General features: G+C 27.8%; 1 protein-coding gene across 1 annotated transcript; it reads right to left on the reverse strand.

Annotated features, from left to right (window-relative positions):
- Positions 1-18730: 18730 nt before the first annotated feature.
- Positions 18731-83771, reverse strand: LOC107436457 (homeobox protein SIX6-like). Its single transcript, NM_001323801.1, is given in 2 exon segments — positions 18731-19366; positions 82997-83771. Coding segments are annotated over 2 exon segments (1089 nt in total). The 5' UTR covers positions 83614-83771; the 3' UTR covers positions 18731-18894.
- Positions 83772-144179: the final 60408 nt, after the last annotated feature.

The following is a 144179-nucleotide window of genomic DNA, read 5'->3' on the forward strand; positions in this document are numbered from 1 at the left end:
TGCTTTAATTTTTAACAGCTATGATTTTAATTCTATGGCTGACAACAATTGTGCCTGATTCAAACCAGTATAATTATTTATATTTTAAAATAATGTAATTGGTTATTGCAGTTATGATAAAAAAAGGAAAGAAAAATATGGCTCGTGCCCACAATTATTATTTTAAGAGAAAGGAAATTTTGTAGGTGCTTAATTTATTCAATTTTAACAATTTATTATTCGAAACCAAAGAAAAGATGCACTTCAATTCATTTCATCACGAAGGTTTAAAAATGTTTTAAAATTAGTTTTACTAAAACAGCTTTTTAATAAAATAAAAAAAGGTAGTATAATTTAAATTCACCTATCCATTTTAAATAATTTTGAACACGTTTTTATCATGGTAAGACAAAAAATGGTGTCTTTTCCTATTATGGAAAAATTTAGATATAGTGCTAACTTATTCCATTTTTGGCTGTTTTATTAAAATATGGTCCAAAAAAATTCAGAAATATTTCTAACGTATTCTATTTATTGTCGTTTTATTAAAATATGAAAATTAAAAAAAGGAGAAATATTTCAAACTTATTCTATTTATTAACCGTTTTATTAAAATATGAATGAAAAAAATATAGAAATGTTTCTAACGCGTTAATTTTTGAAAGATTTAAAATTCCTCATGGTGTTTATAAAAATGATTGGTAGAACTCTTTAAATAATTAAAAATACAAATGATATCAATAAAAATGAAATAAGAAATGTTAAAATGAAAGAAGACAATTCCTTTTTGAATAATTTTGTATTTATTTTAGTCGCGATTAAAAAGAATAATGCGGTGTATTCCTGAAATTATTATTTACAAAAAAAAATATTTTTCCGTAAATCATTAAGTTATTGCATTGAATCTTAAATTTTTTTTTATCGCTTCTAAAATGAAAACCACATTAAAAAATATTTGTTTAAAGAAAAAATAAAAGTATTGAACTCTGTCTTCTAAGAGCTGATTATCAAATGATATCACAGAGATAGAAAAAAATTCCTTTTTTATGTAACTTATTTGATGTTGTTTTCAGGATTTAATAAAATAAGTTATGTGTTTCAAAAATATTTCTTTAAGCCGAAAAAAAAAATCCCACGTATATTATGTTTATTCAATCATATCCTTTAATTCAAATTTGAAAGAATAAAATATAGAACATTTATCATTAATTTCATTTATTTTTTTTAAAAATCCTTTGAAAATTCCTATAGGTGTTTATAAGGTGCTTATAAAGGTGTGCCTGAAAAACCTTAAATAAGTAAAAAGGAACGTGATATAGTTTAAAATTAATTAAGTTGTTACTACTATGATCGAAACGTATATATACATATATATATATATATATATATATATATATATATATATATATATATATATATATATATATATATATATATATATATATATATATATATATATATATATATATATATATATATATATATATATATATATATATATATATATACATATATATATATATATATATATATATATATATATATATATATATATATATATATATATATATATATATATATATATATATATATATATATATATATATATATATATATATATATATATATATATATATATATATATATATATATATATATATGCATATAAATTGTGTTGGAAAGAAAGAGGGTCTGGTAAATCATTAAATTATTTGATTAAATCTCAATTTTTTTTTTGTTACGTTAAACAAGAAAACACATCGCAAAATGTTTTATTTATCAAACTCTTATGAAAATAAGAAATTGTACATTATAATTGATTGAATTGAAAACACTATAATTGATTGAAGTAGGGAGAAGTGTTGAACTCGATTTTCTGCGAACTGATTATATAAAAGAATATCAGAGATGAAAAATAGACTTCTTCTTTTCTAACATAACAGCAGTAAATATTAAATTATATTTTAAAAAGGAGTAATATTATTTCAATTACATCGACCCTTTTTTTAATCATTTAAAATGTCTCAGTCATCAATTTCGTATACGGTGAGAAGCTTTGGAATGTTTTATTAAAATAAACAAAATAAGTAAAAAGTTTCTCGACTTTCATTCATTCAGATTTGGATAAAATAATTATTATAATCAAATGAACTTAACATAAGAAAAATCTTCTTTCTGTTTATAAAAATATTTTTGAAGCATGAATAATATTTTCTTCGTTTTAAATCGCCCTTACAACAGCTACTAAATTATTAAAAGTAATTTTTTTTTAATAAATTATTCACACACCAAAATATTCGATTGAATTTCAAATTTTAAACTTTTCAAATTTTAAACTTTTTGGAGCAATACGCTAACTGAAAATATCCAATTTTTATTTTAAAAGAAGATATAATTCTTGCTTAATTGCATACAAAAACATTATGATTAATTAGAAAATAGGAAAATGAGCTATGTGCATGTAAATGAGCAATGAGCTATGTTATCTGCGAAAGACAAAATATATACTTTCAAATATTGGTACTTTTCAGTTAACTGGGCGCCAGAAACTTTAATTATATTTTTTAAATTTAGTTTATTTATTTTCAACACAAAAAAAGGAAGTAAAAGAAAGTATTGAAATAAAAATAACAAGATTTAAAAAGTAAGCAAAAATAGGCGAATTTATTTGCACCCTAAATGAAAAGTACCAAAATATTACACCTATCGCAATATTCTTTTTGATCAAAAATATTATTTAAATTAAAATAAAGCTTCCACGTTTATTATGTGCTAGATTTTTAATTCAATTTTAAACGAATTTTTTTTTCCTGTTAGCAGAAGTTAGTTGTTGGAAGTTAGTAGTAGTTAGCTCGAAGCAACATAATAGTTTGCAAATATATTGCTCCTATAAATGAAAATGTTTGCAGTAAATTACAGAAAAAAGATAAATAAATATTTTGAAAAGAAGTATTATTAAACTATCCAAATGTTCTCAAACTTATTCCTGCTTTTGGCTAAAACTTATTTTATAACAAAATAACCTCTCTATAATTAATGTAAAATTCTCGAAAAAGCAAAAAGGGGAGCCATTGCAACTGATGGGAAGAGTGAAAATATTTAACACTTTTTTCAACAAAAAATGCATGAGTAATGGAAAAAGTTAAACTTCTAAATATTTTGTTTAAAACTATTATTCTGAATTTTTTTAATTGTTTTTTTTTTTTTAAATATTTCTATAAGCAATAAGAAGTTTCTGCCTATTTTATCCTCATTTTATCTCACCAGTGTTTATTATTCAAATTTGAACGATACTGAAAAAATATATTTTACTTAAATCTTTATAGCTATTTAAAAATTCTGTTTGATGCTGATAAAATTAATAATTAATTTATGTTAAACGAATAATAGAAAATAATAGGAATTAAAGCATATAACTTTTTGTTGCAGCTGTAATTAAAACTGGATGTTTATTTGGGAACTAAAAAAATGTTGAGAAAATAAAAAACAAAAAAACTCTAAAAATAATGAAATAAAAATTTAATAAAGAAGCGAAAGAAAGACGATTCTGTGAATCATTAAATTATTTGATTAAATCTTAAATTTCAGAGCCGTTTAATCAAAAACAATATAGCAGAATGTACTTCTATTGTTGAATGAATCTTAAGTTTTTATCAAAGTAAAAATTTACGAACTAAAAATGCTATAATTGATAAAAAATGGAGATAATATAGAACTCTGTTTTCGTTCCTCTGTTTTGTTTCGTCTCTGTTTCGAACTGATTATAAAATTAGATCAAAGAGGAAAGAATCACTTTCTGCTTTTCAATTATGGCAGCAAAAAAATACTACTTTATTTAAAAAGGAGTTGTATTTTTACAATTATATCAAATTTCTTCTTAATCATTTAAAGTATTTTTGCCATCAATTGCATAAACAGTGAGACTAATTTTTAGAATTTTATTAAAAATAAATAATAGTTTTGCCAACATTTCATTCGTTCAGAGTTGAATGAAACAACAGATCGAATCATATCAACTCATGATAAACAGAATGCTCTTTCAGTTTTAAAATTTTATTTTTGTAGCACGAACAATTCTTTTAATCGTGATGGCATCTATAAATTACCACAAAATGGTTATTTTTTGCTAAATTACACACACATTATGAATCTCAAATTTTTTATTGACTTCTAGCATAAAAACGCTATCGAAAAATATTTTACTTTCTATTAAATAGATGCAAAGTTCTTGTTTAAGTTTAAAATTGTTAAATAAAATATCGTAATTGATTGCAAAAATGGAAAATATTGAACTCAGTTTTCTCCGAGCTGATTATAAAATGACATCAGAGATAAATGAAAAAAAAAGAAAAGAAGTTTGGATCAGAATACAATGGGACATAACAAGGCAGTAACGAAACAGTTTCAATACCCTTAGCGAAACTCGATATTAATTTCTGTTCGGCAAACTATTGAAATACAATGACTTTTTAGAGAGAGAAAAAAGAAAAATAACAATCATAATCAAAAAAATTGAGCTCGATCCTTAGCCTGGAGGCGATGTATTAGCAGTTTGATGACTCAATTACCTTTCTTTTCAATGATCGGCAAAGAAAAAGGCAAGATCGTAAATCGGCGGATTGCGAAAAATAATTGCACCGTTTTATTTACTTAGGAAGGATTTAATTGTTATCGACTTAATAATGGCATTAAATTTAATGAAACTTGTTCTAATCCGTGTAAAAATGACTATGTAACAGCGCGCCGACAGTGATTTTGCTCGTAAGGTTTGATATCTTGTTTAGAATGCAAGAAATTATCTTGGACTACCGGTAAATGAGGCAGGATCCCAAAGAAACGGCGATATTAATGTGGTATTTGGATAAAGATAAAACAATAATTGTAACAAGAATAAGCATTAACCTTGAAAAGAAATGTTTGAAGAATACAACGCCAAATAGAAGGATCGCTTAGTTTTATTGTTCGTATAACCTCTTTTAAGGATTGGAGTTTCCCAAAAAAGTGGTTAGTTTTTATTTTCTCGGTTATGTTTCATTGAAGTTTTATGGATTCTCCAAGAAGTCATTTGATCATTTTTTTTCCCAGCAGTATTATTAATGTAGAATTTCTCTAAAGAAATTTAAGTTACAGTTGTTGTAGGATATATAGATAGTCTTGAATCGTGTATTTATCGCCAAAAAATTGCATTTTATTACATTGTGTGGAAGCTTTTCTTTTATAAGTTACTACTTATAATATTGCTGTGCATTTTTTTAGACCATCTATTAACAACGTCTAACCAGTATGATGTTTTATTATTATTGAATTATTGCTCGTTTCGATATCTTGTATATATTGCTAAAACTATCTTAAAAAACATATTGCATTCAAGCGTATGTAGTTACTACAAAAAGACATATTGCATTTATAAATAAACATATTGTAGGCATATTGCACACGGATAGACGTTGTGCCGTGCAGACACGGAGAAAAAAAATTCAGGTAAAATTACCGTACTGTATGGTAATGACATTTTTAGTTGAAAAAAAACATATTTCTGGTTAATAAAAACAGAACATTCGGTATTTATACCATTCATTTGTTGACCGAAAATTTCTATTTTAAAAATAATACTTCTTAAAACCATACATTTGGTAATAAAAAGCAAATCTGAAAATTAAATTTCACAAAATTAATCGTTTTATGTATTACGTTTATCTCTACGTTTTCTCTATTACGTTCATCTCTAAAGTATCATGATAAAATTACAAAATTTTACCATTTTCATAAAATTATATTATACTCTGTAAAAATTAACGGGTTAAATTACGGTAAAATCCATTTTTACTGAAACATATCACGAAACAAAAAATTTGATATACCGTGATTTTTACAGTAATAATTACCGTAAAATCACTGAATCACTCTAATTAGATAAATATTATTGTAAAAATTACGGTATAATATTTTACTCTAAAAAATGTATCTTGCAGTAAAATGGATTTTACGGATGATGCATCCAAAGTGCCAGTATTTTGTATCGTAATTTGATCCGAAATTTTTTACAGTGTACCAGAAAATAAGGCAAGATCCCAAAGAAACAGTGTATAACAATATGGTATTTGGATAAGGAATAAACAATGTAACAAGAATAAATACATTAACCTTGAAAAGATACTTTTGAATGACTAACTGAAAAATAGAAAGAATGCTAAGTTTCATTGTTCGTATAACCTCTTTTAAGGGGTTAGAGTTTCATAAAAAAGTTCTCGGTTATGTTATTGAAGTTTTATTTTTTCGGTAATGTTTCATTCAAGTTTTATGGACTCGCTGAGGAGCTATTTCATTCTTGTTTTTTTTTTTCCAGTGGTATTCGTAGTATTTTCCTTAAGAAATTTGTGGTTAATTAATAAACTTTTTGTTGAATTTGAAGTTGGAGCAGGATATATGATTAACTCTAATTCGTTTATTTATCGTAAATGAGCAACATCTTATAAGAGGTTATTACTGGTGCATTAAAATATTCCAGTAATGCCTATTGATAGGCTATCAATGAAATGCACGCAAATAGCGTTATATTATGTAAATTTCAACCATACTAAAATTTTTTTTTTAAATGGCGGGCACTTGGAACTATTGTCCATTGGCCACAGAAAGTGCCAGAACTGCTAACTCTCTTTTCGTTACCCAGTGGGCACCTGTGGCGGAGCAGCGTCACCCACGTCGCACTACCACAATCCGTTTATAGGGTGGGTCACATTCACACACAAAGGAGAAGGGACATAGAACACAGATAGAGAGAAAGAAACATCAATGCCTTGCCCGGGATTCGAACCCAGAACCTTTCTGATGCAAGGACAGTTCCCTGCCCCCTACACAGGCCAGTCGGCACATACTAAATATTGTAACTATTGATTTACTGCATTACCTCGTACTACTACAGTTTGCCTTATATAATTAATAGTAATATTTTGTGCACATTCGTGTTATATTAACTATAACGACAACCTTATTTGCTACACCTTAGCAATATTGCGAGTAATGGGTAAATTTTTGTCCGTGCGCATGCGCTGAGAAACAAACTTTAAAAGAAATTTTACACTTTGCAAAATCTCTCTACTATATCATTTTTTATACATGCTTCTCTGCGTATAAAATAGCTCTGCTTTAGTACGCAAGTTCTCGTTTCTCAGTGCTGTCATTTTCGTGCTCGTACTCAGTACTCCCATGTTTTCAAAAAATCAGTTAACCGTTGATCCATATTATTACCATAATAATAAAAAGTGATTTACACTTTGAACCATACTACGGTGCATATTTTCAGCAACTGTAACGAAGTGTTAAAATGTGTTATGTTTTCGTTCAAATTGCACATTAGTATCGTGTAATGAAATTAAAAAAGTACAATAATTTGGTGTGGTCTTCGGAATATTTTCGTATCTTAGTGGCTGTTATTAAATTTATATCTTATTTTTTTAATTACGTATGTTATCTATCTTTGGAATCGTTGAATTGATGTTTATGATAATTAATTAAGATAAACTAAAAGAGGCAATAATTAATTTAAGAATCCCGCAAATTCTTGATTTTTTTTCCTGTAAATAAAAGAACTGAGCATAAATGTAAAAAGGTTAATTCTTTAATGCCATATAACAGATATTCTCTCTGAAAGTGACGAAAAAAAATATAAATTCCATAAAAAATCTAGATATCGCTGACGAAGTCTTGTAACTAGTACTCAGATATCTGTATATGTAGATATATTATACTGTACAATTTAATGCAATGTAATCAGTTTAATCCTTCTAAAAATGAATTGCGCAAAGAAAGAAGGTATGGTCTACTAGAATACCTGAAACTACTAGAACATTGCAAAATTTACCGTGTTCCTGGCTCTATGGGACACTAAAAGGCTCGGTGCACTTTTTGCAAAAAGGCTCTGGTAATGATTTTGGAAAAATTTACAATGAAGTAGCGATTTATGTGACAGATTTAGTAAATGTGGTAAAATTTGTTAATTTTATCGTGATTCTTTAGATAATTGCATAAAAACCATTTTGGTTAAATTTACATTCTAATTTTGTATTTTTTACTAAACGTGTGGTAATGAGAACTATAATTTCGAAAACCACTATTTTCGTTAAACTGTTACCATATGAGCGGAAAAATTACCAATGGTTTAAATATCGTATATATTGTTTTTAGTAGCCCTAATTGTGTTTTTTTTTTCAGAAAGATCATTACCATACACTTCGGTATTTTTATCAGATTTTTTTTTTCATGCATTGATAAGCATAAATTTGATGAATCAATAATCCATTTAAAATTTTTCACACCATTTCAATCTTGGAATATTTTTAATGTTTAATTTACTAATTTAATTTATTGTTTAATTTTTATTTTATTTTATTATTAATAGATGAAGGTGGTTTTCTTATATAATTTCTCGTTGCTAACCCGATTTAAGAAAACTTAACATATTTTAAAAGATAATTTATTTATATAAGTGACTTAATATATTTTTAACAAAATTCTATAATTATGATCTTATCATTTTAAGTATTGAGTTTCTAAAAGGCAATTTTCCTCTAAAAACTATGCAAAATTCCTTTCTATTCCTTTTAGTAACAGGTATGTGTTTGAAAATTATAGTCTTAAAAATTTGAAATCATTTTTCTATCTGCTGTCAATCTATTTAACTAAGCATGTAATAAAACCACATTTTTAAATGAGCGTTTTACAAAATAATGCACATTAACAATTAATAACATAATGAGAAAATCGACGATTACTGTCACAAGTACCAAAAATTTCTTGAGCTTGCAGCATAAAATTAAGTAAAACTTCAAATGAACATTTTAAAAACGAAAGAAGACTTCTTAATTAATTTAAATTTCTAATTTATCCACCCTCCGTCGGAACTTTGACAATCTTGTTAGCTAATTATTTAATAAAGGGTCTCACACGCAATTCGTGAGTAATTAGTGAGATATAATTAGCCTTTTCACGATTATCCTCCCTCACGGAAGAAAAAAAAAATACATCGGGTTATGTAAATAGAGATTTTGTGGGGACTTAATTAACCGTTCAACCATAATAAATATTCAAAGATTCACTAAGTGATTAATCTTGATATACTTGTATGCTTTTTCAGTATATGAATTTTAAATTTTCACTTTGTTTGAAATAGGCTGTGGATAAGGTATTCAACCCAGGAAGATACCAAGTTTTTTTTTCTTTTTAAGTTAGATGAGATGGAATATGATGTTGTAACCAACCTTCGATGAATTTTATTTTGTTGCTTTGCCCATAATTTAATAATTTTTATACAAGTTGAAGTGATTTTCGTATACGCAGGATTTTCATATTCGATAAATTCACTTTATCAATGAAAGTTTAAAATGTCATCTTAAGGTATTCCCAGGAAGATACTAAGTTTTTTTTTTTTCTGTTTAAGTGAGATGAGATAGAATATGATGTTTTTTTTTTCCTTGTAACTCACCTTTGTTGAATTTTTCTTTCGTTGCTTTGCCCATAATTTTATAATTTTTATACAAAATGAAATGATTTTCGTATACGCAAGATTTCTATATTCGGTAAATTTGTTTTATCAATGAAAATATAAAATGTCATCTTAAGGTATTCAACCCAGGAAGATATCAAGTTTTTTGTTTTGTTTAAGTTGGATGAGATGGAACATGATGCTGTAACTAACTTTCGTTGAATTTTTTTTTCAAGACTTTGCCCATGATTTTATAATTTTTATATACGTTGCAATGATTTTCATATATGCAAGATTTTTATATTCAGAAAATTTATTTCACCAATGAAAGTACAAAGTGTCATTTTAAGGTATTCAACCCAAGAAAATACCAAGTTTTCTTTTTTCTATTTAAGTTACAAATTTACTTTATCAATGAAAGTATAAAGTGCTATCTTAAGGTATTGAACCTAGGAAGATACCAAGCTCTTTTTTTTTTACTATTTAAGTCGGAAAATTATTTTATCAATGAAAGTATAAAGTGTCATTTTAAGGTATTCAACCCAGGAACATACCAAGTTTTTTTTTCCTTTTAAGTTTAATAAGATGTAATATGATGTTGTAACTAACCTTCGTTGAATTTTTTTTCGTTGCTTTACCCATAATTTTATAATTTTTACACAAAATGAAATGATTTTCGTATAAGCAAGATTTCTATATTCGATAAATTTGTTTTATCAATAAAAGTACAAAATGTCATCTTAAGGTATTCAGTAGATAATAATTACCGTAAAATCACTGGGTCATTCTCTGAAGTATATATTACTGTAAAAATTACGGTATAAAATTTGATGGTAAAAATGAATTTTGCTGTGAAATGGATTTTATGAATAATGCCCCCAAAATACCGATACTTTAATCCGAATTTTTGATCCGGATCCGCAATTTAATCCGAATTCTTTTATAATGTGTGAGAATCCAAAAGGACAAAAATTTCATTCTTAAACCGACCGAGGTAATCTGATCTAAAAAGTAAGTACTCGTTAAAGTGCATTGTGTGCAAACTAGCGTTACATGCTGAAGAAAACCCCTAAAACACCCCATGGTAAGCCAGACGATAAGAGGGTTCTAACCCTTGATCCATCTACCACTAATGATATTTTATGTCAGCACTATGAACTGGTAACAGATTTCATATCGACCAGAGAATGCTGGGATTCGAACCTGGTTCACCTCATTGGAGGTGACCGCTCTATCTTCTGAGTCACCGTGGCCCCAGTATACCTACTTGTTACTCCTTAATCTGCACATTACCTACTATTCTCGTTAAAGTGAAGATAAGATTGTTGTTGAAGCACTTCTATTCGCTTAAAATAACACAATGTAATTTATTTATTTTTCTCAATTTAAAATATTCCAAGTTTCTTTAATCAAATGATCAATATATTAGTTGATCATCAATCATATTAAAAACTATAATGCAAAGAAACTAGCTGCTTAAAATATTAACAGTAAGAAAAATAATGCCAGTTATTTATTTTTCTATATCTAAAGAATTAAGTAAAAATTTTAACAAATTAGTTGATAGAATGATTTTTCTTTTTCCAATGCCCATCTGTGTTAACATCCGTCAATTCAGGCATATACAGGGAAATTTTGTTGACCTCTCTTTCAGGGGCACCATATTAGGTGGGCCAAGTCGCTCCCACTGAGAGGACACATATTACAGAGAAGAAAAGAACATCCATGCATTGCCCGGGATTCGAACCCAGAACCTTTCGGATGCAAGGACAGTTCCCTGCCCCCAGGGCGGTCGGCGTTGATAGAATGAGACAAACAATATTTTGAACTATAATGAAACGTAATTCATCAATTTTCACATCACCGAGGTAAAATGAAGAAAACGCTTAATTCCTTACTGTAACGGAGCAAATCAGAAAACTGTGGCTTAGTTAGGTGATGTTAAGTGGTGTTAGGTGGTGTTAACAACTTTCCAGCTTAAGCAGTATTATCTATAATAATTATCTTGTTATTATTGCAAAAAATGGATACTCAAGTTTCATGAAATCTTCTACGTTTTTGAAGAAATCGTTTCCTATTTAATACTACGACCAAACCGATCTTCAAAAGGACGAAATAACTATTGTCACTTCTTCGAAGTAAATGAATTTCGTCAAAAGTGAAGAAATATTTCGTCATTTTATTTTTTAAATAAATAAATAACTAAACAACATGTGGCACTTGTAGTGCCTCATGGTATATCTGACGAGTGGTATTCTTAAGCACTTATTCGTGGGCACCATATATAGGTGGCTCAGCACACATAGGTGGCTACAACATACATAGGTAGGTCATACATAGGCAGTTTACAACAATATAAGAAGGACAGATAAGAGGGTTGGTGGATCAAGAGATAGAGCGTTTCCCTACCAACAAGGTCCCCGAGTTCGAATCCCAGCGATGGGTGGTTGATAGAAATTCAGAACCTGGCTCGTACCGATCACAACGCTGACGTAAATTATCCTCGGTGGTAGATGGATCATGGGTTAGAGTCCCCCTTCCGTCAGGCTAACCGCCGGAAAGTTTTCGAGATTTTCCTCGCCAAATGCGGGTTAGTTCCATCAAAAAGTCCTCTGGCAAAGTAAATTTCTCCCACTACTTGATCCAGGAGTTCCCTTGTCTTCTGTATTGGGTCCAAAATTACAAGGATACGAGTTGAATATTAGTAGTAGTAAACTCAAAATTTGGTCGTCTGTTCATCGATTGTTATATATAAAAAAAAAGACAGATAGAACAGAGAGAGAAATTGAAAGAAGTGGGATTTTAACACGGGATTTTTCTGGAATAAAGCCAACTCGTTGACCACCATACATTCCAGTCGACTTATTTTGTCATTCTAGTTTCGAATGTCTAATCTTCATTCTAGTGCATTGTGATGAGGTTCACAATGTACTGTGATGGAGTTCAGAATTGAGGAAACATTTTCGTCTTGAGAGTTCCCGTTTAGTCACAACAAATGTGATTTCGTGGCGAAATGATTCTCAAAATTAACGAAATATAGCTCAATAACTACTGAATCGTCAAAAGTGATAGTCTTATTTCTGAGAGTGTAATGTTGTGACAAGTGTTAAAATTGTGTAATATTATTATCTTACAATTTTATAATGTGTTTTAATGAAGAAAAAAACTGATCAACTTTCTTTTTCTTATTTATTTTGAAAAACATTCTCACGATTTCAGTGAAGGATACAAGAAGTTATTGTGCAGTATTGTTCCCAATGTTTTGTTTCATAAACAATAACAACAGTAGAGGATTTTTTCAATTTCTTCAAACTCACTGTAATTCTATATTGAATCATGCTTGCATGATTAATTCAATTATATTAATTATATTACTATATTATACAGAAAAATAAAATTTGTTGTAAAAATACTCTACTGTAGGGAACAAGCCTTTTCAAACTATGTGAACACTCTGTTGTACAAATGTACAAATAATTATCTGTTACAATTCAAAAATTTTGCATTACATAACAAGTTTTATAAAATTAAGATACAATAATTTCCACTCCAATTCACAATTTATAAGAAATTATTCTGCATTTCAAAAGAACTTTTAAAATTTGTTATTTATGAAATTTAATGAACTTAAGGTAAATTGAACGTTTAAATATCAGAAATATTAACAATCACATTACATATATTATACAATCATACATTCAATTTAAACAAGCGCTCACATAAAATAATGCCTCATTTAATTTTTTTTAACACACACACGCACATATATATACTATGTACAACTTCTTTATGGTTGATTTTGCTTGCAAAATCAAGAAACGATTTTTATTTATGATGTCGGTAACAATTATTTAAAAAAGAAATCTTTCATAAGTATTATTTATTGTCATGTTATTATAAGTATTATTTTCTTATTATAATTTTCTCACAAATGGCTAAATGTTCAGACTGAATACTCATTCAAGTAAAGACTTAATTTATTTAAGAAATCTGGGCATCTATTCGATCTAAAAGCAGACATCGATTAAAATCATTTTACACTGAGAAAAAAATATGGTCAAAACTACCAGAATGTGATAAACTTTACCGCTTTCCTGGCTTTATGGGAACACCAAAAAGAACGGTAATTTTTGTGTTTGATCAGTGTATTGATCTTTGGTAATGAGTTTGGTAAAATTAGCAATAAAATATGGATCTACAATATGGTAAATGTGGTAAAATTTGGTAACTTTTACGTGATATCTTATAGCTTGACATAAAAACCATTTATTCGGTTAAATTTACTTTTTAGTTTTGTATTCCTTACTATATGAGTGGTAGTAAAAATTATAATTTTGAAAACCGGTAAACCGTTGCCATATGTATTAAAAAATCGGCAAATATATTGTTTTAAATACCATTTATTTCTATTCTAATTAAAATTATGTTTTTCTTTCTTTTTTTCCCCTAGAAATGTTATTTCCATACCGAACTGTAATTTAACTATAACTTTTTCTTCGTGTATAATTGTTTTACTAAAAAAGCACGGGGTTATTATAAGATAATTTTATGAGTGCATAACAAAAGATAATTTAAATCAATAAATATTAGAAAGAGCTTATACTTTTAACTAATATTGAGTAAAATTTGGGCAAATCTGTTTACTATAAAAAAAATCATGCAGAAATTATATAATTAAGAATCACTACTTAAACCAATGCAAAATTAGTTTGTATTATATTTGTTACATATTTTACGACTGGTTTTTAATGTAATTTTTACATCAAAATTTACCTATTTGTAAAGTACAATGAAAATAGTTACTAATGACATGTATTACAAAAAATTATCTAATCTGATTAATGGTATATTTTTAATAATGAAAAGCTGCGTTAAATTTATTTCTTATATTTTATTTCTTATATACCTTACTGTTATGATTTTACACAAACGAAAATTACTCTGTATTTTAATTTCTTTTTCAAAATCTTTTTATGAGAACACGTTACGTCGTTATAACGCAGGAATTTGCGGGAGGTATGCAATAAAAACCTGTTTTATTGTATGCATATTCATAAATTAAAGTAATAAAAGAAAAATTAAAAAGATAAATTATTTTAGATTCATACAACTCACAAAAAATTTCATCTTTTAAAGCTTGTTGAATGAAATATTAACAAAAAGAAGCTATTTTTAATTTTGTTATTATTATTATATCGTCGTTATAACGCATTAATATGCGAGATGTATGCAATAAAAACCTGTTTTATTATATGTATATTCATAAGTAAAAGTAATAAAGGAAAAATTAAAAAGATAAATTATTTTAGATTCATACAACTCACAAAACATTTCAGCTTTTAAAATTTTTTGAATGAAATATTAACAAAAAGAAACAATTTTTAAATTCGTTATTATTATATCGTCGTTATAACGCATTAATATGTGAGATGTATGCAATAAAAACCTGTTTTATTATATGTATATTCATAAATTAAAGTAATAAAAGAAAAATTAAAAAGATAAATTATTTTAGATTCATACAACTCACAAAACATTTCAGCTTTTAAAATTTTTTGAATGAAATATTAACAAAGATAAGCAATTTTTAAATTCGTTATTATTATATCGTCGTTATAACGCATTAATATGTGAGATGTATGCAATAAAAACCTGTTTTATTATATGTATATTCATAAATAAAAGTATTAAAAGAAAAATTATAAAAGAAAAATTATAAAAGAAACATTATTTTAGATTCATACAACTCACAGAACATTTCATCGTTTAAAATTTGTTGAATTAAGTATTAACAAAAAGAAGTTATTTTTAAGGTCGTTAGTATTATAAAAGTAATTCAAAATAAACTCGATTTTGACGTGCTTCTTGAATGTAATTGAATCACGCAATGAACTTCTGTCAACCAACCATATGAGAATAAACTTATTATTCACCCCTTAAAGATAACCGTATTCCCTGGCCTAAGCCTTTAGGCCAAAAGGACCTGGTGAATTGGTAGATAATGCATGCTCAATTAGTGTTAAATTTTCTGCATCACATGATGCTAAATACCTGAATAAAGCCATTCAAACTTTTCGGGATACATGGCCTTGGGTTGCAACTAATCAATAAAATTTTGAGGAAAAGTTCTTATTTTTTAAAATAGATTTATTTTGAGAAGAAACAACAAAATTTGTTTTATAAATAAAAAAAAGGAAAAATTGGCAGTTTTTTGAATTGTTGATTAAAATTGAAATAAAATGCTCATAGTTTCAATTGTTAAACAATTTAAAAACTGTTCTCGTCATTTCTATTTGCAATAAATGGAGGTGGGTAAAGGGGAGCATATCCATCAATTTGAAAAAAAAAATTATTTTGAGAAATAATGAAAAATATTTTGTAAATAAGGAAAGCAAGAAAGAGAAAAAGAAAAGAATAGTTTTTTTTTTAAACGAAGCTCATTCTATTCATAAAAATGTTTTAAAAAAATGGTGAAAGAGAAATATAATCTCAAATAAACCAAAAAAAGGAAAGAATTCTATAATGACAATAATGGCAAAATTTACTTTGAGAATGAAGAAAAAAAAGTCAATCAATTATTTAAATTTTTTTTAGCATAAATTTCACAGTTTGTGTTCACAGTTTATTCACAGTTTGTATTAACAGTTTATTCTTTATGCAATGCAAAGTTGTTCTTGTTCATTCTGTTCATAATAATCTTTAAAAAAGGGTTTTTTTTTTTTTGTTTTTTGTTTTTTTTGTTTTAGTCGTTACAATAAGTGCAACGTGTATAAACTTTATTCAAACTTTCGCAAAAATCTTTATTTATTTTCTTTTTTTACGCATTATTTTTAGAGGAAAACATATTTATAATTACTATTATACTAAATTTATTATTATTTCAGAAGAATAAAATATTCAATATGAAAATTTTTTTTTAATTCACTTGCGAAATAATAACAACAATTACAAATCATTCATATTACTGTAATTGAAGAAAGAAAGGAAAATAGTTTCTCAAATTATTAATATCAGCATCAAATTTAAGTGATATTTTGAAGGGTTTTTGTTTTTATTTTTTGTGGTTATTAGAAATTGTTCTGGTAAATTTTATTCTTACTAATTCTTACAGTAAAGCTAAGTAACGGAAAATGAAAACTGAAGTAAAATTCTTGAAAAAACAAAAAATAGTGCTAATAATGTGCATCTATAATTAAAACTTTTCTGAACACAAACATTGTGATTATGTAGTTATCAAAACCATGGCACACAGTTTTTTAAATGAAATTTTCGAAATTTTTAAAGTACTGAAATTTTTTTTAAACTTTCTGTCACATAATCTGAATAAAACTATCATTCCGTATCATGAAAAACAGTTAAAAAAGGGAAACGTTCTTTAAAATATTACCTAATGTCAGTTAATGATTTAAAATTATACAATTAATCCGGTAGCGAAAATTTGTGGCATCAAAATTGATTTATCGGTAATTTTCCTCGATATTGAATTCGGCGACGATAATTCGCTCAAAGACGATAATGAAACTTATATTTGATTTCGGAAGTTGATACCACTGATACGGGTACTATAATTTCTTGGTTCAATCGATTGTTCGACAAAAAGGATATGCCATCTTCGTCATGAAAGTAATTAGGGAATCGAATTTCATAGGCTTGATAAAAATAAAGCACTGACAACGAGAATTTGTATAGATAAAAGAATGTTAACTATTTAATTGATAAATTTAAAGAATGCGCGATAAATCAAATTTAGATTCATAAAATACTGCATTATAGTATATTTATAAAAGTAAACTTATAACTTACATTATTAATCCAAAAAATTCATTTGAAGATTATTTAAAGATTTATAAAAGTTAATAATAGATTAATATTTTTTTTGGTTAATTTTTGAACAAATTAAACTTTATAAACTAAAGTATTACAAAATATAAATCAGTCATTGGAATATTAATTATTATTCATGCAGCATTTCATTATACTATGCACTCATAAAAATTATAGCCATTTTTTAATTAACTGCGAAAACTTATTTAAATAGAATAAATAAAGTGTATTTTTTCAAAAAACACAAAGTTAATATCAAAGTTTAAATCAAACGCTTCTTGCATGAAAAAACATATTATTTTAGCTACAATAATATATTATTTTAATTTGCATTAATATTATAGTATTTCCATTTTCAATAATACACACAATTTTATTTTACAACAATTATAATTTTTAATAACATACAACTAAACAAATTTCAGCAGACAAAGAAAAGTAATCGATGCTCTGTTTTAGGTGCCATATCGAATTCGTACTTCAGCATAATTTCTGAAAGTTTCAAAATAATTGTTTATATATAATGTAAAATATTCTGTAAAATCTTTTAGCGATATTTAATTAATATGAGAAATTATGTATAATATTCACAGCATTGTTTACATGATATGAAAATCACCACCGGATCAATATTCAAAAATCTCTGGGACACATATATACATAGATTAAAGAGTCTTCATAAAGTACATAGGCATAGGCACAGCTCATTCAATATATAGTTCGTAAAAGAACGAATCAAGCCTCTATTAACATTTTATTTCACAATATTTATTTTAATATCACAAAGAACATTCTAAATCTTCAATTTAAAATAAAAATTATCTTGTTTTTAAAAATACATTATCGAAATCATGTTATCAATCTTTAAAATTTCCTAAGATCAAAATTTTTCTAACTGAAATAATTTTGCTATTGATGATCTCTTTAAATTATTATAATGGCAAGTGAATGTGTAGTTACTCATAAAAGATAATTAATCTGTTAATTTAAAATAGTTTTAACTCTTTATTAGTCTTATTAATAAATATTTTGTCATCAACTGTCTGAAATTGATCATTTTTTAAAATTATTAATTTTCTGAATAAAAAAAATTAAAATAAATTAAAATGAAAATAACATTAACAATTTAAATTATTTTATAATAAAATGTGTTGCGATTAACTACTTCAGTTCAAAATGATAAAAAAAATTCATGACTCGGTGATGGAAAAGCAACAGTTTTATCCTTATTTATAATTAATTTTTAATTTAAATAAAATATACTTATTTAAAACCTTATCTATAATAATATACCAGCAAGGATAATTTTTTTTCTGAAATTAAAAGTTGTATAAACTTACGTATTAAAATAATCAAAATTTCATTTTCGTTCCTTATTTTTTCTATTTCAGAAATAAAAAGCTTCTGAAGTTAAAAACTCCATGTTTTTTTCCGTTCTTTTTCTTCAAGTTATATTTTTAAAAGAGTTACTAAATTGCTTTATCTTCTTCATTAGTAGAGATGATATCTCGATTCGTTCCTGTGCCTGTTACTTCTCTCGATTTATATAGTATATAGATATATTCAAAATTATATATCAAAGTTCTAAAATGCAATAATTATTCACTCGGTCAAGGTTGTGGTGGCCTATGATGATTGTGATGATTATTATTGTGATGATGGTGGTGGTGGTGGTTGTTGTGGTTGTTGCTCGTGTGGTGACCGTGGTGTGGAGAGGGGCTGCGACTCGAGTCCGACGTCGTGGAAACAGCGGCAGGACTACTAGGGGGTGCACTGCTCCCGCAAAGACTCCCAAAACTCCCGTTCGAATTATCATCGTCATCGTCGAGAATGTTGATCCTGTCGTCATCGTCGTCCTCGTCTGGCCGCCCGCTCGAGTCGCGACCGCCTCCCATGCGCCGACGGTGCTTGGAATCTCCGCCGCCGGTCGATGAGCCATTGTTGCCGCCGTTTAACGTGGGGCTGCTACCGTGTAAATGATGGTGGTGCCCGCTCAGAATTCCTGAGCTGGCTGAACTATTGTTGCTGCCTCCGTTCGATTGTTGTTTTAAGTGCTGTTGCTGCATTTGCTGCTGAAGCAACCTAAAAATAAAGTTTTATCTGTTACTTATGATGCTTTAAGTCACACATTTTTTTAAGAAAATATTTATTTACGAATTATAAGGATTAAATTGTTTGTTATATTTATAACTAACGATGTTGTAAATATAATAATTCTGGAAAAATTAACGCACATTTAGCGTTAGTCATACATCTTTTAAGAGAGTATTTATTCATAATTAATAATGCTAAAAAATTTTCAGTCATATATATTTATAACTTATCATGTCAAAATTGTTATAGCCATATACATTTGAAGAAAAAAAAATACAAATAACTTATAATGCTTAAATTGTTTCAGTTACATTTGTAACTAACGATGTTATAAATGTAATAATTCTGGAAAAATTACCGCACATTTAAGGTTAGTCATACATCTTATAAGAGAGTATTTATTCATAATTAATAATGCTAAAAAATTTTCAGTCATATATATTTATAACTTATCATGTCAAAATTGTTATAGTCATATACATTTGAAGAAGAAAAAAAATACAAATAGATTATAATGCTTAAATTGTTTCAGTTACATTTGTAACTAACGATGTTATAAATATAATAATTCTGGAAAAATTACCGCACGTTTTCCGTTAGTCATACATCTTTTAAGAGAGTATTTATTCATAATTAATAATGCTAAAAAAATTTCAGTCATATATATTTATAACTTATCATGTCAAAATTGTTATAGTCATATACATTTGAAGAAGAAGAAAAATACAAATAGCTTATAATGCTTAAATTGTTTCAGTTACATTTGTAACTAACGATGTTATAAATATAATAATTCTGGAAAAATTACCGCACATTTGCCGTTAGTCATACATCTTTTAAGAGAGTATTTATTCATAATTAATAATGCTAAAAAATTTTCAGTCACATATATTTATAACTTATCATGTCAAAATTGTTATAGTCATATACATTTGAAGAAGAAAAAAAATACAAATAGCTTATAATGCTTACATTGTTTCAGTTACATTTATAACTAACGATGTTACAAATATAATAATTCTGGAAAAATTACTGTACAGTAACCGTTAGTCATACACCTTTTAAGAGAGTATTTATTCACAATTAATAGTGTTAAAAAATTTTCAGTCATATATATTTATAACTTTTGATGTCAAAATTGTTATAGTCATATGCATTTGAAGAAAAAAAAAGTATCTATATCTTATAATGCTTAAATTGTTTCAGTTACATTTATAACTAAAGATGTTACACGGAGAAAATAATTATGGTAAAATTACCACACAGGCAATGAAAGAAAAAATATATGTTATTTAAATTATTCATTTGGTAGTTTTTTCATTCATGTGGTAACGATTTACCGGAAATTCTGGTATGTAAAATTATAGTTCTTATTATCATACACTTAGGAGAAAATACTAAACTGAAAAGTAAGTTTAACTGAACGTATGGTTTTTATGTCGTGCTCTAAAGTGTTAAAATTACAAAATTACAAAATTTTATCACATTTACTAAATTTTATACAACATTATAAAACCATATTTTATTGTTAATATTACTAGGATCCTTAACAAAGTACTTCGATAAAAATTACCGAGCGTTTTGGTGTTTCAATAGTTTTGGTCTTCCCATCCATTGCTAATATATATCTTTGTAGAAAACATTTTGGTTTTAACTTATGATGGTAAAATTGTTTCAGTCATATATTTTGTTAAAGAAAAGATTTATTTATGTTAAAAATGTTTCAGTCATACACTTATGAAGGAGAAAAATTATTCAAAACTTACAATGTTAAAATTGTTTTAGTCATACATCTTTTGAGAGAGTATTTATTCATAACTAATGTTACTAAAAAATTTTCAGTCATATATATTTATAACTCATGATGTCAAAATTGTTATAAGTATATACATTTGAAGAAACGAAAATACCTATAGCTTATGATGCTAAATTTTCTTCAGTTATATTTCTTTTAAGAAGCTATTTATTAATAACTTAATGCTAAAATTGAGATTTGATCATTTAATAAAAAGAAAATAAAAAGAAAAGAAACCCGTTTATTCATAGCTTTATGTTAAAACTGTTTCAGTCACATATCCTTAGGGAGAAAAAAGTTTAACAATGCGAAAATCTATTGTTCTTTCACGCATTTAACTTTTTTTTTTCAATTATTACTTATAACACTGAAATTGTTGTAGTAATATGCCTTTTAAAAAATATATATATTACTAATTTGTAAATTTTTTCAGTTGCAGATTTACTTAAAAACTGTTTTATTTATTTCTTCAAGAAAAGATGAATCCATATACTTCTTAACACTGACCTTGAAAATTACATTGATTTCAAGTAAGAATATATAACAACATTCAAGTACTAATTTTTAGAAAAGAGCTGCAGCTCATAACGTATATGGTTACATCTCCTTTAATAAATAAGCTAAAAATTAAAAACAATTCGTGCCGGTAATTAAATAGCAGTTTTTTTAACAACGTGTTTAGTAACTTAATACAGTTATTATGCAAATGAACTTTAAAATTCTAGCTTTAGGAGGATAAACAGTTATTACAACTTTTTCTATTATTTTTAAAAATTTTGGTTGTGATTTTTAAAAATAATTATGCACGTGGCAGTACAATTAAAAAATTTCCCCTAAACCAAGTGAAGAAGTATATAATGTACCCGCTATTATTTCACAAATTTTTTTCACGTGCGCTGAAATAAATTCAGGGTCAAATTACGGTTTAAAGTACCGACACTTTGGGTGTATCATTCGTAAAAGAGATTTTACAATAAAATATTACATCGTGATATTTACAAAAATATTTATTTAATCAGAATGATTCAATGATTTTACGGTAATTATTACAGCAAAAATGACGGTATATCAGATTTTTTGTTCCGTAGCAAGCTCCGGTAAAAGTGGATTCTTATTGCATAAAGTACCGGCACCCTGAGTACCGGTACTTTTTACTGTAATTAGTTCCTGTTCTCTTTACCGTGATTTGATCAGGAAATTTTTACAGTATGTTTATAAATTTCTGTGTGTACATCTTCTGAATTTAAAAATTACGCGAATTATTTCTAAATTATATCATATTTACAATGTACCTATATCATATTTGCAAACCTATAGTTCATCTTTGCTTATAGATTTACCATACAGCAGTCAGTATATGTTAATCAATATAACTAAAAGCACAAGTGATTTTACGTTAAAAAAATTACTAAGAAACTGTAGAGGATTTTAATAAAATAAAATTTAAAATAAAAGAAGAATTGCTATAAAATTTGTATCCACTTTTGCAATTTTGGTAGCCACTTAAGGATAAGTGTACGCACGGATCAAATAAGTATTCCGGATCAAATTACGGTAAAAAGTGTGGTCACCTTGAATGCAGCATCCGTAAAATCAATTTTACCTTAAATTACATTTTTACCGAAGAATTCCATACTGTCATTTGTAAAGTATTATTTAATTAATTACAGTGATTCAGTAATTTTTTTACAGCAAATATTACTGTAAAAATTATGTCATAACAGATTTTCTGCTGAGTAAAATTTCACTAAAAATATACTGGCTACCTAAGTTTCTGTATTATTTTTAACCGTAATTTGATCCGGACATACCTAATCCTTCACTTTATTATTATGAGCAATAAAACTTATGTATGAGTGTCACTTGTATGAGTCGGGAAATTCTACTCGCTCAATCACCACAGCTCGCAAAAAACATAGCTGGGACCCAAAATTTTATTAAAATATAATCTACTTTTGTGCCTTGCTATTAATATAGCTTTAATAAGCGGAAATTAAATTATGGAGCTTTAATAAAATTTTAAGATGACATTCGTTTTATTTGGATTATAAATCAAAAAACTAAGTAATATTTAAACTGTTTTAGCATTATTCAACGTATTCGTTAAACATTGTTCATTTAACACTAGTTTTTTTAACTGTTTGAACATTATTCGTGCTATTTAAAACAAAGCAGTTTTAGCGTTACACAGTGCACTTTAAAAAATTCGGGTTAAAATTACAGTAAAATGTATTATTACAGTAAAATGTACTGAGGGTGTCAATACAGTTCACCGTAAAATCCATTTTTACAGGAACATGTTACGAAACAAAAAATCTGATATACCAAAATTTATACAGGTAGTTATTGTTGCATTAATTGTCGTAAAACCACTGAACCATTCGAAATACATATATAATACTGCAAAAATTACAATATAATATATATGAAAAAAAGGGATTTTTCGGGTGATGCACCCAAACGCCATTACTTTGTTCCATAATTTGATCCAGAGGACAAAGTTTTAGTGTAAGACAAAGTTCTTTATATTTCACCTAATAAAGTTGATTTGTTTAAGCTGTTAATTTTATTTTTCATTAAAAAAAATAGATCATAAAACGTTTGTCTAGTATTTTTCTGACTGAATATTTTTTTTAAAAAGCAATAAAAAAATTGCTATAAAGCAAATGTGAAAAGCAGTATAAAAATCTTTAATTAAACATAAAAAAATTTAATTAATTATAAATTTACTATAACAAAACTATTTTTTTAAATAACGAATATAATTTTTGGAACCAATTTTTAAAAAAAAAATTATGCTGCTTGAAAATATTGAACAAAATTACTTGTCTTGAATAAAAAAAAAATGAGTTATTAAGTAAATATTTATCAGCAATAATAAAAATTTACTAAAAAAACAACTGATGCTTCTTATTTTTTTCTCCATTCAAGCCAAACATTAAAATCTCTTTTATATGCCATTTGCTTTTATAATTTCATTCAAACAGTGTACATATTCATTTAAGAGTGAAGTACTGGTTTTCTAATTTCCCAAGCATTCTGCAATAACGATGCCCATTACCCGCAACAATATGCCTCTCGAAATCGCAAATTGAGGGGGGGAGCTGTGGATAAACCCACCCTTTCTGTGTTGATGAATGATAAGCTACAAACATCCCAGGAATAAGGAACACCGACTCCGCCAAATACTTGGCCGCCTTGAATTCTGCAAACGGTAATTGCTGCCGAATTAATTTCGCGTGAGGCTTGCTTTACCTTCTCTTGCATCCCCGAGAAAGTTGTTCGAATTCGATAAGTCATGGGAACCATATGCAAATGATGAAGACTTTCTCATGTTCCTCTTTAAATGCTGTGTTTTAGAGGGGAAGAATTTCTCCCAAAATGGAGAGTGGAAACTATTCCGAAGAGGTATTTCATGTTTGCCTTAACTCCAGCGAGTAGGGAAGATTTATGCACGCTGTCTGCGAAAATACCGCCACAAAACGAGATTGGCAATTGCGCAAATGAATATAGAAGCACATTTGTAGACAGAGATGAATAATTCCGTTTTTGGTGGTGTTCCAAGAACTCGTGTTTGTATCTCTGTCTCTCTTACTCTCCTCCGATTTGTATTAACACAGACGCAAACAAATCATGATTCGAGATGGTGCATTTGCAAAATGTATCGTCTCCAAAGAAATTTTGATTTTATAAAAAAAATATTCCAGCCGGTAAAAACCATAGCCAAAAAGTAAATTTAAAGCAAGAACTTTCCCTTCATAACAAACTCTTATATTTTGGAAATGACTCAGAAGACGAGATAACGAGTCCTGCTGTAATTATCACTGTCTCATGCTCCCTTATTTGTGTTCATTCAATTAAGGGACTGGTACAATTATGGAGTGGTATATGATACGATTACGAAAATCCAGTACTTCACTCGTAAAGCTGTTTTCGAGAGGAGAAGGATTTCACCAAAATGGAGAAGAGAAACTGCTTCGTAAGAGTATTCATTTTACTTGCGCGTGTATTTAATTGTATATATTTCATTGCGTAGATAGAATATTTCATAAAATATCATAAAACGTGACATCATAATTTTGTAGACAGATCATAACAGAAGATTTCTGCATACTGTCTACAAAAATATCCCCATAAACACGATTGGTTATTTTACAAATGAACACAAAAACACATTTGTAGACGGCAGCAAATCATTCTGTTTTTTTTTTTTTTGTTTTTTGTTTGTGGTATTTCAAGAACTGTGTTTCCATGCCTTTTAATGATATAGATATGGAAATAATAATATAATATATGTAAAGGAACGGAAAATAAAAGAATTTAAAAATAAATTTAAAGTACTTTTACAAATATTTAATTGTAATCCGAATGCACGTGAAAATATTTACAACGAAAATTAAACATTTGCATAAATGCATTTAATAAGTTAAGATGCTTTATATTTTAGGCACTATTCGAAATTTAAGCGTATTGAACCAAATATAGTTCATATTTGCTTCAACTTTAAACATGGTTCTAAATTGAACCGCATTGTCGTACTTCTTAAACGTGATAACAAGTTTTTATTAGTTCAACTTGAATAGTAACATGGTCCAATTTTGCATCGTAGTTTAGGTTGTTGCAAAATATGAACCATAATTGGGTATACTATAGCCTACGTAACAGATCGTGTTATTCCTACTAAATTTAACTAGTAAACAGCGTTTTCTGCGAACCTGATTTCTAGCAACAAGTAAAAGCATCAAGCGAAGTGTCTTGTTTATAAGTCGCTACTCGCCAGGTTGGAATTCTATTAGTCTAGTTCCTTTGGAAATAATTTATATTGTTGTTTTACCGAAGTTTATGAATTTAGTAAACATATTTAAAACTCAGTTTATTAATTAAACTAAAAGGTAAATGTTATTCCTAGTAAGTGGAAGTAGTTGTGCTTTTTTCATATTATGCCCAATTATGATTCAAAGTACAGATAATAAAGTTTAGCGTTGAATGAATTTTTTCTAGAGTATATAAGAAATTAAAAATGATCGAAATAGTTTTGCTAAAATTTAAAATCGATAGCACTTCCGTAACAAATAAAGTTAAATAATAAAAAAAATGATGGAAATTTGTGGTGTTCCGTTTAATTGGAATTTTAATTAAATTAAAAGAAAATACAATGAAATAAATCCACATAGGCAACTAACATTGACTGCAAAACAAAATAAACTTTGTGTTTCAAAAAATAACTCAAGATATGCAAATCATGTTTAATAAAATAGAAAGCAGTGTATGCAATTAAATTTAATTCCAATGTTCTAAAAACATAATAAAAATATAAATATTTAATATCGTCTGACTTCAAAATGTTAGTTAAAGTTGAAGATAAATAAGGTTAAATAAAGATAAAGTTAGAATAAAGTTAAAATAATAATAATAATGAAACAATTAGATTGAGGCATTTTCTTTGATGATATTTGTGAAGATTTTTAGCGTGCGACAAAGATTCGTGCATTTGATCATAAAATAAATTGAAGTCAAAGTGTATGAAGCATGAAAAATAAATAATCTGTATGATTACAAACATCATTCTCAAGCAATCATGACACGCGTTCATTTTATGACGTCTTATTTGGAACTTCAAGGTCAAGGGCACAGCTACCATTACAGAAATCAAATCACATTTTAAAATAACAAGTTTTGATTTTTAAACGAGTCTCGTGCTTTGTGTAGACGATTCTTTGAATAAAAACTACTTTAATTGTACCGAATTTAAAACATATATTCAATATAATTTTTTCTCTCACATTCATAAATTACGTAAATTAATTAAATTAGATCATTACATATATAAAGAACTTTTTTTTAATATAATTTTCTCATGCTAACAAGTTAAGTTCAAAGGAAGTAAAATTATCTTTTGGAGTATAAAGAATTTTTAGAGTATAAGGCATAAATAAGCATGTTAGGAATATTGTAAGTTTGTGACAATTATTCCTAACTGTTAAGAAAAGATTATTTTATCATTAGCTTTTTTATCTCAAATATTCAAATTATTTGTCAGTTCAAAAGCTCAGAAAACTATTTCCTTCATCTGGAACTAGACAAGATCACAGATGAGAAAAACACATCGAGAAAAAAAAAGTATGGTCAAAACTACCAGAACATTGTAGCATTTACCGTATTTCCTGCTCTATAAGATCACTAAAAACTCGTTAATTTTTAGCAAAGCACTTTGATAATGATTTTGGTAAAATGAACGTAAAAAATTGGTTTTGTGGGATAAAATTTGGTATATGTGGTAAAATTTATCAACAAAACCGTTATCATAATTACCAAATAAATGGTTCAAATAATAATGGTTATTATGTATATTTGTTTTATTAACCAAAAACTATGGTATTTTTCACCATAAATGTCATTACTATACAATACGGAAATATAACCAAAATTTTTTATCCGTGCAATAAATGTTTATATTTCTCATTCTCAGCATCTCTGCACCGATTATTGTAATTGTTTATAATAGTATCGAAACTGCTGTCTTTCTTATAAAAAAATTTTTGTGATACGTAAATTGCTTTCACGTTTATTAACTATCTATATTTATCTATATATAATACATTTAAAAAAAGTTTCAAGAAATTTCTGAACATATTCGGTTTTTTCAATTGCCCTATCTCCTATTAGACGTCTAACTTATTAATATGAAATTAAATAGACATTAGACAAGATCAATAGCAGCAATAAAAAATTAATGCGAATTCCATTTACAAAATTTTATTTGAACAGGTATAAAAATTAATTTTAAAAAAAATTCTAAAAATTTAATTTAAAAAAAAAAGGAATATAACTTTGAAATGAAAAGGAAACACAATAAAGAACAAATTAAATAAAAAAAGGTAAAAGAAAAAAAAATTTCACTGAGTAAAACGAAACCATTTATCGAAATTCAAAAATATCTGACAAAGAGTAATAAATCATAATAAATGCAGGGATTGGTAAAAGGTACATATTTCGAGTCTCTTATCAGCGTAGATGAAAAGAATGATTAGGATTTTAAGGTAAATAATCATTAAACGCTCCAAAGAGTTGCCTTTCGTTACGCACGTTCAATGCTAATGGTGTAGAGAAAAAATATTTGCCTCATTAGGATAATCTGACTTTTAACTAAAGCAAACCCTTAAATGTTTGAACATCCTCATTTAGTCACAGGCCAGATGAGGTTTAACCATTAAACGACCTATCTTTGATTTTGGTAATCTCCCCTTGATAATTACTTTTAAAATAAAATTAGAAGAAAATTCGTATTTATTTTTGTTTTAATATGAATGCATTTTATAAACTTTTAATTCTATTGCATGCGTTTTTTTTCTAATGAATGTAAGTGATTTTTTTCTCGTCATATGAAGTCTAATAAAAAGTGAGTAAGTAAAGAAAATTCCTGATAGTGAATTATAAATATTGGTAGTCCGATTTATAATGGTTTTATGCATACTTGTGGCAGTCTGCCGAACTTTATACTTCATTTTAATTTATGAACGAATAATTTTTTTCAAATAAGTTACAGTTAATTATTCTTCATTATATACAATCTCCAAAAAGAAATACATGCTAATTAGTGAATCATAAATATAGGCAGTTTGACTCTTAACGCTATCGTGCAAATTTGTTACAATCTGAGCTTCAAATGGAATGTAAATTTTTCAAAATCATTACCAAAGCGTTCCAATAAAAAAATCACATAACTTTTCAGTGTTCCTATAGAGCCAGAAAAACAGAAAATTTTAAATTTTCCCAGGTAGTTTTGACAACTCTTTTTTCTCAGTGTGAATGATAGAAAATTACATATTAATTTAAATAATCGGTTTGTTTATTTTCCAAAACGTCTGCTCGAAACTAACTAGGAAGAATTCAAAATTTGACAATAATTTTTAAAAAATTTTTTTTAATGTCGTATAAAAATGTAGTTGGTAAAAGGGTGGTGGACCAATTATTTATTTATTTTTTCGGTTGAATTATGTCTACTACTAATAAAAATTATTAAACTTTTTGCGCTTGAACAATCAACACACTGAGGTACCGAGTAGGAGGACTTTTACTCCCCTAAAAAAATACTAAAATGAAGAAAATTATTAAAATCGCTGACATATTTACTCTGTTGCTATTCAATTTTTTTTATTTATAAAAATTAAATGGATTTTTATTAAGAATGTTTTTTGAATTACCAATATATTTTCGTTTAAGTTTTATATGTTTTATCAGCGCGTGAAATTAAGGTAAATCAAATGTTGCATAATTTTTGGTAATTTTAGGGCAGTTATTGTTTCAAATTTCCATGACATGAAACCCTTAATTTCATTATAATAGAATGTATACGTTTCAAAAAAATACAAATAAATTATAAGGAAAGCTTTATTTTTACTTATTTTATAATATTCCTAAATTACCAAGTTCTGATAATAACCAGAACCATCCATTTTTAGCCATCATATATTTTATCTTTGTTAACAATGCATCTCACATACAAAGAAAAAGACATTTTACTAAATTATTTATTAATCCAGTGACAAAAAATTTAAACTATCCAATGCACCTACACAAATCATTATTTTACATAAAATAAAAATTAAGAAATATGCAAACATGTACTGTTAAAACTTCCGGAATAAATCATGGTAAAAAATACTAGCGTTCAGAGTGTAAATACTTTTACCCGTGCAATCGTTTACCGGAACATGCTTCAAAATAAAAAATCTGATATATCGCAATTTTTACAGACAGTTACAGTAAAATCACTGAATCACTCTAATTAAATTAATATTACTATTAAAATTACGGTCTAATATTTTATGGCAAAATTTTACAGTAAGAATGGATTTTAAGGTAAAAATTAATTCCATGGTGAAAATGGATTTTGTGGTAAGAATGGAATTTTCGGTAAAATGGATTTTACGGTTGAATAAATTTTACGAATGATGCACTCAAAGTTCCAGTACGTTATACCGTAATTTTTATCTGAATTTTTTTACAGTGTGGATAAAAAAATATTTGCTTCAAATTAAGAATTATTACTTTTTTAATGCGTGAAAAGAGCAATTTCCACGAAAATGTCGTGTTTCTTTTGCACGATAACAGGACTCACGTTCAAAAAGGTTTGCACTTTAAGAAAACTAGAAAATTTTAAGGAGCAGCAAAAAAACTTGCATGAACGTGACGCGGAATATGTTTTATGTCTACAAATAAAATCATTAAATGGTACTTCAAGGGGTAATTACATTGTAAAAGCACAATAAATGAAAATGATGTTCTTTGTGGCATACTCTTAAAATAACGTTCTCCATTTCATTTCATAGACATCATCCGTTTTAAAGTATACAATTATCTCATTTATTTCATTTTTTCTTTCATTATGTTTAAATAAAACTCTACACATAAACTACTTTTATTAAGGCATTTTTGTTACAAAATAATTCAGATGAGATAGAATAAATACTTTGTTGAGATTAAAAAATACGTATAGCAAAAAACATACTCAACGAAAGAAAATAATATGAGTATTTCTACGAATTTAGGAAAATATTCTTATTTTTGCTTCTTCTTATTTGGAAATATATCAATTGAACATTAAAATAATAGATTTTTGGACTAAAGTCGGATATATACTTTGGAGAAAAATAGATACTGCAAAAATCATATTTTGTGTCCACAAACGCTGCATCTAAAATTTTTCTTAATAAGGTATTTTCAACTTAAATAAGGTTTTATGTTAATTTGAGCTCTATTTGATAATTTTATAAAAATCATAGCTAAATCACTTCAATAAAAGTTACCTAGCTTTTTAGCGTTCCCATAAAGCTAGAAACACGGTAAATTTAACAATATTTTGTTAGTTTTGACCATGCTTTTTTTCTAAATGTAGAAATGCTGTATATTTTAAAGCATTTAATACGCCCGTCATCTTAGGTTTAAAAAAAATATTTTCGAGTTATTTTTTGATTATAGCTAAATTAAGGTGATAGTATATCATTTTACTTAATAATATTTTAGAGTAATGATGATAAATGAAATCTATATGATTTATTAGAGTAGGAGGAATAACTCAAAATTTTAGAAATGCTAAAAAAAAAAATCTCACTCTACCTTTCTTTGTTTTGACTACTGTTTCGTCAAGGTCAAACCAGAAAATATACACAAACTTTGACAATTAATTTTACTATGAATTTTAGGATACGAAACGGTAAGATGTAGACAGAATTTTATATTACCCATTTTGTTGAATAAAAGGCCAGTAAATTCGCAATAACTTAGCTAACAATCTACATTAGGGTGCAAAATAAAGAGACTTAGGTTAAGTTTCGGATAAGAGCAATTCTAATGAGTTAAAGACATTAGCAAATCAGCACAAGTTTTGACTAACAACTTACATTTGAATGTAAGGGTACAAAAGAGGAAAACTTAAGTTTCAAGTAAGACCTATTATAGTGAATTCTTAAAAATCAGCAAGTAAGCACAAACTTTGATTAACAATTTAACCTTGAATTCAAAATTTGGGTAAAATACTGCAAAACTTGGTTGAGTTTCGAATGAAGCCTATTCTGTTGAGCTTAAGGTCTATAAAATAAGCTCAACCTTTAACAAACAATTTAACTTTGAATCTAAGTATATGCAACAGCAAAGATGCTGTTTCGAATAAGACCGGATATTCTGTTGAGCACATCTTTGTAACAAACAAGCACATCTTTGACTAACAATTTAATTTTGAGCATTGAAGTACAGAGAGGCAAAACTTTAATTATGATATGGATGAAACCTATTTCACTTTCTAAAATACCATCAAACAACCACAAGCTTTGACTAATAATTTAACTTTAAATCTATGCTTACAAAACAACAAAACTGAAGACATGGATGAATCCGGTGAACTAAAACACATCAAATAAGCACAAACTTTTGACTAACGATTTAATTTTGAGACTTAGAGTACAAAACAACAAAATTTTAGTTATGGGTTAAACTTGTTTCGTTATCTAAAATACCATGAAAGTAGCGCAAACTTTGACTAACAATTTAACTTTGAATCTAAGGGTCCAAAATGGCAAAACTTAGATTAAAATATGAATGAAAACTATTTCGTTAGCTGAAACACTGTGAAAACAGCTCAACAATTTAACTTTGAATCTAAGGGTACAAAACGGCAGAACTTAGGTTAAGTTTCGGATGAGACCTATTCCGTTGAGCTTAAACCAGGCGTGTCACTACTTGAACCATGAACCCAAGAAGGACGATTCTCCCAGCATACGAATAGACCGAAAGTAACAACTTATTCAGCATCGCATGCCAACTTCTTCCATTCTTTAATTCCTCTCACCGTTCTGGTTTGGTTGATCACAAATGGAAATAAAACGTGCAAGAATAGGCAGATTAAAAAATATTGAGACGATTTCTTTGATGGAAGGAATATGCTTTTTAGGCGATCTTCAGAGATTTAGCGATTATTGACACATAGCTGGCGGTGTATAGACAAAATATTCAGACAAAGCTCTCCCGTGCGTTGTTGCGCAACAGGTTTTAAAGTTACTAAAGCATATCAGAAAGTGATTTTTTTTTCTCATTCCCACGATGTCTGTGGGGAGGACAATCGAAACAATACCCGGCAACGGAGATTTAGTGTTTCAGAGAAAATGTGATCACTGAGCTAGCTTTCATGTAAGATTTATTTATGATTTTAGAATTTATTTTTAAAGAAAAACCGCGAGAGAAAAAAAAATAAAGTGGCTCTAAATTGTCTTTAAAATAAATGAAATGTTTGTTTTTCCTAGATCAAGGGTTTTCAAGGTGTGGGTCACAGCTGATACTTAGCATACTTGACCACGATACGTAAAGTTTCCAAAAAAAAAAAATTTAAAATCTTGAACATTTCTTGCTAAATTAGTAAAAATAGAAAATATGTGTATAGATGATGCACATTCATTTTTCGGGTTTCCCTTCGCTTATAGCAATAAATTATTTTTGAAATTGGTTTATATAAGAAAATTAAACCTATTTTATAATTGCTCTTTTTTTAAATCTTGTTTCTATAATGCATTGGCATATTATAGGGTTGCCATTCACAAAAGTTCAAGTTCGATAACCTTTTACCTAAAATCTTTTCAATCTCCATACCATATAACAATTTTTATTTACTTTACATTTTGTCTAAACTTCAACTCTAATTCACAGAAGAATGAAGGAGGAAAAGTTGTTACTTTTAAAGTTTTAAACATTGCCAAATTTCAAAACTATGATCAATTTAATGACTTAAAATATTTTGCTACTAACGTTAAACGACTTATTGCTTCATACAACATTGTATTGCAAATTGTTAGCTGCTGTTTGCCTAGCATTTTCTCTTCATAAAAATTTCGACAGCAGACATTATTTCACACCATCTTTCCCTTAAATCGATTTTGATGATATCTCTGAAACAAGCTTAATTAAATGTAAAAACGTTTCGAAACAAAACTTATTCGTCTCAAACTCATGTTTAAAAATAATTTTCTTTTTGTTTCTTGCTGTTATTGCTGTAGAGCTTCAACAATGGGTTATAGGTGACAGTCTGGAATTCATCTTTAATGATGGTTCGAAGGCAAGTCCACAATGCACAAGTTAGATGGAAGAACGCGGTAAAAAAAATCTTGTAAAACTACAGTATAGTATAAAGTTAACATATGTGTAAGCAAAAAATTGCGGAAATTCTGGTTATCAGAATTACAGTTCAGATTACCACATATATAGTAAAAAATACAAAAATGAAAAGCAAATTTAACCGAATAAATGGTTTTTATGCCCTGATCTAAAGTATCATGATAACATTACCCAAAGTCAGCTACAAATACCAAATCTTATTAATTATAAGACAATATTTTATTTTTAATTTTACCAAAATCATTGCTGAAGCACTTCGGTAAAAATTATGAAGCTTTTTGGTGCTGCTATGGAGACATAAACACAGTAAATTTTACCATATTCTGGTAGTTTTACCCTTAAATTTTTTTTCTTCTCAATGTATTAGTCAACCAGTCTACTCACCACATTCCCGCACCGCCCTACCATGCATGGACGTTTCTGGCTTTGAAAGTGCCAAAGTGGATTTTAAATCACTTAAAACGATTGGAGAAAATACAATCCGATCAAACACTCAGTTTTGAGCACGGGGAAATGAACCTCAACCCAAACCCTGGTATGCTAGGATACTACCCACCACACCGACTTGGATGCCGAAAATAAATGACAAAACAAAAACTTCAAGCTTATTACACCAAACTAATGTCAATTTTAAAGAAATCTTTACCGTTAAAGCATTGCTAAAGATACAAACAAGCAAAATTGCTTTTATTTCAAAAAGAATTTTCTCTGATAAGAAATTGCATGCATTTATTTCAGAGGTATACCTGTTTTATAGAAATAAATTTAAGGGGCTTCTAATTTATTAATCTTCAACTGCTCTTCGCAATTTTTTTTCTTTTTAAAAATCTCTCCTTTTCTTATTCTAAACTCCCCACTACCTTTCAAATGTGCAACAATTGCCCTTAATTTTGCACACTATTGATATAAATAATACACTGTTATACAAACGGTTCTAATTTGCTACTACCTTTAATCCTTTAATATGTTAGTAGAACCACATTATGGTACTTCGTAAACATAATAACTCTATCTTATACATTATTAGACTTCTTTAGTATGATTTCTTTATATTTTGGTTCAACTTTGAACCACATTATCGTACTTAAATATGATTACTCGATATTATGGTTCAGCTTAAATAGAAACACTATTCAATTCAACTTCCTAATTATGGTGCATCAAATTTGAACCATATTATGGTTTAAGGTTCAGATAATTAAATTCAGTTTTAAGACAATTTCTTTGTGAGCGTAATTTTAAATTCATACACTGACTGTATAATATTGCCACATTTGTTTGAAATAAATAAAATAGTTTGTCTTTATTACAAAACTTTTGCATAACAAATAACATTTTAAATCTATTTCCTTTTAAATGCTTCTTTTTAAACTTATTAAGTGCGAGAAAATGAGGACTTATTACTATTTTATTAACAAATTGCACAGTTGGCGACTGTTATTCGAAACTGGCAACCCTACATTTGGATGCCGTAGCGTGCTGTTTGCAATTGTAGGAAATGAACTTAAACCCGTCTCACTACGACCACCACTTATAAAAAAATACAATAAAAAATCCCAAATGAAAAAAAAAAGGGATGGAGAATGTTAGAAGTAAAAAAAAGATGAAAAAAAATTTGCCTTTCATTGTTTTCTATTATACATTTATAAGAAATTGGTTTGATGTTGAAACAAAATTAAAGAGACTCTCCCTTTGCGAATGCGAGATGTATTTGGAGAGGAATTTCTTTTCGCGTTTTGGCAACGGGGAAAGTTAATCATTTAATTCTAAGAAAGTTATTTTTTTGCTTTATATTTTCATATTCCATCTTTTCGCCTCAATTCGCGTTTTATGTGAAGAAGAAAGCAAAGAATGAAAAGATATGGCAAGTTAAATTGAGAAATAAGCGATTCAATGAAAAAGAAAAATGTAAAAGAGGCGAAGAGTTTTAAAAGATACCAGCATTCATTTCAAGAAGCTTAAATATCTGCTCTTGGTATCCTTTCATTTGAAAAAGTTTCACTTTGTGAGAAGAAAAAGTAAATTAATATTTTCTTTTTGTCAGGATTTTTTTCTCTTTCTTAATGTATTAAAGTCGTACGACAATTCTGGTACAAGAGAAAAAGTGCTAGGTGCAGAATAGTAAAGTTGATGAAATGTAGAAAAGGAACTCAGCACTTAAGAGGAAATAATTAAATGCGTTTAATGTAAGACGTTTTCAGATTTTTTGTTTCGTAACTTATGATCAAAACTCAACACCTTCCTTAGTATCTCTTAATTGTTTCTCTTTAAATGTTTTTATCTTGATACAGTGAGTTCATATGCTGCAATTCTCGTTGCATTGTAAACGTACATCGGTTATAACAGAGTTTATTGCTATTTTGTCTAATAATTGCATCCATTTTTATTATAAAAAAATAAAAAGTAGATATACAAATAGTAGATACACAAATTGCAAAATAGATGATGAATTGTAAAATTGATGAAATGGACATTCCATTTGAATGATAGTACAGAATGATCTATATATATATTTCCATTACAAGGCGACAAAAAAAGCCTCATTACAACTCCCCGAATGGCAACGCTAAAAAATCGACCAATGATTGTCGCTGAAAATGTCACATGCCAATTCTAGCTGAGGTGGCTCAACATGTAGCGCTTTTAAAAACGGAAACTGAAATAACCTGAGAGAGCATCAGCTGCGGCAATCTCATACTATTAAGCTAGGCAGAAGTGAGTAGTCTTTGTCGATAGATCTCTATTTTAATATTTTGTCGAAAGCGCTTTTTTTCGCAAGTTTATATATTACGAATTTATTTGATGATTTTTGATTTATATCACGAATTTATTTGTTTTATTATTATTATTAGTTATTCATTGAAAAATGTATCTCAGTCGTGCTGTTACGCTTTAAGATTTTATACTATAGCACATTTCTAATAGGTTTAACGAATTACATGTCATTTATTTGAATTCAAATTTATTTTAATGACTTAGTATCTACTAAAAAGATGTAATTTTTTTTAAAAAAAAAGTTGTTATATGAATTTGAATTATTGTTTTGAATTCTTATAATTTTGTGCATTTGCAATGTACCTTAGATATTAGCGAGCGAAGCGAGCTTGGTTTGCGAAGTTAACCATATAAGATTGCATGGCAATTTTCGGGGGTTGGCGAGCGTTAGTGAGCAGGGGGCGCAGCCCACTAGTTATATGTAATTATTCAAATAATATATAATTATTTTATAATAGAATTAATCACTATTATATCTTTGTTTAGAGATTCTATTCATGCTCTAAAAAGCACTTTAAAAAGTTCATAATTTACTTCTATTATAATTTTCTTATTAATAAAATCTATTTTTATTATAACTGATAAAATTGCGATTATAGAGTACAGGGTACAAGCAGTATAATTGATGAAATTCATAAAATGAACTCAGCACTTAATTGAAAATAATTAACCTTGTTAATATAAGGCGTTTACAGTTTTCGTGTTTCTTATGATTAAAACTCATCATTTAGAGCCATTTATTATTATTTTTTTAACATGAAGTTTGCATGGTGCAAATTTCGATGCATTATGAATCTATTCCATTTATAGCAGAAATATCTTTAAAATATATATTCTATTAATAGAAATAACTTATTTAGATTATAACAGAATTTATCTTCATTATATATTACATAACAAAATGATAGATTCAATTTTTGATATTTTTGATTTGTTCCTGTAGCTTTTCTTTTAAGAAATAAGTAATTGCTAACGACTTTATTAAATAAAATATTAATAGTATTTAAAAAATTATTATTTTGCGAACAAATTTTTAGTGTATATTAGAAATTAATTTTTAATGAACAAACTATTGAATTACAGTTTACTATCACTTATTAAAAACAAAAAAAATAATTGAAAAATTACATCTTAGTTTTTATATGTTATAATTTTTTTTAATATGTTTCATTTAGTTCACAATAGCTGTTCTAAAAAAGTAAGCCCCATTTCTTTTTTGAAACATCCGAATTCGACGACTTTAACGGCTAAAACATCAGAACAATAGTTTATACAATAATTGCTATTTTCGGTAAGATTTATTTGCAATATTTGTTGTTCTATCATAAAAACTAGCTGAATTTTTAAAGAAAATATTAATAAAAATACCAGTCGTTAATAAAAATTACTTTTATTCTGCGTATAATTGCTTCAATATGAATATAATATGAAACTGTGTTACTTTTGCGATACTTTTTTGTTACATCTGTCAATACTTTCGACCACTTAATAAAAAAGAAGCCGAGGTTATCAAAACTCTTGACCCGAGCATTTTTTGAAAAAATTATTTTCAAAAAAGACGTTGGCGGAGTAAGGAGTGTCAAGATACATTGACAATGAAACCTAAAGAGCTCATTATTAGGAAAAAAAAACTTGGCGAAAAAAAATATGAAGTATCTTTCGCTTCTTTTTTGCGTGATTTGACGTAGAAAGGGTTATGGTTTTAGCCTTTTTTTTTTCTTCAATAAAGCCTCTATTAAACCTATTAATCACGTCATTATACTCTAAATGTCAATCTGCTTTCATAAAAAAATAATAACTGATGCAAAAAATCTATCAAATACTAATTAATTTAAATTCACACATTCATTTTTTTTAAAATATTTGATAATCTTTTTTCTGTCAAGTGCTGTGAAAATTCAACAGTTTCCCCTTTTTAAAGAAATGCCTTTTAGTTTGCGCAAAACAATCATTAGTCAATTTATGAAGTAAAAGTTCTTAACTGGAATAAATATCATTAAATGGATACGCACGACTACAAGGAAAAAAGATTTTGAGCTTGCTTTTTATAACAGATAAACTTTATCAAATGAACAAGATCTGAAAAAAAGATCATATCAAATCAGATAAATAATTTCAACGCATTGAATTAAGTATACACTGGGGAACAAATTTTTTTGTTGCAGTATACAAATACTTGGTCTTGCCTGGTTCGGGTATGAGGATTTCGAATCTCAATCTAGTTTTGCTCCAAAAGCTACCTGTTTTTCTTTAAATAACATTTTTAGTCTACTTTTTGTCGAAATGTACAAGTTTAAAAAGTTATATATAACAGGGGGTCGCATAAATGTTGCGATGAACTTCTACGGGAGTTATGGCACATCATCAGGATTAAATTTGCATAAGAACCCATGCCCGGAAATAACGTCTTTGGTGGCTAGGGGAGCTTCCCTTTTAAGGATTGTTAAGAAGCACACAAGGAAACAGTTCATGATATAGAAGCATCCCTAGCAGCATCTGACGACATTTGAAGGCATTGGTTCTTCCGGGATTTCAAACCTGATGATGTACTTTAGCTCCCTCAGAAGTTTGCCGCAACATTTATGCCACCTCCTGTTATATATAACTTTTTTAAACTTGTACTTTTCGACAAAAAATAAACTAAAATGTCATTTGAAAAGATTGCAGTTTGGAAAGAGAAACCGATTGCAGATTTGAAATCAGTCGGACGAAAGTACATAAAATCCGTTAAAAAAAATATCATGCAACAGAAAACAAATCAAAAGTAAACGAGCAAAATTGTTCCCCAGTGTTATTCGAAAAATATGCATGAAAATTTTATTTTGAAAGAAGCTAAAGAACTTTTTTCAAAGTAAAAATAATTTGGTTTTTATTGAATGCTTACATTCGCAGGAGCTTTTACTTTTATTTTTAAATTACTTTTAACGTATTTAAATATTTTAATTATTGCATATTTTAAAAATAAGCAATTTTAAAAGATTTGTGAGTTTGAAAAATTCAAACATTTTTTTACATGGAAAATTATTTAATATGCTAATATTGTTTTAAAGTGTTTTTTTTTTCGGAATAAAATACTGCAATTTAAAAGAAAGTTTTGTGATACCATTTTGGCACATAATAAATGACAATGAGTATCGTTTAAAAAAATTTTAATAACGAATTTTTGAGCTCTATCTTAAATTTTATGCTTTGGTATGTAGTTATTGGTTGCAATATGATTCTTCCCTGATATTTTGCTGAAACTTTCATGTTAATTTTGATTTTGTTTTTATTTATTTATAAAAAATTTTATCATTGAATTTTAAAGTATGAATGAAAGTTCTAAAAATAATCGTTTGGTGGATCTATGATATCGTGAACCATATTTCAGTAAAAAATTCAATTTCGTCGAGTTAATTTGTTAATAAGCCAAAACTTATGCATAATAACACAGAAATTAGCTAACACTGCTAGACATGTTAAATCATTTAAATTTGCTGCAACTTTAATACACTACTAAAGTAAATCACATTAGATTTTGCAAAGCATTGAAGGTCTCTTGCTAACGCTATTTGAGTTTCACGGTGCATTTGTGAAAATTACTCCATAAATCGCAGTAAAGTTAAGAAAATTAAGTTAGCATTGTGATTAGTATAAAGCAGAAGCTTTGCAAACGAAATCTCTTGATTATCATGCAAAGTAATCCTTTTTGTTCTTGAACAAAATTTCGCTCAATTTGAAGAAATATGCTTTCAAATTAACACCTTATTAAAACTGCCGCACAATATTAGAGAAACTTAGCATAGAGTCATGCTTATGTTAACCATAACGCTAACGTCACTTTCTACTCCTTTGCGATTCTGCAATTTGTCGGGAAGTTTTCGCGCATGCGTTGTAAAACTTATTAACTTTGCAGCGCAACGCTTTGCAAAACCTTTCTATTATAGTTCAAGGTACCAATATTATCATTCAAAGTTTGAGAGTGTCGAGATTTCGAATATATTGAATTAGGGTTGCCTTATTTTATTTTATTTTATAACCGTCGTTGAACAGCCGACCCAATTTCATGGGTTTACGACTACTTACGTTCAACTCCATAGCCTTGTAATTTTGAGCCAATCCAGAAGACAAGGAAACTCCTAGATCAGTACCCCCAGAGGTACTGATTTGTTGTGGGAACATGGAGGACTTTGAGACTCGACAGATTTAACGTGCATCAGTCCCCATTTACTACACGGGGAAGTCTTCGGCCGGCGAGGATCGAACCCACGACCTCTCCGATATGGGCTCAGCGCCCTACCGACCAGGCTATCCCGGCCAGGGTTGCCTTATTCTAAAAAACACTTAAAATCTGGTTTTAACTAGTTGCTATCGACCAAAAATGTTTGTAAATTAAATATCAGGGTCTCAGCTGATCTGCTGAGTTCCTAAAATTGACGCGATGTTAAAGTTAATAAAATTTTTACTTTTTATTTAAGGAGTTAAGTTTTTCGCCAAAGGCAAATATAAATGACGCCAAAATCTTCAATTGCACGTGGCCGCGAAGGAGTGGGAAGATATTCAAGAAGTCGTGTTTTCTTAGGGATGTTTAGAGACGGAAGCTAGGTCCTCTTGAAACTTGCAGGAGTGCCCCTTTCCAACTTTCTTGTTGACTCAAAGACAGGAAGTATCAGTCATTCACACACCCAATCATTAATTTGGTGGCCAGAGAGCTCAACAACTATGAAATAACTGTCCCACCACGATATGAAACTGACACACGAGACCAAATGAAAACATTTGATCGCATTATTCAGTTTTTTCCCACTTTCTCTCTGAATTGAGCAGTCATTTGGATGTCTGGTTTTTGTTCGGTCAGATACAGATGTATGAAGAAGAAAACAAGTTGTGAATGAATTCAGATTATGTGACTATAAACACGATCGGGTAAAAGGTCAAACGATTTTTGTTGTCAGCACTCATTTACGACCTGATAAATATTGAAATCGCGAATGACTTTAGTTTCTAGGAGGAGAAGTTATCTGAAGAAGAGCAAAGAAGTTGTCCTGTTGATATATTGCGATACTGAAACCAAATGCAATGTCTTTCTATGAATGAAAAATAGTATCAGAGATTGATTTAAAACAGTTTCATATGAATTATATGAACTAATTTCTAAGCCAGGTTGAGTGCATTTTTGATTGTAGTGATTTTACAGTTCTTTTATGATAATAAATAGTTCTTTTATGTTTTTTTGAACTACTACAAACTACACAAAAGAATATGAAAGAAATATTAAGTTTCTAACTAAATTAATCATTGATAATAATTATATTCAAAACGGATTTTTACCGATTCCCGGGATGCTGATTTTCTCGCCACAGAATTCCCAATTTAGTGACCTTTCCCGGCCCCCTCTCCTGTTTAACATTCTCTTAAAAAAAAATGGATTTTTTATTTTATTTTAGTTTAATTAACAAATTTTTAAAAAAAGTTGGCATCATAATTGCTATTAAGAAGAAAGTCTAAAAGCGAAAATCGAAAAAAAAAAAGTCTACAGCCAAGAAGAAAATCTCCAAAAATGAGAGCAAATCGTTAAAGGTTGCTGGATTGTAAATTAGGGTCCTGCCATGTTGCAATTGCAATCTGCATGAATTCTTTGTAAGTTAGGGAAGATACATTTTAAATTTCGCTTCTGTAGAAATTAAATCATATTCGTGCCTTCAGATGCCACATCATACTCATACGTTGAATTATAATATCGGAACTATAATACGGTGCAAATTTGCCGCATCTTTAAAAAGTGTGTACATTTCTGTTAATGTATCAAGTAATAAGAAGTGCAATGATATAGTAACACCGTATTGAAGTTTCAACAAATTTGAACAAAATAATGTTCAACACCTTTCAAAACTTTCCACAGCGGGAAAAAGCAATGGAGAAAAATCAAATCTTTAACGCTCACATGAATTTAACACGCAATTTGAGTTGAGTCATTGTGTCGAAATTTAATATAATTAAATATAGTTAAATTAAATTAGTTTTTAAAAAAATATCTAACGCATAAGGATTAGTTTACACAAAAAAAGAAGTTTTTACAATTTCACAATATTAAACAAAAATTGTTGGAATTTTTAATCAGCTCTAAAATTTTTCTAATTTCTATTGACAGTACTTGCCATGTTAAAATAATACTTTTTTAATTAGTGATTTTTCTGAAAAACATATGAAGCTTTGAAAACTTCATAAATTTTTTAAAATATTTTTGACTTACGAGGTTAACTTTGGACTGTAATTAATTGATGCATTTATCATAGTCACTCAGTATGATTACAGTAGTATAATTACAGAATATGGTATAATTAAGTAGTATCATTGCAGAATAATACGGTAAATGCATTATATAATTATAAATTGTATGACATACAATCAAATAACATATTATATAAAAACTTAGTACCCAGTAATTTTAAATTAAATTTTGCATATTACTTTAATTTTAAAAAATATATATAGTTACATTAGAATCGATATTTCTTTGCATTAAATTTCTGTTCAACGACTAGAATCAAATCCGTCATAAAATTTTTACATTTGTTAAAACAGAACTTTTTTAAAATTGCCTTTCTATCCAGCACTGTTCTTTTGATTTATTATCTGTGCTTTTTTCTGGAACTTTTTTCCGTGATTCAACATGAACAATTAAGATTATACGTGAACAGAAAATATTCAACGAGAAACCTTTTAACAGTGTACAATACGTACAATTTATTGTACAATGTATAATATGTAAAATGTACAACTCAACACTGTACTACCAGCTAAATCTGCCTGCATACATCTTACATTAAACTAAATTAACTCATTTACTACTGTGTCGTTGAAAAGTAATATAATATAATATAATTTAATATAATATAATATAATATAATATAATATAATATAATATAATATAATATAATATAATATAATATAATATAATATAATATAATATAATATAATATAATATAATATAATATAATATAATATAATATAATATAATATAATATAATATAATAACATTAAAAGGAATATATCTTCCTGTAAAAATGTTTCTTAGCACTAACAGTAGCACTGCAAGGAAAACAAAATTTAGGAAAAAGAAATAGATTGTGAATGAAATTGTGGAACTGTTAGTGTATTATTTGTAACTATTATTTGAAAAGTGTATTGTCGTAAAGAACGTTGTGAATGAAATTGTGGAACTGTTAGTGTATTATTTGTAACTATTATTTGAAAAGTGTATTGTCGTAAAGAACGTGCCAAGAGGTCGTCTTATAAATTTTATTAATTATGATATCATTATTATAATTAATTAGTGCACAGAGGAAAAACAATTCTGGCAAAGTTACCGTAATTATATAGTAATGAAATTTCTAATAATAAAATAAAAAAAGTTCTCGGAAATAAAAACGAAATATACGGTATTTAAACCATTCATTTGGCAAATCTTCCATTTTTCTGATAACGGTTTACAGGAAATTCTGGCTTCTCAAAATTATTGTTCTTATTACCCCACATTTAATAAAAAGTGCAAAAATAAAATTAAATTTGACCCATTAAATGGTTTTTATGCCAGGCTCTAAGGTATCATAATAAAATTAACGAATTTTATCAGATATTTTAAAACAATATTTTATTTTTATTTTTACCAAAATCATTTTCAAAGTGCTTTGGTAGAAAATTAAAGATAAAAAATTATTTTTGTGTCCCCTTAAAACCAGAAACAAGGTAAATTTTGCTATATTGTTGTAATTTTGAGCATATTTTTGTAGTGTGGGTACATAAAAATTGATAGTTTCAGTTTAAAAAGGAAAAATTTATCATAATTTCAAATGATTGATATAATTTAAATAATTTTATCTTGATGTAATTTCAAATCATGTAAGGAGAGAAAAAATAATATTTAGATACTAAAGAAGAGGAATTAGATTTAAACCAATTTAAAACTGACACGAACATTTGTGTTCCATAAATACAATTTAAAATATTCACCGTTTCTTAAATAAAAGGGAGAAAAAATCTTATAACGAGCTGTGAACAGTTTTAAAAATACAATTTATAAATATTTTTTTAGAAATATTTTCAGAAAAATACGTATCATTTTTAGTTTTCTTGGTATCACAACCTGTATTTTGATACATCCCAAAAACATTTTATTTCAGCGACCAAATGATAGGCTATAACAAAATGGTGAATAAAAGAAACACTCACTTTTCGCCGCCCCGCCTTACACGGGAACAATGACAGTGAACGGCGCCCTCTGTGGCAACGACACCACCTGACGGTACCGCCCTATGCACGTCACTCTCTTTGTCGTGCTTTTGTCTAGAATCGTTATTGAGGCTTAAGACAGTTTAGTAAACAAATAACTACTGATTTCATTAAAAAAAATTAGATAAATAAAAGCAAAATATTTAATTTTTGATAACGAAGATCAAATTTGACACTGCCGTTATCTGTCTATTAACACAATAGCAAAAAACGGTTTTGGATAAATTTAAAAGTTATTATTTCATTTCATATTTTTAAGCATATTCATGCTACAGTTCTATATAGTAGCCAGCTTGTAACTAAGGGAACACTTTATTTTGTTTATTTAAAGAGGAAAAAAATTAAATAGATAATTTTGAGTTAATTTATATTATTTGTTTCTAATTTAAATCTTGTTGGATGTGGAATTTCAAAAAATTGATCCAACAAAGTATTATTATTATATTTTATGAAAGAAAAAACTTTAAGATAGGAAATTCTTTTAATTTTATAACTAAGCATCTTAAAAAGATTGATTTTATCATTTTATTAAGGCTAGTTTTTAAGGGCTCTTTCCTCATATGAAACAGCGCTTGGATTTGATACTGATTTTTTTAATTGCTGATTTAAAAGTAGTTTGTTATTTTAAAGCTAGCTTGTTGTTAAGTTTTTATTAATATTTAATTTCGTCGACTGTTTTGAAGTTCAAATATTTTCAGAATGATGGTTTTAGGAGAAAAGCTTCGAGCGTAAGACGTGAGAATTGCTGTTTTTTCAATACTCTTGATCAAAGGGTTTTCAATAATACATTTTCTCAAACGCTATGATTTCAAAAAAAAGTTAATTACTTGAAAAGTTTTAGCTGATTTATGTAAAAATTAGATAATCAGTTATTAATTAAAAAAAAAGAAGAAAAAGATGAGGAGAAATGTACACACAAAGTAAAAAAAAAAACTAATGTTGAGTTAGATTAATCGTATAATATTCAAATCTCAATAAAATGTGTATAAAAGCTAGCACTAATCTTAAATTAATCAACACATTTTGGTATTTCTTTAATATTCATCCTCAGTCCTTTAATGTTCAAATCACATTTTTTCAATTATGTTTTTCAATCTAATAATAAATGTAGAGATGCCTCAGGGGATTGAGCATTCATCTCCCGATGAGTTGACCCAGGTTCAAATCCCAGCGCTTGCTGTTCGATACGAATTCTGCTACCAGCTTGCACAGACCACAGTAATGAGATAAAAATAAAATCAATAAAATCAATGGTAGACGGATCATGGGTCAGACTCTCCTTGCTTTCTGGCTAACCAAGGTAGGTTTCAGTGGTTTTCCTCACCATGTAACGGAAATATGAGTTAGTTCCATTAAAAAGTCCTCCACGAAAGACAGTGTGTCCCAATGCTCGATTCAGGAGTTTCTTAGTCTTCTGGATTTTGTTCCAAGTTACAAGCTATGGAGTTAAACACTTGTAGTCAAAAATTCAGAATTGGGCCGGCTGTTCAACGGTTATAATATAAATTGAAATAAATGTTGAGAAATAATTACAAAAAAAAAGTTTTCAGAGTTTTTTTAAAAATTATTATTTGGTCATAATTATTGCAAAATTTAAAATAAATGTATGCTTTTAAACATTTTATTTAAAATATGTATCGAAAATGGACTTTTTGTAAATTTATAAAGTATTTTTGTAACCGATTCTGAAACCGAACACCAGGTTAAAATAATTTTCAATAGTAAATTAAAAACACTTTTCAATTGATGATATTTAAATTGTAAAGATACATTTTTTTATACATTTAAAAAATTATTCGCCAAATTTGGCAACCTTTCTTTCCATCATATTTCTCCCTTTTCCATCAACTTTGGAGCATCACCACAATTCATCGATTCCGTTTTCAATCGATATCGCATCATCGGTGATCATCTCCCGAAACAATAGAGCCATCGATTTTAAGATCCCCGAAACCCTATCTTTGAAAATTGGACCGAGATTGCGTTACTGTCTGCAAGATATACGCTATATTTACCAGAAAACAAAACTGAATTTCGGATATATCATCTGATCGGAAACCATCCATACAACTATCGTTTGAGAAAGAACATTCGAATGTTGCCATATATTTATAAAGAAACTACTACTAGAAAATGGAATAAGTTTGAAGGAAGACACTAAAGAAATACATACAAAGGATTAAAGAAGAAGAAGAAAAAAATTACGATTCAAAAGGAAGAAAATTTTTCTTTCCGTTATCTGATTTTTGGGATGCGTTTTACAGGGTTTCCGTTCGGAAAGTGAGATTTGTTTTTGTGATGCCAAAGAAACCTACAGAAGAATGCTTGGGAAAATAGAAAGAAATTTCTTTTGTGGAAACGCCTTTGAGAAGTTGTATTTCCTTTATTCCATTTCGGGATAAATGTTATATGTATGAGGGTAACATAGTAAAAAGGTAGGGATAGTCAGCAATTGATTGTTGTAAGTTCTGCCTGGAAAGGGAAAATTTCTTCTTTTTTTCCCTTCTTTTTTTGTCACTTGAATTGAATTTTCTGAAAGTTTTAAACTCGGGGTTCTGATAAAATAGAAAAATTTGTTCTTCTAAATTACTTCAGATGGAATTTCAGATGGTAATGAGAAATTCACTAACTATACTGAGAAAAAAAGCATGGTCAAAACTACCAGAATATGGAAAATTTACCAAGTTTCCGCCTCTATGGGAACACCAGAAAGCTCGACAGTTTTTTTCGAAGCTCATTATTAATTATTTTAGTAAAATTAACAATAAAACATAGACTTATAACATGCGATAAAATTTGGTAAATGTGGTAAAATTTCGTCATTTTATGGTGAGAGCATGAGAAGGTGAAGGTTGAAGAGCATGAGAAGGTTGATACCTTAGAGCAAAAAAAAAAAACTATTTATTTGATTCAATTTACTTTTTAGTTTTGTTTGTTTTACTAAATGTGTGGCAATAAGAACTATAATTTTGAAAATCAGAATTTCTGGTAAAGCGTTACCATATGAGCGGAAAAATTACCAAATGAATGGTTTAAATACCGTATATTTTGATTTTATTAACCAGGATTATGTTTTTTTTATCAGGTATGTCATTACTATACAATATGGTAATTTTACCAGAATATTGTTTTCCGTGATCATTGCTGAAATTCTGGTATGAGGTTGAACCATGATATCGTGCTTCAGCCTTAATATTGTGCTAAGTTGCATCAATTTTTCTTCTTAAATGATACTATGGTTTAACGCAACCAGTGTTTAATTTAACATCTTAATCATTGGGCAACAGATTTGCACCATCTTAAATGTACTGACACTATGTTGAATTCATTTTTTACACTAACATAAAAAGTAGTATATTGACTGATTTCGTAAAAAAATAATTCTAATTTAAATGAATATCGTAGAAAAAAATGGAACAGTGACTTAAAATTATCATCATAGGATACTATAAAAATTCCAGATTAAATTACGGAGAAAAGTACCGGCACTTTAGATGCATAATCCGCAAAATCTCTTTTGCTGTAAAATAATTGGGATTTCTAAAATTAGTTATTATATAATGACTGAATGCAAGGGTTAATTGTTTGAAGAAAAAAAAAACTCTGTCATTTTAAGAATACATAGAAATTGCGAAATTCCATAAAAATAACGAAACTTAATTTCTTCCTGTTTATAAAATACTTTTAAATAGTAATTAACTGACGAAGCTAAATAACATAGAATGAAATATGGTACTTATCTAACATTATTTAGAAATATGTTATTATTTAGAAATACAGTATCATTTCTAAATAATAACAATCTAAGTTAATAACTATAATGTTTTTATTTTAAAAATAGAGTTATTAATTGTACACACCAGTAGTAACTAGCAGTGTTATCAAGCTTCTATTTTTTAGAAGTCAATAGTTTTTCTATCTTTAGAATTTCTATATTTTTAGAGGTCAATAGTAGGATCAGAAAGCATAATATACGTCTGATTTGAGTAAAGAAAAGCAGGTCTCTAGTCTGAATTCAAGATTTAACCTAGCACACTAACTTTCAACCGGAGATATGAACTGCTTTTAACCAGAACACTTTAGGGTAATATGCAAAATTCATAACATGGTCAAAATAATATGGTTGTCATATAACTTTTGACAATGACTAACACTAATACCGTAATCACATTACTTGTTTGTAATAAATAACGTAATTTTAACCTTTATTTAGAATTATAAAAGTAGTATAAAATAAATTCAACACGGTAAAAGATGTTTAATTCTAATATGTTTAATAACGTAGTAAAAAAAAAATTTGGGTGAAAAAAGTTTTCCCAATTGTTTTGATTCTTCAGGTAACCAAATTTGGAAGTTTTTCATAATGATTAATAATCCAATAACCAATGAGAAATGCCTTATGCTAATGATACATTTTTGTTTTTCTAATGGGAATATAAAGGCAAAACTTCCAATCATGCTTCTTGTAAGCTAAATCACAAGCCACAAAGCTTGTCACAACGTGTGTTTAAACTAAATCACAAGTCACAACGATGATTTTTGAACAATATTCATCTATGACTTAAGCCTCTTAACAAGGTTTTGTATGCTGTTAAATAATGAAAGTTTGCAGATTTTTACGTAAATTTGAGTACCTTGAAAATTTAATTTCCGGAATTAATTAAAATATTTCTACTTTTAGAAAATATATTTCCCCAAGTGATTGATACAATCACTCATTTAGACACAATTATAGGCATTATGCCTACATCATATATTCAATAATAAATAAAGTCTCCCTTTTCTAATACACGTATTAGAAAACAGTTTACAAAATTGTTTAAACAGTTTAAAAAGTGGATTGAAATATTAAATTACACAGCATTAAAATCCGATACAAAAAAAGGGGAAGATGAATAGGACGAAATAAACTGGAAAAAAGTTACTTGACAATTACATAATAATTTTCATAAATTTGGGATAAAAAAAAAACTGGGAATATATATTGAAATTAATGCAGATAATAAATGATTGATTTCTTAAATGAAATTATTTATTTTAAATATATATATTGATAAAAAAAATTAAAATGATGTTTCTTTAAATAATATTATTCAAAAGTTATTTTTTAAGAAATTGATAAAAATTTATTAACTTTAAGCATTCCATACGATATATTATATCTATACTTCAAAAGTACTAATGCAAATTATGTTCGTTATAATAATCAAAATTACTTATTTAAATTAGGTGCGTTCAACTTAAATTTCAACTTAATTTAAATTTCACCTTTATTAAAAATTGACTTATGACTTATTGACTCATTAAAAAATTGACTTCTATATATCCATCTAAAGGAGTATAAAAATGCTTAAATAAGGTTTCAAACACAAAATGAAAATTAAAATTTCATACTAAATTTACTTTTCAGATTTTTGAATCGTTAAAAATCGACTTTCTATACATCCATCTAAATGAGTATAAAAATGCTAAATTGAGGTTTTAAACGCAAAAACAAAATTAAAATTTCATATTAAATTTACTTTTTAGACTTTTGAATCATTAAAAATCGACTTTCTATAGCTCCATCTAAATGAGTATAAAAATGCTAAATTAAGGTTTCCATCGCAAAAATAAAATTAAAATTTCGTACTAAATTTACCTTTCAGACTTACTGAATCATTAAAAATCGACTTTCTATACATCCATGCCATCTGAATTAGTATAAAAATGCTAAATTGAGGTTTCAAACGCAAAAACAAAATTAAAATTTCATACTAAATTTGCTTTTTAGACTTTTGAATCATCAAATCGACATTGAATCGACTTTCTACACATACATCTAAATGAGTATAAAAATGCTAAATTAAGGAATTTCATACTAAATTTACTTTTTAAACTTATTGAATCATTAAAAATTGATTTTTTATACGTCCATAAATGTTAAATTGTATAAAAATGCTAAATTGAGGTTTCAAACGCAAAAAGAAAATTAAAATTTCATACTAAATTTACTTTTTAGACTTATTGAATCCTTAAAAATCGACTTTCTATACATCCATCTAAATGAGTATAAAAATGTTAAATTAAGGTTTCGAACGCAAAAACAAAATTAAAATTTCATAATAAATTTACTTTTTAGACCTTTGCATCATTAAATCGACACTGAATCGACTTTCTACACATCCATCTAAATGAGTATAAAAATGCTAAATTAAGGAATTTCATTCTAAATTTACTTTTTATACTTATTGAATCATTAAAATTTGATTTTTTTATGCGTCCATAAATGCTAAATTGTGTAAAAATGCTAAATTGAGGCTTCAAACGCAAAAAGAAAATTAAAATTTCATAGTAAATTTACTTTTCAGACTTACTGAATCATTAAAAATCGACTTTCTATACATCCATCTAAATGAGTATAAAAATGCTAAATTAAGGTTTCAAACGCAAAAACAAAATTAAAATTTCATACTAAATTTACTTTTTAGACTTTTGCATCATCAAATCGACATTGAATCGACTTTCTACACATCCATCTAAATGAGTATAAAAATGCTAAATTAAGGAATTTCATACTAAATTTACTTTTTATACTTATTGAATCATTAAAAATTTATTTTTTATACGTCCATAAATGCTAAATTGTATAAAAATGCTAAATTGAGGTTTCAAACGCAAAAAGAAAATTGAAATTTCATACTAAATTTACTTTTTAGATTGAATCATTAAAAACTGATTTTCTATACATCTTCTATACAAAAAAATTAAAATTTCATACTAGTTTTACTTAATTTCTCACGTTTAAAACTCAAAAAACTGAGCCAATTCGTGTGATTTTTGATCGTCTAAACCACCATCACAAAAGTGCAACCCTGCATCATATTTGTTGAACGTATATGAAGTGTGTAAATCCCCATTTAAGCCACAAAAGTGACCCATTGTACATCAACATCTCCCTCTTTCATGCTCTCCTGACCCCTCGATGGGTCATATCGATTGTGGGTGGAAAAGCACGCGTCGTTAATAATAAAAAGACAGCCGAGAGGAGGGGGTGAGAAAATGTGCACCCTCACGAACAGCGGTTACAGCACCGAAGGCAATGACATGTTAGGAAAAAAAAAACTCACGCAACCTTTTATAATCCTTTTTACGAGTCATTAAAGATAATAAATTTTACAGTGTATTTTATTAATATTGTTAAACTAAAAAAAGTAGTATTCTAACATTGTAAAATTAATAATTACAATGTATGGATTCGTAATTGGAGTAAATATAATTATTTTGTATTACATAATAACTGTCGTGCTTGTGCAATTTTAGAAATATTTTTGTTTTTATTCAATAATATTGATGAAATATTCGATTTTATGACTCCTAAAGTAACAAAATTGTTCGGTTGTTCCTTAAGATAGTTACCCTTTACGCGAAAACTATTTTTAAAATTTTCATAGAAAAAAAAAATTTAAAGCCGTGAACTTTTTATTATTTCCGAGATTCAGTTTTAATCTTTTTACTCTTCAAAGGAAGATTACGCATATTTCTTAGTTGATCGTAAGTTTCAGTGAAATTTATTAAATGAATTTAAGTAATAATTAAAATTCATGATTATTTCAAAATTAATTTAAAGTCGTAAAACCGAAAATTTAAAGCCGTGATTATTTTATGATATCAGAGATTCAGTTGTATGTTTTTAATCTTTAAAGGAACCATGTTTAAGTTTGTTAAGTTGAATATAAGTTTCCTTAAAATTTATTAAACTATTTTAAATAATAATTATAATTCATAATAATTTTGAAACTAATTTACAGTAAGTTTACTTTTTACGACTAATTCTACAGATGATTTTAAGAAGTTCACAGAAAATTGATGACCTGTTTTGCAGTAATAAAAAAATTTGTTTAATAGTACAATTTTTCGAATTTGTTAAAAAAAATTTCAAAAACTATTTAGAAAATAAGTATTGTTAAAACTAATAGAATATGGTGCACTTTACAGTGTTTCTGGCTCTATATGAACACCAAGGGGAGTAAAACAATTTACTGAACCTCTTTGGTAACGACGTTTGGTAAAATTAACAATGAAATATGGTTTAATTAACATGCACCAATTATATTATATAACATGCACCAATAACATGTACCAATAATAACATGCACCAATAATTACTAACATACACACACACCAATTAGGTAGTAAATATAAAAAAACTCATTAATTTTATCATGATACATTAGAATGAGAGAAGAACATTTATTCGGATAATTTTTCTAAAATTTTTCTACTTTTACTGAATGTGTGGTAATAAGAACTAGAATTTTGAAAACCAGAATTTCTGGTAAACAGTTATTGTAATGCTATAAGAACAGAAAAATTGTCGAATGAATGGTTTAAATACCGCATGCTTTAGTTTTATGACATGGCGCTTTTTTTTTTTTTTTTTTTTTTTTTTTTTTTTTTTTTTTTTTAATACCAGAAATGTCATTTCCATAGATGAGTAATTTCAGAAGAATTTTTATTGTCCGTGTGATTTAATTAATTGAATTGAGCAACATAAAATTGAATGTAGTCATACAATATTAAATTGAGTTATTTTTTCACACTTCAAACACTTGTGAAATCTTCAAATGTAACTTGATTTTATTTAATAATTTTGCTATTTGTTGTAAACATGGAAGTAAATATGTATCTAATGATAAATATACATAAGTCATTTCCTTGTTCAAAATCAGGGATCTGGGGAAATTCAGGAAGTGGAATCACAAATGAGATCCCCTCTGCCGAGAATCGAAATTGTGATGGCATGTCTTCAGATCATCCTCAGGGACGTTTTCCAGACCGTCGCCATTAGCCCATTGTCTAGTGAGATGTAAGTAAAGTACATAATTACCTTGTTCACATTTCTTTAAAATTTATGAATTTTGATTATTAAAATTTTAAAATCAATGACTTTTTTCCTTTCATTTTTCAAGTGCTAAATTACTGAAATTATTAAATTTAGTTTGGTTTATAATTAAGGAATTTCTTCAATTAATTTTGCTTTACGAAATTACAAGAAAGGCAAAAGCAATTAATCTATCTACGGAGTGAATGTATGAATTTTACATTTAAATTTATAGTAATAGTAGTTGTAATAGTATTAGTAATTGTTTTAGCCTATACTATGTGCCGTAGTAAATATAGCGATTCTTCAGTTGCTGAATTCATACCTATATAAAACAGGTATGAATGAAAAAGAAGATGGTTTTAATTGTTGATAAAAAAAATTTCATGGAAAATGTTTTATTAATGACAAATTCACAACTATATTGATTAATTTCTACAAAATGATTATTAATAATTGTATTGAAAAAAAAAGACATTTTGACATATATTATTTAAATTCATACAACTTTCCAAAATGGGTCGTGATATTTTAAACCACAAGCATAAAATTGAAACAATAAGTTGTGCGTGCTTTGAAATAATTACGTTTTGTTTAGTTGTCTAATGAATTTATTTATATTGCTAATAACTTGGAAAATTTTGAATAAATAATTATAATTAGACAGAAAACAAAATTATAATTTTAGTTCAAAATGCAACAATCACATTGCTACTTACATCATATAATAACATTATTAATAATATTTTTATGGGTTATAAAACATAAATGTTCGAATTACCCAAACTTATGTTTTTGATAAATTCAAACACAATAGCACTCATCTTTAATTAGCCTTTTAGCTAAAGAAGAAAACTTCTATCCATTTCAATAACTTTGTGGGAGGTAAAAATGAAATAAAAGCACGACTACTAAACTACTGTTGAGCACATCTTAAAATTGCAGAACCTAATCTAGAGTTCATTTATAAGAAATGTTAACTGTTCACTACGTTTAATAAATAACTTCACAATGAAATACTATTTTTTTATTACAAAACATTTAAAGAAAAAGAAGTACAAGGATAATTAAAATAAAAACATGAGCTTATAGTGAGTAAAATAAAAAAAGCTAATAACTTAATAATTTCTTGATTTAATTTTCTAGTACTACACGAAAATTTTGGTAGAATTACTGCACTGTATGATGATGACATTTCTAGCAAAACAACAACAACATAATTCTGGTATTAAAAACCAAAACATACAGTATTTAAGGAATTCATTTAGTAATTTTTCTGTTCTTTTAGTGACGGTTTACCGGAACTTCTGGTTTTTAAAATTATAGTTCTTATTACCACACATTTAGTAAAAAACACAGAGCTCAAAAGTAAATTGAACCGAGTAACTAATTTTTATGCCATGCGATGAGATATGATAAAAATCATCAAATTTTATCACATATTATAAAACCATATTTTATTGTTAATTTTACCAAAATCATCAAAAGGCTCTCCGGCTTTTGGTGTTCCCACAGAGACCTTTGCAATTTTAAAACACGATATTCTGGTAGTTTTGACCATACTTTTTTTCTCAGTGAAAGATGTAATCTTGATAATTCCTGAAACATTAAATTTGCTAAAATATATATGCAGACACAAAAAATGTGCTTTCTCTGAACAAACATGCCTTTCCTTTTTTGAAAGATTTGGATTCTTGACCCTTAAAGTACGGGGGAAAGTCGCAATTTGGAAGATGTGTATATTCCCAAAAGTTGGATCAATAATGAGGGTGGTCGAAAGTGTGCCCCTTAATGTTGTTTTCACTTTTTCATGGTTTTAAATTTGCATTTCTCAAGAACTATCTGACAGATTACGAGCAAGTTTTTGTTTAGATTATTTGCAAATTGTGATTCCAATAATAGTAGAAACTTCGAAAACTGTTATTGTCAAGTTTGGAGTGAGAATAATTACGAAACATCTTGCCATTTAAAAGCACGTTATTTAGACTGATATAAGAATTGGCATATTTTGGAAAGTTTTTTTGATCATTGTTGAAATGAATAATAAAAAGCAATAAATAAACATAAATTACATAATTGTGTTTTATTAATTGGTTAAACAGTTCTTGGGTTACTTAAAGAGGACATCAAATTCTAGAAAAATCTGAAATTTAGAATTTTTTAAAGGTGTTATTTTTACATCAAAATTTTTCTTGGTATTGTTTTCAGTTAGGTATTTTACAAGTTTCTGGATTTTTTCCAGATAACAAGCTACATGGAAACGTCTTATTTTTACATTGACGGTGTTATATGACGTTTTTAATAAAAACGCTCTTATACCGCTCTAAAAATGCTCTTAAAAATGTTTTAGAACCACTTGAAAATGTGGCTTATCATTATAGAATGGCATGATTTATCAATGTTCAAGCCCGTCAATTGCAGATTTATTGATAAATATGATTTATAATTTGTCCATAAATCTGAAAACAAACCTCAGAGCGCTTGCTAAGTAGATTTTACAAGATTATGAACTACGTACGTGATTTTGACGTAAAAAATAAATCAACAACTAAAAAAAAAAGATTTTACGACAAAGAGCTCGAATTAGTTGCTCATGGGCGAAAGTTTTCGAACATCACCCGCCAAACGTACTTAGGAACAAATGACATCCTCATCATCTTGATTCGAAACTACTTTTCGCCTGAGAAAAACATCTATTGTCACTACTGGATCGAAATAAAAGAAATAGAAAACAAATAAAGAACGAATTCATGTAATGCCCAAGCATCAACTTAAAAAGTTCCCTACAAGATGCAGCAAGGTAGTAATTTATGGCTGTAATTTCGCAGTCGTCTCTCGTGACGGCGAGGAGATACTTTTTCTTTTCTTTTTGGCTTCCATCAAAACCTACGCTAAGAGGATGGCGTGATAAAAAGAGCGCCAAGAAACTCCGAAATCAATTGGCGCTCAAATCAATCATTTTGCAACTGTGAAAGCCAGCCTGCTTTTCCGCGCTATTCTTAATGTGTGAGTGTTTTACTGAATCCAATATACATTAGCCGATATGTTTGTTGCTAACAATGCATCAAATCGTTGATTCCTTCTGAGCTAGACGATTTTCAGAGAATAGTCCTATGTAATTGTGATTCCAATAATAGTAGAAACTTCGAAAACTGTTATTGTCAAGTTTGGAGTGAGAATAATTACGAAACATCTTGCCATTTAAAAGCACGTTATTTAGACTGATATAAGAATTGGCATATTTTGGAAAGTTTTTTTGATCATTGTTGAAATGAATAATAAAAAGCAATAAATAAACATAAATTACATAATTGTGTTTTATTAATTGGTTAAACAGTTCTTGGGTTACTTAAAGAGGACATCAAATTCTAGAAAAATCTGAAATTTAGAATTTTTTAAAGGTGTTATTTTTACATCAAAATTTTTCTTGGTATTGTTTTCAGTTAGGTATTTTACAAGTTTCTGGATTTTTTCCAGATAACAAGCTACATGGAAACGTCTTATTTTTACATTGACGGTGTTATATGACGTTTTTAATAAAAACGCTCTTATACCGCTCTAAAAATGCTCTTAAAAATGTTTTAGAACCACTTGAAAATGTGGCTTATCATTATAGAATGGCATGATTTATCAATGTTCAAGCCCGTCAATTGCAGATTTATTGATAAATATGATTTATAATTTGTCCATAAATCTGAAAACAAACCTCAGAGCGCTTGCTAAGTAGATTTTACAAGATTATGAACTACGTACGTGATTTTGACGTAAAAAATAAATCAACAACTAAAAAAAAAAGATTTTACGACAAAGAGCTCGAATTAGTTGCTCATGGGCGAAAGTTTTCGAACATCACCCGCCAAACGTACTTAGGAACAAATGACATCCTCATCATCTTGATTCGAAACTACTTTTCGCCTGAGAAAAACATCTATTGTCACTACTGGATCGAAATAAAAGAAATAGAAAACAAATAAAGAACGAATTCATGTAATGCCCAAGCATCAACTTAAAAAGTTCCCTACAAGATGCAGCAAGGTAGTAATTTATGGCTGTAATTTCGCAGTCGTCTCTCGTGACGGCGAGGAGATACTTTTTCTTTTCTTTTTGGCTTCCATCAAAACCTACGCTAAGAGGATGGCGTGATAAAAAGAGCGCCAAGAAACTCCGAAATCAATTGGCGCTCAAATCAATCATTTTGCAACTGTGAAAGCCAGCCTGCTTTTCCGCGCTATTCTTAATGTGTGAGTGTTTTACTGAATCCAATATACATTAGCCGATATGTTTGTTGCTAACAATGCATCAAATCGTTGATTCCTTCTGAGCTAGACGATTTTCAGAGAATAGTCCTATGTAATTGTGATTCCAATAATAGTAGAAACTTCGAAAACTGTTATTGTCAAGTTCGGAGGGAGAATAATTTCGAAATTGAAATCTCTTAAGTTATACTTCAAAAGAAACTTTGAAATATTCGAGATCTTTGAGATTGAACGTTAAAATAGAATATGAATAAAGTTTTCATCTTTTTTGGCATGAATTTAAAAAGAGTTGTTCAATGATTAGCACGAACGAAATTCGGTCACATTTCAATCTTTAAGAAGGAGATTAATTTTGAATATCAATGAATTTCTAAATTGAAACTTCTTTTTAGAAATTTTATTATTAAAATTTCTAAATAATATTAATATTAAATTTCGAGATTGAATGAATTCGTAATTTCTATGCCAACTATAAGTTTTTAAAAAAGTGGGCAGGGGAGCTTTTAAATTTTTCAACTAGAAAGTTATTTAAACTTTTTACTTAAAAATTTGTTAAAATTTGAAACAATTTTTTTTTAAAATTAATTTTACACAAATTCAAAAATGTAATTTAAGAATAAGCATAAATCAATTATGATATGTGTGAAGTCTGCAAAAATGTGATGATGTGTATAATTAAAATTTTTAAATTTGTCTGTCTAAATTGCTTTTTATATATATTTTAATATGCTTGATTTTAGGGCAAAGTTATATAAAATACTATTTATTGGCGGCTTCGAATGCGCCAATTGTTTTAAATCTACACTGAAAAAAGTATGGTTCTAATTACCAGAATATGGTAAAATTTACCGTGTTTTTGGCTCTATGGGAATACAAGAATAGTAAATTTTAACGAAGAGCTTTAATAATGATTTTGGTAAAATTAGCAATGAAATATGGTTTTATAATAAGCGATAAAGTTTAGTAAATGTATTTAAATTAGGTAATTTTATCATAATACCTTAAAGCCTAACATAGATACCATTTATTTGGTAAAATTTCCTTTACAGTTTTGTATTTTTTTATTAAATATGTGGTAATAAGAACCAACCACAATTTTGAAAATCAGAATATCCACTAAACCGTATATATATATATATATATATATATATATATATATATATATATATATATATATATATATATATATATATATATATATATATATATATATATATATATATATATATATATATATATATATATATATATATATATATATATATATATATATATATATATATATATATATATATATATATATATATATATATATATATATATATATATATATATATATATATATATATATATAGAAGTAAAAACGTAAAGTGGTGTTATATCACTAATTTGAAAAAAAGTTGAAGGAAAATTTTTATTTAGTTATTTTATTTTATCGTTTTTTAAAACTGAGTTTAAAAATACAAAAATAATATACATATAATTGTTTACTCAATTATTAGATTATCTTAATACACGTCAGTTAATAGACGGACACGGCTCATAAGCTACAGTTACATTTATTCAGTGTTAAACAAAGTATTTAATATACACGAACACCGGTTTCGTCTGTTGAAATCAAGAATAATGGAAAATATTAAATTATTTACGCTATTAAATATCACTTGCTTTTAAATAATGTTCACTAAAATTAATTATAAACTTATGATAAAATTGCAATATTAAAATTAGAAATAATTCATACTATTTCATACTATTGGACTAAATAATAGCTAAAACTTTTTCCCTAAAAACTATTAAATTGTCTGTGAAACTATTTAATTTTGAAGAACTTAAACATTTATTAATTTATTAAAATAACAAAAAATTCAAATCTCTGAATGTTATTACGTATTTCAATCAGCAATTTAAACGTACTTAATAACTATAACTATTTCAAAAGGCATTTTGAGAAAATTTACATTTTTTTCAAGCCATGCATAAATACTTGCTCAATTACTAGATAATAACACTTTATTACACGTCAGTTAACAAAAGGACACGGCTCATATGCTACAGCTACAATCACTTCAGCGTAAAACAAATTCTTCAACAGACATAAACACCGGTTGCAGATTGGGTGTCTTATTATACATTATGAAAAGAAATATTTTTTTACTGGTTCTGTGCTTGTCATTCTATTGTATCTATCTGTAGATATTTGGATATGTGATGCAATCCTACTGGCTGTCAGACGATTTTAATTGGCCTATCCCCTATCTCAATTGGAATAGATGAGTTCTTTGACAACTTGGCGAGATGAGATGAATTCAAGAGGAAAAATTGATGATGAATTTCGTTTGTATTTATTCCAGTAGCTGTAGCGCTTTTTTGGATGACAGGTGTTTAATTAGGAAAAATATAATTTCTCTCTTTTGTATCTAATAGAGAGGCCTTCGATCGACAATCATGTCTGGCAAATGAAAGAGACGACGCTTTCTTTTTCTATACCACAATTTATTTCCTTAAATTGAAAATTCTAAGATGAGAGATGAACAGCTTCATTTTCTTTATCAGTGATCTTATGCAACGTATTAAAGTTCGTAATAACTTTAAATAACTATAAAAAGTTTTCTTAACTAAGTTTTTAAAAATAATTATGTTAATTATGTGATATAAAAACAAATGTCAAAGGTCATGCGTCAGATCCATTTTATGATGTAGTTCGATTTTAGAATATTTTATCGCATCGGAAATTATTGAATAGTTCTAAATTTGACGCTAAATTAAAGTGTTACCAGTGATTAAAAATAAAAACCAATTTTTATTTAGATGTGCGGCTTTTAATGATTAACTCTGTAACCTTAAGGTTTTAATATTGTTCTCAAAAGACAAAGAAACTTTTGATGAGCTTTTTGAGTGTAATTATTTCTAATTAGCGAGTTAATTTTATTCAAAAATATCAAAATAAAAACCGCTGTACCCACAGAAACCTCTTATGGTTAGCTCAAGTTGGACTCTGACCCAAAATAATTGGATACCTTCAAGTGACGTCATCGTAGGTAATCGTGGCATTTGTCAATTCAGAACCAATCAGGTGCGACAGACATGCGTGACGTCGCTTACGGGAATCCGAATAAATCTGATTTAAATCACATGGTTAGGCACGAGTTGCAAGTAACCAATTATAAAAAAGTAGGAATTTGTTTTCAACTTATCCAATAATTTCATACGTAGATAAAAATTTCTAAGGAAGTTATGAAATAAAATTCACGTTTCATAATACGAAAAATTAAACAAGTTATTCAATGATTAAATTACTATAATAATAAAAGTTCTTTTTGGATTTTTCAGTGTTTATCAAATAATTTTAGATCAAAAATATTGTTATAATTGTAGTATCTAAAAAAAAAAACCGAAGCAGAAAATTTTAGCATACTGGACTTACAATGGTTAACAATAAGACGTTTAAAACTGTGTTGATTGTTTTATAACTACGTTGATTATTTTATTAATTCAATCAAAATCAGAAATTCATATAATATATTGTATAATAGGCTAAATGTTCCAAATTGTCTGATGTTATTTTAATTGTAGAGTTTGTGTTTTTAATTAACATTTGTCTATTGGAAATGAATATTAACCAAAATGATTCTTAACTATATTGATTAGTTTGAACCTTGCTGAAACTAGCCTTCTTTTTCTTTAACTTAAAATGATCAAAATCACTATTTTTATTTATTTCTATTTTTATGCATTTTTTACCTAACTTTATCTTAATATTTTAGTTCAGACAGCAAAAGTTTAAAATCTTTAAATTCTTAATTGATTAATTATTTCACAACCTACTCGCTTATATTTATTACAATAAATAATTAACCGTAAAAAAACTAGTTCAATTTTAATTTAAATCCTCAAACGATCAATAATAAATAAAACCGAACAACTCAACACTGGATCTTCCCAATTCTCGTTTTTCTTTCAGATTATATATCCTTGTCGCCTGCGTCGTTATAATGTCAAATCTAAACAGCCAAAACAGGAAATGAAAAACACTAAAGCTAAAATTTACGACAAAACTTTCGCCCATATTTTTGGATTATGCACTAAAGCGCGATTTTCTTACTTCACTGATTCTACAAAGAAAAGTAAACATAAAATATTCTACACTTATTGTTCTCAGGTACTCATTCATTGTGATGACAGCAACTGTTAGATATTCTCTGGGGAGAGATTTTGGGAAAATGAATCTTTGTATCCGACGGAAAAGATCTTCATTTCGATTGGAACCATAAATAATACTTCCTTGCGAACTTTTGCCATTGAAATGTACATTTAAGAAAGGTTGTTAAAATATAGCACAAGGAAGCTTTGATATTTTCTGTAAAATTCAATCCTTATTGAAACGTGCGTTGTTAGAATATAGCATAATTTTGTATTTAGATTATTTTAAAAATTAAATTCTCATTAAAGTGTATTTTCAAAATGTTGTGCTGTGCTTTCTTTATACTTTAAACAACTCTGCTTAAAGTATAAAGAAAGAATAGCACAACTCTGTATATATATTTTTTAAAAACAAAATTGAATTCACATTGAAAAGTAGTTTAAAGATTAAAGATTGTTAAATTACAGCAAACAAATCTATATTTTTATTTTCTATGAAGTTGAATTCTCGTTGAAATATTTAGTTGAGGATAGTGTTAAAGTATTGCCCAACCCTGTATGTGTTTTTTCTTTAAAATTAAATGTTTTTCAAAATGTGTTTCTAAGGATTTCGTTAAAGTATAGATCGACTCTGCATTTATATTTCCTAAAAAACTAAATTTCCATTAAAATTTGGTATTCAAGGATATTGTTAAAATATAGCCCAACCCTCTATTTATTTTTTCTATAAAATCAAATGTTTATCAAATTGTGTATTCTAGGATTTTGTTAAAGTATAGATCGACTCTGCATTTATATTTTCTGAAAAACTAAATTTCCATTGAAATTTGGTATTTGAGGATGTTGTTAAAATATAGCACAACCCTCTCTATATTTTTTTTATAAAATTAAATGTTTATCGAAATGTGTACTTAATCAGTTTGCTAAATTATTGATCAAATCTGCATCTTTTTTCTATAATATTGAATTTTTATTGAATGTGTATTTTAGGATAGTATTATAACACGGCCTAACGTTTTTTTTCTATAAAATTTAAATTAAATTGAAACGTATGTTCAAGGATTAAAAGGAAAAAAAATAGCAATCAGCATTATGAAAAACGGAATGAAGTCATAATAATTGATATATAAATATTGAGAAAGTCCCCCATTTAATTTGCTATTTAATTTGTAAAAAATTCTTTAGTGGTACAAAGTATGATAAAATTTGTTTACTATGTAAACAGTAAAAGTAAGAAATTATTAATTGTTTAAAATGCAACAAAAAATAACTTAATAATTGAAAAGTAATAGTTAACATTAAACATTCCAAGAAAAGGTAAAAATATTTAATATTCAAAAATAATATAAATTTATTTATCATTTTTCCAAATTATATATATTTATTTAACATTTAATACCTGAGGCAAGTTATTCAAGTGGACATGTCATACAATTTAATATAAATAGATATATGATATATAATAGGAATGTATATATGATATAACTAAAATGTTGATGTAACAAATGTCAAATGGGTTTATTAAGGCCAGAAACATAGCCGAGGGAGGATTGAGGGGTTCGGATGACCCCCCCCCCCACAAAAAATATTGTCATCCAGTTACATGCTTCACTATTTGTTTTAATTTACCTCCTCAAGTAATGCTTCAAAATTACATTTAATCTATGTATATTAAATGTATATTTATATGTGGAGATGCAATTTTAACAAAATCCTCTATATTTCATGTATTTTTAATGCTATGCTATTTAACATGACATAAATAAGCAAATAGCCAGAGATAAATTTATACCATCTATTTTATGCTGGGAATCCAGATGACAGCTTAACACACAACTCGTCTAGACGATACGTAGATAAAATCGTGAAAATTGATTGGACGAAAATTTACGAAATGACAGCAAAATCATGAAGAGAGAAAAAAAAATGCTACAAGATTTCTTCTGTCGTTTATTGCAGCGTGAAGGAAAGAAAGCAATCAAAAGAGCTGACAAGAATGAGGAGCCATCTTCTTCGAGTCACTAAAAACGATACCGGCATCGAATAACTATCCGAATATTCATGTTTCCATGAAATGACATGATCACAGGACGACAGAATTGAGGAATTATTCGAGGAATATATCCGCGGTAAATAGGAAAGAGGGGACGGTAATGGATTTGAACTTCGAATCTTTTTTCGAAAGACGATCGGTGAGACATGAAGCAAAATGATTAGAAAGCTCATCTTTAGTTGAAGGTTGGCGAAGAATTTGCTGCAACTTCAAACTGCATCTATGTATAGCTGGGCAACAATGCTTTAAAAAAGCAATAAATTTTTACTTTTAGGAAATAAAAATAGAAACATTGTCAATTTTTGATTCAGGATTTGAAATTTATTTACTTTCCTTATCATGCAAATTTACAAGACTTTGTATTGAATGTATGATTTTTTAAATGGTGAAAAAAATGGTGAAAGACGAACAGTAAGACATGAAGCAAATCGATTAGAAAGCCCATATTTAGCTATACTTTATTTTATTTTATAACCGTCCTTGAACAGCTGTCCCAATTTTGAGTTTATAGCAACTGATGTTCAACTCCATAGTCTTGTATTTTTGAACCCAATCCAGAAGACAAGGGAACTCCTGGATCAAGTATTGGGGAAAATTTGCCTTCGAGGAGGATTTTTTGATGGAACTAACTCGCATTTGCATAAAGAAGAAATCCACGAAAACCTCCCATGGTTAGTCTGATGGTAAAGAGACTTTAACCCGTGATCCATTTACCATTGAGAATATGTTACGTCATCAGAGGTCAGAGTGAGTCGGGTGCGGAATTCGTATCGACCAGCAATCGCGGGGATTCGAACCCGGTTCATCTGATTGGAAGTTGAACTCCTCTATCCTCTGAGCCACATCTTTAGTTATAGACCGATGAAGAAATCGCTAAGTTATATCTATCTGTATTGATGCATTAAATAAAGTAAAGCATTCTTGAGAACACCCCATTGGGGGCCATCAAGATATTAGGCCCCATCATTTCATGACAAGCAACCTAATTGTGGTAAAGTGTTTATTATTGCGCAAAAAATCGCCTTCAAACGCTGTTAGCGTACGACTTGCAGCTGATTAGACTTCAAACCTTAACTGAGGATCGAACCCGATTCTCAAGACAGTTCAATACTTTGCATTTATGCACAGTTTGGCTAAAAAAAATGGCACTATAAAAAGCATTGTATTTTCATTTTTGAAAGATGAAAACCATATTTTAATCTTCATAAAATGAAAATATTGTCAATTTTTGAAGAAGAATTTAATGATTTTAATTTTCAATACCTTACTAAAAAGGATTTAAACTTTTTTTATACTCCCCTTAAATTGTTTCAGCATTTAATGGTAACATAGTTATCTAAATTATTAATAAAATAATAATCAAGTTTAATAAACTATTTTTTGATCTTACGTTCCTAAATGTCGATTCCGTAATTTATTATAAATTCTTATTTATTATAAATTCAAATGTCAAATCAAGCTGATAAATTTTCATGAAAATTATCGTACATATTAATATAAAATGCATCATATGCTTACAGATTTACAAATAAAAAATTTCTCTAGCAGCTAGTAAATTTTTAAAAAAATATTTCTATAACTATAAATAAAAAAATTTTTTTGTATTTTTTGATACCATACTTTAATATAATTTTTGTTGTGTCGGATGTTACTTATTTAATCTGAAAACATAAATTAAATGCAAATTCATGTTACTTATTTAATCGTCAGAAAATTGCCTTTTGTTTTCATAAATAATTTTTTAGATAAAAAATAGTTTTAAAACTCAATTAAGGTTAAATATTGACAGTTTTACCGAAATTCCTGACTTTATTTAGACTAAGCTTGACAAAGATATTAATGCAAAAATAAATAAATAAATAAGGTAATACTGCTAAGGTAATTACAAAAGTTTTGAAAAACCGTGACTTATTACATTTATAATTGCCACAGTCATTATCCCCCCCCCACTTTCCTATATAAAGAAAAAATAAACTCTTGAAAACAACATAATGGCAACAATTACATCTGATCTATTTACCTATATATCCTCTATCCTAATATAGACATCTTTTCTTTAATATAAATAAAACCGCACAAAAAACTTTATTTTTGAATGTAATAAGGATAATTAATTTTCAAAAGATGATTACTCGTTTCTCTTGTCATCTTTAAACTCAAAGCTTTACTTTTGAAAAATAAAATTATCGTTTCTCATCAACTGGGTCTAGCACAAAACATTTGTGACGAACTTATCCAAGTAAAGATAGTAATATCCCCCTTTTAACAACCCAATTATCACGTATAAAAGAACTTCTCAAAAGAAAAAGAGAAAAAAAGGTCTTGACTACATATTCTTTAAATCATTTTTCTTATCTTGGCAACAACGCGAAGAAGCACATAACGGTTTTTTTTAAAAAAGATTTCGCTTTTAACAGAACTAAAACGCAAGTTATCTCCAGCAAGCGGAACTAAACATTGGAAAAGCTCTTGGAAGAAAGAAAGAACCACGGGTAGTGTCTTTTTTAAATAATTGCTCATCGGTAGTAGATTACTCATTTGGAATCTTTCAACGGATTTCCAAATGGCTGCTACTCGCTCTTTGACCCACTTGTATTTTTATAATAGCCAAGAGTCCATCAGATGATTTGATGAGTAGTGGAGTTTTATTTTGCGCGCCAAGCTCTGATTGCAAACAAAGGGAAGATTTCACTGGTAGTTGTACTTTTCACGCCGTAATCTTTCTTTTCTTTACTCTTTAAGCGCCTGATAAGTGATTTTCCATTGCGCCAAGTTGTCTCTGAGGATGCTTTATGGACCCATGGACAATTGCGCACGGGAAGTTGTACATGCGGGTCACGTACATGTGTTGATAGAGATCTTAAGTTGGTAATAGACCGATAAGGGCAGGGTATGAAAAACGTCTCTCTGAAATTTGTCATGTCTCGCTTTGCAAGAGCGAGCTTTGTTAGTTCTTGTTTGTTAACTCTTTACCTATCTTCGCTTACTCATCATTAATTATTCTTTGATGAATACTTAGATGGTTTGATAACTTTTTGTTCCGTAATGTCCCGAAAAATTGAATAGAATCGTTGATAAGAAAGACATAAAGTGAGTTCTGCAATTCAAGAGAATTAATGTATTGAAACAGATGAGTCAGTTAAATTATTTCGCATGTCCATAACTCACTATTTTCAAAACTATGATAATTCAAAGTATTAAATTAAGAATCGTTTTTGGCTCAGAATTGAAAACTTTTAACGGTTCAAAAAGTTGAATAGAATAGTTGATAAGAACGACTAAAACTATCTTTATAGGAAGTGAGTTTCGCAATTCGGAGATATAATTGTATTAAATTAAAATAACTTTGATTATTTGTAACAAACTAATCTCCATGGCACAATATTTAAAACCTAAAATAATTTAAATGTCACAATAAGAATTACTTGTTAGTTAGAAAAACGATAAAATTTACGTTTTAAAATCTTAAAAAATATCTTCATGATCAAATATCTTAATTATCATCATTTTCAAGACTAATTATCAGAACAATCATTACATTCTTCTTCTTATTATTATTATTGCATACTATGACCATCACTTTGCTGATTATTCATCACAATAATCATAACAATTTTATTATTATCAGAAAATAACATAACAGCCAGCTTCATGGTTTATTAGCATATTCATTATTATGAATAAACTTCGCAGAAATTCGCTTCGTGTTGCTAAGTTTGTAGCGAAATAGATTGTAAAATCATATGCTTGACATAGAATTGTCCAAGACAAAGAGACTATTAAACACGGGATAATATGTATTTTATTGAATTAAAATATATAGTCTCTCTTTGAATGCTAATTTCAGGTCTTTTTTCCCTTTCTAACTTGAACAAAAGTTAGTTGCCAGTTAGTTTCAAGTGTATACAAAAGGTCTTAAAGAGTGAATTGGGAAAAATACTAAAAACTACAAAAATAAAATGAAATTAAGTATTAAATTCCACAAAAATGTTATAAAGAATAAGATTTTTTGTTTTTAATTTTACTTTAGTATTTTATTGTGTCCAAAACTTTTTGATTTAATTCCAGGTTGATACGAATTTTCTTTAAATATATAATCTCTCTTTGAATGCTAATTTCAGGTCTTTTTTCCCTTTCTAACTTGAACAAAAGTCAGTTGCCAGTTAGTTTCAAGTGTATACAAAAGGCTTTAAAGAGTGAATTGCGAAAAATACTAAAAACTACAAAAATAAAATGAAATTAAGTATTAAATTCCACAAGAATGTTATAAAGAATAAGATTTTTTGTTTTTAATTTTACTTTAATATTTTATTGTGTCCAAAACTCTTTGATTTCATTCCAGGTTGATACGAATTTTCTTAAAACATATAATCTCTCTTTGAATGCTAATTTCAGGTCTTTTTTCCCTTTCTAACTTGAACAAAAGTCAGTTGCCAGTTAGTTTCAAGTGTATACAAAAGGCCTTAAAGAGTGGATTGGGAAAAATACTAAAAACTACAAAAATAAAATGAAATTAAGTATTAAATTCCACAAGAATGTAATAAAGAATAAGATTTTTTGTTTTTAATTTTACTTTAATATTTTATTGTGTCCAAAACTTTTTGATTTCATTCCAGGCTGATACGAATTTTCTTAAAATAGATTTTAGCAAGTTTTGATATTGTAATGATTCTGTTTTTGCTGTTTTGATTTTTAAAAAAATAGCTGATTTAATGATCAAGTGATTTTATAAGTGGCGTCCACTGTATTCTGCATTTACTAAACTAAACATTATTAATGAGACAGAAATATTTGTGCCAGTAAAAATTTAAAGCTTAAACTATTGGAATTACTCAAGGAAAAGAAATTCTGCCATAATTACAGTATTTTGCGGTAATGGCATTTCTGGTTAAAAATAATAACATAATTCTGAATAGTAAAATAAAAATGTATAGTATTTAAACCATCTATTTGCTAATTTTTCTGTTCACATAGTAACTACTTGCCGGAAATTTTGGGTTTTATGATTATAAGTTTGTATTACCACACATTTAATAAAAAATACAAAACTGAAAAGTAAATTTAACTGAATAAATGGTTTTTATGTCATGCCTTAAGGTATCATAAGAAAATTACCAAATTTTTCCATATTCAGCAAATTTTATCATACATTATAAAAAATTATTTTATTTTTAATTTTACCAAAATCATTACCAAAGCGCTTCGGTAAAACTGACCAAAATTTTTCATGTTCCCATAGAGCCTGAAACACGGTAAATTTCACCATATACTTTTAGCTTTGACCATACTTTTTTTTCTCAGTGTAGATTTAATCTTTTTTAGTCATTTAATATAAAATATATAACTTTTTCTATTGTAATTTTTCTTAAATTATTGTAAGATTAAATGTAGCTTTGTCAAAATTTATATTAATTTTTTTTATCTAAATATATATTAAAATAATATATATTAAAATAATATATTCTGAAATACCCTTTATAATATAAAAATATATGTTGTAAATCTTTTGCTACAATAAAATCACAAGCATATGTATAGCGCCATCTCACAAAAATATCACTGAATAAATTTTTAAAAAAAAAAAATAGTCCCTACTTGCTTCTTAATGTAAACACTAAAAAAAAAAACTTACAAAAAAAAAAGCTAAATATAATTTTAAGCAAATCATGTCATCACTTTTTACATCTGATCTTTCTTTATCAAAAGTAAATATCAAGTTTCTCTTTTTAAATTGCGGGGTGAAGTAAAAAATTATTTCCCCCCTTCATTCTATTTCCCAGAATTCCAGAATTAATACTTCCACAAACATTGAATTGATGAGAAAAACGCCAATAACTGGCGTTATATTGGACAGATTGAAAAAATTCGAGTAAAAAAATAATTTTCTTTTCTGTGATAAGAAAATTAAACTCAAAGAAATCTCATTCGCAGTCGGAAAAGAACTAAAATTAAATCCTTCGTTTCGATAAAGAAAAAAATGAAAGACGATTTCTTTATAAAACGTGGTTAGTATGTTCGGATTTAATTGAAATTTCAATCAGCGATGCTTGATACTTTATGTAAATACAATTTTTTTTTTATATTTTAACATTCCCTTAAGGAACTGAAACTTTTTATCATAAATTCTAAAGAGCATTTTAAAGAAATTTGATTTAAAAAAAGATTATTAGAGTTTAAAAAAAAATTATTTAGCCTTTAGTTTTAAAGAAAAACTTTCATAATTTTTAACATGTATATTATTTTATATTTAATTACTTAAATCATTGTTTATGACTAATGATTAGTAGCATATTATTTTGCTCTTAAAAAATATTCTTGAATGATTAAGTAATAAAACTGTCCATTTTCTTTAACTTTCAGATTTTCTACAAAAATGTTTTTTGTAGACATTCCATAGCAAAAAAATTCTATTATTACTATTATTATAAATTAAGATTCATTATTGATATTTTTTATTCATAATTTTCATAATTTTTATTCATAATTTTCATAATTTTAATTCATATTTATTCACAATTCATAAATTTTTCTTGATAATGAGTGATTTAAAATGTACACAGTCGCATCTTATGCAAACATCCGAATTTTATTTATTTAAATTACATGCAAACCAAGAAATAAATCTTTTTTTTTCCTTGTCCTACTTTTCAATTTTTTTGGAAAAGTTTTGTTAATTGATTATTTTAAACATTAGTAATAATGTATTTTTTAATACTCCGTAAATCACAAAGAATATTTCTTTTTATTCCTTTATTAACTTTAATTTTACTAAAACTATTATTAATTGAAAAGCATACTTTTATGCAAAAATAATATTTAAATTCAAATCAAGACTTTAGCAATACTGATTTTAAAAACTTTTAAAACACCAACCCACTTATGCGAAGAAAAAGTTTAGTTTTTCTTTATATTTGTAACAAGGCTAATTATTAATATATGTTCTTAAAATATTAAACACATTTTTAACAATACATATATAACTAGCAGAGATTTACATTTCAATGTTCTTCATTAATTTACTTGCGCATAGAAATGTATAATTTTATAACAGTTTGTTTTTATTATTATTGTCTGCTGTGCAAATAAGCAAGCTAATTGTTAGTATAAGTCTTTAAAATATTATAACTAAAGAATTCATAAAAGTTCACTTATTCATGAACAAAAGAAAAATACTTATCAGTTCTAAGAATTTCTTAGAATCAATATTTATTTCAGTGTAGATAAGAAAACCATATGAATGTAAATCCGAGTTCTTCTTTCTGTTAATCCGATCAATTAACCAACGAAGTGTGACAAAAACAGTTTTTATTTTATGCCATGGCCGCCATAAATATTTCCGATTTCATAAAAGATCAAATACAATTCCTGATATTAGTGAAATAAACCTGAGAATTAAGCGCTCTAGTGGACGCAAGTTATTCAACGTTGGTCAGCGTGCAGCTATTCTCTTAACTTTAAGTTATAATAATTAGCTTTAATGTTCACGGTTAAGTGTAGTGTAAGCTTTCGGTTCACTTCAACAGCTTTATCATCCTCTTAATGTTGTGATTGTGCTGTTTTATTTTAATAAGTAAGCAGATTATTGGAGTAATTAAAATAAAATAATAATTTTTAAGGGAGTGTTTTGTACCTTCATCTATTTTACAATTTTTTAAACTCCAAGAAAAGAATTTATAAAACATGAAAAATTTAAGCAATCAGAAGATGTAAATAAGTCTGCGAATCACAATTAAGTAAAATAAAAAATCACAATAATAAGACAGAAATGAGAATAATAATTTATTATTATTATTAATAATGATAATCCAAATAAAAACACAGTTGAGAAAAAAAATTTGGAATACTATTTAGAATTTTAAAAAATTATGAGAAATGTTGTTTCTTAGATAAGTTTTTATTAATTTTTGAACACAAAAATGGTTTTCATAAATTAAAATAAATAAACTATGTTTAAAAACTATTAGTTCAGAGCAAAATTCTTAAATTACTTGAAAGACTATACGCATATCTTAATTATCAATATAAATAAGAAAAGAAGAAATTAAAGGTTATTTTATCACCTAATTTATATTCATTTCTATTGTAATCAAATAGTTAAAGCCAAGCATTCATATTTGAATATGAATGGGAAAAAAATGACTTAGTCGTAAAGGAAACAAAGCAAAATTCGTTAAAAAAAATTAATAATATAAAAAAAGGTTTAAATTTTCAGTTTAAAATTTAATTTGTAATGCATAAAATCACAATTTTTTTTTCCAATCAGGTCCTTAAAAAAAGATGGGTTTTAATGAGAAAATATGTTCTGCAGTTGCTATATTTTCTAAGGCTGAAAAATTTAACAACTTAAAAGTTAAAATCAGTTATTTAATATATTATTCTGAGCGTAACAGAGATGAGCATTTTAATGATAAAAATTTAAATTTATTGTACAAAAATGTGAAAGAAAATTCAGCTTAATTTAGTACACTAAAAGGTAGCAGAAAATCAACCCCCTGTTGATATGTAGCGACGCTTTTCCAATTGCCTTAGGGTGAAAGAGGTTCCCCGAAATAAAATTTCATCAGCCTCAATAGTGGTGTGAACTGAAGCATAAAAATAGGAATACAATGTTTCTAAATAGCTGAAGAGTGTGAGACTCCGTTAGAAAGTGGCTTAAATAATTCATTGAAAATGATATAATAAATAGCGAAATATTTCGAATTGATTAAAAAATATGACTATTAGTAAAAGAAAATGACTCATAAAATTTATAATATAAATATATAAAAAGAGGTTTCACAAGAAAAGGAACTATTTCTAAGAAAAAGCTAAAAATTTCAGTTTAAACATTTACAAAATGTGAATTTAAACGTCACTCAAAAGTTAAGGTGCTGAAAAAAATATGTATTTTCAATCTGTTTTTTTTTTTTTTTTTTTTTTTTTTGAAAGATGGATATACTTTAGGTCCGTATTTATGTATAAGCGAAAATATATCATACTTATACAAAATATTTACCTAAGGGGAAATTCTTTACATCTTTATAAACTATGAGGAAAGATATATTATGTTTACATACTTATAAATAATGATAGATGAAAACATGTATATAGGAATATCATGTTTCTTAATAGCGGAAGAGTGTTGAACTCAGTTAGAAAGTACCTTAAAAAACCCTTAAAACGAACAAAATGTTTCTAAATAATAGGAAAATGAGAAAATTTGTAAAAAAGAAATGGTTTAAATAATTTATAATATTAATATAAAGGAAAAAAAATTGCAAGAAAAGAAAATATTTATGAAAAATAATTGAAAAAGAAACCTTTATAACATTTACCTTATTTGGTTTTAAACGTCGTTAAAAGGTTTGGAAGTTGAAAAAAAATTTTACTCCAATTTTGTTTTAAAAGTTGGATATATTTGAGCTACTTATTTATGTTTAAGCGAAAACATATCATACATGTACGAAAAAAATAATTGAAGGAAATTTTTTACATGTTCATAAATGATAAAAGGAGAGATAATCGATAAATATTTAAAAATTCATAAATGGTCGATATAAAAAATATAATTTCCCATGAATATGAATAACTTAATCAAAATTTTAAATTGCTTAAGCATAATATCAATGTTACTTAATTTTTCGATGTATTTTCTACCTGATCATCTTGATTATATATGATTCTTAAATTTTACTTTGAGAGAAAATTTAATTTTTATGTCTAATTAAAAACAATTTTTAATTCTTTTTTTTTTTAAAAAAAATAGTAATAATAATAAGTATCGGGTTTTTAACCACAGTGTATCAACGGATTACGCAATATCCCTCGTGCTCACTCTGAGCAACGAAATAGAATGCCCTTTTATGTTTATCTTAATCTCGTGTCCATTTTTTTCATAAAAAGTCCACAGGTGCGGACGGTTTCACCGAATTTGATATCATATTCTGGACGTGGGAAAGGGAATATGGATGCAGATAAGCACCCACGTCAGGCACTTTTCTTGTGTATGCAAATTCGACCATCACGTGAAGTGGACGATGATGCTTCTTGGAAGGAAGAATGCGCTGGGCGAAAGTGTGGGGTGATAACACTTGTTTTTCGCTTAGAAAGCAAAAATGTAATGCAATGGAAATGCGTACTGCTATTTTGTTCTCACGCGAGCATGCCGGATGATCTTTTATGCAACTAAATACTTCACATGCATAAAGGAATAGATCAAGACGCTCAATATTCACGCCAGCTCCAATTCGCATTATAATTTTGGCGTTTTTGAAGTAATAAGTATTCTAAATAGTCAATTTAATTCGTTCTTAAAAGTATTAACCTATTAAAAAACGATTGTAATAAATCATCATTTTAAAAAATTGCTGAAAGTTTTGCAACAATTTAATTTATAGAATGATTTTTATTTATTATTTGTGAGGTTATTCTAAAAAATGGAATACATTTTCCACCAACTTTTTTAGAAGTAATAGGTATTTTAAATAGCGTTTTAGAAGTAATAAGTATTTTAAGTAGTCAATTTAGTTCGTTTTTAAAAGTGTTAACCTATTTAAAAAAACTATTATAATAAATCTTAATTTTAAAAAATGCTAAAATTTTTGAGACAATTTAATTTATAGCATGGTTTTTATTTATTACTTGCGATGTTATTCCAAAAAATGGATTACATTTACTTAATTAAGGTAGGAAATCAATCCAATAATGTGGTAAATACTTTCGCAAACTTGATTAAGATGTGATGTCAAATAAAATGATTTTATATTATCACAATTTTAGTTAATATGTGAAGTAAAGTCATAGAATGGTTTACATACGCCATAACCAAATAATGTTTGAAGTTAGTCCATTGAAGGATTTACCCAGACAAAAACCTAATTAAAATTTAAAGTTAATTCATAGAATGATTTACATAGGCAAAAATCTAATAAGATTTAGAGTTAATTTATAGAATGGTTTAAATAGAAAGTTGTTATAAAAATCCATTAATACATCTTATTTTAATTTAATGCAATGGGAAAATGTTGTTTGTTGTGCAGGAAAACAGGTTTATGAAATAATGAAAAACCTGTGATATACTCTCAGAGTGTTAAACGAATATATTCTGTAAACAAATGAAAATTTGACTAATAGTTCAAGCTACTAAAAGTTCAATTGAATACTATTTTATACTTTACATAAAAATTGAAAATTAAATTCAAAATGTTATCGATAATTTTTATATATACACTCATTTCACATTAGGCATTCCATTTTTTTACCAATATTCCTAGGAAAAAAATATAGAGACTTAATTTAGCTGACTTAATTAAAATCCTCATAATTTTCTATTAAGTGTCTGCATACAAATTTATGTACCATAAAGTGAAGTTTCAGAACATTTTAAGATATCAAAATTTCAAATCTATTTTTGCAGATTTCTTATTATTTTATCTAATGTGTTGATCTACAATAATCAGCAATTTTTTAGAATATACCTCTGCCTTAATTCTATTTTGCATTATAAATAGTACCATAGTATCGTAGTATTTTCAAAACAGTATCAAATTATTAATTTTTATACTTCGAAGAATGCTTATAATACTTTTTACACCTAACTCATTCTATTTCTTTCTATTATAACAAAATAACAAATATAAAATTTATAATTGTTAAATGAATTAAAAAAATTAAAGATTTTTTTTAATAAAAGAATATTTTATAATTTTAAATGGGTAAAAGAACTGTCCTTGTGGTAGCTTTAAAGAAATTACTTTGTAAGGAATTCTGAAAAAAATTATTAATCTCTATTTTTGCTTTTTAAAGTATTCATATCGTACTAATCCTGCTTTCATTTGATTTTCGTAAATATTATCAACAGCAGTAACAGCCTCGTGGTAAATTAAGTTATTTAACAATTGTAGCTTTTATAACAAATCAACAGCAGTAAATACAAAAATTGTAAAAACATCAGAAGATTCATATTTTTTTAATAAAAAATATTTTTTTTGCGTTGAATTATTTTTTAGTAAATTACAGCCATTTTATTTTGTTTTTCAGCAAGCAGTTATTTAAAATATATGTTTTACCTTTATCAGTATATTTAATTAAAAATAATTTTTTTTTAATAAAAGAGCTTTTTATGATTTTAAACGAACAAACACAATTTAAGACCTTTTTTCTGTAAGTCTTACCATTAAAATTGCTAAAAAAAATTCATTTGGTTGTTTTCTAATTAAAGAAGAAAAAATATTCATTACCTAAAGTTTTTGCGTGTGTTTTTAACATTGTATAAAATGGAAACTTCGAAATTGTTTTCTTTACAGCTCTCATCAATATTAAGATCCTCACAGAGCCCTTCAAAAAAAAACTTCCTCAAAACTTGAGAAATTTTTCGATCATTTCCTTTTTTTTTCCCCTTTTCTTTCCTACATGAATATGTATGTGAACATTGTTTTTTTTTCTTTCGGTGATTGGCCTTTTCGTGGTTAAAGTCATTAAAACCGTGTAAAAACAAATTTTCTGTTCGTCTAAGACGTATGCAAATAATAGTCATGGCTTTTAAGAACCATTTTCATTTCATTTAAGATTTAATGAGTCATTAAGCGCAAATTGAAGAAAACGACATTATTTTTTCACGTTTTTTCAGTACAAAAAGTTAAAAGCCAATAAGTTCGTAAAATATGCTTGAGAATAAAAAAAAAGTCTCACATGCGTTTGATAACGAACGCAAAACTGAAGTTATAAAAAAAAATACATTAACATTTAAAGAACAGTGAGATAATTTTTACTTAAACACTGCTCGATCTTAATGTCTTTCCTGGTTTTACGTATCTTATCCCCCCCCTTCCCCGTTTCTTGGTAATTAAAAATTACGAAAAAATTTTCTGTTAATTTTTACCACTGAACGTCAACTGTTAGTGGGGTAGATTGAAAAAGAACGAGAAAAGTCAAAAACGAATAAAAAAAATTCTCTTTCGTGCTCAAAGTGTTAAAGCTTGGAAAATGGAAAAATAACGTGCGAGATGCAAGGTATATTGCTTAAAAAGAGTTTTACTTATGCGTAGATAATTTTTATGTTGTAAAGAAAAAAACAGGTTTAACTAACCCCTTCTATGTTCTTTTTAAAAATTCTTTTTTAGCAGTTTAATTAAATATTAATTTTAACAAAAAGTGTAATTCTTTCACTTATTCGATTTTTTAATTGCTCTCCAGGTAGGCTGAGATGGGGCGTAAATGACTAAAGTCACGTTTCCCTGACTCAAACATGCATCCGGGTCCTTTAGGTTTTGATGAGATTTTCTTAAGTATAAACAAAATTCATCAATTAAAGTTTTTAGCATTCAGGTCCTTCAGTTTTTGATGAAGAGTCCTTCACGTAAAAGCAAAATTCGTCAATTAAAGCTTTTTTTAAACTTTTTTCCGTATATTCTCTATCACGACAACCCTACGATAGTTGAATTCATTAAGAAATATCAAAAATTCACTTATTTCAATTCCGCATTCCTTTTCTTTTTGGATAAAAAAAAAAAATCTGTAATTTTGGAATATAAATTGTTCTAAATTATTACGTATAAAATAATAACATTTGAAAAAAAATTCTTTTCTTTAAATACTTTAAAAGAAAAATTTCAGAAAATAAATAAATACTAAATTAAAAATTAAGACAAATCGAAATTTTTCACTTTTTTAAATCTCGATACAAAATATCTCATCAAATGGAAATACGGAATAAAAAGTGCCTTTTGAATTTCACACACACTGTTTTAATCTCCTAAAAACATATTATAATGTATTGCGAATGTTCTCCTTATTGATTAAGTATGTTTTCTAAAAACCATAACCTTTTCATAGTGAAACAAAACGTTCTTTTAATATTTCCGAAACTTTTTGAATATATAGAAACGTAGATGTTATTGTTCAATATCGGTTGCGAAAATGAAAGATTTCGAATTGACGTTTTGATGCGTTATGAAAATATTTCTGTAACTTTTCAAAAAATGCTTTAAATTAAAGAGAAGAAGAAAAAAACGTTTTTGCAACTTTTGCATTTCAGATATTTATCGATTATTACTTCAATTATCCTATAGAAATGTTTCCAGGACTTCCTGCTTAAGTATCAAATATTAAGTCACATAACATACTACAAACATTTGAAATATTAACCACAATTTTTTTTCCTCTTACTTCATATAATTGATTAATAATTTGACTGACACTGATTTCAATTAAAAAGGATCAGTTTAAAAAACGCTTCAAGTTTATGAGATCTTTAATTTACGTTTTAAAAGATAAGTTCATTTTAAATTAACTTTTTAATTAAAGTATCCTGCACCTTTTGCTCTTAAATTTACTGCAATGATTCATAGTATTTAAAGAAAAATTTACTTATAACATCCATTAATTTTTTAATACATATAGTGTAAAACCTTATCTTAAAGAAATTTAACAACTTTTATGTAGGTAAATAAAAATTAATTGCACAAAAATGATAGACACAAGAAATTAGTACTTGCATTTTATTTTTAAATTATAACACTTATAATCAATTAGATCTCGTTATTTTTAAAATCACTTTTGGTATTCTTGTTGATTTTTTAAAATATTACAAATAGGAAAACTGATAAGGAAACAAAAACTAACTTTTGTCCCTGTAAGTAATTTTTGAATTACATACAGTGACAAAGTGAAAATAGCATCAATTTTACTGAAAGTAATTTTTTTTTTCGTTTTTAAAAAATGTATTTTGTCATGTAAATTGTTGGATAGACCGGATTATATCATTTGCTTACCCTTTAGAAGGCGCAGAGTGAATTTTTTTTCGCATTTATGTATTTTTTTTTTCGTATTGAATAACACGAATAATAACCGGTTAGGTAACCAACGTGGTTGCTTGCGATGACTAAATGTTGACTACTCGCTTAATGTCTAGCACGAACGACGAATGTAATGTAATTTATTCAATTTGTTACAGTAAATTGTTAACCGATTAGTTACTTATAGCAAAAAAGGATAAGTAAATATGAAAAAGAAAAACTTTTAGAATTTTACTATCACATTTTTATATTTGAAGATTATCGCTCATATGAGAAATTGAAGCAATGTTGTAAATATACTAATTTAATAAAAACCAACGTACTATATTTACTAAACCGCAGTTTTATGTTACATTCGTTGATCTTAAATAAGCATATGTAGTCAATTCAACGTTGGTTCACAATATGGCTCGAATTTTCTGCTCTCATAATAAAGTGTGAAATTAAACCTGGTTCAAGTTGAATTTTATTATGATTTAATAAAGTTTGAAAAGTACGATAATATGATTTAACTTTGCATCATAACGAGGTTAAAGCAAATATAAACGTTATTATAATTAATGATGCCCCAGAATTTCTAAAGGTGTGTTAGAGTCAAGTGTAATCATGTTTAACAAATAATCAAGCTTAATTTAGGTTACTAAATTACGATAATATGGTTTAGTTTAGCACCATAATATAGCTAAAACAAATTTAAACAATATTATTGTTCAGCACGTTCTGAAGAGTCAGGTGCAATCATATTTAATACATAATTAAATTTTAGTTAGATTATCAATTTTATGAATTACGATAACATGATATAACAACCATATTAAGGTTGAAGCAAATTTGAACGGTAGTATAATTCATTATTCTTAAATTTAAAAAAGTTTCCTAGAATCAGAAGCAATCATATTTAACCCTTATAAAATTTTATGACGTTAAAAAACATATTATAATTGTAATACTTCTTATCAAATTAAATTACTTTGTAAAATATTTAGGAAAAAAAACAAAAAGGAAGATATCAGCGAAAATTTTAATTTCTTTTACTCTTATTTCATCATTGCATTAATATAAAGTTTACAATGCCTTTTAAAGTTATCTTAATGAATTTGATAACTTGCATAAGATAATCTTTTTGTAGAAGCATGTAGTGTTTCTTAGAACAAAAAGCTCTTTTTCCAAGATACACTGATTGTTTTCTCAAAGCTTAAGACTTATAATAATTTTAATCATGTTTTTGATTATTCAGTAAATAAATATAATATTAAGTAACTGCAAAATAACACTAAAGACTTTTAATAATTTTAGCTATTATTTTAAATTATATAATCAAATTAATTTATGTATGCTATAGCATCATTGTTTAGTTTTAAATATTATCCGCGTTTGAATTTAAACATTATTAAACATTATATTTAGCAATTAGTTTACATTATGTAATCAAATTAATTTATGTATGCTATAGGATCATTGTTAAATTTTAAACATCATCCGCGTACTCCCATTTTAACAATTCAAAAATTTTGAAAAAAATTGATTGTAGAAACTGTCAAGGATAGAAACATGATAAATGTTTCCAAACACCGAAAACAACTTTTTTTTTTTTTTTTAGAAAACAACAGGCTTTTTTTTTAATAATGAAATTAAAATTTCCAAAAATTTGTTATCTCAATTGCATAGCATAGAAATTTAGAAACCAGTCATAAATTTTAAGACACGATAACAAAAGTGTCTACACACCGATTTTTTTTCTCTTCTTGAAAACAACAGGATTCGTTATGATGGAAGTAAAAATAACAAAACTTTGTTATCTCAATTGAATATTAGATAAATTTTCAGGACCATTCATAAATTTTAAGACACGATGATAAAAGTTTCAAGACATCAGAAAAAAAAAATTTTTTTTTTAGAAAACAGATGGATTCGTCTTAATGGAAGTAAGAATTGCAAAAATTTGTTATCTCAATTGAATATTTGAGAAATTTAGAAACCAGTCATAAATTTTAAGGCATGATGATTAAAGTTTCAAGACAATGAAATCATTTTTTTTTTTAGAAAACAACAGGATTTGTTATTAAGGGAATTAAAATTACAAAAATATTTCATCTCAATTGCGCATTATGAAAATTTAGAAACCAGTCATGAATTTTAGGACACGATGGTAAAAGTTTCAAGACAATAAAATTAATTTTTATTCATTTTTTAGAAAACAATAGGATATTTTTATTAATGGAATTAAAAATTACAAAAATCTTTCATCTCAATTGTATATTATAAAATTTAGGAATCAGTCATAAATTTTAAGACACGATGATAAGCAGTAATCAGAAATTGTCTACCTCTGCTAACAAATAATATAAATTTATATCGCTTGATCGATATAGGTTTATGTGCACTGATGTTAAATGGTCCCCAAAATTGAAAATAATCTTGAAAAGTTTACTTTTCTATTCATTATATATTCAGGATCAAACATTTTCCGAAATAATTCTGCACTAGAAACTACCTTTTAGTTATTAAAGGTGAAGAATCGGTGTTTGTCGATTCCTTTCAAAGACATTGTTTTATCTATAGTGTTTTAAACTTGCAGAAGAGTCCATATGGTACCATTTTGAATAGGGAAATTTATACATGTCTTTCGAGAATTTGTTTTTAAATACTATGCCGTTTGTTTTGATTAAGCAAGCTCTATCTAAATTATTTTTTTTATGCTAAAAAATATGTTTCGTCCCAAGTAAATTAAAAAAGAAGCATTGAAAAAGCTAAAATAAGCAATAATGCTTGTTATTTATTGAAAACAAAAATCCCATTTTAATAAATAAATCCGCAAGTTTTGGTGCGTGTAAACAAAATTCCCTAACAATGGAGAATAAGTTATAATTAAGATAATTAGGGTAATTATTTTCAAAAATTATGTAATTATTTTAAATTATGGTACTTAAACTTGAAACGTGTATTCGTTTTCGTGAATATTGTGTGGTATATATAGACAGTAAAATGTTTCAAAATAATGTTTCTCTCTTTTAATTTTAGCAATTTAAGTCTTATCGACATATTACATAATTGGTGTTATTTTAAATTATTTATTTTTAGTTTTCCAACTTTGTTCCAGACGCTATTGCAGAAGCTATTACAAAATCTAGTGCCCTACTTATTGCTATATTTTATTGTTATGAACATTAATTTACTGATAACCGTTTTTATTTTTTAAAACTTTTACTAATTCACTTTTAAAGAGGATTAATGTGTGCAAAAAAGTCCTTATGTTAATATTTACAACAGGTTTCATATGGGCCTAACATAATTATTTTTTATTTCAAAGCTTCATCAACATTTTATTTTTATACCATTTACACACAAATAATTCTTACTATAAGTTGTTACATTTATGTTATACGTACATTCAAGAAAAATAAATTTTGAAACATATAATAATTAATGGTATACATTAATATTATGACAAAACACACTGCTATGTTTTTCCCCCTCTACTCAGTGTTTTTGAAGTTTTTTTTCCCAATAAATATATAAATTCAAACTATTCAAATATATTGCTGTTTTAAATTTTTTTAACAGACACTTTACAAACTCTAAGCCTCGTTTGAAGTCCTTTGAAAAGTATGAAATATTAGTTTATGTATTACGTGAAAATTAAGTTTAAAGCCAACTTATTTAACGATTTGTCCTTTTAATTAGACAAGATAGACATTTAAGATAAACAAGGTTTTATTGTCTCTTTAATAACATTTCTAGAAATAAGTGTTTTTGAATTTAATACAATTCAATCACGCAAATGCATTTTTGAAGAAGAGAATTTAGGTGTTAATATTATTATACATAAATATTAGTTGCATTTTATTCTAGATCAAACCTTTTAAAGATACTATTTAAAATAGACCTGCGAAGATTTGTTAAAATAAAACCGATTCCGCAAATTGTTAACGTTGATATCAACTTTAGAAAGACAATATCAAGATGCTGGCTATAAAAAATTACATCAAAATAGAAAAACATATGGATAAAAAATAATAATTTACCTATTCTTCGCTGCTGCTGCCCTGTCCCTTTGCCGTCTGTTTTTGAACCAATTACCGACCTGCGTGGGAGTAAGTCCTGTGGCCTGAGCCAGCTCTCTCTTTTTGGTCGGATTAGGATAGGGGTCCTGGAGGTACCATTCTCTCAAAAGACTTCGGGTTCGCTCCTTGAAACAGTGAGTTTTCTGTTCTCCGTCCCAAATAGTCCTTGGCAGAGGGTACTTCTTTCGAACTCTGTATTTGTCCACTGGCCCCAGGGGCCTACCCCTTAGTTTCTCGGCCTCTTGATAGTGGGCCTCGAGCCACATGGCTTGCAATTTGGTATGGGAGGCCTTAGTGAACCGGTGACTCTCCAGAATGTGGTAAAGTTCTCTGAAACTGCCGGTGTGAAAGGCCACGAGGGCCCGGGCCCTGAGGACCGCCTCGTTTTTATTGAGTTCACTGCAATTTGGGTGTGCAACTGGCAGGGACCACAGGAATCGTCCCAATCTTTCAATGTCCCCACTTTCTTCGAGTGTTTCGCATACCGCTGCCACCTGGTTAACGGTAAAATTAAGCGTCGGAAGGACGAACATGGGACTGTAGGCCGCCGCTGCAGCGGGGCCCAGTCCTAAAGCCATCACTGCCTGACGAATGGGTGCTGATCCCCCCTCTTATTATCGTCTGGTGGTATTTAATGGCGGAAGTGTGGACAGCTCAGCTTAGAAGAGGGGCAGTAAATAGAAAAGGAAGGTGTCCTATGGCCGGTCGTTCCAACTCCCTTGTCTCAGTAGTAAGTGAGGAGGTGTTCGATCCTCTTTTAGCCTCACGTCCCCTCGTGCATACGGCCAGGGTTGCCGCAGTGAAAGCGATTCTCTCGCCGCCAAGGATGAAACCGGTCCCGTGATATCCGACCAAGCGCCAAGCATACAGGTGAACTGCGCCAATGACACCAAAGATGAGAAAGTTTCTTTAAAGAATTAATCTGTGTTATGTTTATTCAGCGATACTATCAAGTGAAAATAATATTTTTTATTTAAGAAATTTGATTTGGTGGGCAAATGGTACATTTTTTGAAATCATATTTGGAAGTTATTATTCTAGTTTATGAAACGAATTTTTCCTCGTGTTATTTACGACTATTATTTTTCCAGTTAGATTCTTATCAATAAGTTGAAAATCACTTGTGGAATCTACATGGTTTATTTATTTTTATCTTCCTAATTTCCATCTGGATTTACATTTATTGAATCTAGGAAATGTCATCCATCGACATACTATTCTAATTATTTTAAACTTGTTTAGTATTAAACACGTTTAATACGACATTGATCAAACATTGCAATACCTCTCATTGCTCAATTAAATAATATATTGTTTTTGAATGTTGAATCAAACATTGCTTTGTTTTGTGCTACCAATATTTCGCACAGCTTTTTGATTCTTTAAGTATTTCACAGTTTTTCATTGCTTAATTAAACAATGCATTACTTTTAGTTTTCATTCATTGCATTGCAACTCATTTAAAAAAAATAAAAGTTAAAGGAAGAAACATTGCAATGTATTGTTTTTGTTAAATAATCCATTATTTTGCATCGTTTCTTGCTATTAATTTGTAGTCCTCCGAAACTTTGGAAAAAAAAATTATGCGTTTATTAATTTTGTCCAAGCTTGCTGTACACTTTGTCAGTACTCATTCTGCTTCTGCAGCACTCTTTAGCAGAACCATGAGAGAAAAAAACGTACAGTGTACAGTACAAAGTTTAGAAATTGCTCCAAGTGAAGCCATAACATTGATACGCTGAAATAAAATACAACAACGCTTTCAGTTTAAAACATGTCATCTTAAAAGTCTTGATTTCTTACTTTATATAAATGCATACTTTTATGTCTAATTTATTTCCCACTGGGAGTATCATTTAAAAATAGCTAATCAGAGCGACTTTAAAAGCTTGAACAGTGCACAGATTTCACCTACAGCGAATCTACTAAGAAATTTAAAAAACTAAAGTATTTTTGGGCAGGATAAATTCAAAAAATAAATGTTTGTAATTCAAAAAAAGAATAAAATTTAAATTATATCAAAAAATTAATGGCACATGAAAGAGCTTTATGAAGGGACTTAAATTCTTTCAATTAACCAGATAATTATATATTTTATTTACTTAATATCTAATATTAAGTTTTAGTATTCGTATTTACGAGATTTTATTATTATCTATTATCAGTAGTGTTATGTGTTATCCGCTTAGTTTTTTGTAAAAAAAGGAAGGGAAAAAAACATAGTGTATACCGAAAAGTTTTATGGAAAAGTATCACACAAGAAAAAGTGAAATAAAAATTAATTTAAAAAACATCCGTTTTGTAATTTAGTTTTCATAAAATACATTGTGAAATATTGAAATTCGACATTGAATGTAAAAAATAATGTAACAAAATTTTTTTTAAGAAATCATTCATAGAAACCTATTTATATTAAACTGTTAATAAGGGAAAAACGTAAATTAACAGAACTTTTTTTTTAAATTAATTGTTTTATTACAGATTTCTCAATTCAACTCCAATAAATATTTTTTTATTCCCTAATTTTACAAAAAAAATATCCTAATATGAAAATTCTAATTGCAGTTTAAATTTTAGTTCGACGTTCTAACTTCTTTTAATTTAAATAATAATTAGAGTACAAAAAATAAACAAATAATTTAAAACTCATAACAGTTTTAATATGATAACGCGCCAAATTGTAGCAGCCCTACAAACGTCTCACTACTATTAGTGCTAAACTCCGGGGCGGGAAGACGCCATCGATAGGTGTCTCGAGCCGATACATGCCTCAGACGCCGTTTCATTGGTGGATCATTGCACTGCGTAGGCGGGACTTTAAGTAGGCGTCGTCATGGTAACACTGCCAATCACAGACACTAGTGCCAATCAGAGTTATATTTCTGTTTATACAGAGAGCATGGTTGTGAATGTACTCATACAAAGAGAAGGTCACTTATTGGAAAGTGTGTTACAACACAATATGGCAACCGTTTGTGGATAAAAAGGAGATATTTGATTTTCTATATTTTTTGAAGCAATGTGGAATAGCTCTTTGTTTTGAGCAGATAGATTTGAGAGATTTTTAAAGTTGCCTTCAGTGTGAATGAGTTAAACTCCTTAGGCGCCATCTAGTTTGCACCCCCCCCACCCCCATGGGAAGAAACTTCTGTCTCATACATTATTTTCATTTCATGTAAAAAAAACTCAGAACAAAAGTTAAAGTCACATTACACTTCCATTTACACATTTACATTCATGGAATTTATGCAATGTTGAAAAAAAAAATACTCAACGCGTCAATAATAATTAATGTCAATATCTTAATATTATATATTCTTTAAATTATAGTTTTTCATAATATTATTTACTCATAATATTATATAAACTTTCTAAAGATGGTTGATTTGTTTAAAATAAATTAATTGCCATGGTAATAAAGTACAACTTGGAAGCGATATTCAATTTTCAGCGAATTTGAAAAGTTTTATAATTAAATATTCTCCGAATTTTCGAATTATTTAGGTATCAGTGATTCCAGAATAGAGCACTCGCCTCTTAATGAGGTGACACAGGTTCGCATCTCAGCGTGGGCTCGCATCTCAGCGCATCTCTCGTTGATCATAGTGCTGACATAAAAATATTTTCAGGGAACAAATTAACCTCCACGAAGGTTACTTTGTCCCAATAGCTTGATTTAGGAGTTTCCTTGTCTTTTGAATTGGGTTCTAATTTACAAAGTTACGAAGTTCGTATGGTCGTAATCTCAGAAAATTGAGTCGGTTGTTCAACGATTTAATTAACAATTTTTGACGATAATTTTATTTTTTAAAATAAAATGTAATTATTTGGGTGCGAGCCGCTATGGCACGAAAGGATTGAGCTCTCGTCTCCAAGTTAGGCTACCTAGGTTCGAAACCCAGCGAAGACTGGTCGATATGATTTTGCTTCTGGTTCACACCACCCATAGTGCTGACATAAAAATATCGTTAGTAGTAGACGGATCATGGGTTATAATCCACTTGCAATCGGGCTAACCGTGGGAGGGCTTTCCATGCAACGCAATTGTGGGTTAGTTCCATCGAAAAATTCTCCACGAATTCCGATTTGTCTAAATGCTTGGTTGAAGATGAATGACTTATTTTCTTATTTGGTTTCAAAATTTTAAGGCCACGAAGTTGAATACTGATGGTCGTAAATCTCAAATTGTAATCGTAATCTAATTTGAACATAAGTTATAAAATAAAATAAAATAAAATAAAATAAAATAAAATAAAATAAAATAAAAACGTTTTAGTGTAGATTTAAGCAGAATTTTGTTTATTATTTGACTCCTTTATTAATTTGGAGTTATTGGCAGCAGACACTATTGACTATTTAGAATTCTTCATAAGTTTGAAATCAACATTTTTAGCATGAACTAATTCACACTCAAACGAATTTTTTGTTAAAGAAAGCTTACAGAAAATAAAGTTATAGAAGAAAAGTGCAAATTTTGCATTTCTTTTTTCTTCTAATTTTTCAATGAAAGCGAAATATGTGTATAAGTAGGAAATTAGCATTAGAAATTAACACATTTCAAATGCTATGGATAATATTTAAAGAGCGGTGGCGGCTCATAAGATAGAACGCTCGCCTCCCAATGAGGTGATCTGGGTTCGAGCCCAGCGACAGCTGGTTAATTCGAATTCCGCACCCGGCTCGTACCGACCACAGTGCTGAACTAAAATATCCTCAGTGGTAGACGGATCATGGGTTAGAGTCCCCTTGCAACCAGGCTAACCGTGAAAGGTTTTCGTGGTTTTCCTCTCCATGTAACGTAAATGCTGGATTGTTCTACCCAAACGTCCTCCACAATGGCAAATTTCCCCCAATACTTGGTCCAGGAGTTCCCTTGTCTTCTGAATTAGGCTTAAAATTACAAGGCTACGAAGTTGAAAATTAGTAGTCGTAAACCCAAAAACCTGAGCGGCTGTTTAACCACGGCTATAAAATTAAAAAATATAAAGTAATATTTGAAACTGTGTTAATCAGAGTAGTTAAATTTTATTAACAATTACTGTTTAATTTGCTATAACAGAATTTACGAACGTTTTAATACACATTGATTTTAGTTGCTTTCAATAAGCCAGTCTGAGTTCCAATAAACTGGATGGTGACCCATCCATAGAAAACTTTATCCAACAATTGTAAATAGTACAATGTGTATTGTACTATTTGCAATACACATTGACTGGGAATTTTACACACACACACAGTCAATAATAACTGTGTATTTTATTTAGAAAAAAACGAATATTAAAAGTAGTTATAATCTAATTTATTACTTCTAGATCAGTGTACACACATAAAAAAACCCGAGAGATTTGAAATCGCTCAAAAAACTGTGTAATTATGCTCTGGCGTATAATATTTTTAAGCATTTTACTGTCTTGAATAATAGCAAATGCTTTATTCAAAAATAAAATAGTTTCGTTCTAATTTATAGAAATTGCCTGATCCAATCAAAGGTGACCGACCGGTTTTTGTCATTGGTATTTAATTTTTATTTTTCTCATCTTTGATTAACAGCTTATGATTATAACGATTAGGCCTTGGTGTGTTTACTATGGAAGTTAATAATTGCATTAAGATGTAAAAAACTATAAAACTGCCAAGTATGCCGAAGTTGCAGCCAAAATTAATTGACAAAAATGATTGGCCCGAATATGGAAACCTTCCACAACTATTTATATATTTTCACTTTTTTACATTTCTTTTTTTTATAATTTCCTTTTTTTATAATTTCCTTATGCTTATTCTTATCCTTACAATGCTGTTTATTCTATAAGTGAAACAATTCTAGAGGCGTGTATATTATACAGTGATAGGGAAACTTAAATTAGTATGCAAGTATGTTACTTTTTCTGTATGTTACGTCTGAAGATGTAATATTCCCCGCATGCATTATCTTCACATAGTGAAACAATATCCGATTACGGGAACAGTAAACAGTAACAGTAAGTACGGGAACAGTAGCAGCATTTTAAGAAGCCTCTACCCTCGCCATCTTGTTTAAGTCGATTTTTTTAATTGCGTTTACTTGATTTTTTTTATATACATATTATAAATTTCTTTAAAAAGTTTTAACGTTAATTACGCAAAATCAAAGATATTTATCAAAGTCTAAAAACAGACAACCGATTAAATAAACAGTAAACAAACTTTCAAAAAATATTGATGCCATAATTTTATCAGAAAAAAAAGGAATGAGTACACTAATATTTCCTTTTGTGTCTGATTTCGGTAACTTTAAAATATCGTCTGCATTAATTAATTAGCATGCTCGAGTTAACCTCAAAAAAACTTTAAGACTGAGTATTAGAGCGTAAAGATCCGATCTTTCGATTAAAAGTTATTTAGAGTATTCCATTTATTTATTTAATTTTTTTTTTTTTTTTGCTCACTGTGCATGCCATCTATATAGAGAAAAAAATTTATAGGAAGAGAAAAAATAGTGTGTTGTAGTGTTATTCCGTAGCCTAGAGTAAAATTGCTTTCCCGACATCTATACTTTTTATACAGTGAAACAATTTCACAGGAAGAGTAAAATTAGTGTGTTTTAGTGTTATTCCGTAGTCTAGAGTAACATTGCTTTCCCGACATCTACACTTTCTATACAGTGAAACAATTTTACAGGAAAAGTAAAATTAATGTATAGAAGTGTTATACCGTAGAGTAACATTGCTTTACCGACATGTATACTTTTTATACAGTGAAACAATTTTGCAGGAAGAGTAAGATTAGTATATTGTTGAATAGCCTTGAGTAACATTGCTTTCCCGACATCTATACTTTCTACACAGTAAAACAATTTTACAGGAAGAGTAAAATTAGTGTGTTGTAGTGTTATTCCGTAGTCTAGAGTAACATTGCTTTCCCGACATCTATACTTTCTACACAGTGAAACAATTTCACAGGAAGAGTAAAATTAGTGTGTTGTAGTGTTATTCCGTAGTCTAGAGTAACATTGCTTTCCCGACATCTACACTTTCTATACAGTGAAACAATTTTACAGGAAAAGTAAAATTAGTGTGTTTTAGTGTTATTCCGTAGTCTAGAGTAACATTGCTTTCCCGACATCTATACTTTCTACACAGTAAAACAATTTTACAGGAAGAGTAAAATTAGTGTGTTGTAGTGTTATTCCGTAGTCTAGAGTAACATTGCTTTCCCGACATCTATACTTTCTACACAGTGAAACAATTTCACAGGAAGAGTAAAATTAGTGTGTTGTAGTGTTATTCCGTAGTCTAGAGTAACATTGCTTTCCCGACATCTACACTTTCTATACAGTGAAACAATTTTACAGGAAAAGTAAAATTAGTGTGTTTTAGTGTTATTCCGTAGTCTAGAGTAACATTGCTTTCCCGACATCTACACTTTCTATACAGTGAAACAATTTTACAGGAAAAGTAAAATTAATGTATAGAAGTGTTATACCGTAGAGTAACATTGCTTTACCGACATGTATACTTTTTATACAGTGAAACAATTTTGCAGGAAGAGTAAGATTAGTATATTGTTGAATAGCCTTGAGTAACATTGCTTTCCCGACATCTATACTTTCTACACAGTAAAACAATTTTACAGGAAGAGTAAAATTAGTGTGTTGTAGTGTTATTCCGTAGTCTAGAGTAACATTGCTTTCCCGACATCTATACTTTCTACACAGTGAAACAATTTCACAGGAAGAGTAAAATTAGTGTGTTGTAGTGTTATTCCGTAGTCTAGAGTAACATTGCTTTCCCGACATCTACACTTTCTATACAGTGAAACAATTTTACAGGAAGAGTAAAATTAGTGTGTTTTAGTGTTATTCCGTAGTCTAGAGTAACATTGCTTTCCCGACATCTATACTTTCTACACAGTAAAACAATTTTACAGGAAGAGTAAAATTAGTGTGTTGTAGTGTTATTCCGTAGTCTAGAGTAACATTGCTTTCCCGACATCTATACTTTCTACACAGTGAAACAATTTCACAGGAAGAGTAAAATTAGTGTGTTTTAGTGTTATTCCGTAGTCTAGAGTAACATTGCTTTCCCGACATCTACACTTTCTACACAGTGAAACAATTTCACAGGAAGAGTAAAATTAGTGTGTTTTAGTGTTATTCCGTAGTCTAGAGTAACATTGCTTTCCCGACATCTACACTTTCTATACAGTGAAACAATTTTACAGGAAAAGTAAAATTAATGTATAGAAGTGTTATACCGTAGAGTAACATTGCTTTACCGACATGTATACTTTTTATACAGTGAAACAATTTTGCAGGAAGAGTAAGATTAGTATATTGTTGAATAGCCTTGAGTAACATTGCTTTCCCGACATCTATACTTTCTACACAGTAAAACAATTTTACAGGAAGAGTAAAATTAGTGTGTTGTAGTGTTATTCCGTAGTCTAGAGTAACATTGCTTTCCCGACATCTATACTTTCTACACAGTGAAACAATTTCACAGGAAGAGTAAAATTAGTGTGTTGTAGTGTTATTCCGTAGTCTAGAGTAACATTGCTTTCCCGACATCTACACTTTCTATACAGTGAAACAATTTTACAGGAAAAGTAAAATTAATGTATAGAAGTGTTATACCGTAGAGTAACATTGCTTTACCGACATGTATACTTTTTATACAGTGAAACAATTTTGCAGGAAGAGTAAGATTAGTATATTGTTGAATAGCCTTGAGTAACATTGCTTTCCCGACATCTATACTTTCTACACAGTAAAACAATTTCACAGGAAGAGTAAAATTAGTGTGTTTTAGTGTTATTCCGTAGTCTAGAGTAACATTGCTTTCCCGACATCTACACTTTCTATACAGTGAAACAATTTTACAGGAAAAGTAAAATTAATGTATAGAAGTGTTATACCGTAGAGTAACATTGCTTTACCGACATGTATACTTTTTATACAGTGAAACAATTTTGCAGGAAGAGTAAGATTAGTATATTGTTGAATAGCCTTGAGTAACATTGCTTTCCCGACATCTATACTTTCTACACAGTAAAACAATTTTACAGGAAGAGTAAAATTAGTGTGTTGTAGTGTTATTCCGTAGTCTAGAGTAACATTGCTTTCCCGACATCTATACTTTCTACACAGTGAAACAATTTCACAGGAAGAGTAAAATTAGTGTGTTGTAGTGTTATTCCGTAGTCTAGAGTAACATTGCTTTCCCGACATCTACACTTTCTATACAGTGAAACAATTTTACAGGAAAAGTAAAATTAATGTATAGAAGTGTTATACCGTAGAGTAACATTGCTTTACCGACATGTATACTTTTTATACAGTGAAACAATTTTGCAGGAAGAGTAAGATTAGTATATTGTTGAATAGCCTTGAGTAACATTGCTTTCCCGACATCTATACTTTCTACACAGTAAAACAATTTCACAGGAAGAGTAAAATTAGTGTGTTTTAGTGTTATTCCGTAGTCTAGAGTAACATTGCTTTCCCGACATCTACACTTTCTATACAGTGAAACAATTTTACAGGAAAAGTAAAATTAATGTATAGAAGTGTTATACCGTAGAGTAACATTGCTTTACCGACATGTATACTTTTTATACAGTGAAACAATTTTGCAGGAAGAGTAAGATTAGTATATTGTTGAATAGCCTTGAGTAACATTGCTTTCCCGACATCTATACTTTCTACACAGTAAAACAATTTTACAGGAAGAGTAAAATTAGTGTGTTGTAGTGTTATTCCGTAGTCTAGAGTAACATTGCTTTCCCGACATCTATACTTTCTACACAGTGAAACAATTTCACAGGAAGAGTAAAATTAGTGTGTTGTAGTGTTATTCCGTAGTCTAGAGTAACATTGCTTTCCCGACATCTACACTTTCTATACAGTGAAACAATTTTACAGGAAGAGTAAAATTAGTGTGTTTTAGTGTTATTCCGTAGTCTAGAGTAACATTGCTTTCCCGACATCTATACTTTCTACACAGTAAAACAATTTTACAGGAAGAGTAAAATTAGTGTGTTGTAGTGTTATTCCGTAGTCTAGAGTAACATTGCTTTCCCGACATCTATACTTTCTACACAGTGAAACAATTTCACAGGAAGAGTAAAATTAGTGTGTTGTAGTGTTATTCCGTAGTCTAGAGTAACATTGCTTTCCCGACATCTACACTTTCTACACAGTGAAACAATTTCACAGGAAGAGTAAAATTAGTGTGTTTTAGTGTTATTCCGTAGTCTAGAGTAACATTGCTTTCCCGACATCTACACTTTCTATACAGTGAAACAATTTTACAGGAAAAGTAAAATTAATGTATAGAAGTGTTATACCGTAGAGTAACATTGCTTTACCGACATGTATACTTTTTATACAGTGAAACAATTTTGCAGGAAGAGTAAGATTAGTATATTGTTGAATAGCCTTGAGTAACATTGCTTTCCCGACATCTATACTTTCTACACAGTAAAACAATTTTACAGGAAGAGTAAAATTAGTGTGTTGTAGTGTTATTCCGTAGTCTAGAGTAACATTGCTTTCCCGACATCTATACTTTCTACACAGTGAAACAATTTCACAGGAAGAGTAAAATTAGTGTGTTGTAGTGTTATTCCGTAGTCTAGAGTAACATTGCTTTCCCGACATCTACACTTTCTATACAGTGAAACAATTTTACAGGAAAAGTAAAATTAATGTATAGAAGTGTTATACCGTAGAGTAACATTGCTTTACCGACATGTATACTTTTTATACAGTGAAACAATTTTGCAGGAAGAGTAAGATTAGTATATTGTTGAATAGCCTTGAGTAACATTGCTTTTCCGGCATTTATATTTTTTATACAGTGAAGCAAATTTACAGGAAGAGTAAAATTTGTGTGTTGAAGTGTTACCCGTAGCCTAGAGTACCATTACTTTCCCTTCGTCTATATTTTTTATACAGTGAAACAATTTTACAGGAAGAGTAAAATTAGTGTGTTGTAGTGTTATTCCGTAGCCTAGAGTAACATTGCTTTCCCGACATCTATACTTTCTATACAGTGAAGCAATTTTACTGGGAAAGAAAAATTAGTGTATTGAAGTGTTATACCGTAAAGTAACATTGCTTTCCCGACATCTATACGTTTTATACAGTGAAACAATTTTACAGGAAGAGTAAGATTAGTATATTGTTCAATAGCCTTGAGTAACATTGCTTTCCCGACATCTATACTTTTTATACAGTGAAACAATTTTACAGGAAGAGTAAGATTAGTATATTGTTGAATAGCCTTGAGTAACATTGCTTTCCCGGCATTTATGCTTTTTATGCAGTGAAACAATTTTACAGGAAGAGTAAGATTAGTGTGTTGAAGAGTTACCCGTAGCTTAGAGTACCATTACTTTCCCTTCGTCTATATTTTTTATACAGTGAAACAATTTTACAGGAAGAGTAAAATTAGTGTGTTGTAGTGTTATTCTGTAGCCTAGAGTAACATTGCTTTCCCGACATCTATACTTTCTATGCAGTGAAGCAATTTTGCAGGGAAAGAAAAATTAGTGTATTGAAGTGTTATACCGTAGAGTAACATTGCTTTCCCGACATCTATACTTTTTATACAGTGAAACAATTTTACAGGAAGAGTAAGATTAGTATATTGTTGAATAGCTTTGAGTAACATTGCTTTCCCGGCATTTATGCTTTTTATGCAGTGAAACAATTTTACAGGAAGAGTAAGATTAGTGTGTTGAAGAGTTACCCGTAGCTTAGAGTACCATTACTTTCCCTTCGTCTATATTTTTTATACAGTGAAACAATTTTACAGGAAGAGTAAAATTAGTGTGTTGTAGTGTTATTCCGTAGCCTAGAGTAACATTGCTTTCCCGACATCTATACTTTCTATACAGTGAAGCAATTTTACTGGGAAAGAAAAATTAGTGTATTGAAGTGTTATACCGTAAAGTAACATTGCTTTCCCGACATCTATACGTTTTATACAGTGAAACAATTTTACAGGAAGAGTAAGATTAGTATATTGTTCAATAGCCTTGAGTAACATTGCTTTCCCGACATCTATACTTTTTATACAGTGAAACAATTTTACAGGAAGAGTAAGATTAGTATATTGTTGAATAGCCTTGAGTAACATTGCTTTCCCGGCATTTATGCTTTTTATGCAGTGAAACAATTTTACAGGAAGAGTAAGATTAGTGTGTTGAAGAGTTACCCGTAGCTTAGAGTACCATTACTTTCCCTTCGTCTATATTTTTTATACAGTGAAACAATTTTACAGGAAGAGTAAAATTAGTGTGTTGTAGTGTTATTCTGTAGCCTAGAGTAACATTGCTTTCCCGACATCTATACTTTCTATGCAGTGAAGCAATTTTGCAGGGAAAGAAAAATTAGTGTATTGAAGTGTTATACCGTAGAGTAACATTGCTTTCCCGACATCTATACTTTTTATACAGTGAAACAATTTTACAGGAAGAGTAAGATTAGTATATTGTTGAATAGCTTTGAGTAACATTGCTTTCCCGGCATTTATGCTTTTTATGCAGTGAAACAATTTTACAGGAAGAGTAAGATTAGTGTGTTGAAGAGTTACCCGTAGCTTAGAGTACCATTACTTTCCCTTCGTCTATATTTTTTATACAGTGAAACAATTTTACAGGAAGAGTAAAATTAGTGTGTTGTAGTGTTATTCCGTAGCCTAGAGTAACATTGCTTTCCCGACATCTATACTTTCTATACAGTGAAGCAATTTTACTGGGAAAGAAAAATTAGTGTATTGAAGTGTTATACCGTAAAGTAACATTGCTTTCCCGACATCTATACGTTTTATACAGTGAAACAATTTTACAGGAAGAGTAAGATTAGTATATTGTTCAATAGCCTTGAGTAACATTGCTTTCCCGACATCTATACTTTTTATACAGTGAAACAATTTTACAGGAAGAGTAAGATTAGTATATTGTTGAATAGCCTTGAGTAACATTGCTTTCCCGGCATTTATGCTTTTTATGCAGTGAAACAATTTTACAGGAAGAGTAAGATTAGTGTGTTGAAGAGTTACCCGTAGCTTAGAGTACCATTACTTTCCCTTCGTCTATATTTTTTATACAGTGAAACAATTTTACAGGAAGAGTAAAATTAGTGTGTTGTAGTGTTATTCTGTAGCCTAGAGTAACATTGCTTTCCCGACATCTATACTTTCTATGCAGTGAAGCAATTTTGCAGGGAAAGAAAAATTAGTGTATTGAAGTGTTATACCGTAGAGTAACATTGCTTTCCCGACATCTATACTTTTTATACAGTGAAACAATTTTACAGGAAGAGTAAGATTAGTATATTGTTGAATAGCTTTGAGTAACATTGCTTTCCCGGCATTTATGCTTTTTATGCAGTGAAACAATTTTACAGGAAGAGTAAGATTAGTGTGTTGAAGAGTTACCCGTAGCTTAGAGTACCATTACTTTCCCTTCGTCTATATTTTTTATACAGTGAAACAATTTTACAGGAAGAGTAAAATTAGTGTGTTGTAGTGTTATTCCATAGCCTAGAGTAACATTGCTTTCCCGACATCTATACTTTCTATACAGTGAAGCAATTTTACTGGGAAAGAAAAATTAGTGTATTGAAGTGTTATACCGTAGAGTAACATTGCTTTCCCGACATCTATACTTTTTATACAGTGAAACAATTTTACAAGAAGAGTAAGATTAGTATATTGTTGAATAGCCTTGAGTAACATTGCTTTTCCAGCATTTATATTTTTTATACAGTGAAGCAAATTTACAGGAAGAGTAAAATTTGTGTGTTGAAGTGTTACCCGTAGCCTAGAGTACCATTACTTTCCCTTCGTCTATATTTTTTATACAGTGAAACAATTTTACAGGAAGAGTAAAATTAGTGTGTTGTAGTGTTATTCCGTAGCCTAGAGTAACATTGCTTTCCCGACATCTATACTTTCTATACAGTGAAGCAATTTTACAGGAAAAGAAAAATTAGTGTATTGAAGTGTTATACCGTAGAGTAACATTGCTTTCCCGACATCTATACTTTTTATACAGTGAAACAATTTTACAAGAAGAGTAAGATTAGTATATTGTTCAATAGCCTTGAGTAACATTGCTTTCCCGGCGTTTATACTTTTTATACAGTGAAACAATTTTACAGGAAGAGTAAAATTAGTGTATTAAAAATGATACTCCCTTGCTAAGGGGACAATAATTTCACTGAATGTATCTTTTTCAAAACTGAAATATTAAATAGTAAAATAGCACAATGAAAAAGTAAATTTTTTGTTTTGAAATAGTACGAAAAAACATTTGTTAGAAAAACATTTATAAAGGAACATAAATTCAATAATCAAATATGTTACTTTATGAATAATTAATATCGGTTACTTTTAACACTTTTATTTAATTTATTTATTTTAATATGTGTTTATTTGATTAATATATTTTTTATTTAAACACAAAATATTATTTGATCCAAAGAATTTGTTCCTCATAAATTTTTAATGCATGCAATTTAAGAAGGAAAAATCAAAAGAAAATGCACTCTGGAAAAATAACTCTTGGATTTGAAATTTTATAAGACTTGAAAATATTATTATTCTTTGCAAAGGTAATGCTTTTTTAGAAAATCCCGAAATATCAAAGTCATTTACAAAGGGGTAACTAAATATAAACGTTTATTCGTGAAAAATAATTGATAATTTCAATAAAAGCAACAAATTTAATTTTCATCTTAACTAAATTATAATAGAAACAAAATATTAAATTATGCTTTGTTTCAGTTCTTTAGTGTGATTATAATGCAAAAAAAAAATGTTTTGAATTATGTTAAACATTTTTAATAAATGTTGAATTAAAAAAAATAAAGAAAATATTTTTAACTAAAGGAACTAAACGAATTTATATTGAAGCTCATTCTCTAATTAAGAAATAAGTTAGCTTTTAAAAAGATATAATTCAGGTGCGTAATTTTTATAATACTTGCAAGGATTTCTTGGAAAAATTTCCAGGTATGACTGAAAATTGGATTACAATTTTAATTTCTTAACCAAATGCAGAAAATAAAATAATTTCTCAAAGTAATGCATTGTCGCTGGAAGGAAATCCTTGACAAAGATTTCGCTTATTGCAAAAAGTAAAGAATTGTATTAGCAGTTTTAAAATAAAGCCTCAAATCGCATACCTCAAAAGTTTGTGTAAAATCTTTTGTTGAATATAATTGCAACGCTATTGTATCATTATTTTTATTTTTTAACTTTTAGACTCTGATTGAGGGCTAGTAAAGACTTTTTAAGCATTCATTGTCTTAAATTCCCATAAAACATCACGTAACAGAGTAATGAATATTTAATTTGAAAAAAGTGTGTTTTTAACACGCCATTGTAATGTTTATTAATTTCAATTATTTTTTTAAATATATATACTTAAATACACCTTAAATAACAGCAAAAAATAAGAAATTTTAATTTAATTTAATTTAATTTAATTTAATTTAATTTAATTTAATTTAATTTAATTTAATTTAATTTAATTTAATTTAATTTAATTTAATTTAATTTAATTTAATTTAATTTAATTTAATTTAATTTAATTTAATTTAATTTAATTTAATTTAATTTAATTTAATTTAATTTAATTTAATTTAATTTAATTTAATTTAATTTAATTAAAAAAATATATACTTTTGAACCACATTAAATAGCAGCAAAGAATAAGAAATTTAGACGAGTGGAAATATATATTAAAATTATTACTTTTAAAACTGGGTGTTCCATGAACTTAAAAAAATTCAAAATAAGTAAAAACTGGACTTTTACTATGCATCTTCAAAATAATTATTGAACATATATCTGGTTTTTAGCTGATTTTAACCGATATTGGTAATAATTTCTCAGAAATTGAGAATTTATGTTTTATTTTATCCGCATTAGAATGTAATTATTGTGATATATAAAGAATGGGATATTAAAAAGGAAACTGTAATTACGCTTGGGTTAAATCCTCAAGCTTTCCTGCAAGACAAACTAGTTTTTCGTTAATATTTATTGTAGAAATTGCTTTAAAATTGGCACACTAGGAAAGCTTGTATTTTTGAGTTAGGCGTGTAATCTATATTCGTTATATTTATTTTTGCTAATTTCGTTTTTTTTATTTGTGTTAATTAATTTTGTTAATTTATGCTTATTTTTGTCAACTATCTTTGCTAGTTGATTTTTCAAATGTGTTCTTCATTTTCACGATATATGCTTTGATAATGCTTTGATGTTATTATAGAATTGACGTGGACCAAAAACATAAAAGCGGGGGGAGATTTAAGAAGAAGAAAAAGAAGGAAGGAATGAAAGAAAGGACAGAAATAAAGATGAATAAATGATAAAAAAGAGAAGAAGATAAAAAGAAAGAGAAAAGAGAAATGATAGCAGAAAAAAAAGAGAAAGAATAAAAAACTGATGGGGGGGGGGGAAAGAAAAATAATTGGAAGAAAAGAAATAACCAAAATACATTTTGTGAGTTACCAATTTAAAAGTGTGTTAACGAATAAATTGGCCATTTCAAAAATTAATTAAGGATTTAGTGTGTTAGAAAACGTATCAGTGAGACATAAATTGCTCATTATAAAATTATGCGCCTCATTTATTAAATTTACCAAATAATTTCCTGTAAGAAAACTGATTTGTGCTCATGATATTTATTGTAAAATTTGTTTTAAAATTTGAGTACTAGGAGAGCCTGTATTTTCTTAAGTTGTTAATAGTTAAGTAAGGCATAGAATATATATTGTTTAAGCTTTATTTTTAGTTAAAGTTTCGTTAAAGTTCGTTAAGTTTTATTTTTCGCTACTATTTTCGTTAATTGATTTTCCAAGTGATGTCTTCATTTTCAGGATGTAAAAAGTAACAGTTTTTAACGTTATTCTAAAAGTGACATAAAAAAGAGGGATATTGAGAATAAAAAAAAAGGGAGAAAGAAAAGAAATAACGATGAATAAAAGATAGAAAAGAAAACAGAGAAAAAGAAAGAGAAGAGAGAAATGACAGTCGATAAAAAGGAAAGAAAGAACAAAAACTGATGAGGAAAAAAAGAATAAAAGAATGGAAGTAAAGAAAAATTCAAAGTATACACTGAGAAAATATCTTTGGTCAAAACTATCAAAATTTACCGTGTTTCTGGCTCAATGGGAACACCAAAAAGCTCTATAATTTTTGCCAAAGCACTTTGGTCATGGTTTTGGTAAATAATGATTAGTTTATACTATGTGATAAAATTTGGTAATTGTTGCAAAATTTGGTAACTTTACCATGATACCTTAGAGCATGGCATAAAAACCATTTATTCGGTTAAATTTCTTTTTCAGTTTTGTAATTTTTATTAAATGCATAGAAATAAAAAGTGTTATTTTGAAAACCAGAATTTCCGGTAAATCTCTACCAAATGAATGGTTGAAATACCACATAGTTTAGTTTTGTAAACCAGAATTATGGCTTTATTTATTAGAAACTTCATTACCAGACAGTACAAAAATTTTACCAGAATTTTTCTCTTCTTGTAATCAATTTATTAAAAATTTTGTGAGTTACCTATTTAAAAGTAAGCTAACAAATAAATTAGTCATTTAAGAAATTAATTTAGTATTTAGTAAGTTAGCCAAGTATGGTAGTGAGTTATAAATTGCTTAATACAAAAAAATTATGTTATTCATTTATTTAATTTACGAAATAAAAATTGAACTCACAGAATTTTTTCTCCATGTAACCAATGTATTAAAAATTTTATTAGTTACCAATTTGGAGACTAAGTTAACAAATTAGTCAGTTAAGAAATTAATTTAGTATTTAGTAAGTTAGCAAGTATGGTAGTGAGTTATACATTGCTTAATATAAAAATAATGTGATTCATTTATTTTATTTACCAAGTAAAAATTGAACTCACAGAGTTTTTTCTCCGTGTAACCAATGTATTAAAAATTTTATGAGTTACCAATTTAGAAAGTCAGTTAGCAAATTAGTCAATTAAGAAATTAATTTAGTATTTAGTATGTTAGCAAGTGTGATAGTGAGCTATAAATTGATTAATATAAAAGTTATGTTATTCATTTATTTAATTTAAGAAATAAATATTGGACCCGCAAAATTTATTACAGTATTTACTAGAAAAATTTTAAGATATATATTTTGTGGATAGCATGTAATTAAGTATAAAAGGCAGAAACAAGTTTTCTTTAAAGAATTCAGCTATCATCGCAAAAATTGTGTAAATCTCACCCATGGCACGTATTTGGGTAGGGACTTAATTGGGTGTAAATCCTTTACCCCTGTCTTGCATTAGGGCAAAGTTTACCCCTGGCTGTCGTTTTCGCACTAGCATACTGTTGGATTTGATTTGGGCTCTTAAACCCTTTTCTCCGCACCGCGGGGATTTGGGTTGGATTAATAGGGGACTAGTATCTGTATTTTTCTTTTTCCCCCCTTCGAAAGGCTTTGAATCAATCTGTCTCATATATTGGAGATTTATTGAGTTTCAGGACGGTCTCCTTTGGGAATAAATGTAATCAACGAGGAGAGTTTTTAAGGAAGGATCGAGTAAAAAAATAAAAATATCTCATGTTTTAAGTGCAGTTGCAAAATTATTGTTGTTTTTTTTCTTTTTTCTTTAGATTGTACAGTACTTTTTTATAAATTTGAATACATTAAGAGAGATGAAATACTCTTATTTTTGAAATTTATAAGCTTCGAAATAAATATTTGCTTGAAAAGAACAAACATACATTAAAACCCAATTCAAAAATATACAACGTATAACATAATTACAACAAACTCAAAAACATATTTCCAAACCTAAGCAACTTCAATAAAAAGTAATGATATAAAGATTTCACGGCAGTTGCTGTTGTTCGTTTATATACAAACTATTTACTTCCATTTATTAATCGATTTCTATACCGTTACATAATAGTTAACTTTATTGTAAAGTAATGCAATTAATTAAATTTAAATTGTACTTCGATATATATATATATATATATATATATATATATATATATATATATATATATATATATATATATATATATATATATATATATATATATATATATATATATATATATATATATATATATATATATATATATATATATATATATATATATATATATATATATATATATATATATATATATATATATATATATATATATATATATATATATATATATATATATATATATATATATATATATATATATATATATATATATATATATATATATAGTTCATACAAAAAAATATTAGAATGTTCAACAAAAATGTAACCAATTATTGAAATATTTCTTGATTTTATAACATTTGAATTAGTTTTTGACTTTTTCAAGAATTAAAACAACCGATTTCTTTTACATTACTGACTCTTCTTTCTTTAATTCTTTTTAATTACTTTTTATTAAGAGAAGAAAAACTGTTTGCAAAAATCGGACATAGATTGTTAATAGTACGTCTCTTTTTATAAAAATAATCTTATGAATTTAAAAATATATATAGTTTTTATTAAAATATTTCATCAACATCATAAAATAATGCTTATATTTAAATTTCTTAGAATGCGCAATGTTGATATCATGCATTATAAGACTTTTCATTAATTAACATTTAATAATTAATAGTTTTAATAAATTCAATAAAATTTATTAAATTCTTGCATAAAATATTATAATTAAAAATGTGTTATTATATACGAGAAGCAAAATGCACGTAGAATTAATAAAAAAAAAAAGGACAATTGATTTAAAAACAAATGTTTGGGCAATTACCATAATTTCAGATTAGTTTCTTCATTTAGATTAATCCTTTTGAGTTATATTATTCATAACAAAATAATTACACATTAAAATACACACACAAAAAAATGCATAAGGATGTAGTAAAATTTCTTTGATTTATATTTTAAGATAAATACGTTTTCTTGGAGGAAGCTTTATTTATTATTAACATCTTGGATGAATATTTGAATTATAAAGCAATATTTTATTTTTCTTCTGTATTGTATCCCAGTTTAATTTAATAACCATATAAAAAAATCACATATTTACCTTGTTTATACGTAAAGGAGATTTTTCGTGATACGACACATAAAAAAAAAGGCTACAATTTATTAAAATGATCACAATATTTAGTATTATAAAACGAAAATAAATAATCCTAAAATTGCGCACAAAAAACAAAATCGGAAAAAAAAAATCTTACAACAAGTATTTCTCGAGAACAATTGCTTACATAAAATCAAACTTTTAAAATGACTTGTGTTTAACAAAAACACGTAAGTCCAAGCCATTATTAAGCGCTTACTATTTTTAGTCTTTGCTTTCTGCTACTATGTTTCAATCTAACAAAAATTTTTCGTATTAGAAAAGTATTTTGAATTGTTTATAATGAACTAAACTAGTAACAAAGTGCTGGAAATTTGGGGAAGCCTAATATAATAGCTGTAATTTAGCTTTATTGCAACTTATTATGAGATTTGCTTTATTACGCTCTTAATAGTTGTTATTAGTGCCTTATAGCGAAAGAAATATGTCTGATTGATCATAATTTAAGCGATCAGGAAATAGTTTGAGAGCATGGAATTATTTTATTGCTTTATTATAGCATTTATTCCCATTCATTTCTTTTGTAAATATGAAAATTATAATTGGATGTTTTACCATTTCTGAATTCTTAAGCTGATAGACAATTTGCAAAAATCAGAAAAAAACTTTGCAAAAAAGGAAGCCTTTTTACAATATGTAGTATTGAATGTTCTGAAAAAAATTATTGCAGAATAATTATTTTTTAAACTGTGAAGTTTAAGAAACTGTTATTGCATTCCAACGCATTTATTATTATTTATTTCTAATTATATCAATAGTTTGTGGAGATTATATGCATTAATATTAAGCTGATAAAAAATACGTTAAAAATTCATCACACCGAGTGCATTATGTTAAATTAAAAATCACATTAAAAATCGGAAATGAGAGCGTACCTTACAACTAAATAAAGCATGTGCGATTCAATTACGATAGTATAGCTACAAATTTTTATTAGAAAAGGAGCCAAAATAGGAAAATTTGCATTGTGAGCCGTGATGGCTCAGGGGATAGAGCGTTCGCCTTCCAATGAGGTGAACCGGGTTCGAATCCCAGTGATGGCTGGTCGATACGAATTCCGCATCCGGCTTGCACAGATCACAGTGTTGACGTGAAATATCCTCAGTGCTGAACAGATCATGAGTTAGAGTCCCTTTGCCGTCAGATTAACAGTAGGAGGTGGTCTTCCTCTCCATGTAACGCAAATGCGGGTTAGTTCCATCAAAATATCCTCCACGAAGGCAAATTTCTCCCGATACTTGATCCAGGAGTTCCCTTGTCTTCTGGATCGGGTTCAAAATTACAAGGCTACGTAGTTGGACATAAGTAATCGTAAACCCAAAAAATTGTGTCGGCTGCTCAATGACGGTTATAAAATAAAATACAATTTGCATTATTGCATCTTTATTGAAAAATTAAACAGCACAATTTAAACAATGAATCAATAAAGTACTTATTGATAAAACAAATTCATAAACTTACAAGTTGGCTGCATTTAACTTACCGGTTATTATTGTATTTAATGTATATCACATGGCTGCCTTTAATGTATAATTTAATAATCCTTGCCAAAAATTAAGTTTAACAAAAGTATGCGCATTAGGGTTCACAAATTAATATTAAAGTAAGAGAGGAATAAAACTTTATAAATATCTGTCACATCAATACTGGTGAATGAAGGAGGAAATTATCAAAACCAGTTTTATTGTCTAAGGAAGCTTAGAAATGTGTCTTGCAATCGTATTTTTACTCTTCTCTGTTTTCTCCGACAATCAAACACGTTCTATTGTTTTCAGATCCTGCTTCTGCACTGATGATTTGACTGATTTCGATAACTATTTTTTTCCTGATTTTAAATATTAACTTTAAATATTAGCAAAATTTTTGAATTCATTTTTTACAAAAATTCCATAAAGATATATTAGTAGTGATTTTTACGAAGCACTCTAAGCATATTTTAAACAAACAAGATGAATAAAAATGAAAAGAAAAGAAATAAAGAAATAAAAGTAATTTTTTCCCTCTTATTTCTAATTTTTCGTAATTTATTTTTAATAAAACTAAATTGTTCTTGAACTTATTTTGGTAATACTTTAGAAAGTTCTAGTTCTTGTCAAATACTATAACAAGATGCAAGTGAATATTGTATTTCACAAATTTCATTGAGCTTTTATCATTAGACGTGCATTAGTAAAATTGCAATTGTTTCTTGTTCCATGATCATTTTTTTATTCCTAATTTTTATTGCTAATTTTTAATGAAAGAAAAATTGTATTTTGGACTGTAATTTTAAAAAATTATATTCCTTCATAAATCCCCCCCTTTTTTTTCTTCTTTTTTTTTAATAACTTAGATTATTCAAACGAACTATTCCAACAACCTATTAAGGCGTAAATTAATCAAACTATAGTAGTTTTCTCTTATGTGATTATTTGCTTTCATTTTTAATTTTAGTTAAAAATGAAAACATATAATGAATAACATACAATGAATGAATAAATATAAATTAGGTTTCAAAATTATAAATTAGAAAGTTCTAGTAAAATTTTAATTTGATAGTGAGCTACAGAAAGTATCAAAAGAAACCTTTTTAACAATGTAATAGAAATAAAATTAAGTAAAGAAGTTTTCTCTCGTGTGACGATTTTTTTTTATACAAGTTTTCAAAAGATGGTATTTTGGGAAGAATATTCAGTTCATATATGTAAAGAAGTCAAGAATTTACATCATCAAACCATCTGCATTTAAAGTTGTCTGTATAAGTGTTATGATTAAAATTGGATTGGTATTAAAAACAGAAACTTTTGCATTTTTGGCTAGGAAATATTTGTGCTTCAAAATGTTTAACTATGCAATCAATATTTGTATTTGGTTTAATTTAAAATAATTTCTGATTTTTTTTAAATGATATCTATAATTCTAACCTTAAACAACACGAAAAGGGGGAAATAAGCTTGACTACTTTGCAAATTTAAAACCAAGCTTATTTTTTAATGCTATTCTACAATTTGATTTACTTTTTACAATAAATTTTCTATGATTTTCAATACATTTTTTTTATATTACAGCAAATATTTTGTGAAGTCTAAAGTTTTATTCCTAAAGTTTAAAAAAAATCTTGAAGCTTTACAAAAAAATCAGTAAATTTGTGTTTCCAAATGCTTCCTTTTTTTATAAGTTTTAACCAAAAAGGAGTCTTTTCACAAATCTTGTTGTCCAAATCATCAAATAATCTTCTTTTTAATAAATATGTCTTAATTCAAAATTTAAAATACATCTAAAAGTCAAGAATTTCATAAAAGCTGATAATATTAAGTAATATTAAGTACGCAAACTATTTGCAATTTGTAACGCACGTTGTTATTGTTAATATTGCCATTCCATATATATATATATATATATATATATATATATATATATATATATATATATATATATATATATATATATATATAAACCTTCTTAAAAAGTTGGATAACCATATCGTCAGATAGTTTTTTTCAGTTATAAATAAGAGCTCTAATGAAGCTATTAAATGTTGTTAATGAAATATGAGACAAAAATAGTAATCTTCAAATTTACAGAAAATATTACTTATGACGTGCCAGAAGCAAATTGAACTCCAATAGCATTTTCCTATTAAGGAAAAAATCAAATAAAAAAAATATTAATTTTAGCATACTTCATATAAAACTTTCCGAATGTTATTTCCGGAAAAAATATTATAATAACAATGATAAAAACTTTTCAAAACAACAATTACTCTAAACGCATTCGAAATAAATTACTCAATACAACACTTTTTAACTTTTAACCCCCAATAAACAATGTCTTCAATGCATTGGCGCAAAAGGGCTTTTTGGCGAACAAAAGAAAAACCATTCGGAAAGGTCGAAGATACTATTTGATTCAATTCTTAACCTTGCATCCGAAGATTATCTGATTCGCTCGTTGCGAATCAAATCATCTCGAATAGAAACTTATTTCTATTCCAGATTGTATACCGAACGAAGCATTAAAAGCCTCATCCGAAATCACCTCGGATCTTGCCTTCCGCGATTTGTAAATTCGGTGCAACAAAAGCAGGAACCTCGAATTAATCTTGGGTTGTCAAAATCTGGATGAATAAAGAGACGAAAGAAGCATAATAAATAATTGAGATGACTGAATAACGGCATGTAATAGAGTGATTTTCTCCCCTATACACAAGAAGATTCTCCCCATACCCCTAAACACCCGGATGCTGCCTTATATCGATTAGAAGTTGGTATTGTGGAAGGGCTTTTTCATCATTTCTTCTTTAGTCCTTTTATCCATTTCTTTTTTTTTTTTCTCTTTCATTTATTTCTCCGCCGTCTTGATTATTTGACTGTATAGGGCGAATTGCGTGGCTTCAGGCGTTTGCAGTGGAATGACGCCAAGGACTCAATCGAGTCTAGCACAATGCCACTTGATGCAATCCACAAACAGAATCATCCACCGAGCAGACTAACGCCAAAGTTGGCACAGTTTGGCATTCTAATTTCAATTCTGAAAACTGCAAATAATACTAATATTAATAAGCATTTATCTGAAAAATCAAGACAAGAAGACAATGTAAAAAGGTGAAGTTAAATAACTACATTCATCAAGGTAATCTGAAGCATAATATTAATACAGTCAAACCCCGCTATAGTGAACACGGCTTATAGTGAACTCCCGGATATAGTGAACCAAATGTTCGGTCCCGTGCCTTGGTATACGCGCATAATGTTATTTTTTGTGGATATAGTGAACCAAAAAAGTGAGGAAATTGGATAGAATGAACTTTTTTCTGTCTTCGATTGATTTTTTTCTTCATTTTTTTTTAAATATTTTCAGGGAATATAAAACTATCCAAATCTGAAGTTTGTAACATATGGAAAAATAGACAATTAATAATTTCTGCTCATGAAAAAAAAATTAGATAGCAGAAAAAGTTGAGAAAAGCAGATCACACGGATGTTGAAGAAGCATTACTGAAGTTGTTCACCATTCGAAAAAGCCGCAAACTTCCAGTATCTGGACAAATGTGGATGAATTCGCTAAGTGATTTCATGAGACAACTTTCATGTGCTCGAATGGCTGGTTAGACAGGCTTAAAAAACGGAATAACAGAAATTCAAGAAAAATTATATGAGAGTCGGGAAGTGTTTCTATAACTGATGTTGAGGATTGCTTATCCAGCTAAAGATTGCTAATTTTTTTTGTACGCAAGACGAAGAGTAATGAAAAATAACACATTTTTTGCTACTACGCAATATTTTTCAGTCATTTATTTAAATAATGTGTAATAAAAGGGAGGAGTTTGGGAAGCATTAGTTAAATTACCTGCGTAACGGATATAGTGAACACCCAGTTATAGTGAACCAAAATTTCAGTCCCTTGAAGGTTCACTATAGCGGGGTTTGACTGTAATAGCAAAAAGATTTACTAACATTCAACTTCTCATTTTATTAAAAATGCAACATGTTAGCACTAATGTATGGTTCAGTGTATACTAATATTTTGAAAAATGTAGAGTAAACATATATATATATATATATATATATATATATATATATATATATATATATTATATACAGTCGGACTTCTATTTAACGAATTTTTTTTAGATCAACTTTCCCTATTTCCTAAAATATATGAAAAAATTATAAACTTGTTAACGCATTTTATGGGGGAAATGACCTTGAATTGATCTTCGTATCCACTTAACTTTTAGAGTAAGCAGTAAAATTCCTTGTCCTTTGATTTTAACACCTCTGGAACACCTCTAGAAAAGGGGGTAAGGGGTCAAATTCCTTAAATAGGAAATGAGCAGGGAAGATAGAGGGAATGGGCCTTCAGAGATATGGCTTCAAAATTCGGTATTCCTTTAAGCAGCTTATCAATGATAATAAGAAACCGTGATAAGATTGAAAACAATGATTTACCGAATCCTTGTTCAAAATGGATACAAGCTCGTGTTTATGAACAAGCGCGTGTCTATGAACAGGCACGTGTCAGCTAAAAGAAACCACGAATTTTGAGTCATATATATATATATATATATATATATATATATATATATATATATATATATATATATATATATATATATATATAAGAGACACCGGTATCTCATCTGCGTCAAAAAGTTAATAGTATAAAAACAGTTTAATTGTATCGAAATAGTTCTTTCTCATAGCATCAACTAATACAATTTTTAATCACATCAAGGTAATGTGTCATGCATAGTTTATGTAAATAATGCATCTGTTACAAAAATATGTATTTTTAACAAGATCAAAATATCGCAGCAGTCTTAAAAACTTATGATTCAACTTTAAGCTAGCACATTACAAATTGAATGTTATAATAAATGAGTTTAAGTGGCTTGATTAACATAAAACTTAAAAAAAAAAATCTTTATTACATACTTCAAAGATATAAACGTTGAACAATTCCTCTGTAAGTCCACCCAGTACTTTCTGTTATGACTGGTAACATCATATTACAGAATTTTAGCTTAAAATAACTTAAAACTAGTGTTTTAAACTTTTGACCCAATGAATAATGATATCGCATTATATAATGGTATCGCATTATATGTTGTGTCAGAACCGGGCGACCGATTAGCACAAAAAAAGAAGAAAAAATAGCATAAGAGCGTTTTACATAAATTTATAACTTATGTCAACTGTTTTTAAAATTCAATAGTTTTATTCAAATGTACCCTATTCCAGCAGTTTATTTCAGCATATTATTCACCAGATTTAAATCCAATGGATTTTGTCATTATGTAGTGGAAATATAGGTATGTGCTAAAACTTTAATGCAAGAAATGCGACAGAATATAGCTTAGTTGCGATCCACAGCAACAAATTTTATAACGCGTTTATTGTTCTTCATGAAGACCAATTGTGGGTACATTGAAATTTTTTTTACAGTTTTCATATTTGTTTAAAAATTTAGTAAATTTGATCAGATTCCTATAAGGAACTTTTTTAGACTAAAAATACATGTTATAAAGATTGAGTATTTTTTTCAAAACTGCAAATAGTGAGGTATTTTTACACTATTTAATTCACACTAGGAGAGAGTGGGGTCAATTGTAACATTTTTTATTTAACTATTTTTAACTAACAGAAAATCCAATATATTATTAGTATTAATTGACAGACGAGTAAAGTAGACTATCCTCTACTAGAAAAAAAATAAATACCTTATCTTAAATGATATTATATTAGTTATTAACAATTTTTACAGTAGTGCACTTGTTACAATTGTCCCCACTTACGTGGTCAATTGTGACAGTTCATAAATTCAATTAAAACATAATTAATTATAGGTATTATTATAGTTGCGATATTTTAGGAGTAAAAATAATGATGCTCAGAGACCTAAAGGGTTAAACTTTTAACTTTAAGGTGTTAAAAATTTTAATTTATGCTGCGAAAGTGACAAATAAAATAATGCACATGCAACATAATATAAATGATATAGGAAACTATTGGTGGTTCTTAAAGAGTTAAATAATGGTTTGTAAACATAAGATTATTTATTTTCAGCTGTTACAATCGTCCCTTTACTTATTGTTACGATCGTCCCCAAGACGCCATTTCAGCTTCATTTGTTAAAAACAATGCTAGTTAATTAACAAAACTATTCTTTTTTTTTTAAATGTTAATTAAGGTGTCCACTTACATATTCGGTTAATAATTTTTACTTGTTTAAACAAAATTACTTTGTTACAATATAATATTCTAAAACCAAAAAAAGTACTTACGTAGCGTGAAAATATCTTTTGTGATGTAACTCTTTCAAAAGTACATGAAAATGGTTGCCAGCAGGGGTGTACATGTAGATTTATTAAATACACCTTGTGAGCCACCTAGGAACCATATCTAGAATCCGACACTCGAAATTTTTGCTCTGTTACCATCGTACCCTGTTACAATTGACCTCTCTCTCCCCTATAGCTAAAAATGTCTTAAAATTAGATAATTTTATTTCAAAACTTTATTTACAGATTTAAATATATTTTATAGTTCACATACTTTGACCAAAGTCTTATCATATCGGTAGTAAGTTACGTTTCTTCCCTGCGTCAAGTTTCACAATAAAAAAATAAAAAATTCTTAAATGTTCTGTTTCTTCTCGCAAAGACTGTCAATCTGCAAATGCCTCTAGACTTTCTTGCATTGTAGAACAAGGTCAACGATATTTTTGGGATAGGTGAAACATCATTTTTTCTCTTGATTAAGGGACAAAATTTATTGGAAACCTTATTTTCGAAGATGTTTCTCCTGCGCCTCGAAAATTCTTTGAATGCAAAACACATACAAACGACTGGATTTTGCTTCAACACACACGCAAAAGACAAATGATGCCAGACAAATTTTCATGACACATTAAAACAAGAGAATGAACACTTAATTCACCAAACTTAAGTCTGATAAATTTACCATTACGTACCGGTGGCAAGAGCTTCTGCTAAGAACCTTACGCATGAAATGGGAAAAAATGTAACTAGTAGCTTAAGTACGGCCCTTTAAGTACGGCCTTTTTTGGTGATAAAAAACTTATCCCCATAAAATTTTTTAAAGCACGTTTATAGTTCTGCATTAGAGCCAAAGGTGGTTACTTAGGAAATATACGTTAGAGGTAATATTTTCATATTTATATGAAAATTTGGTAGTGATATTTTTCGAAGCATTAAAACTATAATGAATTATATGAGTCTAAATTATTTTTTTTAATCTTTTATATTTATCAATAATCATAAATGTAGTGGATTTATCGATTCAGTTAAAAAAGTTCTTTAAATAATTGAATTTTTAACCCTAGAATAATTACATACGACAATATATACAATAATTATATATAATAATTATATATAATAATTATACATAATAATTATATATAATAATTATATGTAATAATTATATATAATAATTATATATAATAATTATATATAATAATTATATAAATTATACAAAGAGGTATAATAATGAAAGTTTAGTAGTGATAATTTATCTAAGCATTAAAACTATAATGAATTATATGAGTCTAAATTATTATTTTTTAAAATATTTTTTCTTTATCAATAATTATAAATATAGTTGATTAATCGATTCAGTTTAAATTTTTTTTTTAAAGAAATTAAATTTCAACCCTTTAATAATTAAATTGCGGGTTCAACTATTCATGTTTTTAATAAAGAGAAGAACAAAAACTGTTACTTAAACAGAAAAATGCAAATCTAAATGTGTCAGAAATCTAGTGATGTATTCCGCGAGTAAAGCGCTGAATTCTCATCTAATTAATTTTAGAATTTTAAAGTGCCTTTCCTTTTAATAATTAAATGATCAATAATTAAGCCCTTCAATAATTATACTATTATTTTTATTTCTCACAAAGATGAGGATACGGCAGCATTAAAATATAAATCTCTCAACGCTTATTCTATTGTATTACAAATATATTTCTCCTCATAAAGATTAGATATGAAAACGATAATTAAGAACTAATTTTCCACCCATTTAACGAAGAAGTATCCAGTACTAAGCATAATTACATCGTCAGATAGAAAAATATTCAGGCGTAATAATTTCCGCGATACATTGCCAGGTTGGTAACCCTCACCTAATCGATCCAGTTCTACAAACGCAATGTAAGCCGAAAGCCACGCGGTACCAATCCCACAGTGAAACGAGCTAACCGAATTATCACAACTCCAAACGCAATTACTCTCGATCACAAAACGAGTGATTCAAAAGGAAACAAATAGATCGTAAAGTACCGAAAAATACATCCCTACCCCCTCAGTGAATTTCCCCAATTTTTCCCCCTTAATTAGAACAAACGGAGGGGAAAAAGGGGAAATGATTCAGGTAGATGATTAAAGGTTTCATTGAATGGGTGACATTTCATTTTGACTTGAGTTTGCTTTGGTGAAAAGTCAAAAAGAGGAAAAAATCGCGTCAATATATTGAAAAGAAAGAATTTGTGATTTGTTCAGCAACCTTATGTTACAAACATTCAGGTGATGAAATGAAAGTTAATTAAAAATAGTAGAAATAAAACTATATTATGTAATACAATTATAGTATTGTAGTGACCATTTTTTTCCTGAGATAAATTTTTCTCAATAAAAAACTTTATCTCATTCCTTTCGTTATTATATTTCTTATAACTAATCTTACGATTAGATGAATTTTCTCTTGCTTTTTCATAAATAAACAAAAAACGTTTTCAAGCCACAATATAAAAAAAAAAATTTAAACGAAAGAAATGAAAATTCCGACCAGATGCTAAACAGTTTTTTTTTTTTTCATGAAAGATTTATTTATAGAATCCCCAAAAATATTTAATATTTTTATTATTAGAATAAGTAGAATTTATTCCAAGCTTCTTATAACAACAGTAACATATCTGCTAATTTTTATACTTTTCAAAAAAGTGTTTTCTTAGTGGTAGGGTGCAAATAAATGTATGCTCGTAAAGCTATGCTGTTATGACCGTAAAAATACCGATCTTACTCTAAAGCTACCATGACTATAAAAATACGGATCTGCCCGTGAATTTTTTCTCATAAATTCCATTGCTGAATATTAACGTTCAGTTCGAACATAAGCTGAACATCATTTCGAGGCTTGACGTCATTTGAAATTCAAGCCATTTGTTTGCCGAATCAAAGTGAACTAACTCAGTGACATTTTTCGGAAAGAGTAACAGTAAAGTGTTCAAAAATGTAGAGAGAGTGTGAGAAAGATGTTCTTTGACGCCTTCTGAGTTCGAATTTGAAACTTTTGTGTCCGTTGACTGACGCTGTAATCACCAAGAAAAAGGGTGCACACTGCGAAATGTATTAAGAAGCTTTACATAAATTAACGGGCAATTATATTAATTTTGCTTTAGTCAGTTACATTTAAGGGAGCTGAGCTTTTTTCTCAAAGAAGAAAACTAGTCATTTAAATTATCTGCCAACTCTCAGAATTTGAACGAATTGGACTTTTCTTATTTCGAAAATTATAATTGTTTAAAAGAAAGTCCTTACTCCCGGAGCTCTTGCGAGCTTTCCAGGGAACCCTAGTGGTCCGCATTTCCAAATTTTATGAAAATTTCTAAAAATGTATTAGTGTCGAGACTTTTGGAAGAGACAATTTCAAAGCTTTTATAACCAAATGGCAAATGCTTTTATTACAGTAGCAATAATGTTAAAGAAAATTTCTTTGGCGATTTTTCTTAGATTTGGATTCAAAACGATTCAAAATAAAGCGGAATAGGTAACCACGCCAAGTGTATTTTATTTCTAAAAATTTTTACTTTTTATTTTTTTTAGTGCTAAAAATTTTATTTTTCCTAAAAACCTATTCCTAAAAAACTATTTTTGCTTGCATTTTAAAAGGTATAGCATGACATAACTACTATGAAGTGGTGAATTATAATAAGCCTACGAATTATTTAGAAATAATGGTGGATGAAAATCTACTAAATTGACTTTATTAAACCAAGAATCACAATTGATAAACTACCACTTTAAAATATTTATTTGCTTTTTGGAGCAAGTTGGCATCTCTGTGTTGAAGACGTCTGAGACGCGTCAATTATTGTTTTGATATAAGAAACAAATAGTGTCTCCCAGACGTCTTCGTATGTCAAGAGGTTAATCAACTATTTTAAAACGAAAACATCGTAATAGGAGAGAAAAATAAAAAAAATTTCAGTAAAGAATTCGGTTAGTATATGGTCAATTTGCGTAACAACGGAAGCGATATTCACGTGCCAAGATCTTACGTTTAAAACCTCTAACTACAGTACAGAACCCGTTATCCGGAAATCAGAAAACCGGAAAACCAAAAAACCGGAACGAAATTCCAAAAATTTTCCCGCCATTTTTTTTAAAAAATTTTTTTTCCTCATAAGATTTTAGGATTTTTCTTTCTTTTTTTGAAAGATGTTTACCTTACCATCATTTTGGAAATAATCATTAGTGTATTACTCCATCGTTTTTTCTTCTTTTTAAGATTATTTCCAAAAAAAATTTTTTTTTTTAGTTGGGTTTAACAATAAAAAAAAAACGGCTTTTTGTAGCGATTCAGAAAACCGGAAAAATCAGTTATCCGGAATAGCGATGGTCCCGATCGTTCCGGATAATCGGTTCCCTACTGTATTACCTTTATTCAGGTGAACCGTTACCATACGGCAGTGTTTCCCAAACTAATGACTTTTGTGTACCCTTTCTTAATTTTTCGTAACGCTGTGTACCACTAATAAAAAAATGAATGTGTTTTTTACTAGAAAAAAATTGCACAAAAGTTAAAAATCACAGCTGGCTGAAAAAATAGCCAATAGAAAAATACGTAATCGTAAATTTTCATGGCTAGCTTTCTTTTTAAATAAAAGTTTTTGAAATTTTCGTTTGTTGCTAGATATTTCGCATAAGAGCGCGTACCCTCGCTAAACTGTTCCCGTACCCCTGGGGGTACGCGTACCACACTTTGGGAAACACTGCCATACGGAATTGAAGAAACACTAAATGAAAGGACCAAATACCGTACAGTTTATTTTAATTACCAAAATTTCATTAACATACAGTACGGTAATTTTGTCAGATTTTTTTCTCCGTGTAAATTCCATATAAAAATTGAAACAGTAAGAAAAAAATGATTTAAATATGTTTGCTAAAAAAAAAGCTGTAATTTTAATTCATTTACACAAAAATTACAATTCAAATACTTAATGTTATTCCTTTCCTGAAATCATAAAAACCTCATCATTCACCATCACGCAGACTCTTAAATTTGTGCTTGTCTTCTCTGGCATGCTTGTAGCTCTCTTTAACCCATCATTGTCTCCTTAATACCACCTGACTCTCTTTACAAACACCCATCGTTACATAACACCATCAATTTCAATCCGAAAACAAGAAGGGGTTTCGAGTACCGATCGGAAGCTAAAGACATGTCAGTAACATAAACCTCAAATCATAGGTCCAAGATATCAGGTCAAAACTGATACACGCGCCGTGGAAGGCATATTCCAGAGGTTTTAACGAGGCTTCGTTAGCAAGAAGGGGGATCGTTTTTGAAGACAACCTCTCATTAGGAAGACAAGGGTAAGTTGATACCAGCTTCGTTTCGATGGGCCATTATCTTTTGGGTTGCCAGAACAGCGCCAAACAACTGACTTTTTGTTCTCATACCTATTTTTTGTTATTGTTCTATTTCGTTCGAATTGTTTCGGTGAGAAAGAAGGTATACAATGCATTTTAAAGTTTCATGCCTTTAAAATAAAAATTAGAATGGTGAAATTTTCAGTCATTAATAGCTTTTGTTAGAGTAGGAAAGCATAAATTTGAACACATTATCAATAAAAGATGAGGACAGATAAATACTTTCCAATTAAGTTTGTAGTTGTTTGCAGTACCTGCAAATCTTTGAGCAGGGAAAAATTTGTTTCGTATAAATAAACAGTATTTTAATATTTTTGGAATAAAATTAAAAGGGTAAACTTTTCTGGAGTTATTAGCGTTTGTTAAAATTATAAATATTATAATAAATAGCTCTAGTTAGAGTAGGAAAGCATAAATTTGAACGCATTATCAATAAAAGATGAGGACAGATAAATACTTTCCAATTAAGTTTGTAGTTGTTTGCAGTATCTGTAAATCTTTGAGCAGGGAAAAATTTGTTTCGTATAAATAAACAGCATTTTAATATTTTTGGAATAAAATTAAAAGGGCAAACTTTTCTGGAGTTATTAGCGTTTGTTAAAATAGGTATAAATATTATAATAAATATTAGGTATAAGTATAAATAATATCATATTAATGCAAAAGGTTGAGGTAATTCTAATTATCATATTGATGCAAAAGGTAATTCTTGCCACTTGGTACTTAATAATTTTTAATTGTAGATAAATTAATTATTTAAAAACAAGAAATTTCAGAATGTTTATATACACTGGTGTAAGAAATTAAGAGAATTTGCAGACTTTGGTCGATTATCTCCAGAACTACTGGGCCGATTTTAATGAAATTTGAGAAGTACATACATTGATATAACACAAAACAAATGACCATTCAGCAATTGTAATACACACGCATGATCGTGCGTAACACTCGTTGGAGTTGGAAGGTATGAAATTGCCACAGGACAATTCAGGACAATTGCCACAGGAAATGATGAACTGCCTTATTTCAAGTATGAAATCACGCTGCAATGCCTGTACATCTGTAAGAAGGGAGCATACGCCCTATTAACCCATTTTCTTTTGTTTATTCTACAACCTCTGTTTCATACCTTCTGACTCCAACGAGTGTTACGCAAGATCATGCGTGTGTATTACAATTGCCGAATGGTTATTTGTTTTGTATTGTATCAATGTATGTACATATCAGATTTCATTTTAAAATTGGTCCAGTAGTTCTAGAGATAATCGACCAAGTCTGAAAATTCTCTTAATTTCTTACTCCAGTATAGAAATGAAACATTCTATCATAGGACAAATTCTTACATAAATTATAAATTGACAAAAAGAGTAACAAAAAAAGTTTAATGAATATACAGAAAGAAAAATTTACGAAGAAATGTTCTTCAAGTTCCATTTTAATTGAAGTACCTTTGGTATTTTTTTAATAAAACAGTTTTGGGATCATTCTCATCAATGTTGTTGTCGTCTTATGCCACCTTTCACTAATGACAAGCCTATTTTAAGACAGAGGGGTGCACTTCGTCTTGTTTTCCAGTGGCGCCATCTGAGGATTTTCATCAATAATTTTAGGTATACAATTAGAGAAAAATAAATTTTGCACTGGCGTGTTAGCGGCCACCTTTAGGGCTTCTTAGAACAATGCATAATAAATATTTTATTTTATTTTATTTACACCTATAACTAAAATTTCACCAGATCAATAGCTTTAGACCAGCTTTTATGAGTATTTTTGTGAAAATTTTAACAATTTCTTTTAAAAATTGTTCCTTAAAAAAAATGTTTTTTGTATAACAGATTTAATAAAAAAAAATTTTTTTCGTAAAACCTGTTATCTTCTAATTTAACATCTGTTATTTATTTATTTATTTATTTAAAGGATTTGTTACTTAAAGGATGATGATCTGTTAGTAATTTATTTACTTACTCAAAGGATGACTTATTAAAGGAAGGTCTAATATATACTAACATTTGTATTTGAATAACAGTTTCTCTTAGAGCTAAATAACTGCAACTAAGTGCAAATTTGAAAAATTATTGTTTGGAAGTGAGCCGCGTTCGAAAGATATTACCTTTAACTCAGAAAAAGACACCGGTGTTTCAAACCGTATTCTATAACCATAAATTATTAAAATGCTAATTATAATATTTTTCACTTATTTTTATCTAAATTAATACAAAATAATGTTAAAAGTATGAAAAAAATATGTTTAATTAAAGTTCTGCATCAAACAGTTATAAATGTATTCTGTGTATACTATTAAAAAATGCATGACTTTAATAAAACTAAAAATCGTGTTAGTTTCATGCCATTAAAAATGAATCAATAGAATAATCTTTTTTTAATGTAATTAAAAGAATGTCAAGAATAGTATCGCCAAATATAGTAACCCCGCCGTTCTGAAAAACGTATAAAACAATCCATATCAGTTTAAAGAATAAGCAGCGATGGAACATACATCATTACATAGCACATCGTCTGCAGTAACTCGACACCTAACGTCATCAACCTTTTATTTAAAGCATCCCCCATTAAAAGGCCGAGTTAGCAAGGCAAAAATCAAAAAGCTCGCCGCAAAAATAATAAATAACAACGAATAAATGAATAATTTTTCAAAAAAACATGCATGAAGCGGTTTATTAAGAAAGCGGAGAAAGAGTGAATTAGAATGGAAAGAAAAAAAATATAGCCGTATCTTCAAATTTTAATGACGTTGAAATTCGATACTCAACAAAAGGTTTCAAAATAATAGCGAATTACATCTCGTGGCAAAATGCTAAGTACGGAGCAAAGCTCTCCTTTTTTTTTCGTTATTTTTTAAATATTTTTTGGTATTTATTTTTAAAATGATTGTTATTTAAAGGCAGATTCTTTTGTGTATGGCTTCTTTTGGAGATTTTTCGCTCGTATTACTGTTATTCGACTGGAGTTAATTTTTTTACGTAATATTTGGCTAGGTTTTCTTGTAGTTATTCTTTTCAAATAAAATATTGTATTGATTTTTATTCTTCTTTAATGCTTACATTTAAAAGGAATGGTAAATTTTAAATTCTATAATCTTTTTTTTTTAAATTCTTTTTTCTTTTTTAATGTGTATGTTTGCATGAATTATCATTAGAATTAATGATGAATACCTGCGTTATCATTCAAATAAATCGTCTATAAAAAAGAATAGTTAAGATTATTTTTCAAAAGCTATTTTTTTGCATTTAACGACGTTTTTCACCAAATAATAGGATACTTGGATAACTGTTGTAGTTTTGTAACAGTTATTCGTATGTTGTCTATGCAGTTCCTTACATGAATGAAAATGGCGACAAAATTCAATACAACGAATGCTGCGGGATTACTTATTTATTTAATGATTTATTTTCAAAATAAAAAGGTCTTTGAATTTATAAATTGTTTCTATTGTTGTATCGATTGTCTTAAAAAAAATTTCTTCCTTTTTTAATTTTTATTTTTGAAACATGATTTTCACAATTTTTCTTCAATCTACTTTTTAGTGGGAAGGACTGAAAAAAATTATATTCTCGTGTTCGAAACTTTCTTCAGCTGTAACTCCCATATGTATCAAAGCAGGGGAAAGAAAACGCATAATTATTTGTCTCAAATGTAGAACCCTAGGTTTCGTGGAAAGGTCACAGGGTTAGGACTTTTTATGAAACAATTCTAATTTTCGAAACCTGTAATTAAATTTACATCCAATTAATAATCCATCAGTTATTTATTATTTCTGTTATTTTTATGAAATTAAGTGAAGAAAAGAAAATTCTAAACAATGTTTTTTCTGAATGACAATACGATGAATAAATAATGAAGTGAATATGCATTTATAAAACACTGTATTAGTGTTTCACATCAAATTTTTAAAAAAAATCGATGTTGAAAAATTATATTTCTCAACGTCTTACCATTCACAACGTTTATTTTCATCGTTATTCGTTTTTATTTTAACGGAAGCTCATCATTTTCAGTTTATGCATATGTTACCGTTAAAGTGTTAGTTCAGTTATTTCATGGAATAACTAGACAAGTCAGTTAAAGCATATAATAGATGAAAAATTTCATGCTTCGCCTAATTATTCCATGAAATTACTAATGATAGACCGTTGAAGTAAAAAATAAAAAATTTCAAGGTTAATTTGTAAATTAATAGATCATAAATGGCTAAAATCTTTCAAAAAATGCATTTTATACCTATTGCGGATAATTAATTGGTCAATAAATAAGGAAAAGCAAATGTAATTCATTATTGCTTATATTAATAATACGTCTAAACCCAACTGAATGAAACATACACAAGTCATTACTAAGCATTTATTTATTTTATTGATTTTATTATTTAAATATTTTATTAGTTTTATTACTTAAATATTTTATTTATTTCGTTATTTTATTTTTTTTACTAAATTTATTAATTTTATTTATTTTTTCTAGTTACAGTAAGATTTTTTTACGGTCTGCTTTAAAGAAATAAGGTATCATATTCTGTTCTTGATTTTCTTATACAAATTGAAAAACAAATAAAGTTTTAAACTTATTAATATCGCTCATATATATGAATTATTTAATCGTTATTTTACTCTGAAAATATCTGTATAATTATTAGACCAATTCTTTTTATACAACACCATTTGATTATGCTAATTTTAAATATCTGAAAACCTCCCCTATAGAAAATCTCTATCTACGTACTTGTAAGATCAATTTTATAATATGCAATATGCAAATGAGACTCGAATCATGCAGATAACGATATGTTATGCATGTTTGAGATAACGATCCTGATATGTATATTCGGAGGTTTACAAAAGTATGGTACATGGCTATGGAAAACCCAATTTAGAGCTATGTCGCTCATATAAAGAATCAATAATTTTATCAACTGAAAGAGAATAAAATAAGTAGAACACGTCGATGACACGATGACACGTGACTAAATTAGTCTTCAATGCTCACTTATAAAGTAAAAGACAGACCAAGTTTGAGGCGATTCATTAGTTAAGAAAAAGATCTACTCCTTTTTCGGTTAAAAAAAAAGGAAAAACACTTGCCGATCAAAGACAAACTTCTTGAAGAAGGCCACGGGCCTCCCTGTACTGTCGAGCTAATGAAATAGAAAGCAGTATAACTTTTTACAGGGAAGAGTGGTACTTTGAACATTGAAAAGGGCTTAAAATAAACTACATATCTGACCAAAAAAATTGGTACACGTTTTATTTAATTTCGAAATTATTTGTCATAACTAGTAACTTTTTTTTTTTTAGATTGAAACTTGGAATTGTGACACATTCAGATCAAAAATAATTTCTGGAAGTTGGGGAAAGTTTCTGTGTTCTTCTAAGTTGTTCTGTAAGTTTTTCAAGAAATTTCATAACAAAGTTTTGAATTTTGACGTTTTTTTATTAGATAAGACGCATGTTTTTTTTATTAAAAAATTTTCATACAGAATTCCCTGCAAAATATCACAAAAAATAAAGTTTTTAAAACCTGAATAATAAGCGTAATGATAATTTTCTATTTAAACTAACGAAATTGATATTTTTTTAAATTCATAACTTAATTTTAATCTAGGGAATATGTATTGTCTACTTCAATAAAGAAAAATAGTATACTACGCATACGTTTTATAAAAAGTGTAATTTAAAAGTAAAAATAAATAATAATGCATTAAATTATTTAAACAACTCGATACAATTTACTTAACATTATAAAACTTAATGAAACTTTAAGTATCCTCTTTTGGAAGACAATCATGGTGAGAAAAAAAATATATGACTGCTTGCACTGCTCATATGATGTCTTTAACGTATAACTTTTTTTATATGCATTCTGTAACTTTTTTTTCCACAATGCTCGACAGCAAAATTCCATCGCTAAAATGCATTACGCAATACATGCTAGCTCTATATGGTAATAATATTTAAATGCATTTTATATTAATAAATTTGAAAATGTTTCAATCTTGATAGTTTTTGATTATAATTTTAAATTATCCAAACATTTCTGTTATATAAAATTTAATATATAATATGTAATGTATAAAGCATAATATATAATATATAAAATTCCATATTGTATTTTATTTTTATTTTAAAATTAAAAGTATGTTTAATCATGACTATTCTTCGTCCAATATAATGGAAAAAAATTATAATTTGTTAACATAAAAAATAAAATCATACTAAAATATTAAAAAGAAAAATATGCAATTAATGAGAATTCGAATTTAACAGGCACTTCTTTTATTTATTTATTTGCTTTTCTGGGTTATGCACTTTAATATATTATTTTTACTAAACACACGCTGCAATGCAAGTTAGTTCTACAGTGTAGAAATTGCATTGCAATTTATATTGATAAGCTTCACAAATTTTTAATCGTGACAGTTTATCTTATTTTAAAATTAAAAACAAAAGATAATCCTGACTTTTAGATAACATAAAAATTATAGGAAAATCCAGAAAATCTTTTATTTAAAAATTGCAATTAAGGGAAGATGTTTAATAATAATAATTTTTGCCTAAATTGATAAAAAATATATTCAATAAAAGACAATTTGAATTTAACAAATTTTGTGTAGTTATACATTTATGTAGATTTTTTCATAATACATAGTAAAAAATTTACTTCATTGAAAGATAAATTAGGGTATAAATTTCGGTACATCATAAATTCGGATTAAATTACGGTACATCATAAGTAAAATCCATTTTACAGTAAAATCATATTTTTACTGTGAATTATTATACCGTAATATTTATTTAATTATACCGTATTGTAATTATTTATACCGTAATTATTAACCGCATTTATTTATACCGTAATTATTAACCGTATTTATTTATACCGTAATATTTTTGCAGTAATATTTATTTAATAAGAGTAATTCAGTGATTTTATGGTAAGTATTAACATGCTCCGGTAAAAATGAATTTTCGATAAAAAATAAAGTTGGTAGATTCCATAGATCTCCATAGAGTTATTTATTACAATTAAAGCTTAAAATATAATCTGAACTTGTGAATTATATTTTAATTATTCTTTGTCTAAATAATAAAAATATATAATGCAATGAATGAGAATTTTAATTGACAGGTAAGGTCACAGTTAATGACATCTTTAGGCATGCTTCTTGAAATATAATGGTCTGCTAAAAACAGAATGAGTGCATTTCAGATTTTTTTTTTTTACCACCCTTCCGGAAATGCTGTTGCCACAGAAAATTTCTTTTTTAAAAATGCAAACAAAAGATCTAACTACAATTAATGTGTCCGTAAATGAGGAAATGAGAAAAGAGTATTCAGGAAATGTTAACAGATGACTGTTATAAGTTTTTATGATTGTTTCTCATCTGTTTCTGAAACTGTGAATATCATTTAGTTTTGTGAGCAAAACAAATCAACACTCACAACAAGTTTTTAGAATTATTTAAATGGTTCTACTTACTGCTTTGGTGTTTTAATTGCGTCATTACAGAAAATAGAAATTTATTTGTAAAAAAAAATATATATATATTTTTTTTTGAACTTTTATTTAGCTGATTAAATTTTTAGACGATCTTAAAACCAGGCTGAAAATGAAATAATTTATTGAATATTTAGTGTTCACATTAAATTTAAAATTTAAAGCAGAAATTTTAAACTTTTATTAATTATGTTAGTGAGAAAGACAAATCTATTGTATTGATAAGAGACAAAATCTAAGAGATTCTTTTCTAGAATTATATTTTGGAATTATGATTCGAGGTATTCATTGATAAAAAAAAGATAATTCACTAAAGTATAAATAATTAATTATTATGGGTAACATAAATGTCAGAATTCAAAATTTTTCAAAATTAAGATTAAAACTCTTTTATTATAAATTTTTTCTTTCTTAGGTTTATTTTTTGGAATTATAGTTTTGAAGCAAGATACAAAATATCCACTAATAAAATAAAAATAATTTGCTAAACGTTGAAGAGTTAATTATAATAGTTAACATGAATGTCAAATCCTAAATTTTTCAAAAGTAAGAATCAAGTTCTTTTACATTAAAATTATATTTGTACGCTGTGTTAAATATAATAACATGTAATAACATAATAAGAGAAAAAAATAATTAATTATATATTTGGTGTGCAAAAGTTTTTTAAAAATGTTAATTATCCTAAAATTCTTAATATAAAATTTTGGCTGTATTTTTTTTAAAAAGTTGAATGTAATTGTATTTTAACTTTGTTTTACAGTGAGAGAAAAAAAAGAAAGAAAGAATTTTTTTATTTAAAAAAAATTTATTATTTTTACTGTCATAAATTTTTTCAAAAATCAAGCTTTCTTATTCAGGTTTTTTGGCATATGAGGTCCATGGGTAACGTTACAAAATATGGAATGCTGCGAAGAAAGTAATTTTTGTTACTTTTAGATTGCATAATTGTTTTCTTTATTTATTAATACACTGATTCATTAATTATCTGATTCATCTTTTCGTAAATTCACAGATTTTATGACTTTTAGATTCAGTAATACGTTAATTCTTAAGATCGTCAATTCACTTTTTCCTAGTTCGGAGATTCCTTTATTGGTTTCTTCTTTCTTCACACAAATAACTGATTCATCTAACCGGTAATTAACGGAATAATTAAAACACTGACTCAGTAGTTCGTCGATTCTTTTATTCAGTTACTCAATGCCTCATTTATTGCCTTTCTTTAATATGTATTGCATATATATTAACTGATAATATATATGCATGTATTAGCTGATAATATATATGCATTTATTAATTGATAATATATATGTATTTATATGCATTTTTCGATTTGCTAATTCAGTAACTCTCTAGTTCGTCGATTAACTTATTCCTAGTTCGTTGATTCATTTACTAGATTTCTTTCTTCTTCCTTTTTCTTTCAATTAACTGATTCATCTATACGTTAATTCCCTGATTTTCCGATTCTCTGACTTCCTGATACATTGGCTCACTTGAAAGATCGATTAACTTATTCCTAGCTCGTTGATTCATTTACTAGATTTCTTTCTTCTTCCTTTTTCTTTCAATTAACTGATTCATCTATACGTTAATTCCCTGATTTTCCGATTCTCTGACTTCCTGATACATTGGCTCACTTGAAAGATCGATTAACTTATTCCTAGCTCGTTGATTCATTTACTAGATTTCTTTCTTCTTCCTTTTTCTTTCAATTAACTGATTCATCTATACGTTAATTCCCTGATTTTCCGATTCTCTGATTTCCTGATACATTGACTCACTTGAAAGATCGATTAACTTATTCCTAGTTCGCTGATTCATTTATTTGCTAATTTTCGCCTTTCAATTTTTAAAAAATAATTGTATGTTTCTCTGAAACCCCACTAACATGAAAAATTAAAAAAATTATTTCAGTTTCTTCTTCTTAAGACAAGCTAAGTAATGGCATTCTATATTCTAAGTAAAGAACTTACTGATTCATTACTTTATATCCCGGGACTTTAGAAATCTAGGGACTGAAACTCAGCACCGAGGTGTTATTGGCCCCACTGCAAATAATATTGTACCAAATATGCATCTTTTTCTTCTCTTTTTTTTACAAAATACTTTTAAATTATCTATAACTTAAGAGGACTATGATACATGAGGTTGCCAAGGATGAATTTGCAAGTTAGATATTAATTGGATTTAAATTAATAAAGCCAATATCATACATAAATAATATTTTTTGGCTTAATAATTGGCTTAATATTTTTTGGTTTTATTAATTGGATTAATATTTTTCGGGTTTTTCTTTCTTTCACTAAAAAACTACATGTCTCATCTGCTTACAGAAGTCATCGCAATCCCTAAAAATAAATACTAAAATATTCTTCTTAAAAACAAATTTTATTAAAAAGGAAATGATCGGAAATACGCTCAATTATGAAGTATTTTTTTATGTGAAACTATTGTACTGATTTATTAGCATATTTGAAGCTAATTCGTGGAACCACTAAGAATGACACTATGTACGTGAAAATTCGATAATTAAAACAAAAGTTACTCAGAGTGACTGTTTTTAGTCTTATTTGCGATATTTAATCGAAAAATTTAAATTAATGTTTAAACTTAAAATTAAAAAATTAAACACTTGAAAGTAATACATATAAAGCTAATTTTAGTTTAAAAGAAAATAATAAACTATATAATTAAACGTTTTTATATGATTTCGATTGTCATTTTTTATTAAAAATAACGAAACTAACAAGGATTCATTCTTTATCTTATGATTCATTGATGCTGCCATCTGTTAAAAGCCAAATGATTTAATTAAAAGAAATAATACTGTATAATTTTTTGTATAGATGGCAGCAGCATACAAGTATTAGTGAGCATTATCTTCAAAAAAATAATTATTTTTCCAACTTTGAACTAAGCTCTGCGAAATACCTAGCCTTGATTTTATTTTATACTTCAAATTTTGAAATATACTTTAAAAGAATGCATTTATGAGAAAATTTCGACTAATTTTTGAAGCGAGGTTTTTCAGAAAAAGCTTTGTGTATAAATTTTTTTTCACCCTCTTTTTTGATAACCTTCTTTTTCTCATAATTTTATTATTCACAACAAAAATTTTTTTTCTTCTTCCAATTTGATTTTCAGAATAATTGAATCATTTCTTTTTTAAAATAAAATTTTTAATCAATAATTTTTGAAATAAAATTATATTTAAAACAAAGTTTAATGAAATATGTTATTATTTTTATTAAATACGAATTATGAGATAATTAAATTTACTTTAAATGTCTATTCTTATTCTTATTGTTGTCTGATGTTATTGAAAAATTTTGTTACAGTTTGTATAATTTTTATTTATTTATTTATTTTTGCTTAGCCATTGTTGTTGCATATATATTTGATAAAGACGCATTTAATACTTACTGTTATTTGTGTCATAATAATGTGGTATCTGGTTTATATGTATCAGAATTTCTTTTTAATTTCTTTTAATTCCTTCGCTTTTAATTTGAGGAAATAGATAATAGATTTTAAGAACTCAATTAAAATGAAAAGCTAAAATTAAATTGAAGTAAGTTTTAATCAATTGCTGATAAATAAAAAAAAAAGAAGGGAAAAAAAGTAGTAGATAATTTTCAAACTCTTCCGTCGATTTCTATTTACATGGAAATTTTATTTCTATTTTTTGCAATATTTCAATTTAATTTCTCTTGCATGTCATGTTGAGGAAATTTCTAAGAATGGGTTTAACTCAAACTGGTATAAAAAAAGTTACTATACATTTGGATAGATAGCAGCACCAAACTCAGGAAAACATAAAGTGAAGATAAACCATGCCATGAATAAAATCATTACAATTTATTTACTTGTGTCGCCATCTATGAAACATGTTTTTAAATATTTCTTTGTATAGTTTCCTCTTCTCTTTTCCTCTTCTTACGTATTTTAAATTTTTTTATATACATAGGGTATCTTGACGATAGATTTGCATTTAAGGATTCATTAGAAAATAATTTCTAATGAAAAAATGAAAGTCATATTTTCTGAAAATACCTATGATATTTTTTTATCTTTAAAGAAACATTTGTTGGCGAATTAATTTTTTCTTAATAAAGTACTGTGTAATTCATACGAATTTCTTTTTAAAGACTTAAAATTAAAACATTTCCATTCTAAACAATTTTCGATTTTTAATTATTCAAAAAATATTTGATAAAACTAAGGATAAATATTACCAATATCTTGAGTTAAGTAAAAAATTACTAGACTTTTTTTAATGAATTACTAGGCGAAATTTTTATAATTCATTTCAATACAAAGTTTGCTTTAGCGACTGGGTTTCGACGCAATCTTTTATAAACATGCTTTAATAAAATTTTGATTTGATTTTTGGTATGCAGAGATCCTAAATTTATAAATCTAAAGTAAATGTTCAAAATGTTTTTTTTCTTCTTTGAAAACAAGGACAAATTTGAGCACAAAAGCTAGAAATTTTTTAATTACCACTAGCAGCTCTACAATAAACTGTAATGCAGAAATATCAAAATAATTTTTTAATTATTTTTATTAATTAATTTTTATTATATTAATTATTCTTCTTAAAAATAAACTGAAATCTTCAAAAAATTTCAACGATATAATAAAATTGTACTAAACATATTGTACTGGAATGATTTTTTAAAGAAAAACTTAAAACATTCTTACTTGAACTGTGATTAAAATAATGAATTCACACTTAGACCTTAGCATGTTTTTGCATCACGTGATTCATTTGAAGTCGGGCTGCGGCATAACCACCTACTAGTTGGTGTTGGCCGCGGTCACTTTTCGCGCATTTCATCATTGTATTTCGGGAGGCTTTTTCAAGTGAATCGAGAAATACAATTTTGAAAATGTAGATTTTTTGAAATTTTAAAACTTGGAAACGATAATCGATTTTAATCACAATTATTTATTTATTAATTAATTAATTTATGTATTTTTTCCTTTAAAATTGCATTAAAATTACTTCTGAACAGCTGAGATGCGAAATTAAAGCGATGCATTAAATGTCAGAATAAAGGAGAATAAGTAAGCATTGAATCGACTGCACTAGAGTTTGGCTACAAAGACTTTTGAACATCACAATATATCATTATTTTTTCACGATATATAGCAGTATTTTCAGTTTGTACTAGCTTTATATTCGACATTTAAATTGATAAATAAATTTTTTTTTCAAGAATTTTTTAAAATCATTATTTAATAATCAAAAAAATCAATGAGTAATTATTAAAATACAACAATATTTTGATCGATTAAGTAAGACTCGACATTCGCAATAAAATTATGTCCATAATTATCGCTATATTTTCTTCTCCAATGTATTTTTTGTGCGACATAAATACTTTCGATAATGATGATCGTGGAAATTACAGTGTTCGATAACTATAATTGTTAATAATCATTGTGATATTATCATTGTTTTATTAAACTAAATATCTATCGTATCACAATTTGGGGTGTATTGTGAGAATATGTTCTAAAATATTGCAATCGTTTTATTTAAAAGATACCAAATTTTTGCGATGTATCGAATCTAACTAAAATATCGATCTATCGAATCGAATCAAAATTCGAATTGAATTGAAATGTTGCGATTTATCGAATCTATCTAAATCAGCTGAACACCTACCGTATACTTAAAAATGAAAGTAACAGAAAATCATATTTAATCATTTTTAGTCATCAAATAGGTACCATAATTTAAAGCCACGGCAAATAACCCTTTCTTTATCAGGATTATTACAGATGTTTCTTGATGTATAGAGATATTTCCCAGCTCTACTACCGCACATCTTAAAGAGAAATAACAAAAAATAATTCTTTAACTTATTGTGGCAAAAACAGGTTAACACGATTAACGACCAAATCTTGATTTTCAGTCTTTAACGCAATTTTCAAAAAAAAATATCGGTAAATCGATATTTTTTTGAAAATTGCTCGAAATTGAAATTGAATTGATTTTGAAAATTTTTATTGCTCAACTGCATTAAACACCTAAAAAGCGAAGTAAAAAAAAAAAATTTCTTCCCAGCTTCATTTTCCAGCTCTACGGAACATCTTAAAAGAGAAGTAACAAAAAATAAATTTTCACCATATTCTAGCAGGAACAAGTACCACGATTAAAGATCAAGTCCTGATTTTCAATCTTTAGCACAATTTTCAAAAAATATCGATGTATCTATATATTGCTCAGCTCCATTAAAAACCTAAAAATGGAAGTAACAAAAAACTATTTTTAATGTCATTCGAGCTCAAATAGGTTTTACAACTAAAGACCGAAGCTTGATTTTCATTCTTTTGAAGTGAAACTTTATCATCGCAAATTGTGTTGTTGCTCTTGACAAAACGATGAAATCATTATATCGGTTCGGAAACAGCCTGTTCCAGTTTAAAAAATAATAAAATAAAATATATATATCTTCTTGATTTTCTACCTGTCTGCTTCTTCTTCCACAAGAGCTTTTACCTACTGAGGCATAACACTAATATCGAATTACACGGTAAATGCCCCCTCCCCCACTAACAGAACAGATAAAATGACGCTGACCTCCCTGACGATGCACGTGCTTGACAACCCGCACTACAAATTAATATTTGACCTCCCTTATAACGAAAAATTAGAACCTTTATTAATGTTCAATGGACCCTTAATTTGTAAATTACATTGTGGTTGTTAAGTCATGTAATTCCCGTCCAATTATGGTATTCTTTAGATTTTGAGCATTCTTATTTTTTATTATTTATTCATGTATTTATAATTTTTTTCCTCAAAATTAAAATTAGGTTCGCAGGTTTTGCATTCATAAATTGCATGCGTTCACTAATATTAATTTGCAATTTACATTGTGTTTGTTAAGTCATACAATTTGCTTCTAATTATGGTATTCTTTAGATTTTGAACATTAATATTTTTTATTATTTATTTATTTATTCATTTTGAAATTTACTTATTTTTTTAATTTTTTTTTTTTTTTTTGAAACTAAAAAGAAGTTTGTAGATTTTGTATTCATAAATTGTATGTTGTATTCAGAAATTTTACGTTGTAAGTAATATAGGTTTAATTTTAAAAAGTTTACAATTAATTTGTTATTTATACTGTGGTTGTTAAGTCATATAATTTGTGTCAACTATGGCATTTTTTTAGAATTTGAACATTCATATTTTTTATTATTTTTTTATTTGTAACTTTTTTTTCCAGGCAGTTATTTATTTATTTGTAATTTTTTTTCCATTGTGTATACCGGGCAAGTGCACAAAAAAGCAAAGCTAAGGAAAATTCAACTATTAAATAATTAATGTCTGTTACACAGTGAGTACGCAAATATGGATAATACCAAATTGAGCAGCTGTGCTGTGACTCACGGAATAGAGGGCTTGCCTCCCAATAAGATAACCCAATTCGAATCCCACCAATGGCTGATCGATACAAATTACGTACCCGATTCACACTGATCACAGTGCGGACTCAAAATATCCTCAATTTTAGACGAATCGTGGGCTTGTTTCCCCTCACCATCAAGCTAACTGTGCGAAGTTTTCGTGGTGTTCCTCTTCATGTAACGCAAATGCTGGTTAGTTCAATCAAAATGTTCTCCACTACGGAAAAATTTCTCCCAATACTTTACCCGGGATTTCCATTGTCTTCTGCGTTGGGCTCAAAATTACAAGACTGCCAAATTGAACATAGATAGTAGTAAAATTAGAATTGGATCAACTGCTCAACGCCGGTAATAAAAAAAAAATATTGCATATTTATAATAAGCCAGAAATTATTATTCCCCATTTTAAAACAAAATTGTTGTTCAAAATAAAAAGAAAATAGGTAAAGTGTCACTTGCATCGTTCTTTCTTTCTTTTTTTTATTGTTGTTTGAAGCATTAAATGTATGTATTTGTTTATGCATCAAACGACAAACGTCTGCTACTGTAAGTTATGAATAAAACGGACTTTTACAGTACTTTATAATCAAATAACAAATAATAATAGTAAGCAAGAAACGTTAAGTATGCATGAAACAAAAGATTAAAAAATTGTAACGTCGATGGCAAATACCGCGATAATTAATTGTATTTCGACAACTGAATCTTAAAATCACTGATTGAATTTAAACAAGTCTGAGGTTCCAAGTAATTCTTATTCTAAAAGTTTCAATTCCACTCCTCAACCAGAGAGGGTCTCTTGGGGTCTGTAAACGTAGGGTCTTTGTAAACGTAGATCTTCAATCGTCCTCTCCGATTGAAATCTGTCCTGCTTAAAGATCCGTGATTTGCTTCAGCCTAGCAATTTCCGGACTGACCTGCGTCCGGCAGCTCCAGAGATTTCTTGTTTCCGGTATCATCACGGATTTCATGTTCAAGACAATTTTCTAATCATGCATTATTTATCATTTCTGATAATTTGTTAATAATAATGTTTTGTGAATAACGAAAAAACTTTGACACTTATGATAAAAAGCTGTTTAGAAAAATAATAAAGATAAATATGTCATAATTACTACATTTTATGATGTAACAATATAACATTAATAACTATGTAATAAAATAATAATGAGTACGCAATAATCTAAGTATAATTAAAAATAGTTATTTTTGATAAAAATTTTGCGTAATATATTTGAGAAAGACATTCACGATTTTTTTTAATTATTATTTCTATTTATACTGCTGTAAGAAAAAAAATATATATAATTTAAATAATAACTGTTTAAGTATTTGGGTTAATAACCTGTGATTTAAAAAATTGAATTTAGCGCAGTATAATCGCCTCTACGATGACTGTTTACTGCTATCTCCCCAAGAGCATATTAAAAAGATTAAGAAATGTAAATAATTTTCAATTTTAAAAATTTTATGCACTAAGAAATGAAACTTTAATTGAAATTTTGGCATTTTTAACTACGGAAATTGAAGTGGAAAATAAACTGAAAATGTACAAAGAATACTTTTTTTAATGCTGCAGAGAAGTCAGTACTAATCAATTGACTTTGACCATGTTTACCTATTAGATTCTAGGTAATGTGGTTTTGTTTGTTTGTTGTGGTTTTGTTTTGTTAATGTGTGGTAATGCTCTATTAGGTAATGTGGTTTTTGACCACATTAATCACACGATTTATCCATGTGGGGGAGATGAGGGCTCGTGTGGTCATGGTGCGGCAAAACTTTATTTTTTTATTTATTGGTCAAACATCTTCAATGAGATAACGTAGATTCGTAACATAAGTGTGCAGTGGGTCAAAAAAAATAGACCACCTTGAATAACTTTTGATCTAATGATTGAATCTTCACGTTATAGGATTCAATCTCAATGGTTTGAGAGGTTGACCTCAAATATGATAATTAATAAGTGCAAATGATATTTCAAATTACGAAATCCGACACAAAAATATACTTTTTCTGAATAAACCTTAAAAACTTTTGATCAGGTCTTGACGCTCAAGGACTCGCTCTTAATGATTCGGGGGGGGGGGGTGACCTCATATGCAAATTAATTAGTGCAGACGAAATCAGACACAAAAACGTTTTTTTTTCTTTTAATAAACATACCTTTTTATCGACGGAATATACCTTTATATCTGACCTCCAAAGTAAAGGGGGTAGCCGCAATCTTGGAAATATGGTCCCCATAATTTGGTTAAGAGAGTGGTTCATGTATACTTCCATGTGCAGTTGCATAATCATGCTGTGAATACCCAATTAGTAAGTTTTAAAAAATCGGTTTTTAAGGTGTAAAAGTAACTTAAAAATGTTCTCTTTACTCTTTTATTAACATATTTTATTGTCTGAATTTCAGCAAAGGGCGATAGTATGTTATAAAAGATACTATTTTCACCTATTTTGATATTAATGTTTGCTATATACAGATTCAATTAATCTACATTAGGCTAAACAGGCATATGTCTTCGAGGGGCTAGTACAGTGGCTACGTTGGGGTAGTACGTGGGACTAGTGATAGTGTAGATGCAGGATGTTAGGGCTAGTGTGGACATGTCCCCACTGCTTCCATTCTACTTTAAATGGAAGAACACCTTTCATTTTACTTATTTTCTAACTTCGAATAATTTTGTAGAATGATATATCTTTACAAACAGTGGTTTCATTCTCGAGCAAAAAATTTTGCTTAAAACTTTTATATTGATCCACTTTTTAACGTAAAGATAGAAATAATAAAACCTTCACTTTTCATTAAACCTTAATCAGCCAAGGGCAAAATTAATACAGCAAAATTTCGTAGGGACAAAATAAGTGCCTTTTTTTAAAAAAAATAAAAAAAAAGGTATTTGAGTTTCAAATTTTCAAATTATCATTAACTGGTTTGCAACTTTATAAATTTTTTTTAAATCGCAAAGATCAATAAAATACCTTGAAACTCCTGCAAAACACTGATCCAGTAAGAGTTAACAATTTTAAATTAAGAGTTATGCATAAAGTTAAGAAATGTGTTATAGATTTAGAATCGTGATGTTCTTTTTTAAGAAAAATAATATGATGGGTGTAGTGAATCTGCTCATAAATATATCTATTTTCAAAAAAAAAAAAAATAAATAAATAAATAAAAATAATAATAAATCTTAAGAGAAAAAACAGTTACCAAACATCCATCGCCGGTAACTAGCAGAGCTACGACTGCATCTCAACTCACTTTTAAAGTTGACGCCTCAAATCTTTTAATTAAACATAAAGCAAATTTCAAAATATGTATTAAGTAAATGAAATTGAATAATAGTTTTCAAAAGTATTGATTTGCGTTGAAAATGCTTTTCTTATTGTTAGAGAAATGCTCTATAACAAATTAGTGTTTTATTTTAAATACTTTACTATTTCTTCTCCAACAAGGCTTAGGTTGGAACTGCTTTCATTACAGCTATAGATATACTATTGTGAGTTGTAATAAATGACTACTTAATAAGTTTTAGGTTTGTCTACATTAGTCCGATAACTTGACCACACTAACCTCGTGTAATAGAACTAGCGTTGATAAAAAAATTATTATGGAAAATATAAAGAACAATGTAATTCCAGATACCAGAAATGTCCATGAATGAAATTTGTTGTTAGACGGACAATTTTCGATTATTTTAATTCAATCTTCTCTCCGACTGACCTCAATAGGAGGTAAAAAAAAGTACCAGTAGAAAAGCAAGGTGAAAAAAAAACATTGGTAACAAAAGACATAAAAAAAAAAAATAAAAAAAAAAAAAAAAGGAGAGAGAGAGAGAGAGAGAAAGCGCGGGAAAAAGTTTAACCAGTGTTCTCCTTTCGGGTGCTTTTCTTTCCGGGCTGTTCCTTTCAGTACTTTCTTTTCCGTTTACCAAATACGTCATATTTAGAATTTTTATTTTTCAGTTCAAATTTTATTTATGACGCCAAATGTGTAGATTCTAATTAAGAATTCATTTTCGATAAATATTCCAATAAATTAAAATAAAGACCCGCACTTTACTTGACACTGCTTGTTCGATATATTTTTACTTGATAACAGTCAACTAGTTACTAAAAAATCTGTTAAATCATTGCTAATCGGGGATAGTTGTACTTACATAATCCAAAACATGTAGTTTGAATAAAAAAATTATTAGTTTTTCATTCATATTTAGACATTTATAGATAATTGATTTTGTAAATTAAAGAAATTTCAAAAATGTATAACTGCATTTCTGAGATGCAAATAATTGCAAATAAGCGCAAATTTGAAAAGTCTTTTGGAAGTGAGCCGTGTGGGGAAGATTGTACTTTCAGCGCAGGAAAAGGAGAAAAAAAAAACTGTGTTTTGTAACGTATTTCATAAACATTAATAAATAAAATGCTAAATATAATACTATTAACTTATTTTATCCTGAATTAATACAAGATAATTAAAAAAAGCCTGAAAATTGTGCTTAATAAAAATTGTCCGTCATATTCAAGCAATTTTACAATAATTGATTTTGTAAATTAAGGAAATATCAGTTGTGAATAATTATTTTTCTTAGAATTATTGTTTTGAAGTGAGTCGTGTTTGTAAGAAGATTTTATGTTCAATGTAGAAAAAAACACCTTTGTTTCATGCTGTATTTCATAACCATTATTTATTAAAATGCTAAATATAATATTGTTTACTTATTTTGACCTAAATTAATGCAAAATAATAAGTAACGCTATCGATGTTAATCCCGGGCCAGCGCGAGATGAAATTCTTCCTACCAGTTTGTGTCGATTAAACAGATAGATCAAGATGCATTTTATCATAATACTTTTTTTTTCTTGCCGAAAACATGATATTTTCTCCTAACAATAACGCATTATTATTGAAATAAATTTAGAATGAATTTTAAAAACTAAAATGGTTGCAAAAACAAGAAAATTTAACTTTGATTTTATTTTTATCGATTACCACTCTTCAGTGATAGATGGAGCATAAAACTTATACTCAGTTGGCAGCGAACGTGTCAATTAAAATTGCGTGACAATCTAAGAATGTTTGATTTGATAAACCAGTTTAAAATACTTCTTGTGCATATCTCCGTATTAACAAAGACAATTAAAAGCCAAATATAGCAATTTTGGCGCCAAGAAAAGAGTGAAATTCGATACCCTATCCTGAACTGAATGTGGCTTTCACGAAGTTCCACGGTTTGCAATTAGAATACCGAAAGTGCCTTCGCGAGATGGCCTTTCTCCTGCTGAGCGTGAATCGGGGATTATATAAAATAAATAAATATAATTATTTTAATAAAAAATCTTCATCAATCAATTATTTTTTTTAAAAAAATTGAATAGATATTCTTAAACTATTTCGAAGCTCACTTTGCAATAACTGATTTTTAAAGCGAACATGCAAAAAATATAAGATCATTATTTATAGTGTGTTTTACTTAATTTGTGAATAATCCCCCATTTAGAGGAGGACATGTGTGCGGGTGGAATATATTCGGGGGACGTCAACTTAAAAAGTATCACATTTCTGTCTCCGGTTTTACTATCACCGTACTTGAATTACGGCTCGTCCCCTTTTTTTACAGAAGATGACACTTGATCTTTTAATGACCTCCGAAAGTGTTCACAACCCCTCTCAAGCAAAGGAAAACTTTTCGAATATCACAGTAGAATCTAATAGGTAAACATTGGTAACGTTTTGTATTTTTGCTCTAAGAAACAGTTCTTTGGGTGGTATATGAAATACGCAAATAAAAAAGAAGCTCTGAATATTAACAGTCAGAAAAATTAAATAAATATAGTAAAGAATAGAACAGTAATTTTAAGGAAAAAAAACGAGACTGGAGAAAATGCAATATTAAAACTAATTTTTTTTTTATATAGTGATAAGACCCATTTTTCCAAAAGTGATTTGACTACAAACCGTTTCTTAACATTGTTTCCTTATACACATTCACAAGTCTCTCGAAATAACAGCCTAATACCCATAATATGAATCACGGGGAACAAAAAGTCCCGGGTGAAAATATTACGGAAATATAAGAACTAAAAAAAATACTGAAAAATAAGCACCGGAAAACGCACCTACCCTTTGACCTGTGTTCCTTACATAAATTTTTTTTTCTGAAGCTCTGATTAGAAGCAAAAATATATTTTGGTTTCTAAAAGAAATCTATTAGATTATCGGGGATCAAATCAAGGATATTTGTGCTAAAATATGAAATCAAAAAAAGTAGTTTCAAAAAAAAAATTTTTTTTTTTTTTCATTTATGCTTGAAAATTTGTCGATAATTAATTTTGTTAATTAAAGAATTTTCAGTGATGAATAACAATTTCCTCCAGTAAATAACTACAAATAACAGCAAATTTGAAAAACTGTGTGTGAAAACTAGAAGTGAGCTGTGCGTTAATTAATTAACAGCCAGAAAAATTAAATAAATATAATAAAGAATAGAACAGTAATTAGTAAAAAAAAGCGACAAAACCGCTGTAGCAGAGAAAGTACAATATTAAAACTAATTTTTTTTTTTTTTTTTTTGATATAGTGATAAGACCCATTTTTCCAAAAGTCATTTGACATCAAACCGTTTCTTAGCATTGTTTCCTTATAGACATTTTATAAGTTTCACTACATAACAGCCTAATTCCCATAATATGAATCACGGGGAACAAAAAGTCCAGGGAGAAAAAATTACCGAAATAAAAGAACTGGGAAAAAATACTGAAAAATAAGCACCGGAAAAAAAGCACCAATCCTTTGACGCTGATGGAACACCTGTGTTTCCTTATATATATTTTTTCCTGAAGCTCTGATTAGAAGCAAAAATATATTTTAGCATTTTTTAATTAGAAAAAACAGTCTAATAGTCACTCAACAAATCTATTAGAGTATCAGGGATAATTATCAGGGATCCAATCAAGGATGTTTGTGCTAAAATATAAAATCAAAAAAAGTCGCTTGAAAAATTCTTTTTTTTTTCATTCATGTTCAAAAATTTGTCAATAATTAATTTTGTAAATTAAAGAATTTTCAGTGATGAATAACCGTAAATAACAACAAATTTGAAAATTTACAGCTTGGAATTGAGCTGTGTATGGAATATTTTAGAATTAACACAGAAAAGGACATCGGTGCTTCATGCTGTATTTCATGCTAAATGTAATATTTTTCACTTATTTTAATTTAAATAAATACAAAATAATGAAAAAAATATAAAAAATAAGCTTAATAAAAAGACGGGTTCAAAGGGGTAACAGTTATACGACTTTAATCACCGATTCAATTCTACTTTTTGAACACGAATTTAAAAAATTAAAATATTTATTCGATTATTTCAAGTAAAAATTAATTTTTAAAAGATTAGATCTTTTTTTTTTGTCAATTAATTAGTAAAGTTGAATTTGAAATTTCAGTTTAATTTGGAATCAATAGTCAGTTAGATTTAAATACTTTTTTACTATTTCCTTAAATTTCAAAGTATAACTTTGCAAATTTATTTTATTAAGTTCCAGATTTTCAGAAAAATTTTCTATCAAGGGTTTTTCAAAATATTGTAAAAAAAAAAATATATAGTTTTGTAGATTATTTTATATGATTATTTCATATTATTTTATAAATATAAATAGATAAATATGTATCGATAAAATACTTGAATTACTTATATAGAAAAGTCGGCTTAAATTTATTTGTATTCAACTTTTAAAACAATTAAAAATATTATTAAACAGAATTATTTTAATTGAGCCAGAAAAAAAAGAAAAATATGGATTATAAATTTCATAAACATAAATACATGTAAAATAAAATACAATAGGATAAACAAATAATAATAACGAAGGATCTATAAATATGTATAGATAGAATACTTGAATTACTTATATTAAAAAATCTGTTCAAATTTATTTGGATAAACAATTAAAATAATTGTTACTTTAATTTAATTGGACAAAAAGCATGTCAAAATTTATTTTAAAGTAAATTCAAGAAAATACATAACAATGTGAAGGAAAAAAAAAAATCGTTCACTTAAAATTTTTCTCCAGCAATTATTTCATTCGTTTTTCTCTTTATTTCGAAAAAGAATAACAGGTGCAGAGGTTTTGTATTTCCAACCCTTCATTCCTCTTTTGATTTTTTCACTTGGCATGTGAAATTCTAGAAGAAATATTTAGGGTTGCCTCAAATATACAAAAATTTCATTTCTTCTTTTTTATAGACATTCTTTTTATAACTGAATAATTTTTCATACTGTTAAGATTTCCTGAAAATTATCTTTTAGAAGAAATTTAGTGTAGCTACAAGGTTAATTTTTTTCTTCTAATTTAGCTGTTCGAATCAAATTGAGGAATAATTTAAGACATTAAATGAACGCGTTTAAGCCTATTTATTCATCGAAAGCTGAATTCTAAAATTTAACGGAACTTCGACCAAAGATGTTTTGTCAAAGTTGTATTTTTATTACTATTTCGTAGGAATTTGTTAAATTAAAAAAGGAAAATGAAGAATAAGAAATTAAATGTCATTACTGCAAAAACTTGAATTAAAATATATGATTGACTTTGTTAAAACATAGCTTAATAAACTGTTTGTCTCTTTGAACAAACTTGGTAAAGACTTTAATTTCTTAATTTGTTTGAAGTGAAAATTACACAGCCGGATACAAGGAGATTTATCTATTTTTTTTAATTAAAAAAAAAATAGTATTAATAAATAAATAAAGTAAAATGAAAAATTGACGCAGGTTTTTGGCGAGTTTTCGGTTGAGCACGGGTAACTGAAAAGTACCTCACCTTAACCCATTTACGGCCAAAGGTGTTCACCATCTTATTTCTTAACACGTTCACGCTGGGAAAAGAGAAAATAATGGTAGAAGAACTATTTCAATAATAGATAATATTCGGGAGTAGTTAATCTATTCTCAACAATAACAATTCATTGTAAGGAAATTTATCACGGCGAAGAAGCAATTCAATATAAAAATTGCATCCGTTAAACTCAATTGGTAGTTATAGATTTTTATTATTCCCGAAAAAAAACTAAAAAATGAAATTTATTGTTACCAGTTTTTACTCCGGTGCGCTGCCAAGATGAGACAATCTAGCGTGACCCACCGGTGGGTCACCCCGGCGTGAACGTGTTAAATAAAAAATTATTTTTCATGCACAAAACTGTTTTTTTTTTTTTTTTTTTTTTTTTTTTTTTTTTTTTAATGCAATTTAAGTATATTTTAATGAAAGTAATAACACATTTTGTAAAATTTCAATTCCTGGCCTAAAATAGATTAATGTCATTTTTTAATTTTTTTTTAAAAATTTATGTGTTTTAACTGATTTTGTCTGTATTAAGTATGCTTATTTCAAATTGTTTCCTTTACTTCAAATTGTATTAAATTTCTTGAAATTATTTTTCTTTACCATTATAACTTTGCATTCTTAATCATTAGCGCATCAAAATAAAGTCGAAATCGTTTTGTAAATCCCCGGTAAAAATGGAAATGGTACATTCAACTTAGTTATAACTGAATCTTAAGCTCTTTAAATAAAGCTGATAAAGCATGACATAAAAAATTCTTTTTTTTATTTAAATTTAACCAAATCAGTTATGTATTTGTTACTAAATGAATGGTTCTAAAAATTATAATTTTGAAAATCAGAATTTCCGTTACCATAACGAACGATGAAATTACCAAACAGATGGTTTAAATACCGTATATTTTAATTTAATTACCAGAATTATAGTTTCTCTCGTACCAGAAATGCCTGCCATACAAGTATGGTAATTTCAGAAACTTTTCTCCGTATGAATCAAATCTTTTTGAAAATTACTGGAATGAATCACATACCATGGTAATATAAATTTATTTAAGCAAACCTAATTTTTTCATTCTTATTTAAACCGGGTGTCCTAAAAGTAACCGTATGTTTGAAAAATTAATTTAAGAAAAAAGACATCAGAAGAGAGATGAATGACTTACTCCGTTCTGGTTTGGAAACCATATTCTCATCAAATTTCAAAATTAGTTCCTAAATTCGTCGACAGATGGCGAATTACAAAACTGCTTAACTTTTTTTTCAATGATCATTGATTGGTAATAAACTTTTAATTCACATAAAAGAAACTAAATCCTCTCATACACTTTATTGAATGAACTGAAGGTCGTGAAGCTTGCTGATTTACACTTTTATCATAATTTAAAAAAAAAAATAAAATGAGAGAGTTTTTAGAATTGTATGAATTCAGTGGTCTACCCCACGGGTAACTAACAGACACTTATTTACGAAACTGACTTTAGTAAACTTATATGAAAAAATATACTGACTTAATAAGTGGTTCTACTGATGTTAAAAGTGAATTTTTAATTAAACGAAGTTACAGTTGGTCTAGAAAATCATTAATAATTTAGCATACGACATTTGAGTTCTAAAGCATTATCAAAATGAAGTATTAAAATAATTAACATACTAACGCTAAAAATAGATAAGAAATAAAAATTATGAAGCAAAGTATAACAAATAAAGTGAAGTCATCTAATACCTAACATTTAAAAATATGTTAATTGAATTCAGGAATACTTGACATTATTCAGAAATCGGTATAGAAGCTTTTGATTACATTTATACAAATCAACTTTGAATTGTTTTAGGGCAACTTTCAAAAGAAAAACTAAAAATTAATGAAACTAAGTTCAATTCACTCTTAAATATCTAAAGTAGTATATGAAGCATGCGGAAAAGAACATCCTAATTTTTAAAGCTTTTTTTCTAAACCTTTTTAAGTATTATTTTTCTCGTCATCATACTTTTTTGCTTTAACTTTTTTTCAGCTCTTTCAGTCTTTTTATATTCTTACCATTTTTAGTAGATTACCATTTTTAATGAAGTTAATGCAAAACGTAATTTATTTCTTCTTCTTTTGATTTGACCTTTCGCTTTTTCCCCAATATTTGGCCAATGTAAATTCTGATTGGCTTCTGATTTTCCAGTACCATTTCTAGAATTCCTCACTGGATAATAGATGCGAGAAAGGAGTATATCTAGTGAGTCTTCAGCAGTACTTACCATTTTCTGACTTTGATTACTTATAGAATCAATTGTTTTTTCCCCTAACAATGCCTCAAGAGGACTTATCTCAAAATCAGTTTACAAGATACATTAATTTTGAATGTAAGTTGTTTCAACTACAGTGCCAAAGCTTGACTTAACCAAATGCTCTTTTTGCAATAAATTCTTCCACATTGAGAAAATCACGGGCTATTGGATATTTGGGAGATTAAACTCTTCTGTCAATATTCCTATAGAAATTTGCAATATATCTTAAGAGATTTCATTCTCTAGCTTCTGAAGAAATTGTACATCGTTACTCTCGAAGTATGTGTTTTGTTGATAAACCTTCTTTCTCTTTAAATCTTTATGTCTGTCTTGAATGCATTTTCTTTAGTCAGCGTTTTCAACATCAAATGGAAAAATATCACATTTCTTAAAAGCATTTTAAATTTTACTTCATCAATTGATGCCTCAAAAGCATGTTTAAAAATGGGCGTAAAATTCCCTCCACATATTGTTTTACAACTCTTTCGTTTTCAAGATTTAACGGAAGATTTCCACGAAGCTTTGAAAGCTCGAAATACGCCTACATCACAAGGCTGGAGTGCATTGGTAGAATCAGGTAGAAAGCTAATCCAGGGAATTTGTTTTGATGAGCAAAACTTGCTAAGTTTCAAATTGATATGAGATTTATGCCCATCCAGAAGAAGCAAAATAGGAAATTTGATTTTCATTTTCAATTATCCATGGGTTGAAGCATTGCAATATATTCGTAAAATGTTGCTGCGGTCATTGATTCACTTCATGAATCACTTTTTCAAATTAAATATATAACAGGAACTAATTCTGCAATACTTCAAGGAATTGGAAAAACTACCATTGCAGGTACTTTTTTTACACTAGCTGAAAATTTTGCCAAAACTGTTTTTCTTTCCTAGGAACTATGTAATATAAATCTTTATAATTTTTAAGGCCAAAGATTTTTCCGGCTTAAGGGCAATATTAAACTCCTGTTTCGTTCGCATTGTAGATGCGATCACTTTCTAAAAGGGTGCCAGGGCTATTTTCCTCTTCAAGATTCCTTTAAAGTTCTCTCGAATGATCCTCTAAAGAACTCTCGAATATTATTCTCTGTAAGGGAAGCTTTGCCTCTTGAAATTATCTTCGCATTGCGCTGAGTTATCAGTAGATGTCGTCTTAAAAGCTTCATCCATTTTTCACCTGGATGATTGTCTTGGATATTTCTTATACGTTTCCGTCGTGGCGTTAAAGACTGCATTAGGATAATAACTTAATTATTGGTACAAAAGCCAGCAAATAAATGTTCTATTCAGGTTTTTATTACTATACTTATTTAGCTTTTGATGAGTAAACATTGTTTATTAAGCTGTTTAACGTATAATGTAACTAACCACTAAATTTATAAAGATAAATTGTAAATAAATTATAATTGTAATTCTTTACCTAAAGTTAGCAATTAAATTAGCATTTTGAAATCAAATTATTTTAGGAATTATTCATGCAACATTAAACAGAACTTTAGGTGTCCTCTATATCACAGAACTACTAATCATCTTAGAGCCATGTAAAATCATATTTCACACATACTGCTCATTCACTGAGAAATCTATTCCCAATGAAGAAACAGGCCTGTTCCTTCACTGGTTAAAAGTTGTTTTTTCTATTTTTAGCAGAATTTTGATGTATAATATGACTAAAGGTACAAGAACATTAAAATTTTTCTTTTATTTTCATTAACTTGGAAACGTCCAAGTAAAACAATACTTGTTCATTTATTGGTTGGTTCAAACATTTTTATTGTTTGGTTACGCAGTTAATAA

The sequence above is a fragment of the Parasteatoda tepidariorum genome, chromosome 6 (assembly GCF_982258835.1).
Source record: "Parasteatoda tepidariorum strain Cologne lab strain chromosome 6, Ptep-v5.0, whole genome shotgun sequence".
NCBI classification, from domain to species: domain Eukaryota; kingdom Metazoa; phylum Arthropoda; class Arachnida; order Araneae; family Theridiidae; genus Parasteatoda; species Parasteatoda tepidariorum.